Below are 143,810 nucleotides of genomic sequence, written 5' to 3'. Positions count from 1 at the left end.
CAAACTGCAGAGCACCTTGTGAGGGTGAGTCCTCTATAATTGCACAGGTCACATATGCTGCTTGTATAAGGGGGTCAGGAGTGGGATGGGGTACCAGGCTGCATGTCTGTGCATGCACAACTGAGTAGTAAAGCGGGCCTTGCACATTGATTTGCTCAGTTTTCTTACATAAGATGCACAGAGAAGCTTGTGCCTCAGAAGGGAGGGAAGAACAAGGTGGGTTTATTCCTGGACGCTAGCCCAGCCCCAGTGGACAGGTATCCAGCTGGGCCCTTTGCAGCAGGAAGTGGCAGACAGAACCTGGAGGAGCTGTTTTCCTCAGATCCTGTGAGATGTGGAGAACCCAACTGGGCTGCTTGAGGGCTCAGTTGACAACATGGCACAGAGTCCCCCAAAGCTCTGAAGGGAATTTAGCCCGTTTCTAGACCACCAGGTTCTCCAGGAAGACCCAGCTGTTTTGGCCTCTCGGTGCTGCAGCTCTGGGGACACCAGGACCAGCTCTTCACTGCAGACACACTGGCAACAGTAGGTATAGAGCATCCTGGCCTCAAGAGCCTTCCTATTTTGCACTGAAGGGGCCAGGCAGGAGAGGACAGAGACCTTCAGGAACCCAAGGGAGTAAAGGACAATTTGTGAGCTGGTGTGGGACATGCCCTGCTAAGGGTCAGGAACCAGTACAAGTGGGTTAGAATCATTACTGGGACTCTGTGCTGCTGAGGCCTAGGGAGAACAGGTTACAGATAGGATCCTGGTTCTTAGTATTTGAAGGCCCATCAGATGGGAAAAGAAAGGCCAGCTCTGCGAAACACATCAGTGTGTGTAAATTGTGGGAAGATGCCCTTTAAAAGAGTGTGATGAAGAGTCATTCTAACTGTCAAAGCTGTCCAGTGCAGACATGGGCTGCCTCCAATCAGCTCTAGCCAAGGTCATGTGATTCTGGGTCACAACTCAAGTGTAGAAGATACAAGGAGGGGATGGAGTTAGGAGAGGAAGGGAGTGTATTTCAAAATGCTGCTGGAGGACCACTTGCATCAGATACACTGAGGGGAAGGTGTTGAAATGCAGATTCCTGGCCTCCGAAAATTTCTGTTTCAGAAGGTCTGGGTATGTCCTAGGAATCTGCATCATTAATGCACCCCAACAATCCAAATGTGCACTAGCACTTGAGAATCTCTGCGGTCAGGTCTGTGCATCTGAGCGCCTTGAGGGCTCTGCATCCCAGCACCATCCTTCCTGTCCCTGCAGTAACAGCAGTGAGCACTGCACAGAGAAGAAACCCAAGCCTGTAACCCGCTCAGGCCCCTGTGCCTGAACATTAAATACTAGAAAAATGAGCAGGGGAAGGAGTCAGTCTCATACTAATTTCATCAGCATGAATCAAATCTTATTTTCACAAAAACACTTTAAGACTTTGAAAAGTCTCCCTTTGCAATCCAAAACCTCCCAAGCACTCCAAGGGGTAGGCGACTTCCCCACAGCATTCAAACCCTCTGCAGAGAGGACACTCCATGCATGAGTATCAGCCCGGGTCTGAGCCACCACTGCCAAGTCAGCATGGCACTGAGGAACTGCTGTGTTTCCCCATCAAACACCTCCCTGGTTCCACTTTTAATGCTATGTCTAGTCCGTATGTCAACCGAACAAATTAGGTGGTATCACCCACAATTTGCAGACAAGCACACTAAGGCTCAGACAAAAAAACTGCTTAAAATCTAGAGCCAGGATTCAAGCCTAGGAGGAAGGGTTCAAATCTGGGCTATTCCCAGTGCAGGTGCAGGGAATGCCCCCACTGTCTGTGGCTTCAGCAGAGCCCTGTGAAATGTTAACGCTTAGTGGCACCTGCTCCCTCTGCCGCACAGAGGAAGAAGGAAATTGCTGATGTTCTTGTGCCTTGTCTGTAAGAAGCTATTACCTGTGAGTGCAAATGTAAATGTCTGTAAGGGTCAAGATTATATAAGTGAATGAACTAAGCAAGACTTAAAAAATTAACCTAGATCCAATTAGCATAGTAAATGTTTACAAATAGTTTTTATTCCACAAGGAGATATATTCTCATTTTCTGAAGTCCATGGCTTCTCAGTCTAACTTTTACACCTTTAGGGAGACATGACAATATAAACAAAGAAAAATATCTCACTGTCAGGAAAACTAGTGTATACAATTGTTTAACAATATGAGGATAATAATAAAAGGCAACTACTATTCAGCTCCAGTATTAAGGAGGCAATATATGGTGGTAGTGGTTGTGTCAAACTAAAAAGTCCATGTCTTGCCTAAAAGGTATTGTGAAATAATAAACCATAGACTCAAAGCTCAAAATCCGTCTTCTTTATTATTGGACTTGGGGATTGCAATTTATGGATAGCGGGAAAGATGGAGGGATGCATTCACAAGTCAGTAGCTGACAGCCAATATACCCCATTTCCTTAATACATCAAAATGATAGGTTTTATTTTATATAAAATGCTAATCATGGCCCTTCCAAGAATCACCTGGCAGTCAGCAAGGGAGGAGGTGTCTCCTGACACTCAGGGAGGGAAAGGAAAGAAGAGCTTTAGAATAAAATGACAGCCAACTTTCAAGGGGGATGAAACGGCTATTCCTAAAATACATATGAAAGTGGTCACAAGGTTCAGCCCATCGGATGTTAAGGACCTTCCAGCTTGATAAGCCCAACTTCCTTTCTTGCACTCCTGACACACAAAGCTGTGTTCTGTGGATGAGCTGATTTCTTCATCCAGGAGGGAGGTGCTTTCAGCTCTAGTCCGTGGTTGCCAAAAAGGGTCAAATGTTGCCAGAGTGACCCATCCTTTGAGAAAAGCTAGAGATCGATATCTTTATATTCAACTTCCAAATCTTCAAACGTTGGCTCAAATTAAAAATAAACTAGTAAAATCCCAGTTGAACCAACCTCAGCAAGTTTGCATCCTTCATGGGGACCTCACAGAGGATTACACCAAGAAATCACTACAGGGGTTCCTACAGAATGCCAGAGGGTTGCTGCTGTTTGAGAGATAGAGAGCAATGATGGACGGGCAGGACAGAGGAAAAACTACTCTCTGTGAAGGCTATAGAACGAGGCTAACTTGTGGTATGTATGTTCTGTGGGTTAAATAATCATTCTAGAGAACAAGGATCATTCTAATTTATCTCTTCCATTAGCATTTGTCTTAGTAAATATGCATGGAATGGAAATGAATAAATGGTGTGAGGGAGGTATCCCACTTTGCCTACAGGCTTTCTGAGGGCAGGCAGGTGTGACACAGCCCCACTACTAAGTCATGTTCTAAACCTCACAGCCTCCTGGAGAGATGGGAAGGACCAGAAGCTCTTGTAGTCATCTTTGAAGTAGAAGAAGGAAGACATTTTACTAGGAAGAGAGAATAAGGGAGGCAGCTTCCTAAAAACAGGCCAACGTCCATCTCTGAACAATCTAGGGAACTTTTCCATTTTTCTGGGTTGGGCTGGAGGTACTGGGGCAGAAGTTGTTGGAAATAGACCTAGCCCAGCTCCCTGAGTGGCCTGAGCCTCCCTGGAGGTTTCCCCCACTGTAGGAGAAGCCAAAATAAATCAGTTGAATGAAAGCAGGTGAAGGCTTGGGGCTGAGCCTGCTTTATGGAAGGTAACATTTTCCTCCAGGTCTGTTGCTTCCCATCTGAGGAGCAAGTGTGGTGGGGAGCCCTGGGGCTCCTTGTACCCAAATTGTACTGGCCAGCTGTGGAATCTGAGAAGTCCCCCTCCCCTCCAGGCAGATGTGTCCTTGTCACAGAGGGTTAGGGTACATGATCTCCGAGATCTCTCCCAAGCTTCATGAGTTTTTGGTCTTCAGGAGAAATGACGCCTTTTCAGGATCCCTGTGGAGTTCTCCCTGAGGCTTTGCACCACATTGCTCTCCAGCCTCACTAAAGACCCGCGCCTTTGCTGTTCCCTCCACCACTGTGATTCTCTCACCTGCGGCTCCAGTTGGGCCCTTACAACTATTTCATGACTAGAAAAACATTGTCCACTCTAATATACAAAATTCTCATATGATTTCTTCTAATACTTTTATGGTTCTTGTTCTCTTTTTAAGTTAAGTCTTTGACCCATCAAAAATTTGTTTGGGATTAAGATATGCATCTCTTATTTTATTCAGCAAGGTCCTCCATGGTCCCCTACAGACACTGAGCAGGCTGGGCTGAATTCGACCTCTAGACAAACCCCCATTGAAAGATTTTATTAGGAATCAGATCCAGATGACTCCTGAAATTGATTCATTCAATTATTCATTTATTCAATTTAGTATCTATTACATGTGACGTACTTTGTTAAGTGATAGAGATTCAGAGACCAAGATGCAGCTTTTTCCCTTGGAACCCACTAGGGGTTCTCTGACTAAGAAGCACATAGTAAACAGATTACTATTTAAACAGACATACGTACATGCACACACACATACACACAAGTGTGGATGCAGAGGCACTGGTTGTCATACGAGCCCATAAGGAGCATCTAGCCCAGGGACTGAGGTCAGGTTGGACTTTCTGAGGGTAATGAGCAGTGGCTGAGCATCTTGGAAAATGAATAGGCTTTAATTAAGCATGGAGCACTCCAGATGGAGGAAAAATATGAGCAGAATTGTGTAAGGAAAAATTACAAAGAGTTCATGCAAAAAGTAGAGAAAGATGAGGATGGAGACATAAATAGGGGCCAGGAAGCCTTGTATGTCATGTGAGGGACTTGGACCTCATCCTGAGGACAATGGGATTTTAAACAAGGGAGTGGTATGACCACATGGAGGCTGGATTTAAGGGAGTCCAGAGTGAAAGGAGGAATACCTGTTGGGAGACCATTGTCAAAGTCTAGGCATAAGACAATATAAGTGTAAATTAAGACAGTGATATTAAGAATGGGAAGTAGGAGAGTGTAAGGAATAAAGGTGGTACTGCACTCTTCATTCCTCTCACCTCCTCTGGTCAGTGCGCTCTCTAATTGCTTCCTTGGCTCCCTTCCTCCCAATGCCTTCCAACATGTTCTCTTCTCCCCTTCTTGCCCTCTCCAACTCCTCTGTTATGTATTTTATTGCTAAAATCTACTCACTCACAGCTTTTGGTCTAGAGAAACTATTTCCCTGAGAAATAAGTAGACAAATTTGTATAGGTGGCAAGGAGATTTTTGGAGAATGGAATCAACCCCCTAACTGCTTTATTTTTTGAGGCTTAGTGTTTTTCGAACTTCTGTGATGAGTTTCAGTTTTAAAAGGCTGATTTGCTGCAGGTGTTCATATTTTTGCCTTACTGAAATTTTGCGAAAATGATAGTAAAGGAATGAAAATGCACACAAGGATATAGAAAATAGGAAAGCAAGAGTAAATGACATATATATGACTTTTGGAAGTCAAGAAGACTTGTCAAAAAGACAAGACATAGAGGATTCAAGATGGTGGCACGAGAGGTGAGACAAAGAACTCCTCCCAAAGCCACAAATAGTAAGAAAATATAGTTAATTAATACAACTAACCCTAAAACAGCAACAGGAAAGAAGGCTGCACCAGACTTCATACAGACCTCATGAACAGAGCAGACCTCACAAAACGGTAATGTACCAAAGCCTTGATCTGGTGGGACCCAAACCCTTCCCCCACCCCAGCTCACCAGCAGGAAGAAGAGAAATGGAGCGGGGAGGGGATGGAAGCCTGAGATTGCTGAACACCTAGTCCTGGAGATCTGCTTTGTGAGCAGAAACCTACATTGTGTGGTGCTCTGGGGGTTGGGGAGGTGGGACAGGTGAAGTGCTTGAGAGACTGAGATTCCAGCCATTTGTGGAGGAGGGGATCCACACCCGGCTGCTCTGGGACAAGGGAAAGGCAGGTGGTCTGAGAGGCTTCCTAGCAGCGAGAGGGCTGCTGAAGGGGTGGGTTTTACACAGAGCTTGCTGCATGGGAGAAGGGAGAGCTGCACAAGGTTGTCTGAGCGCACTCTGCCCAGTAGGTTGGGTACTTTGAGGAGCCTCAGCCGCTCCATCCCCCTCAGCTCCAAGGCCCCCCACTGTGACATGCAGCCTGCTGAGCCTTCCTCTGGGCCTGACAGCACCAGCTTGCAAACCAGAGTCACTGAGCTGGTGTCAGGCCAGCCAGAGGGAGGCCCCACCTACAACAGCTAGACACACCAAACACAGAGGCTTACACCTGTGTGCTCGGCCCACTGGCTCTGATACTGGAGACAGGCACCACAGACAGGAATCAGGAAACAGATCTTTCCTCTGCCCAGGCACCAGCTCCAGTCCCGTACAACCCCCAACCTCACTCAAGGGGCTGAGCAGCTCCAGAGACTGGAGCTTCTGGGCACTAGAGGGCAACACATAGAAATATGAAACATCAAAAGAACTTGGTTTAGACCAAAATCTCACAAACCCCAGAAAAAGGGCTGAATGAAACTGAACTCACCAATCTTCTGGAAAGAGAGTTCAAAATAAAAATCATAAGCATACTTATGGAGGTTCAGAAAAATATTCAAGAACTCAGGAATGAATTTAAGTCAGAGATTCAATCATTAAGAAATTCCATATGTGAAATGAAACATATAATGGAGAGATTTAAAAGCAGATTAGATGTAGTAGAAGAGAAAGTAAATGGAAAAGAAATTAGAGAAGAGGAATACAAAGAAGCTGAGGCAAAAAAGGATCTCTAAGAATGAAAGAGTATTGAGAGAACTGTGTGACCAATCCAAATGGAACAATATTTGCATTATAGGGGTACCAGAAGAAGAAGAGAGAGAAAAAGGGATAGAAAGGGTCATTGAGGAGGTAACTGCAGAAAACTTCTCCAATCTGGGGAAGGACATAGTCTCTCAGGCCATGGAGGTGCACAGATCTCCCAACACAACGACGCAAGGAAGACAACATCAAGACATATAATAATTAAAATGGCAAAGATTAAGGATAAGGACAGACTTTTAAAAACAGCTAGAGAGAGAACAAAGATCACATACAAAGGAAAACCCATCAGGCTATTATAAGATTTCTCAACAGAAACCTTACAGGCCAGAAGGGAGTGGCATGATTTAGTGCAATGAAGCAGAAGGGTCCTGAACCAAGAATACTCTACCTGGCAAGGTTATCATTTAAATTTGAAGGAGGGATTAAACAATTTTCAGATAAGCAAAAGCTGAGAGAATTTACCTCCAACAAACCACCTCTACAGTGCATTTTGGAGGTACTACTATAGATAGAAGTATTCCTAAGGCTAAATAGATGTCACCCAAGGGCTAGACAAAGAGTAAAGAATATGATTCATAGCATACAAAGAATGGAGGAGGAAGAAAAAGAGGAAAAAAAAAAAAAAGAACCTTTAGGTTGTGTTTGTAATACCATACAAAGTAAGTTAAGCTAGACTGTTAGATAGTAAGGGAATTACCCTTGAACCTTTGGTAACCACAAATCTAAAGCCTCCAATGGCAATAAGTACATACCTATTGATAATCACCCTAAATGTAAACGGTCTGAATGCACCATTCAAAAGACAAAGAGTCACTGAATGGATAAAGAAAACAAGACCCATCTATATGTTGCCTACAGGAGACTCACTTCAAACCCAAAGACATACACAGACTGAAAGTAAAGGGATGGAAAAAGAAATTTCATGCAACTAATAGGGAGAAAAAAGCAGGAGTTGCAGTACTTGCATCAGACAAAATAGACTTCAAAACAAGTAACAAGAGACAAAGAAGGACATTATGTAATGATAAAAGGGTCAGTCCAGCAAGAGGTATAACTATTATAAATATCTATGTACCCAACACAGGATCACCTACATATGTGAAACAAATACTAACAGAATTGAAGGGGGAAATAGAATGCAATGCATTCATTTTAGGAGACTTCAACACACCATTCACTCCAAAGGACAGATCAACCAGACAGAAAATAAGTAAAGAGACAGAGGCACTGAACAACATATTAGAACAGATGGAACAACAACAAAAACCAACAAATCACCAGGAAATAACTAATAAGAGAAGGAGCCAGATCTATATCAGAAGATTTGGAGAGTTTTCTAGAACAATTTTTTCTAGAATAGTTTTTCATATCTTTCCCCTGCTTCCCTGGCCTCTAGCCCAGGCCTGGTATACAAGATGGTCATCCTGGGTTACCTGGAATGGGAAGGAGGTTTGATACAGGTGAAGAGGCATGCAGAGGCAAGCAAAAAAATTCATTTTTTTAAATTAAAGTATCATTGATATACAATCTTATGAACGTTTCACATGAACAACATTAGTGGTTTGAACATTTACCCATATTATCAAGCCCTCACTACTCCCACTGCAGTCAGTCTATTAGCGCAGCAAGATGCTATAGTCATTACTTGTCTTCTCTGTGCTGTACTACAAAAGACTGAATTTTAAAATATATCTCCCCAAATAAAAACAGCATGCCTGAAAGTCTCATTTATGTCAAATCATACATGTTTATGTATATGTACAACATTTATGTATATGCAAAATGTTGTCAACAAATGGTTAATGGGATCATCTCAGGATGGTGAGATTTTAGGTGATTTTTAAAGTTTTTTCTTACACTTCTTTTGTTGTTCAAATTATTCCAAAAAGCATGTGTTAATTATATAAACCAAAACAGCAATAAAGCCATTTTCACAATGAGGAAAAAAGAAAAAATCTTGCCAAGGATCCATCATACATGAATCTAGCTGATTATTTCTTTAAAACAAAATGGTAACCAGCCGTGTCCCAGAGCAAACATGTTCCCTGTTTCACCTGTGAGGAAGAAGGTGGTGTTTCTTTTATATACTCTAAGGTTCCCTTTCTCTTTCTATGAGGAAGGTTCCTCAGCATTCTGAGCATTGTTAAGTAAGTATATACGCCCCACTTCTAAACCTGAAATCATTGACAGATTTGATTACTGGCTGCCCTGTCAGTTGTGCTAGTCCCCTGCTGCAGAACCAGAAACCAGGGCTGAGAGAATTAAAGTCCCTTCCTAGCATCACACAACTGAGGAGGCTCCCAGACACAGCCCCTAGGAGCTGGACATCAACTGGAACACCCATTCCGAACTTTCTCAGCCTCCCTGGCCAATTTCTTCATCTTGCTACAGTGTAAGCTTCCATGCAAAGATGCCCTCCCCCTCCACCTGTCCCTGGAGGGGAGCTGTCAGGTCAGCTGCTGGGCCAGGCCCCTCCACAAACTTTCCTTGCTTGGAGAACCACTAGTAGCCCCTTCCTACAACCGATGGAAAAGACTAAGGCCAGGTGGCAAGCTTTCCAGAGTGGTGATGCCGACTGCTCTCTGCAGCCGGGCTGTGCCTCTGTGGGCCTGTTCCATCCTCAGCGCCCCCACCCCCATCAGCTACTGAAGTCAGCAAAGCTCCCACAACAGAAACCACCTGGAGGACATCCAGGCACAGGCCTTGACTCAAGGCTCTAGGCCCTGGGCGGGATGATGCGGAGACCAGGCCGGGCCGCCTGCCTGCAGCTGCTGCCCTTAGGGCTTGTTTCGCCACTCAGTTAAAATAACAGGCTCTTAAAATGATAAAATCAGAGCATCTTTGAACATAGAACTATTGACTCTTAAAATCATAAACTTTTGTGAGCAGGAACCAGGGAATCCTAGAATTTTGCACTGGAAGGTACCTCAGAGATCATCTAGCCCTGTCTCCCCACCCAGACAACAGGTAGTTCGTCCCAGGAGGGTGAGGGCAGGTACGGTGCGGCCACAACACCTTGAGGGTGTGGGGACGTGCCCCAGGCAGCCAGCGAGCAGAAGCAGCCTCTTGTGGCTCTCGCTTCTGAAAGAGCACATTAGGCCAAAACATGGCCCTTCTGCTTGGCCCCTTCCTGAACCGCTGCTCCCTAGATGTCTATGGCCTTCTTGCACTTCCTTAAAGCTTCATGACTTCACCCTCCCTTGGAGAAGAAGAGGACACTTTGGGAGATCTTCTAAGTGCTCTTTTGTCACTTCCCTGGAGGATCCCTCTTACAGACCATCTTTGAGGAAAACAAGAGAAAATGGGAAATTCTTACCTCTCTCCTTTCAGAACTAGGTACTATTTTCATTGGCATTTTTGCCCCTCCCCACCAAATTTTTTTGGCTCTTAGATCTAAAAACAAACCAATCAAGCCAGCCTGTTCTGTGAGCTATATAGACTCTGAGCTAATTTGGTCCTCTCCTTCCTCCCATCCATCGCAGGCTCCGGCCACAGCCCGTGAGCATTAGAAAATAACTCATCACCCACTCAACTCTCGTCTCATTCTTAAAGGAAAATATTTATATTATGCCACAGAAAGGGTTTCCATGGCAGTGAGGACTGTAACACTGTTGTCTTGGCAACCACTTGAGTCCATCTTGAATGATCTGAAATCCGTTTTACAGACAAATAAGGAAAATTTGTCAGAAATGGGGGGGAGCCTTGAGAGAGGGCTTTCTGACCCCCGGTTCTCCCTCTGACTCCTCCTGTCTGGGCTAGCTCACCTCCTTCTGTGCACTCCCTCAGGAACTTTCCATATCTCCTGCTCTTCCAAGGGCTTGCCTTGCCCTTTTCCTAAGTGGAGACGCTCTCCGGAGCTCTGCAAAGGGTTAAGGATTGGCATGCGAAGCCACGCCAATGATAACAGGAGGCAGAATAAACACACAGATCATCCTTTTTATAGAGCCTGCGGCCTGTCCCTGGAGACTGGGTGCACGTTCTCTGTCAGCCCAGGGCAGGCCTGAAGGCAGAGTTTTACAGGAAAGAAAGACCAGTTTATCCTGAGGTACAGCTTGTGGTCATCATACGTTGGCAAATCATCTCTTTGGGCCTCTGTTTCCTCATCTGTAAAATAAAAGAGTTGAGTGGAGGGTCCTTCTGACTCCTCCATTCTAGGAATTTTTATGAATCAAGAATGTGTTATCCTCCATCTCCCGAAGTCACCAGAGATTTCTGTTAGCACGTCTGCTGGGAGTTCAGACAGGACCCTGGGATGAGACAAATGCTGGCGTGGGAGAAAGTGTGCCTGCACTGCATGAGTCAGTGCCTTTTAAAGCATAAAACATAGATGTGTACACAGATAAAGTATCATCATCATTATCACCCTTATTGTTGGCCCAGTGAGCACCCCATCCTCAGGGCCACTCGAACTCAGAATCTGTATCTGGAGAAGGCACTCCAGCAAGCTGATTAAATAAATAAATGAGCTCTCTTTGGGAAGCAGTGACTTTTCTCCTGGAGGGAATATCTTTAGTGTAATTTTCGCCCATCTCTGGGGTTTTCTTTGCCTCTTTCGTTATGGAAAAGCAGCTTGAGAAGGTAGAAATGCTGACCTGCTTTCCTTCATTCTTCCTCTTGCTTCTAACTGATGGGGAGAGAGCTTTTTCAAGAGAGGAAGAAAGCAGTTTAAATCATCTTTGATATGTTACTAAGAAGGAAACCACTTTCTCCATTTGTTAGGGAGACTAGGAGATGTAAAAGGAATCATAAGAAAAAAGGAGAAGCAAATGCTACCCCAGGAGGAGGCTGAAATAGCTCTTCCCCAAAGCCCTTCCTGGAAAACAGTCTACTGAGCCCCCTCACACTCATTCAGATCTCCGCCCTAACTGAGAGGCAGGAGGGTGCAGGGGTTGGGGGTGCGCTTTGGAGTCACGCAGAGCCCAGGGCAGAAGCTAGCTCTGACACACACCCCCTTCCAGCCTTGGGCATGGTATATAACCTCTCTAAGTCTCAGTTTTGTCATCTAGAAAATGGAAAAAAGCAATATCTAGCTCATAGGGCTGTGTGATGGTTACTTTTCCATGTCAACTTGGCTAGCTTATGGTACCCTCATATCTAGCCAAACACTGATCTAGGTGTTGCTGTAAAAGTAATTTGTACATGTGGTTAACATCTACAATTAGTTGACTCTAAGTCACAGTGGTTACTCTCAAGAATGTGTGTGTACATCATGTACTCAAGTGAAGGCCTTAAGAGCAAAAACTGAGATTTCTTGGAAAAGAAGAAATTCTGCTTCAAGACTGCAGCATTAACTCCTATCTAACCTTTCAGCTTGCCAGCCTGCCCTATGGGTATTGAACTTGCTAGCCCCCACAATTGTGTGAACCAATCCCTTAAAATAAATCTCCCTTTCTCTCTCTATGTATATTTATTCTGTTTATTTATGTTATATATCATGCATTTATATATTCTGTTTCTCTGGAGAATCCTGACAGATATAGGCTGTGTAAGGGGGGACTGGCCTGTCCATAAGCCCTGCTGAATGAGAGACCACATTTTGCCCCGATATCTGCTCTTGTCGGCCGGCCACAGCTGATTGGACTAGACAGAAATAGGCACCTGACCTAAGGGTGACCAATCATGACCTGGACTGATCTGATCCAAATGGAAAGCCAGGCCAATTAGTTTTATTATTTTAGGAGCCTAAATGGGAATTACATAAAGAATTCACCAGCTGACAGAGGACAAGTCAGGTCAATGGTGGAGTAATTTAAAAGGTATAAAACTGGCAATCATGGAATAAGACTGTATGTGATATGACCATGTAATGGTCTGCATTTCTGTGACTCTGTTATCAACCTTTAGAGTTTGGGAGATTTCACATAAAAATACAGTCAGAAACTCTGTAACACTGCAACAAGCTGCAATAAGCTGGAGCAAGGTGTAGCTGCCTCTGCACATGGGCCATGTGTCAACTGGCCAGCCTTATGTTTATGTTACCTACCTGACAAATGTAGGTATTGGTGCTTGCAACTTAATTAGAGGGGAGGTCCTCAGACAACTGCTTCTCAGAAACTGGAGTTGCCTCAAATCCCCAGTCACCTACAGCTCCAGAATTATGTAGGTAAAACCTTACTATAGTCCCTGTGTCCTCTTAATCTTCTATATGGAGACTTTTAATAAATCCTCTTAACCCAAGCTGGAGGGAATAGATCTCCATTCCTTGCACTAGCAAAAACCCCTGTATACAAGCATGATTATGAAGACACTCCCTTTCTCTTCGCAGCTCTCTGAGCCCCCATCTCCAGGCTGCATTTTGTACAGTGGGCTGCCATCTAAGGAGGACTCCAAAGGAGAGCTGGCTAATGATGGGGAACTGTGGCCCCAGGGATCACCTGGGCACCAGGGACTGGGGTTGGGTTCACTTTTGCCAGGAGAAATACAGAGATGAGAGCTGCAGCAGGCCGACTCATGGGCCACAGTTTGGGGACGAGCAAAGTAACTCTCACAAGGTTCCTACCTGGGGTTCCCTGGGGTGAGGCATAGATTGGTCTTCTGGATACCTGAGGAAGCCAAAGGTGGTACCAGCTGGACTTTGGGGAAGCTGATCCCTGCTAGTAATGACAGCAGACTCTGGCCCTACCACATGAATTGGTTAGTGAAGGACCCCAGCTGGTCTATGGAAGGGGGCAATATGCTTTGGGACATTTGAGGGGCACTGTGCAGAGGCAATTAATCAACCAGTATGGAAGTGTCTGATGTGTTAACCACTGGAGGGGCTGACCCTGTGACTCTAAGGGCTTCAACTCACAGAATAACCATCACTTAAAAATCATTATGGATATCGGGGCCTTGCTGCTACTGGTTTGCCGAGAGCGCAGCATTGGGGCCTGGGTGGGCTCATGCTGGCACAGCCTGAGAATCTTCCTCGCTCTGCACAGGCATCTCTAGCAGCAATGTGTGTGAGCTCCAGAGAATTGCAGTTTGCTATCATTTACTCCCAGCACTCTGGACGTGAGCCACCACCCTTAGTGCACAGTTGGATCTTCATCTTGTCTTCTAGAAACAGTTGGTACAGTGGGGATGCAGAGGTCTGACCCACAGGCTGGGCCTGGGGCTGAGAGCAGGACCCCTTTGGCACAGTTTGACAGTAGGAAGCTCCTCAATGTCAAGTTTTCAATCAATAGCTGGAGTAAGGAGCATGGTTACCTGAGAAAGAAGGAAAACAGGGTAGTTTTCTTGACATTTTCCATGATTAGGTATATGGTAAACTGTCTGACTTGGGTCTCTCTCACTTGAAAACAAGTGTTTAAAATACAGATTGATTTCTGAATCTAAAATAACTTTACTTCCAAGGTAGAGAATTTGGGGAAGACACAAAAGAATAAAGAAGTAAATATTAATGTTACTTCCTGGTTGTAAAGCATGTTGCAGTGTTGAGCCGTGTCCTGACTCCTCTCAGGTGGATCCCAGAGCTGAGGGTGCTCAGGCAGGGAGTGGCCCAGCCTTAGGCAAAGCCACTCTGAGCTTGTCCACCTTGGAGTCAGTGCCAACCCCATGCGTGTCCATCAGTAGGTCAACACCCAAGAGCCCCCTCACCCCCTCACATGCCAGGCACTGCTCCAAGCCCCAGATTAATAAAATAACCCCATTCCTGAAGGCAATGATTACCTTCTCCTAGAAAACTGTAGAGCTGACTCAGCCACCAGATTTGATCCCTTAAATCAAGCAAATCCTAGCACAAAACCATCTCTACCTTTCCCACAAGTAGCTGCCATTAATTCTTTTCACGTTGTTTCCCACAGTATACCCCCAAAGTCAATAGCTCTTCTTAAATCAGAATGGCCCCAGGGTGTGTCTCCGAAGCCAGCCCACCACACCGAGGTCTGTATCTGGCAGTACATTTGCCTCTCTCCCCACTCACATCAGGGGTGTCTTTCCGCACACTCCATGGGGAAATCTCAGGATCCTTCCCCTTGCCACCTCCCTCTATCAGCTTCAACAGCTCATTTCAGGTTGGCTGGCTCAGCACATGTTCCTACAGGGCTATGTATCAAGTGATAAACAAGGATCCGAGACGCTGCTTTAAATAAGCTGCTCTTTTAACAGACCTCTGGGGAGAACATCTCCTTCCTACATGCCTATGGTCCTTGAGTCTCCAACCAAAACAAACTTCCACAAATCCTGCCTAAACCTCCAAGTCCATTTCTTCTGACAATAACCCTTATTAAACACCTTCCATGTCCCAGGTCCTGCCTGGGTGTGGTGGAGGACACCTGCTGACTAGGGTCGATTGTCTGTGAGTCATGGGGCTCCTGAATGTGAGAGCTGTTCCCCCTCTCACGGTATGGGGAGGAAGAGAGGCAGCCCATGTGGGGACATGTCTCATTTCCCCAGGGTTCTACAGGTAGCGTCAGAGAAGCACCTAGAGCTCAGTTCTTTGGACTCTTTGGCCTGGTCTTTGCCATTCTATTTGAAGAGGCAAAGTTCAGGTTTCCAGGCAGGTGACCTAAAGGAAAGTTGTGGGCTGAGCGGGGACTACATCGAGCTGGCAAGTCCAGACCTCTTTAAAGATGACCTCCACTCTCAACATTTCCTAGCTCATCCAGCCTGCTTAGCCAACGGCAAGACCCTCCCTCCACCCTCCGCACCTTGCAGGTGGGCCCAGAGGAGGGCAGGTGAAGTTAGGCTATATAATCAGTTTCCACACATAAAAGGGGCTCAGCGGTCCTGCCCCTCCCTCCCTTCTAATGCTCTTTCTTGCAGCCACCCTCTGCCTGGGGGAAGGTGTCGCTGCTTAATCTCTCCAGTTTAGGAGTCAGTTAGGATAGCGGGGGTGGGGGGAGGATGCCTTCTCTCTTTAGTGTTATTGAAAAATATTCAAAAGAAACGTTTACACCAAAAACAACTCTGGGGAAACAAAGGGAAAGGAACAAAGCAAATATAAATCTGTGAAATGAAATGCATATCACAGCTCCTACAAGAGCCTCTGATGAGCTCCCCACAGTTTCCGGGGACAATGGGGCTGCTGTGGGTCCCCAGCTGAAAATTGAAGCTCTCTCCCTCCCTTGAGGGGCCTCTGCTGCCTCCGGGCTATTTTCTAAGCCCTGGAGGGTGGGAGGTGCGGCGCTGGAGGCACAGAAAGCACTCACTCAACTCGGACTTGCTGTCGGCTTTGTAGCCCCTCTGTGGCTCCTGGCTCAACCCACATCACCTTGCCCACGTCCCCCACCCCGCTGGTGGCCCCTAAAAGGACTGTAACTACAGCCCTGTCGGCACGGAGCTGTACAAAGCCTGTCACGACTCCGGGCTCAGGGGACTCCCACTCAGAGGATGCAGGCAGGCAGGAGGCTCGGGAGGCTGATTGCACTGCCTTTTCTGTATCCAGGCCCTGGGGCGATGCCTGGTCCCTGCTCTGAACCACTGTTCTGCTCTCATTTAGCCTCATCTATGGGGGCACACCATCTAGAACCCCCAGAACCACTGAAAGCCCAGAAACAGCATGGACCCTGAGGGTGATTGGGAAGCTCTCCTGCGCAGGCCCAGGAGCTGAACGGAACCCTCGAAGAAGCTAGAGCTGAGCCAGCGGGATGCGGAGCCCCTGACGCCGAGGTGAGTGCAGGATCACAGGCTGGGGGCCACGTGACTCACAGCGTTCAGCAGAAAATGACCTGGAGGTTTCAAATGACTACAGAGCCAAAGGGCTGATAGGGGTTCATCCAATCTGGAGGTTCATTTGATGATACCTGGAACCCTGGCAGCTCTCTGCACGCTTCACTGAGGCACGTCAACACCAGAAGGTAGAGGGAAATGGGTCCAGAGCAGCAGAAGATTCAGAGAGGGCAGATGGATGAAGTGGCTGGTTAAAGCCTCGACATGTCCAAGAAGGGTTGGGAATTTTCTGCATCAGAGGACAAAACGAAAACCTGTGGGTAGAAGTTCTAGGGTAGCAGACTTGGACCAGAATAAGGAAAATCTTTTAAACAGAGCAGCACAGCAACAAAGTGGGCTGCCTGTGGAGGGCTCTCAGGAAAGTGAACAAGAGAGCAGCCCAGCTAAGTCCAGTCCCAACTCTATTACCCAACAGTCATGTGCGCTTGGTAAATTTTTTAACCTCTCTGTCCTCATCTGTAAAGTGAAGGAAATAATAGCGTCTACCTACCAGGACTGTCTTTGAAATTAGGAGTCAGTGTTTGCAATGGGCATTGAACAGTGCCTGCCACACACACGCACTTAGGTAAGGGCTAGGTGTTCGCTAGGATTGTTATTACCAAGTGGTTAGACCTTGTTGCGGGAAGTGGTCAGCCTGGACTGGAAGACGACTGTCAGGGATGCTGAAGGCCATTCCTAACCTGGGTAGGAGGTTGGACCAGGTCACACAGCTGCCACCATGACTCTGGGCAAACCACAAAACTTACAGGTCTCAGTTTTCCCATCTGTAAATGAGGCTGATATCTCTCACTCACAGCATGGTCACAAGGATTAAGTAATCATGCCTAGAATACATTATTATTTATAACTTTTTATATTTTTAAATATACAAAAATTAGTAATAATGAAAGGTATTTAAAGAATGATCACTTCTGTACAGTCGCTGCCACGTAGTGGAGGCAGGGGACGCGTGGCAATGATTCCCTTTCCTGCTCCCTGAGAGCCGTGTGGCTCCCAGGCCCCCGGGGCTGGTCTTCAGCAGCCTTCTGGCTGGACTTTTGTTCTTTTATAGTGAGCGTCCTCCCCTTTCAGGCTGCTCTGCGTGACTCATCCTTCTTTGCAATTAACTGTGATGTTCCTTGGGAGGTTTCCGTTACAAATGCTGAGAACAGCCACTTTGGCCTGAACAGGGTCTGGTGGGCGGGATGGTTTCACCTCGTGATTAGTTGCCGAAGAGATAGCAGATGGGCCTGGGGCATGCCATGGCTGGCCTGCCTTTCTCCTCCTGCTCAGTTTTGTCCCCTGACCTGGGTCCCCAAGGCATCGTCAGTCCTAAAGGCCAGGCCTGCACTCACAAGCGGGCGCTCACACACTCCTGCTGGCCAGCAGGAGAAGCTGGCAAAGAGAAAATGCTATTTCTTCTCTTGGAGTTTGTCTTCCATTTAATTTAGGATTCTTTATATGAACATCCATTCTATGCCAGGCACACTAGGGGATCTGATGTGGATTTGAAGCAGCCCTCACTCCCTAGCAGTTTAGAATTCACTAGGAGATGAGGGCAGGTCCATGACTAGTCCTGAGCCTCTCTGATGGCACAGAGCTACTCCTATCAAAGTGCAGAGAAGAAAGAGACTTTACAACCAAAGGGGCCCTAGAGAGGCTTAATATAGTTGCCATTTGTAGAGCATCTATTATGTTCAGGTACTTCCCTTGTCTCGTCTCATCTACACAACTCTGTGAGGAATGGGATTACTATCACCCCATTTTACAGATGAAGAAACTGAGGTTCTGAAGGACGAAATAACTTGCTCAAAGTTACATGGCCAGTAAAAGGTAGAATCAGGATCAGATTCTGAGGCCAGAATTTGTATTTTTTCCAGCAGGCCAGGCTTCCTACTTCTTAGAGAAGGCTGAGTTTGACCCGGGCTTGTGAGAAGGCTGATATTTGAGGCAGTCCTGAGAGTAGGGCATTTCTTCTGCTCCCTGCTTCTGGATGACTGCAAACTGCCCTCTCTGAGAGTAGGCTAAAGTTCCCATCTTCCTCCCACAGGGGGCTGATGAAGCCTCACACAGGCTTGGGGAGAGTTCCTCACTACAGCCTCCACCTGTGATTCGACCCTAAATAAATAACCACACTGTTGATCCAGACAAGACTGCGTGTCCACTGGAAACAACAACCTAGATTGATGTAGCACCTGCTGGGAGCTATTCCTCAGTTATTCTTCTCTAACTAGCTGAGCACAAACACAGCCTTTTTGTTTCCTAAAGGCAAGTTTGTTCTTGCCTCAGTTATAGAATTTTAGACCATCACTACTGGGAGATAAGAACCAAATTCAAGTACCGAACTAAGTTGCATACTGAGGTTCATACTAAGGAAAAGGGGCTGGCCTGGGGGCTTCCAGAAAGGCCAGCAGAAGAGATTCAGTCTCCCCCTCCTGGGGGCAGAACTAGGATGTGCCCAGTACATCATCTGCTGGGGGTGGTCCTAGGCCTTGGGCTGTCGCTTCATCCTCCTCACAGCCCTGATTACAGGTCCCTGTGCCCCCTTTTCAGATAAGAAATCTGGTGAGCTGAGGAGTCATGGGACATGCCCAAGGTCGTATGAGAATAAGCTAAGGTGGGGACATGTATCTGGCTACCCCCCAAGCCCCCACAGAATAGAGCGAGGCAGGTGGTTTTCCCCCACTACTTTCGGACTTGCAAAAGGGGCTTAGCTTCTCCAGCTCGAAGGAGCCCAGCCCTGGACCTTCCCATGGACGGAGATCTGTGCTTCCTGAGGAATGACCAGCAGCCCCCAAATGGCACACAGAGGGCTGCGGAAAGTGTGCTTACATCTCCTGCTTTGTTCCTGGATGACTCATGCAGCCCACATAACACAATTAATGTCTTCACCAGCACCAGCAAATCGTATTTCTTTCTTTAAAAATCACAACCAGCCTTCAGATGGCCCTGGCTTATTCTGGAGACATGGAGCCATCCTGTGGCCACTTCCCTGGACAAGCTGGAAGCTGCAGTCAGGATCCCAGAAATGGCAGGCCTCCCTGAGGCTGTCTCTAAATTCTGGGCTCTGTTTCTAGCCAAACCTTCCCCTGCCAGTCACATGTGTCACAACTGTGTCTCTTCTGAACTGATGTTCCACCTACACCTACAGCCTGTGCACAGGAGGACCCCACCACCAGTCCCCTCCCAAGGCCCCCCACCCTCGTGCCCAATTCCCTCACCTCCAGTGCCCACTGTAGGGCTGCTCTGTGAGCTTCTCTGCCCCTCTTGCACAGCAGGTCACCTTGCCCCTCCTCATTCTGTGGCCCCACTATCTCCACGTACAGGCCTCTCACAAAAATAATAAATAAGAGACAACATTTATATAGTAATTACTGTGTACCAATCACAGTTCTAAAATATATGTGTGTGTATATGTATGTATATATACACATTATGTATGTGTGTGTACATACACAGAGATACACTCATTTAATCTTCACAATCCTATGAGATAGGCATTTAAAAAATTTTTATTATTCTTATGTTGAGGTACATATAATAAAATGCACAAATCTCAGTATACATGTTAGTGAAATTTGACATGTGTGTACACTCCTATAACCATCACCCAGATCAAGATATCAAGTTAGTTCTCACTAACTTTTTCCCATTCACCTATTTCATCCCCATCATGGCATTATTATTGTCTCCATTTTACAGATGGGAAACCAAGACATAGAGAGGTTCAGTAATTCGCTCACAATCACTCAGCCGAGTTACGTGCAGAGCCAGCGTCTGAATGTCTTCATTTGGGCTCCAAATTCCTCATCCTAATCACGTATCCCAGGGCGTCCAGCCTATCACACCTCATTTTGCTTGCTAATTTCCTGGGGTCTGCCTCTATTCTGGGGTCTACCTGAGGAGAGGGCTTATGTCTTCTCTGCTGGGTGTCTCTGGGCTTGGCTGGATCTAGATCACAGCAGGGCCACATGTGCTGGCTGGAAGGGTGCACTCCAGGGCAACGGCCCCTGCCCGCAGTGGGAACACACCTTCATGCCTCTTGTTTACTCTCTTTACCTGTGACCTGTCCCTGTCCCTATTCTCTGTGTTGACTGTGGCTGGGGCTACTTCTAACCCTGGGCCTGCCTCTCTGCTTGAGGCATGGGGCTTCATGCTGTGGTCGGGAGGGAGGGCAGGTAGGGTGTGGTGTGCAGTAGACACAGACAAGCATGCACCCCATTCCTAGTTCAATAATTCTTTGTCTTTCAAAGGCACAAGATGTATGTAATACATTCAACAAATAAATTTTGGACATCTGCCTCAAATCAGGTACTGTTTTAGGTGCTGAGGACAGAATGGCAGACAAGAATGAGTCCCACCATCATGGCAGTTACATTCCAGTCAGGGAGACAGACAATCAACACATAGCAGTGGAGTGTGTAATATAGGTACTATGAAAAGGGACAAGGCAGGGGAAGGGCAGAGAAAGGTGGGGTAGTTAGGGAGGCTTTCTCTGAGAGCATGGTACTCGAGTAGAGCCGTGATGGTGTGAGGGAGACAGACTGACATCTGTGGGAAGAAGGTTTCAGGCAGAGGGAGCAGCAGGTACCAAGCTCTGAGGTGGACTCACACGTGGAGCGATGGAGATGGAGCAAGGAGCCCTGCTTGCTGGAGCAGGGCGCATGAGGACCATACTGGCAGATGTCCTACCGATCCTCGGGAGCCATGATGAGGGCCTGGAGGTCATCTTCCTCAGTAAGGGCTGCTTTAACAAAGCTCTGCAGACTGGGTGGCTTATAAACAACAGCAATTTATTTTGCACAGTTCCGGAGGTTGGAGGTCTGAGATCAGGGTGCAGCACAGTCAGGTGAGGGCCTGCTTCTGGACTGCAGCCTTCTCACTGTGTCCTTACGTGGTGGAAGGGGCAAAGGAGCTCTGTGGGGTCTCATTTATATAGGCATTAATCCCATTTGAGACGGCTCCATTTTAGCACCTTCCAAAGGCCGCACCTCTTAATGCCCTCACACTGGGTATTAGGATTTCAACATATGAATCCAGGAGTGGGGCGCAAACTTTCAGACCACAGCAGTTTTATTCCAAGTGTGTTAGAAATTCCCAAAAGGACTGGCACAATCTGGCCCATGTTTTAAAAACGTGAAAGCAGAGGCTGATGGGTGCAAAGTTCAAAGATGATGTATGGAGTTCACAAGTCCTTCTGTTCCCACTGCCATAGCTCAACAACTCCCTCCCTTCGCAGTGCACATTGTATCTCCATGGATTTTAACTAGAATTTACAGTCTAACAAGGGACACTACTAACTAAACAATTGTAGTGCTGGTGGTATGAGCTGTGATGGGGCAGAGCCAGTGGCTGTAGGAGCACAGAAGGGGATAACTAGTCAGGGGTTCTGGAGGGGAGAAAGTAGCAGATGACAGATAAGAGGGAGGTGGCTAGGAAATCAGAGGGGTCCAGGCAGGGGAAAGCCTACAGATGAGCAGAGAAACCACGATGGTACTGGAGCAATTCCCTCACCCACCCTGCCGCCCCCCCACCCCCTGTTCCCTCACCCACTTGTCCTTCATCCCCACTATGCCAACTGCAGAGGGGGTCAGACCAGGTGAATCTTCTTCTGCTGCTAAACTTTGCTGCAGAAATTCGTCACCAGTGGCCCCAAAACAAATTCCCGCTCTAATTCCAGCTGGACCCTCGGCCACTCAGCATTCCTTCCCTTGACAATTAACTGCCTGCCCCATCCCAGCAGCTTCACTCAGACCTCTGTTCTTTTCCTGCCTCCCTCCCTCACTGACGTGAGCTGACCTGTTATAAAGTGAACTCCACCTCCTCTCTTCCGATCTCCACCTCAAAGAATGTGTGCTTCTTCAACCTTATCTCCTTCAAATGGTTCAGAAAAAGATGTGATCGCTCTTTGTGATTAAGATTAACCATTTACCTTGCCTTGCCTGGATGGATTGTATTTTGGGGTAACACAGTAGCCCAGTTAGATAAGGGAAAGTTCTTTTTTATAGATGAATTCAGCTAAAAAAAAATATGTGAACAGAACACAGAATTAGAAAATCATCTTTTTGCAGTCCTATTGGGTTCAGGTGAAAACTGTCAGTGATAAAAAACAAAATCATAAGCTGTGTTAATGGGGAACATTCCATGGAGAGAAAAGGCTGCCAGCACATGCCCCCCACTATTACATCTTAGCAAGATCACTGAGAATGAGATAGACAATACATGGACCTCCTGATGACATGATACACACTGTGGGTAGCACCTCACCTGCACACTGAAATCACCAGGGCACCCTTAACAAATATGGATGCCTGGGATCCATCCCCAACAATTATGATTTAAAAGGTCTGGGGTGCAGCCTAGGCATGGAAATTTTTTTAACGTGTCCCAGCTGATGAGCAGCCAAGGTGCTGTCACTGCCACGTGCAGCATAGAGCTTCGCCTGTCAATTATGTTTGTCCCCACAAAAGGGGATCCTAATCAAGCCTTCCTAGTTCATCTCTAGTTAAAGAAATTTCAAGGGATAGAGAGACAAGTTAAGTGACACTGTGAAGAAGCAACCAGACAAATCCAAGATGTAACTCATTCAGCTGAGTAACTGTCTCATTTTCAATCATTCCAAGGCTTTAAAAAGAGGAAGGAGGGACTATTCCAAATTAAGACTTCAGAGACATAAGAACCAAATGCAATGCATGGATTTGTCTGGATCTTGAATTGGACAAGTCATGTTTTATACCAGTGGGGAAACTTGATTGTGGATTGGATACTTGAGGCCACCAAAGAGTGAATGATTATTTATTAAGTGTGTATTTACATTGTGATGATGTAAGGAATGTTTTAATACCAGTTTTTTTAGGTGTAAAAGGGTGAAATGACAGCTATAGGAGATCTGGGATTTGTTTTAAAATATTTCTGCAGCAAAAAAAGAAGAGATGAAGCAAGTTTTTAGGAATTATTAAATCTGGGTGGAAATGTATAGGTGTTCACTATGTTACCTTTCTACTTTTGTATATGTTTAAAATTTTTAGAACATAATTTAATAATGGTGAACCCTATTGCTGTTGCAGTGTCAGGAATAGATATTATTTGTATTATTACTCTGTTCCCCAGCTCCAGCCTGCAGTGGCACGAGCACTATTTGGGTGAGACCAGAGTCATGCCCTGTGCTATAAGTCCCACAGTTTAGTAAGGTAGGTGCTATAGGTGCTATTATCTCACTGTACAGATGATGAAAAACTGAAGTTCAAAGAGACTATCATTTGCTCGAGGTCACAAAGCCAATAAAGGGCAATCAGCATTAGAAGCCAGATATGAGAGCCCCTGCTATCATCTCCTTCTTTGCGCCTCTTAGCTTCTCTCCCTCCTTCTCCCCGCTGGCCCCCTCCTGCCAGTCCCCCAGCAGTCAGATGTGTCTTTCACCTGAAGGACCCACTCCCCAGCCCTTCTGGAGCAGTCTTTTCCTCTCCTTGTCTTCCCTCCCCATGCCGCTGGGAAGTCAACCGTACTTACCTGCCTTCTTCCTCACCCCGATTTGGTGCTCAGTCCATTGTCCTTGACTTCTACTATCATTTAAGCTCCTTGTAGCTTGTGATTTGCTGGCCCTTAAAGCTTTCTTGGAGGCTTCTCTCCCACTGACCTGGCAAAGGCTGGTTCTCCGGATAACTGCCTTCACTCCTTCCCTGGCTCTTTGTCCTCCTTCTACCTACTTGATGTCACCTTTCCCAAGGTATGAAGCATTATGATCTTCATCATCTACATTCATATTCTTCAGACTGGAGCCCTAGTACCGGCATCACAATTCACCCAGAATATATGTTGAAAATGTAGATCCCAGGACGCCAACCCCCCACCACCCCAGACCTCAAAGTCAGACTCTCAAAGTCTACTGTCTTCATTCTTAATGAGTTCTCAGGAGAGTCTTCTGTCCCTAAAGTGTAAGTGCTTTCCAAGGGACCCATACTTCCCAAGTCGCCCACTTGCCCCTGGCAAGCTGATGAGTGTGAACATTGCAGATTTATTGCAGCTTCGGGCTTCTCCCCCTCCAGTCACCCAGCCTTGAAGCCCCAGTCTCATCTACTTCACCCTCCCCCTTGTTTCCCACAAGGCTGCCCCCTGTTAATTTGTTTCTGAACCATTCTTGCGTCTGTCCTCTCCCCTGGTCCCATGGGTCCCTGTGGCCCTGATCTCAGTAGGACTCTGGCTATTGCATCAGGTTTCTGGGAGGTTCCTGTGCCCCAGAGAGCCCTCCACGTCTGGATCGTCCTCCACACTGCGGCTCCCTCACCTCTCTGTGCCCGTCAGAGACATACACAGTCTGACACACAGCCAAAGTAGGAAGGGCAAGGATTTTGCCTAATGAATTTAGGTAGCTCTGGCGCCAGTCACTGTTCATGGCCCGGAGCAGATGCGCAGACCGTGTTTGCTCAATCACACTGATTTCCTTTTCCTTTTCAAGCCCCTCGAGGCAGAGAGGCAGCCTCACGGAGATCCAGACACAGAACATAAAGAGCCCCCAGAGCACACAGAGACCAGGAAAGTCGGATGTGCCAAGTCAATCTCGGCAAAGCTTTCTGAACTAGGGGGACGGGAGACTTCTGAGATAATTTTTAAACACGGAACCCAAGGGAGATGGAAGAAGCCAGAGGTGACTGTCATACCTTGTTCATGGACCACAGGCAAACGTTTAAGGACTGGAGCCTTCTGTGTAGAGAAGCTCTCTTCCCCAACAACCTGGTGGCTCCCTCACATCCTAGGCTGCAGGGCTCTTGCTCTTCAGGGTGGCCCAGGGACATCCACCACCAGCCCGGCTGAAGTGCGTGCTGCACACTTAGGTCACAAGCAGTTGGTGAACCTCTGAATCAGAAGCCCTCACAGCCCTCTGGGGGGCAAGGAATGAATCTTCTATTTTGCCACCCCCCTCCCCTTCAAACCACCCCCAGACCTCCCTCTGGTCACCTTAATTCCCTTCCCAAGGGAATTGAGCCTCCTAACATTCTTAGCCATATTCTACCAAACAATTTTAAGTGTGTTTTATTCAAATTGCAGCTGTCACACTATACAGGTGACAAGTCTACTCTGTTATGGACGGGATTCTAAGAATTCTGCCCCTCTCCTCTGTGTGACCTGTGGTGAGGATTTTTCTAAGGATTTGGCCTTTTATGCAAGAGGTTCTCCATCCTGGCTGTATATTAAGATCCTGAAAAGCTTTGGAAAAAAATAGTTCTGCCTGGGTCCCATCCCCAAGCAATGAAATCAGAATCTCCAGGTGCAAATGTAGGCATCAGAATTTTTAAAAAGTTCCCCCAGTGATTCCAATATGCACCAGAGATGAAAACATTGCTCCAGCTGAACATAAACATTGGTAATGTCTGGGGTTCCAGGCAAACTCAGGCAGTTTCCTTCCCAATCCTATTTCTCCTTTTCATTACAAATTCTCTTTTTGTAAAGTATGATCTGCCCCAATAGGACAGGAGGGACACCAAACAGACATGAAGTTGTCCCCAAGGAAATTGTAATTAAATCCAGAACATTGAAATTTCATGAGTTCAATTCTGTGTCATTGAACATTGACTGTCCAACTATGGGATATGGTTTTTGGTGACAACTCTGGAGAAGGTGGCATGAGAAAATATCAAGCTATTACGTGAGAAAGCAGAATTTTCTCTTCTCTAGGTTGTGGCTGCATAAAAATATACATTTTTTAAAAACCTGAAAAATGAAAGCACAAAATGAGCACAGTTAGGACATTGGATGATTTTTCTTTCTGTTCTTTCAAAAGTTCTTCTGTGTTGAGCATCATACTTTAAAAACTTAAAAACAAAAAGCAAAATAAAGTCTGAATATTTGGGTTTACTTATAAAGAGACTGCTTTTACCATTGACCAGGATGAAGACATGTTACTAAACAGCTCAGAGAGTCTCTCCCCATCCCTGGGCCGGGGTGTCCTGTCTGCAGATTGCACCAAAAAGGCGGCACGGCCTCTCACAGCACCATACTCTGATTACAGGTTGCGGTGATGCTGTTTCTAGGAGACCAGAGAAGCAAATGCTATCCAATATGCTTCCCTTGGTGAGGAGTTGGGGCAAAGCATGCTCTGAGCCAAGCTATCTCACCTCCTCACCTCCTGAGCACGCCCCACCCACACTCTGCCCTTGCCTCTGCCTGCACCCTGCCTTCCCACTTGCCAACTTCCTTCTGTGGTCCCCTTCACCCACGCACAACGGCAGGCCTCCTTCCGGACTGCTCCTACACCAGGAGCAGTTTGCCAGTTAATATACATCAAGCTGCCACCTTCAAACAGCGCAGAGAGCCCCATCTGTTCTGTTCACAGGCACATTCCAGCCGGAAGGACCACCCACCACTTACCACCTCCAGCCACACACTGGCCATCTCAAGAGGGTCCCCAAGTGCTGGGCAGGGTGGGGCCCCTCTGAGCCCAGTAAGGCTTGGCTCCAGGGAGCAAGAGACCAGAGCATCAGTCACTGGGCTGGACTAAGGGCCCTGTGCTGCGCCTAAGAAGGACCTCCTTTGTGCTGCAGGAGCCTTTCTGGGTCAAGGTCCATCCTGAGCCACCCTGCCCTGGGCAGATCTGAGGGCTGAGGACCACACAGCTCTGGACACCAATACAGGGTGGGAGGAAACTTCATCCAGTGCAGATGCTTGTTCATTTCAATAATAATAATCATTGCAACCACACAGCTTCCTGTGTGCAGCCTGCTCCAGACTCTTAAACCCCTCTCATGTTCTCAACAATCTGAATGTGAGTACTGTTATTATAATCACATTTCTAGATAAGGCATTTGAAGTTTAAGCAAGTTATTTCTCCCCTACACACACCTAAGTGGTAAAACAGTGTGAAGCTTGGGTTCTAAATTCAAACTGCTTGGATTTTAATTCTGGCTTTGCCACCTTAAAGTGTGTGACTTTGGGTGAATTATTAATGTCTTAATGTCATCTTGCTCTTCTAAATGGGGTAACAATCCCTATGTATCAGGATGGATGTTACGGATTGGATGAGATCATCCATGAAAATCACTTGGCACAGAGCCTGGGCTCAGTAAATGCAAGCTATCACTTTTATCTGGATCTGAACCCAGGTCCCCCTCCCAAGTGCTCAAAAATGATTTTCAGTACGTGTTGAGTTCATCTGGTTTGCCCCTTCACACAACCTCTGGACTGCTGGGCTCCATGTGCCAGCATTGCCCTCAAAAGCCCAGCCTTGAAGAAAGAAATAATCCAACACTCATTCTGAACACATCTCATTTTAAAGTCCTCCAGCAACCCAGTCTTCTACTTGCATCTTACACTATATTATCATCCTCTCTTATATTATCAGAAAACTTGGTTCCCCAGGCCAGAGGGATGAGGTGGGATGGGGTAGGAGGCAAATGGAATACTTAGAAGAAACAAAATGAGACCACTAATCCAGAGACATACCATAAAAGAAAGTGGGATGGTTTCAGAGCCTCATGAAATGGTTGGTCTTATATCCCACCTCCTCCTGCCCCATGCTACCCATTCCTTGCTCCAGTCAAATAGAGGTAGGAATAATTTTTGCAAAGGAAATACAAAACCACTTAGTATATAAATAAAATGTGAGCACCCAGTTGACCGCTCTACCTTTGAGATTGGAATAATCTAGAGGAGAGATAAGCATTTTTCCTGCCCCAATATTCAGGTAGAAATTGGTAGCAGCAGTGGCTCTGGGAGCATTCCTGACTTCATAAACAACAAGTAAATTTGCTCCATCCAGTTATGGAAAATCATCCAATAAGGGCACTTACTTTGTTCAGATGAGACTTTATCTTGACACCTCCTACACTAATCATTTGAGGAGGCTGAAGAAATAACCCCCATGGGGATTCAGGCATGTGGAAGGTGTCCAGTGGACTGAGGATTTTCCAGTGTGGTTCAAACAGCTTTAGAAGATGGTCATTCAACAAAACAAATGAACAAACAGAGAAAACAGAAAATAGATTCATAAACACAGAACACACTGGTGGTTGTCACGGGGGAGGTGGGAGGGGAGATGGGAGAAATAGGTGAAGGGGATAAAAAGGTACAAACTTTCAACTATAAAATAAGAATAAAATAAGTCACAGGGATGAAAAGTACAGAACAGAGAACATAGCCAATAATATTGTAACAATTTTGTGTCATGACAGATGGTAACAAAACAAAAAAAGATGGTCATTCTAGCTTCATTCATCAAATTCCTGCTGAGCACCTGTCTGTACCAGGTACTAAATAGCAGGGGAGATTGAGCTATGAATAGACAGGTCCCAACTCACAAAGTACACATAGCCTGGAGGAGGAGGAGAGATATTTGTAAAGAGAAAATACAATACCTTGTCATGTGCGTGTGCATGTGCATGAATGCGTTCATGCATGTGTGCACGCATATGTGTGTGAGATGTTAGTAATGTTAATGATTTCAAAATCCAGGCCACAGGTAAATAAACTGAGGCATGAGTGACATCCCCATGGAAGGGACCTCAGACATGTACCTTCCCATTGTACCCTTCTCCAGGCCACTGGCTTAGTGAAGCCAGAGAAAGGATAAGTTCATTTATTTGTCACTAAGTATTGCCATGCACACAATTTTCGGCCACTTGGGAGCTGGGACTGACTGGTGAGTTCACTCACTCTCATTGGGCAGCCCTGGGGCCGCTAAGGAAACTCTTCCCATTGATCTTTGACTCAAGACCCCATAGGACCTGGGCTCTGGGGAAAACAAGGCCTTGCGGGTATAAAACTCATAGTCAAAGGGCTTTCTTTTTCTCTGTTGCACCTCTGTGAGCAAGACTTGCTAACTTGTGACTAGGAGATGCTCTGAAAAGGGCTGCACACCTCCTGCTCCCATCTGTCCCTCTGGTGTAGGTTGCCCTCCCTCCCTCAGCTCTCTAGGACATTTCTCCCACTAGGTGGCCCCTTGGGTGGGAATATTCCAGGTCAGACACTTTTCCCTTCCTGCTCCTTTGGAAATAAGTGGCCGTCCCTTCACTGTGAGAAACTGCAGTGTGTGGCCAGCCAGCTTCCTTCTGCTTCTGGGAAGGCCCGCAGGCCCGGCCACCATGAGGCTCCAGTGGCCACACAGGCGGTCTCGGCTCGGACCTCTGGACTCCTCCATCCACCTTTGTCTAGCTCTCCGCTCTGCTCGTCCATGCTGCACTCCCTCCACCACACCTTATTCCTGCATGTGGACTGAAACATAGAGAAGGCTGATGGGGGAGAAGGGTGGTTGGAGAGAGAGGCAGACAGACCGACCTATAGAGACAGAGGAAGGTAAAGCCAAGAGACAGAGAGAAAGCTGTGCTGCCTGGGGTGCCTTTGGTCCTCCAGGTCCTGATTCTGGGCTTGCCGAATGCTGCTGTAATACTATGATACCTTATTTACTTGAGTTATCTGAATTTGCTCTCTATTTACTATCCCCCAAAGAGTCCTAGTAAATATCTCAAGCCACTCACCCCACCTCTCTCAAGCTCTGCTCTGTGCTCCCCTCCTCTCGGAAGTTGCCCCCGGGGAGAGTTAGCTGGCCTTACCTACACCCATGCATTTTCTAAGTTCTGCTGCACACAGCCCATGTGTGGGAATGATCCATGCACCCATTTGCCCTTTCCTCTCCACACCCTTTTGGGGCAGAGACTGAGTCTTTTTCCAGGCCAGGGACCAGGTATCTGTGGAGACAACCTTCCCATCCCCTCTTTCCTAGGAATAGACACCATCCCCATGGACAAAAGGGGGAACGTGTGACCCTTTCCTGGCCAACAGGAGTCCTCACCTGACCTGTAGCAGCCTGTTCCCCCACGAAATGCAAAGGGTTTGCTTGCTGGGAGACAGCTGGAGGCTGGCGTGCCTATTGAAGCTGACAGGCTTGGAAGAGTTGGAGGTGATCTCGGAGCCTCAAGCTGGTTCTGCCGTTCTCCTCCTACTCTGGGAACTACTCCTGAGTGCTTCCTGGCTTTGAGAACTGAGAGATCCTCTTTCTTGTTTAAGCCAGTTTTCTGACACTGAGAACATAAAGAGCCCTAACTAATTCAACATTAGATGCTCTGCAGAAATCTGGGCCTGATTACCAAGACTATCCCCAAAAAGACAGCTTTGTAGTGCTAGCCCGCCCTTCCCACCTCTGTCTAGTCAGCAGTCATTTGTGGACTTTACCTTCCTTCTGACCCATGGCTGATGTCTAGGGCCCAGGTAACCCAAACAAGGAGTATCTGGACCAGGTTTAAACATGGCATTTATTAGCCCCCAAGATCCAGTATGTATGAAAAAAATGAGAAAAGCAGGTACAGAGAAACACGCACAATAAATAATAATTGATGTGCTAAGGCAAAGGTAGACATGGTTATGAAAGTATGAAATGCACATATGAAAGGTCAGAATGGACAGAATGGAAGTACCATTTGCATGTGAGCTCTTTAAGGGCAATAATTTTTTACTTTTTTTTTATTACTGCTCTATCCCCAAAGCCTAGAACAGACACTCAATAAGTGTTTCTTAAGTGAATAAATAGAACAGAATGAAAAGGATGTCTCTGAAGAGATAGACAAGAAGCTGACATTGGTTTTCGTCTGTTGGTGGCGAGTGCCTGGCTGAAGTGGGATGACGAGTCCGAACCCCATTCTGTATTGAGTGTAGCCTTCGCACATGTGCACCGCCTTAAAAAGGAAAGTAGAAAGAAGCAAGACCAGGAAAGCAGGACACCTTGGATCTAAAACCAGGATGAAAAAAACATGAAATCTGGTCAAGAGTCCCTTATTAATCCCATAGTCTGTTACAACAGAGGAGAAAAGGACTGACAGAGGACCAGCAGTTCCTGCTCCTCCATCACACGGCACACCTGTGGGACTGGTTGTGAATATGGCAAACCCTGAGCATTTCCTTACATGAGCAAATAAGGCTCCCACAGACAGCATAGCCTCCCTGCTTTGAATGCTGAAGCAACAGGCTTTTGTTTTGACAGGCAGCCCTTGACATCTTGTCAACCTCATGGTGAGTCACTTCTGCCTGTTCTCCATGAAGCTGATTTCAGGAACACCTTTGGCAATGGTAGGTACTCTTAGATAAAAGGAAAGGCCCTGTGTGTTAATTTGGGCCAATTCCTGTCACAACATTTTTCTATTTCTAGCAATATTCCCAAAAGTCCGAATCCAGTGTCCCTTCAAAAGGTGGTGAGCATGTGAAAGACAGAGACTTAGTATTTTGTATCTTAGAGAATTTAGTATTTAGTATTTTGACAGAGAATTAGAATTTTACTTAAATGCTGTAACAACTTCATGCAGGAGATGGGATCATCCAATTTATAGAAATGGGCTAGATAAGCAGGCGGGAAGTAAGGATTCCCACCAGGTCTGTCCCTGAAATGTGTGCTCCTTCCACTCTGCTGCCTCCCTACATTTGCAGGATGCTGGCAGTTTACAAAGCAACTCACGTAAACTATCCCTTTTAATCCTCATGACTTGTAATTGTCTCTAATCCTCATTTGCAGTGGATTGAATATTTGTGTCCCCCCCAAACTCATATGTTGAAGCCTAATCCTCAATATGATGGCATTTAGAGGTGTGGTCTCTGGAAAGTTATTAGTCATGAGGGTGGAGCCCTGACCAGTGGGATTAAAGACTTCTCTCTCTCTCTCTCTCTGTTTTCTGCACTGTGAGGATACAAGCACACAGCCATAGGCAAACCAGAAGTGGGCTCTTACCAGAAACTGGACCTTGGATTTCCCAGCCTCCAAGAACTGTGCAGATTTTTGCTCACAAATGGACACATAGAGGCAGCATGATAGGAGAGAGAGAGAGCTCTGGTCTGGGAACAGAAAGATTGGGGTCCTCTTTCTGTTCATTTTACCACTGATGAACAATGAACCTTGTGATTTTGGACAAGTCATGCATCCACTCTGACCGACGGGGTCCTCATCTGCAAGGCAGGGCAATGGACTAGATGGTTTCATGTCCCCAGCAGTTCAAATAGTCTGTGATCCTAGGAAACCTCTCTATGTTCCTTGTAATGAGAGAGCTTCTGTTGCAAAGGGAGAGCCAACAGAAATATCTACACAACTGGCTCTGGCAGGGTATTTGCATTTGTTCCTGTGCTGAAGCTCACACTTCTAAGTTTTTATGGTTACAATGTCTTAATCATAATGACACTGTTTCTAGAGTGCCATTAACATTCCCATCGGAAATGGAAACGCCAAACCGCTAATAGCACCTTGGTGACTTTGCCCCTCATGCTATCATTGCCTTAGATGATTTTTTAATTCATCTTTAAGTTTATTAAAATATAAACCTTTTTTTTGTTTTGAAACAGAGACATCTATGCCAGTGTTTATACAAGGATATAAAAAACTTGACTACCAGAAATAAACCAGCCCACATGTGTGCCAACTCCACTGAGCTGATGGAAACTTCTGAAGAACCCAGCTCTGCCTGGCTTCCCGGGGAGCTTGCATCTGCTATGAGCCTTGCTGGCAGCAGGGGCAGGTTAGTGCTGAGTTAAAGCAGCAGCTGGAACCGGTGAAGGTAGACACGCCGTAGCCCTCGTCTGTGACACTAAACTCGAGAGGGAAGCCAGGGTGTCTTGCATGGTAAGACAGTGGCTGGGGCAGAAAGAGAATGGGCAGGCCAGGTTTGAATCTGTCGCTTGCAGATCACAGCTCTGTGATCACGATCCAGTTACTTTATTCTGCTCAGCTTTTGTTTCCTCACCTCTAACTTCCCAGAATTTCTGGCCAAGGATTGTTTTAAGGACTGAATGAGCTTAATGTGTGGAGAAAAGGATACCTAGGGAGCTAGTTTAGTATTCCCATTTAGTCAATGAAGAAATTGAGGCACAGATTAAGTAACTTGTCAGGATTTGAACCTGTGCCACACCCCACCTCTCCACCCTCCCCCCAGAGACGGCATGGTTAGCCATGACACTAAGCTGCTCTAAATAAAGGACGTTTTTGTTCATACCTACACATACCATTGATATGTCGCCTCCTGGGGATTCTGTCTGTGTCCCAGGTTTTTCAGAGGCTCTTTCATTGCTTTGGTAAAGTTGTCCTGGTCCAAGGTCTGGCCCCCAGCCTTGCAAGCCCCCAAACCAGCCTCTGTCAGCACAATGAAGACAGGCCCATTCAAGCTGGGCACTTACAATGAGTAATAACCACCAGAGGAACAAGAACCGGGAGCTCTTATGACCCACAGCAGTCATACTACTTGGAAGCCAAGTCAGGATCAGAAGTGCATCTGAAACCCTGGACTCAGAACGAAGAGGTTAGAGGTTCAAGGTCTGATATCTGTAGGGGGGCGAATCCAGCCACGTGTGCCTCCTACTTGCACCTGCGCTGCCAAGTCTGAAGGTACCACCAAGGCTTCCTCTTAGTATTTGAACATACTCACCTACTCAACCAGATCTGCTCCTGGGACTTGACTTTCCTTGGATTCCGTGGCTAACCAAGCCCCTCCTGCTTATTACTCATTTCTTCCCATGATGGTCTTTCAGTCACGGTACACTAAAACATAGATGGTAGGGAGGCTTTCTCTCTCCCTCAGATGACTTTGAGGATCTGTGCTGTCATCTTTGGTAAGTTATGCTTCAAATTAGGTCTTCAAGAGAAATCTTTCTCTTAATTCCTAGTCCTCCAGTACTAGCAACAGTAGACAAAGGGCCTGACACATAGTAGGTGTACAACAAATGTCCATATGCCATGAGAGAGGTGTGCAGCCATCATGGGAGGGGAGACACTGTCAGAGCAGACACCCGCTCCCCAAACCCCCACTCACCTTCAGGGACAGCAGATCTGAGCTGTTGGAAGGGAGGAAGAAAAGACTCAGAGGCAAAAAGACTGGGAGAGTTATTCCTGTCAGGAAACAGCACGGCACCTTTGAAGAATCATCGTGATACACCAGGAGTGTAGTAGTCGGAGATGGGGGGAGGGAGGTGGTGAAGGGGAAAGCCACGGGGCTGTGTGTCAGGTGGAAAGAAGACGGCCCCCTGCAGGCTTTCTCTGGTGCACTTGAGCACCTCCCCGTGGCCGATGGCTCATTGCACACGCTGCATAGCTGTGCACCGAGGCCCTGTGCACTGCCTGCTGGATCACCAGGGACGTGTGTCACATCCTGGGCGCTAGGATTTGGTTCAGAACACTCAGAACCTGAAAGATTAATTAGAAGGGTTTAAGTCAAGGGACTGACACAATCACAACTGTGTTTTAGAGAGCAAAGCCTGAAAGCAGTGAGGGATCAGTGAGGAAGGAGTGAGAGGAGGCTGGGGGGCCTGGAGGAGGGTCCCTCGAGGACGTGAGCAGGGGCCTAGGGCAGGGGGGCGGCGGGGGTGGCGGGGGGAGAAGGCTCTGAGTAATGCTTAGAGGGCAGATTGGACGGGACTGTAGCCAAGTGGACATGGAGACGAGAGGATGAGGACAGGAAGACGGCTGGGTGCTGAGGCTCAGGTGATGTAGATTTGAGAGTCCCTTATATGGAGGGAGAGAAGTTGAATCCATTCGAGCTTGAGGAGTGAAGGGGACCAGAACAAGTCAGAGACCCCTGGTATTTAGGGCAGGAAGACCTGCTAGAGGGGAGGAGGCGTCCCAGTCTTCCTTTCTTCCCTTCAGTGGGATGGGTGGGAGGGGCTGGAGGGGAGAGAAGGAAACAGCTGCTGTGGGGAGTCAGGGAGGGAGCTGACTGGGGACACAGAGAAGGACTGCCAAGCACAGATTGTTTTCTCCTGGCCTGACAGCTGCTGTCAGTCAGGGGACCAGATGGAATAATGAGGTAAGATCCTCCCAGCACAGAAACTGCACTCTGGGAGCAAAGCAGGTACTTTTAGATGCAGACCTTATTCATCTGAACCACTAGAGGGCTACTGGTGCCAGTGTCATTTGCTTATGGGAAGAAGCTCTCAGATGCCCTCCCAGTTACAACCAGGAGCAGGCCCTTGCTCATGTTTGCAGGCTTGGAGCAAGTGTACAAATGAAGGCCCATATACTAGATGTGTGAATATTTAGAAACTATAAATTAAATTATTCCCACAGCTGGCCTATGTTCCCAACCAGGGCTTCACAACCCCTTCCCAAGCAGCATCCTTGCGTCCCAGAGGCTGAGGATGGTAAGCTGTCCCTGGGTCAGCCTGACATATCTAAGAACCTGAGGGGCAGCTCCGATCTGCTGGCACAGGACGGGCAGAGACTGACCCTGGTCCCACGACTTCCAGCTGTGACCAGGCTCTCTGAACCTAGTACAGGACTGACATAACCATGGTCCCCAGAAAGCCACGTTTCCCCTTATGCATGTCATTTTGCCAACTCAAGATTTCTAGGCAGTGCTAAGCACCTCTAGGCTAAGCTCCATCACCCAAGTGGAGAGAAGGGAAAGAGCATAGTTATCTTGTGGAAACTTCTCTAGCTAGATACCTGCGTTGTGTGATTTGAATCAACTACAGACAGAGGGCCTTCTGAAAGCAACTCAATCTCTTTCAGCTGGTAAATGGTACAACAGTGTGCTGTGTCTGTACAACAGAACACTACTCAGTAATAAAAAAAGAATGAACTACTAATACATGCAACAGCATATAAAAAGCAACTCGAAAAGCCCTCGAAAGCATTATGTTAAGTGGAAGAAGCCAGACACAGAAGGCTCCTCGTCTCATGATTCCACCTCTATGACATTCTAGAGAAGGCGAGCTGCAGGGAGAAGACAGATCAGTGGTTGCAGAGCAGGAAGGGGGAAGGGGGTTCACTGCAAAGGGACACAGTGGAATTTGATTGGCTGGAGAAAATGTTCTGTAACTTGACTGTGTTGGTGGTTACACAGCTGCACATGCTTGTCAAAATTAATCAAGTCAAACACTTTAAAAAGGGTGAGTTTTATAGTCTGTAAATTATATTTTAGTAAAGCTACTCTCCCAAATAAGTAAATAACTGAAGCAATGAGACCCTCTTGCTCCGGTTTCCTGGGACAGAGTTTGTGATGGTCTGCGGGGTCCACGTCAGCCCAAGTGCCCCTCTCCTCTAATTAATGCTTCACTCAACTCATTACCAACTGAACAGAGACAGACAGAAAGACACAGTGATAAAGAGAGACAAAAATTTAGACAGAAAACACGGAAAACAGTTTGTGACAGGTAGGAGCCTCCTGCGTGCAGGCCCCAAGGCAGGGAAAGGGTCTTCCTACCAGAGCTTGACAACAGTGTGAGAATGTCACAGACTGAGACAATCTCCTTTGATAAGCCAGGATAGACCTCGACTTCTACCACCCAGTAGATTCTTTCTCCCTTAACATACAACCCTTTAAGAGTAAGCCTTCTGTGAACATTGAATTTTTGTTGAAATTTTAAACTTGCATTTTTAACGAGTCCCATAGGTCATTATTTTAAAGTGAATATTTTCCCCCTAATTTACTTGTTTTGCAAATCTGAAATTTTTCAAGGATGGGATTGCTTGCAAGGGAGTATACCTGAAGGATAAGCAAACAAGCCTTCATTTTGCCTGACAGGTCTGCCACATGTATCTTTTCATTCTGGCAGGGCCTGCTGGAAACCAGAAAAATGGAGGGCAGAGGGGCAGAAGATAACATGAAACAATGCACAAGAAAACGCATGTCTGCTTTCCTGATGCAGCCTCACAGATACACCTTCTTCCCCTGCCCAGCACTCCAGTTCCCACCCATATTTCACTCCCCACCCAGCACTCTAATTCCCAACTGTATTTCACTAACATTCCATGAAATCATAGGAGCCACTTACTCTGAAAGTATGCCTTATACTTGTGATAAAAATGAAAGAAATGGCTTTTTAAAAATTAAAAGTATATCTATCATGGGGAAGACTTTTGGCATGAATGCCTGTTAGACCAAAGGGCTGCTCTTGACTATGGGGGCCTAGGAAGTCTGTAATCCCCCCTAAACACATAGCCTTTCAGGCACTGAGTTTATTCATATGTAAAATGGGAAAAACAACTATGTTCCTTTTCTCACATCACCATGGTGAGGGCCAAATGAAGTACAGTGTGTGGAAGTGCTTTATAAACTCTGAAACCGTACATGCCAAGTGCCGCTGAGTAGCTGGAAGACACAGCCAGCATGACATGGAAATGTGATTGCCTCACAACCACAAACACCTGTGGCCTTTAGAGGAGGCCCCAAAAGCTTGTTAGTGGTTGTGTTTTATGACCAACCTCCAGGCAGCTCCCTTCCCCTCCTCCTGCTCACAGGAACACAGTCTAAAGATTTCTCTTCGGTCAGGAGTACTGGATCCTGGGGTACTAGCGTAGTCAGGTCACCAAGTTTACTCTGAGCTCAGGCTAACGATACAGTGTGTACTGAGAAACTGTAGAGGTCAGCACCACAGCCAGGCCCACCATTGTCTGGCCCACGGTTCAGTGGATGGGCTGATGTGGCCTGTTCAGGGAGGTTGGGCATGAACAATGGGAACAAATCTCCACTTGCCGTGCTCCCAGGGGGCAAAGTGCTGGCAGAATTTCCCTCAGAGCTAATCAATTCCAGAACCACTCAACCAGGGTGCTGAGCTCTGATGGTTGCTGACTCACAAAGGGACACAAATGGTGCCAGGAAATGGGACATTTTTTCACCAAAGTGAAAGGAAATGAGATAGTTTCACAGAGATAAGAGAAGACCGGAGGACAGCACAAGGCCTTGCAGAAATGAAGTAAGGGGAATTCACTTCCCCTTTCTGTCAGTAGCTACTCCCCTCAGTGCACAGAGTTCTCCGGCTCTCCTGTAGCCCCTACCACTACCACCCCTCCACTTCTTGCAGCCTCCCCTCCACCTGCCTCCCCAGACAGGATCTCACAAAGTCAGACACCTAAGTCATTGACTACTAAATCAGGGAGGGGCTGGAGAGACAACCAGGCTGGTTCCCAACCCTTTCACCACCAAAGGCTCTTCTTATGCCTCCTGGAGCAAAGATTCCATATGTGGGAAGTTTTAGAATAACTGTCTGTATTGAGTACCTGCTCCTTCGGATGATTTTCCTTTATTATCTCATCTAATGCTAAGAAAACCATTGGGAAGTAGGTATAATTATCTCTCTTTTATATATGAATAGTCTCAGACTGAGAGAAGTGTTTACCTGAAATATGACAATGAAAGGTAGGAGAGCTGGACTGAACCTAGGTCCATGTGACTTCAAGGCCCCACATGATGCCAGCATTTAAGAAGAAAAAGCTCATGTTCCTAGTAATTGAACTCAAGAAAATTGAAAATACATGTCCACATAAAAACTTGTACATGAATGTTTATAGCAATATTATTCATAATAGTCAAAAGGTAGAAACAATTCAAGTGTCTGTCAACTGATGAATGGACAATCAAAATGTGGAATATCCGTATAATAGAATATTATTTGGCCATGAAACATTGACATGCTATAATGTGGATGAACCTTGAAAACATTTTGCTAAGTGAAAGAAGCCAGTCACAAAAGACCACACAATATAAGATTTCATTTATTGGAAATGTCCAGAATAAGTATATATAAGAAAATCCTTATGTATGCATTGCATATAATAAGCAAATTATTATGTAATCAGTAAATATGTAGTTATAGAAAGTAGATTAGTGATTGCTCAGGTCTGGGGTGGGGAGTTAAGGCAGATCCTTAAAGGGGATAGGGTTTCCTTTTGAGGTGATGAAAATGTTCTAAAATTGACTGGTGATGGTTGCACATATCTGTGCAATATAATAAAAATTATTGCACTGTGCTTTAAACAGATGAATTGTATGGTGTGTGAATTATATCTCAATACAACTATTTAAACAGAAATAGCTCACACAGTGACTGGCAGCGTACCATGGTTCTGTCTGGTGAAGATTTGAGAAGCAGAAGCTGTATGTGCAGTGGAAAGAGCAAGAGCCTTAGAGCCAGTGACCTTGAACAGCTTTTTGGCTTCTCTGAACCCTAGTTCCTCATCTGTAAACTGGTATTACTAAGCCCCACCTCACCAAGTTGTTAGGATGTATGTGAAAGCTCTTAGCTCCTCCAGTTCTAAAATTCTCTGATTTTTGAAGTTTGAGGCTTAAGTGGTGTCTGTAGACAGAGAGGTTTCCCTTGCACTGAAATCACACCCACAAGGATCATTCTCTCCTGTGTGTATCAAATGCTGGTCAGCAAGAGGGCTGGAAAGAGAGCTTGGCTATTCACTGCCCTCTGTCACCTGAGAGACCTGTCATAAGGGAGACCAGGTAGGAGTCAGTACACAAGGGGGATTTGTATGAAATCTAGGAACACTCCTGCTGCCCCTGGAAACTGGTGGGAGCTAGAGTTAGGAGACAGGAGTATGAGAGAGCTGAGAGAAGGCCAGGCTCCTATAAAAATGTGGTTCTTTTTCAAGGCAGTGGGATAGGTTAGATGATTCTGATGTATTTCTTCCCAACTCTGAATCATCTGCCAAAAATGCAGAAACATTTTTCTGAAAACAACTAAGGGATAGAAAGAGATATAAAAAAAAAAAAAAAACTAAACCTGTAAAAAACAAAAAACAAAACAAAACCCAAACAGCTTGGTAAGTACAAGAAAATGGTCTAACATGTTAACTGTGATGGTAAAGTATAGTCAATCTTCATTACTCACAAATTCTGTATTTTTGGCTTCACCTGCTAAAATTTACTTGCAATCCCAAGGTCACTACTCTTGTGCTTTTGAGGTTTTTCATGGACCTGAGCACACCTGTAGAAAGTCTGAGTCTCATGTTCCTAATGTTCATGTTCCCAGCTGAGGTAAAACACTGTCTTCTGGTTCCAGCTGCCAGACTGTAGACATGCATCATTTGTGCAATCTATTTAGTGCTATGCTTTTTTGCATTGTTTCCTTTTGAGTGGTGATTTTGCTGTTAAAACCCCCAAGCCTAGTGCTGAAGTGGTCTAGGGTTCCTAAGCACAAGAAGCTTTGATGTGCCTTACGGAGAAAATCTGTGTTAGATAATCTTCATTCAGACATGAGTTGGCAGTGAGTTCAGTGTTAATGAATCAACAACATACATTAAACAAGGTGTCTTTAAATAGAAACACAAATTAAAAAGGTTATGTATTGATAGGTTGACAAAAATGTGACGAGGCTCACAGGCAGCTAACCTACGTTTCCTCTAGGAACAACAGCTCAGTATTCAGTGTCTATAGAATGTAACTACTGCAGATGAGACCTGACCATACATACTATGTATTTTTCATATATTATCTCATTTTAATGCCCACAAGTGTTATCTTTGTTTTACAGATAAGGAAATTGAGGTTATACATATTAGATTATGTGATTTAGAGATGACATGTGGAAGTGACAGGATTTAGATCCATTTCTAACTCTCCAGAGGGGAAAGAACCCTGTAGCCCTTGAACTGGAATGCCAGTTCTTAGGAAAGAGTGTCCTGGCCTGTGTCAGGGCTGGGGGAAGGCACAAAGCAGCTGAGCTTAGTCAAGAACAGTATATTTGAGAAAGGAGGGTGAAAAAACTGAACACAGTCCTTCAGATGTGGTCTAGACAGACTATGGCTAAGATAGTGGGGAAAATATATAGTCTGCCATCAGCCCAGAAGAGAGGCCTCAGGGTGGTTAAGTGTCTGGGAACCAACCACATCAAGAGAGAAACAAAAGGAACGGGAACTGTTCAGTCTAGAAATGAGAGTGTGGAGCCATCTGGAGTGTCTCTCAATACCTAAAGGACTCTCTGAGAGTGAAGAACTAGATGGAAGCAGAACTAGGATTGCAGGTTGAAAGTTTTAGGGGGCAAATTTTGTCTTAAGGAACATATTCTGATATTCAGAGCTTTCCAACAAGCCAATATTGGGGACTGGTGGTCCATAGACCAAATCCGGCTGCACACACATTTTGTTGGCTCACAGTGTTTTTTGTTTTTGTATCATTAATGTACTATTACATGAGCAACATTATGGTTACTAGACTGCCTCCATTATCAAGTCCCCACCACATCAGTTTTTTTTAATGTATTTAAGTGCCCTTCTGTGAGACACATCTCCAGTTTCCACAGCCTGCACAGTCCTTGTGCTTTTAGCTCTATGTCACTCAAGTATAACCTGCCTTGCCCTTTAAGCATAGGGTTGACAGATTTAGCAAATAAAAATAGAGATGCATAGTTACATTTGGATTTTAAAGTTTGAATTTCAGACAAATGACAAATAATGTTCAGTGTAAGTATGTCCCATGCAAAACTTGGGATTGACTTGTACTGTTTATATTTATATCCTAGCACTTGGGATTTACTTATACTGTTCTGTATTTAATCTGGCAACCCTACCCTGGAAGCTTTTTATTGGAGCCCCTGACACTGCATTTTCAGGAAGTGGGCTCTACATTTGGGAAATTGATTTAAAGACTTGTCTCAGAGGAATACTCAGAATGGAAACAGTGCTAAAATGGTTTAAGCATGACTTCACCATATTTTCTTGTGATCCTCCATTTCAGAGAGACAAAACAGTAAGAGGTGGAGAAGATAATTTTAAATAACAGAACAGGCACTACTCTGGTTACGCTTCACAGGTGGGGTGCCGAGTTCTTGCTCTAACAGCAGAATGTTCTACTAGAACTGGGATTGGTTGATAAAGACAGCGTTTTTGACCTCTAGTATCAATTGCTAGTAAAATTCCCTCTAAGTGCAAGTTGATTAATGTGTCAAAAACTGGGGAGAGTGGTGGCAATCTCTTTTGGATCGAGGCATGAACCAAGATGCACATAGCACAAAAAATTGTTTTTTCTGTCGAAAGCCATTTTCTACTTCTCTGAGACTGTGGTTAGTCATCCTGACACTTGTCTTCCTATCCTGCTGCCAGAACTGCTTTTCTGGTTGTTGTGAACAGACTGTGACTGCCTTACCAAGGACAGGAATATGGCAGTGCTTGATATGAGAGTAGAATGGCTCAACTCACTATTACCACAGCCTCAATTTCCTCTCCAGAAAAGGAAGGGCAGGATCCCTGAGGCCATTTCCAGAAATTGTGTTTCTAAGAGTGTCAAGTAGTCCTTGGTCATCAGCAAGTCTTTCAGCGTCTTCCTTCTGGACTCCAGAGAATTAAATGTTTATGTTTGATGGGACTTGAACATTTGGTTTGACACACCAAGAGTATAGGCCAAAGAATACACAAAGGGAGTATCCTTAGCAAGTCTCATTTGTCCTTTTGGGTAAACGCTCCTAGGCAACATGGGCTTTGCTGTCTCTTAAAGAGGGTGCATGCAGAGTACCCCAGGTTCCCTCGGATGCATGTATTGTCAGTGATGCTGCATTTCCTTTATCATTCTTTGTCAAAATTAGCTACATAAAACTTCAGGGGTTACTCAAAGTAAAACTCAATAAAACTCCGTTTTGACTATTGTAAAGTAGGAATAAATTGCTTATAATGTCCTTTCTTTTTATGGAAAAACCAAGAGTTGAGAATTAACTGACACAGGAATCTCTCGATTTTAAACAAGGGACTTCAAGTACCTTCCAGCTCCATTGTTTTCAAGTAATAGCCCTTTTCACCGGTATTCTCGATAGGTATTCTGTCTCCTTAGGCAGACCTGGACAGTGTCCTTTCTACCTTTAAATTTTTCAGTGTCTTGTACTTACATTATGCACATAGATCCCTAGCTAATATGTGTTGAATGAATTGGAAATAAAGAAAAAAGAACAAGGGCTTTTGAAACATAAATATTCTCGACCAAATCCTGGTTCCTCCATTTACCAGATGGTGAACTTTGGCATGTTTTTAATTTCTCTAAGCCTAATTTCATTTTTATAAAATGCAGATAAACCACCTATCTTACAGGGTTGGGAAGAGAAATGGCGCTCGATAAATGGCAGCTATTATTTATTGTACCTGCTGAATTAATATACAAAGCTTAGGCAACAAGAACCACTACATGATAGTATGATTTTCTAATCTTTTAATGTAGTCCCATTTTGTTTGGCAAAGACATAGGCTGGTAATCTGAAGGATGAGTTGTTTTGTGTACCTGCCCACTATGATGGACACTATTTTACTGGTCCCTAAAAGTGTTTAAGGAGAGGGACTATAGTCAACAGTGAAATGCATGCCAATTGTTTATTTATAATGCCTATTTGGACAACAGTGCCAGCCAGCATACGGCTCCTGGGAAGAAGCTAACGGTTCTGTGTCATTACTCCACAATGCGGCGGAAAGATTGAATGGCTGGGGAAGTTGCACCCCACTCAATGGGCTTCCGGTACTCCTTCTTGTCCAGGAGGTACTGCCTGCCACGGTAGTTGGGTAGCTCGTAGAAAATCCAGACACCCTCCAGCACCTTACAGGAGTGGACCTCTCGCATGTGAAACTGTTCCATGACAGAAGGGCAATCTTCAGTGGTTTCATACATCTGACCATTAAAATCCCCTTTCTCAAAGATCTGGATCTTATACTGGCCTCCACTGGACTGAAAAAAACACAGGAGGAAATGAACAGCAACCATTATGGAACTCAGCAGGTCAAGAACTCAGAGAACAGTATAAAGCTAGATGACCTGAATTCTTCCCCCCACTGTACACTGACTGAAATGGCTGACTTACAATAGGAAAATCTTAATTCCTTAAAATATTCAAGAGGTAAAGAAAGGGCTATGGAGATAATTAGTATTATTTGATCTTTGACGAACTGTCGTAAGAATTTATTTAAGCCTCAGCAGGCAACAAAAGACAACCACACTTCAAGAGGTTGGAATATCTTAAGAAAACACTTTCACTGGGAAGGAGCGCCAGTGTGTATGCACCTGAGAGAGCAAGCCATGCCTCCAGACTCACCAGATGAACAGCTCTGCAGGAGCTGAGGCGGTCGTTCAGGCCCATCCAGTGCTGATAGTCAGGGTACTCACCCTGAGGTAAGATGTACACATACCCAGCAAAGTTGGGCCTTTCATACACAGCCCACGTGCCTCCTTCCACTCTAACGGAGTTGCAGCGACTCAGGTACATGTGGAAATCCGCACAGTCGCAATCACAGTCATAGTGGCGGCCTTGAAAATGTTTGTCTTCATAGAAAGTAATCTGAAGTGCGGGCCAACAAAGAGAACTGAGAAGTTGGGTGGCTGTATTCATAGAAAAATAAAAATTAAGAACATATTTCCCACTTTAGAAATTCCTTTCTCCTCAATTGTGAGAAAACAAAGTTTGACCTGACCTCACATTTACCTTTTGGCAGACAACTTTAGCTGCCAACAACAGGAATGAGTACTTTCTGAAAGCTTAAAATAAAGCAAAACAAGAGTGCTAACAGAAGCCAGCATTTTCAGATTCAAGTTCTTTGCTCCTCCTTTTATGTTCCCACAGCTCCCTGTACTCATCACACTATAGAATAAATGATCAATTATATGCCTGCCCTTCCCATCAGACTCCTAGTAGACCTCTTCCCTGGGCGAGGACCATGTCTTGTTTAAGCTATGGACTCCTGTAGGCAGTACCTGACATACCCTCAATGAATGTTTGAGGAAAATGAGTGAGTTCCAAATGCAGAAATTCATTCTAGGTGATATGGAAGATACAGAGAGAAAAATGAAACACCGACCTTAGCTTCAGAGAGCTTATATTAGGTGGATATAGAAACACGTGAAAATATATCACACTATGTTCTGTATTATTATTTTATTACCAACAGAGTAGTTGCAAAGTGACAAAATAACAAGGCAAGAATGTTCTTTGCTTCAAACTCTTAACAGGTATTTATCATAGTCTTTGGGGTAAACCTCTGAGACTTCTGGCACGGGACAATAGCAGCCCTGAGAAACAGGAAGTAAGCCTGGGCTCTGGAGTCAATCTCCACAATCAGCCCTACTACCTTAGTCAGCCATCTCTCTGCGCTCCAGCTTCCCTTTGTCAAATGAAAGGATCAGACTAGATTAGATGTCCTGGCTGCAAAATAAAACTCTTCTGTTTGAAACAGAAGACAGAGTTCCCGAGAACTCCTAGGGTTTCATGAAGCAGTTTCTGAAAACCACCAGACCAAATGGATGATTTTGTCTCTTCTTGTTTCCTAATTCCACAATCTAAGATAATTTAAATAACTGAAATCACAGGTATCATTGAGTTATTTCCTGTCATTATGTCGCCACCTTGTGGCTAACTTGCTTTATGGGCTTCAAAGGGGAAAACCATGCCAGCCATTTCAGATGAAAGGAGCATAGCCAGGTAGTCTTGAGAGGATCTTTAAGGTTAGGATTGAGTAAGTGGAGGTTTTGTTCAAAGGAATAAAGGAGTGAAAGAATATGGCCCATTGTAGGGACAAGTAGTTCATTAAGCCTGGCTGCATATTGAGCATGTGGTGAAATGTTAGGAAATTCTAAAGACAGTAACGTGACACAGGAGCCATGGTGACCAAGTGGGAGATGTAATGTAGCAGTTTGTGGCGGCTATGGGCGAGGTAAGAGAGGCTGAGGGCAACTGAAAGGCAACGGCAGTGTGAATGATGAGGAGGAAACAGTCAAAATAAACATAGGATTTGGTGACTAATTAGATGTAGGGGATGAAGAAAAGGAAGAAAGTGAGAATGATTTGCAAGCAGGCATTAAACCTCATTATTTTCTACCCTAGGTGAGTCTAGGTCATAACCTATTAATAGTTCCTACCTTCTACCTCAATCTTTCCCCTCCTACCATTCCCATGTCTTCTATTTCCTGTTCCTTAAAGCCTCCTTACCCATTTCCATCCCTATATCATCTGTTTCATCTCCCCTTCCCACATTTAACTCTTGCAGCCTCGTGTCCCATTTTAACACAGCACAGATTTAGACACATGGTACCCCAGCTTGGAGATGAAGAAAACAAACCACAGCACCACTAGTTACTGGCTCTGTGACCTTAGAAAGGCCACTGAACCTCTCTCTAAAGCTCAGGCTTCTCATTTGTAAAACTGGACAATATCCAGCGCAGTAGGTTGTACTGAGGGTCCAATGGGATAATGCCAATAAAACACTTAGTTTAGTATCTGGCCCATAATTGCCAATGAGCTTTTGATACTATTGTTATAGATAAAGAAGTTAAATGACTTGCCTAAGGTCATTACCTTCTCTCCCAAATCTAAGTTACAAGTTAGTTACAGGCAAGCAAGTGGACTGCAGTACAAAACTCCTGGTTAATAATATGTGGTTCATTTTATTTTACCTTATACCTCTCTCAGCTGTCTTCCTACCTGCCCAGCTAGCACTGTTTACCATGTAGTTTATTCTCTTAGAAATGTAACAAGACTGATCCTCGTCTGACAGCTTTTCCCAAAACCTGTGGGAAGATTTTTAGGAAAATCAACGTACCACTCTACGAATGTATAGATTCTGAACTCCTTAATTAAACTGACCTTTGTTTTTTTGTCAACTATTCACCAAAGAAAGGCTTTACAAGGGACATGCTATAGGAAATTAATAAAATCTTTTTTACTTCACTCTTTCTCATACTGCACTCTGCACATATACCTGACATCAGTATCTGAGAAGTGGAAACATATACAATGTTCTATAAGGTTACCTTGCTATCCACCTTCAGCAGGCCAGTCAACAGTCCTAAGGTTGAAACAAAGCTTGAGTGTTGCCTTGGAACCCTTACTGAGCTCTGGGACCAAGCTCTCCTTTCAGCAGGAGACCTACCAAACCCCAGGGCTCAGGCAATGTTGGACCTCTACTCAACTTCCATTTACTGGACTGTGAAACCCACTCTTTGGTCAGCTGAGAAAAGGTTTGGACTCTGGGCAAAAAAATTTGCAGAGAAGGCTAAGAAATGTGCAGGGAAATTATAAAATTCCTCTCATTTTTAAGTCCATTTTTGAAAAATAGCCTACTAATCCAATACAGCAGGAAGTAAAACATTTTGAGCAGTCCAGGGCTAACAAAAATAAAGTTGGCAAACATACCGCTTTTGCCAAGCCCGTTAACTCTGATTAAATTGCTAGCAAAATAGTGGGTAATGGAGAACAAGAGAAAGAGAATTTGCAATGTCCTTTGGCATAGCAAGTAAAAGTTATTTAACTAAATGAACAGCCTAACTTCAAGAAAAAAAAGAACACACTTTCTACTCTGGAAGTCTTAAAAAGCAGGGTATGTTTTCATCTAAGATGGTTCTGTAACGTCTTCCCTCAAGGCACATGTATAGCCCTGTAAGAACTTCAGATTTTTTTTAGTGGGATTTGCATGGCCTATTTTCAAGAACCTCAAGCACTAAAGACACCATCTCATTTTCTCCACAAACCTCCCAGATGAAAAGTATGATTATTAGTTCTATTTTCCAAGTAGAAAAAAAATCAGGCACTATCCAATTAAGGAACAAGTTAGCAGGTGTCTTCTGACATGAAGTACTTGACATTACCTATGTAATTTTCTTGCCAAAATAGCTAGTCTGAATCTAAACATGAGGAAACAGGCAGACAAATCCAGATTTCAGGACTTTCTATAAGACATTTGGTCTGAACTTTGAAAAATGTCCATGTCTCAAACAACAGCAAAAATGTAGGGTAACTGTTCAGTGTAAAATCTTCTGAATTTTATAAGCTTCAAAGATGTACCTAAATGTAGGCTAAAGAAAAAAAAAGTTAGAGAGCATGGCAACCAAACACAACGCTTGATCCTTGATTGGATCTTATGTCAGCTGAAAAGCTAGCCATGTGCGGCACATTTTTTGGAGCAGTTGGGGGAAATGTGAATATAGTCTGAATATTAGGTCTTATATTTATATGATAAATTTGGGGGACATGATAATGACATTATATTTATACAGGGAAATGCTCCTACTCCTAGATTTGTGCCCAAATACTTACGGCAAGACTATTAAGTCTGCTATTTATTTTCAAATGGCTTAGTAAAAAAAAAAAAAAGACAATGAGAGACTATATATGGCAAAATATTAACTAGAGAACATAAGTAAAGGATATACAAGTATTTGCCCAACATTTCTTTCTTATTCTTTTAAAATACAATGGGCTTGAAAACTTTCAAAGTAAAACATTAATTGGGGGGTGGCTCTGCCATCTGGTCAGTGGAAGAGCTGCAAAGAGAATGAAGGTAGGTTCGCTTGTTTGCAAAGCTCTGCATGAGAGATCAATTTCCAGTCTAACAATTGTGAATCACTTACTTTAGAGGTTATTTCCCTAGCTTAAGCAAGCACTTTATTTGGGGAAAGGGGTAAGAGTAACTGATTGAATGAGAGGATATGTAGCATTTAAATCACTTAGCTAGTCTATCTTCCTTGGCCTTTTAATATATTAACGGTAGATGCTAAATTTCACAAAACAAATTTTTAATTGAACACTAAAGTTTTCTTCTCCACATAATCCTCTTATCACCATGTCCCATTCCTGTGGAAATTCACAGACTATTAGTTGCTGGAAGGCAGAAATCATGATGATAGTTACATGTTGTATACCTACCTGTACAGTACTCAGAATAGCATCACACATAAAGATAACCCTTAAAAAACTGTTTGGTAATTCTGTTAGAGGAGAAAATACAATAAGTATTTCTTAATCTTTTCTCCCAAATCTAACCTTCTGCTATCATACTTACCTCCAGGCAAAGCAAAGGCTTTTCTTCCTCTCTCATTCAATGTATCATAGATGAAAAGAAAGTGGGTAGGCTAAAATTCCTCATGACCATTTACTTACCTTGGTTCCAGTTTTAGACATTTTGGTGCATAGGTTAGTTTCCCAGTGCTGAAATCCAGGAATAGCTACAGAGAGTTAGAGGCACAGAGACATTTATACTGGGCTGGTTTCAAATCAAACATTTGCTTAGTCGTGAGAATAGGATCCAAAAATTGAGTCAGTCATTTAGAGGCTATTGATGGTTTCTAGAAAAACAATCAGGCTTATGAAATAAAGGAAAGCCCAGCACCCCCTTTAATGCTTACCAAGCCTTGCTGCATTATAGACTTTGCTGAGTCAAGACACCAAAACCCAGCCAAAGTTTTTAAAATTAAAAGCAAAAATGTCTATCTTACCTGGGCAATTTGGTTTTCTAGCAAGGAGCCACCTGGAAATCTCCAATGTCTTCTTTTTCCTTCAATAAAGCTTGTAGGGGATAAGTCAAAAGACTACCCTCTAATTCTGAACAGAAGTGACATATTCTAAAGCAACAAAATTTACATGACAGCTAAAGGCAATGCATAATCTTGTGTTTGGTAATAAAGTCACTACAAAGGACATTTTTGGGATAATTGGCAAAAATATTAATATGAACTGCATATTAGGTAACACTATAGTACTACTGTTAAACCTCCTGAATTTAATCACTTATACTATGACTACCTAAATACATGTTATTGTATTTAGAAGCAAAGGTCCAATGTCTCCAATCTATTCTCAAATTATTGGGCAAAGATAAAACTATAATACTCTACAGAGAAGTGGCAAAGTGAATGGCAAAATGTTAACAAATGATGGATCTAGACAAAGGGTGTGTGGAAATTTAGATTCTTGCAACTGTTAAGCTTGAAATTTTTCAAAACACATACAGACACACACAAACACACACAATTTCTAATCCATAAGGAAAGGTGTTATACTGTGTAGCATGAGGGACAGAAAGCTACTGTGGGAATTCTGAATCTGAAAAGGTTAGCTGAGCTCAACCCACCATCTACTCGGTGGCATTTCTCTGATAGGATATCATATTGGGACCTGTTTAGAGAACATTTTTTTCGCACTTAATACACCTCTTACTTTAGGAATAAGATTACATCTCAAGTAAAGTGAAAGAAACAAATCAACTCTTCTTCACTTCAATTTTCCTGGTCAAGTATATTCTTCTTAAGTTTATATCCCTCATCTTTCCACTAACAAAGCTATCCAACAAATATTTTTATATGGGATTCCCCCAAAATACACTATTGCCAATTCAGAAAATGGCAAATATGCCTTGATATGAAGATTACTGAGAACCAAAGTATTAAGTTATATGCTTAATCTTCTGAATTTTATAAGCTTCAAAGAAAGTATCTAAATAGTACCATTAACTTCATTAACCTATAGCAACTTCCAAAACATACTTTTATTACTCCAACATTTGATATTGCTTTGCTTACTTGAATTTCCATCTTAAAATAAAAACTTTGAAAACCTCAGTTAGAATTAATACACTCTGAAGTTTAATTTTCACTTCAGAAATAAAAGTGAAAGCCGTTTTTTTTGACATAATTCTAATTAAATGGCCAGTGGGCATATAACACAATGTTTATCAGCAATCTGATTTATTTTGTTAATTTAATAATTGGTTTTCTTTAAGGAGTACAGCTTTCCCAATCAAATGTGAACTTTATTTTGATATAACATCACAGAATGGCATGGGAAACTGAGATGGAGCAGAATACGTGATCCCAAAAAATGCCACTTAGGCATGTGGATTATTTAGAACTGAAAGGAAACAAGACCCAGGGATTTAAAAAAAAACTTTTAACTCTCCTTTGGCTACCTAAAAAAATTTAGACAGGGAGCCAGACCCAGAAAGAGAGCTATTACTGGAGATAACTTTTTATCTGAATGACTTATCTGTATGGCAGGGCAAACATCTGCTATTCTTACTGTCCTATGAATGACCCTCCTTTCCTTTGAAACCCCAAGCTTCTATCCCATTCCACAGCTCATATAACCCTCAACTGCCTGACTTGTCTTTGGGTCCTCTATCCTTATGGGACTCCCTTACATACATAACTAAGTTTCTTTTTCTCTTGTTAACCTGTCAATTTAATTAACAGACCAGCCAAAAGAACATAAAAGGTAGAAGAAAAGTACTTTCTTCCCCCACAATATCTTTTTTTAAAATTTTGGTATCAATATAAAATCACATGAGCAACATTGTGGTTACTAGATTCCCCCCATTATCAAGTCCCGACCACATATCCTATTGCAGTCACTGTCCATCAGTGTAGTAAGATGCTATAGAGTCACTACTTGTCTTCTCTGTGCTATACTGCCTTCCCTGTGCCACCCCCTACATTATGTGTGCTAATCATAATGCCCCTTATTCCCCTTCTCCCTCCCTGCCTAGCCACCCTCCCCAGCCCCTTTCCCTTTGGCAACTGTTAGTCCGTTTTTGGGTTTTGAGTCTGCAGCTGTTTTGTTCCTTCAGTTTTTGCTTTGTTCTTATGCTCCACAGGTGAGTGAAATCATTTGGTACTTGTCTTTCCCACCTGGCTTATTTCACTAATACCCTCTAGCTCCATCCATGTTGTTGTAAATGGTAGGATTTTTCTTATGGCTGAATAATATTCCATTGCTTATGTACCACATCTTTATCCATTTATCTACTGATGGACATTTAGGTTGCTTCCATATCTTGGCTACTGTAAATAGTGCTGTGATAAACATAGGGGTGCATATGTCTTTTTGAAACTGGGATCCTACATTCTTAGGGTAAATTCCTAGGAGTGGAATTCCTGGGTCAAATATTTTTCTATTTTTAGTTTTTTGAGGAACCTTCATACTGCTTTTCACAATGGTTGAACTAGTTTACATAGCCACCAGCAGTATAGGAGGGAGGGCTCCCCTTTCTCCACATCCTCGCCAGCATTGGTTGATCCTATTCTTTTCGATGTTGGTCATCCTAACTGGTGCGAGGTGGTATCTCATTGTGGTTTTAATTTGCATTTTCCTGATAATTAGCGATGTGGAGCATCTTTTCACGTGCCTGTTGGCCATCTTAATTTCTTTGGAGAAATGTCTGTTCATATCCTCCGCTCATTTATTAATTGGATTATTTGCTTTATCGGTGTTGAGGTGTGTGAGTTCTTTATATATTTTGGATGTTAACCCCTTGTTAGATATGTCATTTATAAATATATTCTCCCATAATGTAGGATGCCTTTTTGTTCTGCTGATGGTGTTCTTTGCTGTATAGAAGCTTTTTGGCATGATGTAGTCCCATTTGTTCATTTTTTATTTTGTTTCCCTTACCTGGGGAAATAGATGCATTCAGGAAAAAGTTGCTCGTATTTATATTCAAGAGAGTTTTGCCTATGTTTTCTTCTAAGGGTTTTATCATTTCATGACTTACATTCAGGTCTTTGATCCATTTCGAGTTTACTTTTGTGTATGGGGTTAGACAATAATCCAGTTTCATTCCCTTATATGTAGCTGTTCAGTTTTGCCAACACCAGCTGTTGAAGAGGCTGTCATTTTCCCATTGTATGTCCATGGCTCCTTTATCTTATATTAATTGACCATATATGCTTGAGTTTATATCTAGGCTCTCTAGTCTGTTCCATTGGTCTATGGGTCTGTTCTTGTGCCAGTACCAAATTGTCTTGATCACTGTGGCTTTGTAGTAGCACTTGAAGTCGGGGAGTGTAATCCCGCCCCACCCCACCGCTTTATTCTTACTTCTCAGGATTGCTTTGGCTATTCAGGGTCTTTTGTGGTTCCATATGAATTTTAGAACTATTTGCTCTAGTTTGTTGAAGAATGCTGTTGGTATTTTGATAGGGATTGCACTGAATCTGTAGATTACTTTAGGCAGGATGGCCATTTTGACAATATTAATTCTTCCAATCCATGAGCATGGGATGTGTTTCCATTTATTGGTACCTTCTTTAATTTCTCTCATGAGTGTCTTGTAGTTTTCAGGGTGTAGGTCTTTCACTTTCTTGGTTAGGTTTATTCCTAGGTATTTTATTATACCCACAATATCTTTTTAAAAATTAAAGTAAAGCTTCACCATTTTATCAAAAGGAGAAAACTACTTTTTAGATTTTTTTTATTGAAAATCTGAAGCAGAAAATGAAAAATAAAGATTTCACACAATTTCATTGCTTCATACTTTCAGGACTAAAATACATTTGTATAAAACTATTTCTACTATATTTATACACCAACAAATAATATATTCTTTCCAATTGCTTTTTAAAAGGAGCATCTTCTTTTTAAATAGTTACAAAGAACTATAAAACTCTTATTTAACTCTACAAAGGATGAAACCCTTTCATCATACAAAGTAAAATGTGAAGTTCCCTTGCAAATCTACTCTCACTTTAGTATTAACATATACACAATGGAACTAACTTCATCAACTTTTTTATTTTGGCATCACAAAGATGAGCTTTCTGATGGTCTATAAACAATATGTTTATATAATGTAAGTTTAGCTAAAATTCAATCTAAATAGTAATACATGAGACATGAGTGTGGAATGGAAATCAAGGAAAGGTCTTAAATAGGAAGAAAATACCCCCAAAGTCTTTTAAGCAGCAAGAGCATCTTCCGAATTTAGTTTCAAGACATGCACTATCTTCCATTCTCCTTCATGTTTCCAGAGTCCTGAAGATAACCAAAGAAAAGTATTATTAAAATTTTCTATTGCCTTCAGGCAAATAATATGGAAAACCCTTGCATTTATAACATCACATAAATCAAGGTCAGGTGATAGTTTAGAATGATAAAACACATACGTATAAAGTTAATTATATCCTTTTTTCTGAGGGCCACATTAGTTCATAATAGAAGAAAAGGAATTCATACATAGACATAAAAGTGTGTGAGGCTATGGGGATCAGTCTAAGCTAAAGTTTTGCCTTCTTATGGTTCCCATTCTGTTGTATAATCTTCATCAGATTTACAATTCTTAATCTCAGCATCTATTAAATAAATATTATAAAATTCTTTTTTTTTATAACAAGTAATACACACTTTAAGAATGCAAATAATATACAAAGGACATAATAAAGAGTAAGTTTTCATAGCTTTGGAAACAATTCAGTAGTTCCTCGGAAAGCTAAACATATTTGCACTTCTAGATATATACACAAGAGAAATGAACATATGTCTTGTACACAAAAGTACATAGTAGTATTATTCATAATAACTGAAAAGTGGAAACAACTCAAATCTCCATCAACTGATGAATAGATAAAGTGCAGTATATCCCCAGAATGGAATATTATACAGTAACAAAAGGAATGGGGTACTGACACATGCTACAACATGGATGAACCTTGAAAAGATTAAGCTAAAACAAAGGCCACATGTTATATGATTCCATTTATATGAACTGTCCCACGTGGAGAAATCAAGAGACAAAAAACAGATTAGTGGTCACCGGGAATCGGGTGAAGAGGATATATATACTGGAGTATAAAGAAATGGGGAATGACTGTCAATGCATATGGGGTTTATTTTTAGGACGATGGAGATGTTCTGGATTTGTTAATGGTGATAGTTGTACAAACCGGTGGACACAGTAAAATGCGCTGAATCTTTCACTGTAAAAAGGTGAATTTTATGGCATGTGAATTACATCTCAGTAAGAATTAAGTTTTCTTGCACCCTAGACAAGGAATCTCATTTCTCAAAGATAAACACTATTAATGCTTTCTTTATATCCTTTCAGAAATTTTTTAGGAATGTAATAGTATACAAATATATGTAATAACCCATTTCTTTTTTCAAACACACAAGGCAACATTTTACTCCCCAACTTTTTGCCGTCATCCACCAATCCTCCAATCTTTAGAGGTCACTCTGTATCAACACATACAGGTATACTTCACTCTTTTTAAAGATGGACTCTGTGACATGGATGAATCAACTCATTAGGCAGCAGCCCTGTACTGAGAAACATTTAGGCTGTTTCTAGTTCATAGCTATTTGAAAAAATGCTTCATAAGTATACCTGTAAGATAAACTTTAAGAAATGAAAATGTAAGTCAAAGCATGTGTGCATTTAAAACTTTGAATTTCTCAAACTACCTACCGAGAGGTTGCACAAACTTACATTTTCCCCAATAAAAAATTAAATGTCCTACCAGTTTTTGATCCTTTTGATCTGTCAAATGACAGATAAGAAATAGTATCTTATATTTCTTTAATTTTAAATGAAAGTATCTTTGAGTTTGTAAGAATTTTTCTGTGAACTATGTATTTATATCCATTGTCTATTTTTCTAGTCTTTAAAAATACCTTAAAACAATAAAGTAAATTAATTTCTATTTTAAAAAGAATGCTATATATTTGGATTAAATAACTTTCAGAAAATGTCTGTATTCATGTTCTCTTTTATTTAATCTGTAATCTCTTAAGAGTTCAGTATTCAAATCTTCATTTGGATTATGTTATTAATGCTTATATACACAATTAACAAAGATCAGCTAATTCGTTAATTGGTTTATGTGTGGGTGATAGGAAAGAAGAAAGATGTGACAGAATGGGGAATAAAACTTAAAGTTATGTATGGGGAAAGTATTATCTTTGGACAGTACAACTTGGGTCAGACAAGAAGCAAAAAAGACAAAACTTGGCTACTGTATTTGCCCATAATCCTATAGGCTCCACCTGAATATTTCGGTTGGTCTTCTCTCTCTAAAATGCAGTAAATATAAATATGTAAAGGTCTGTTGGTGGGAGTGATGAAAAAAAGAACTGGCAATGGTGCTAGCACAATATTCTGTACAGTTTTTCATTCCCTTATAAGACTTGCACAAAATAACTTTTAAATGGTCTACATTATAAATGCCTACCAGTGCAGCTAACACAGGAGTCTTATCCTGCTGCTTGTTTGGAGCCTGCTGCAGGGGGCACAAGGCTGTCCAGCTGTTGGCGATGCCCTGTATTAATCAACCACTCATAAAACTTGTTCTCCACAAGTACCTGGAATTGCTTCCTTTGGTCCCTAAAATTGTAATAAGGAACAGAATGAATGTAAAAACACTAATTTATATTAATTTTATTCCAAGTGATTATGAAAGTTTAATGCAACAAATCTTGTCATTTCTAGTTATCCATTTGTCCTCTCCAAATAACTGCTGTTTAGTTCTGTACATTGGATTACCATAAAAAAAAAAAAAGACTGCTCAGATACAATGCCCTCTGTGTAAGGACTTGTAATTAAATACTCTGTTCTACTATGGTTATTCACTTCATAGATATCTCCTGAGAACCATGGATGCAGGGTAGTGTTCTGACTAATGGGGATAAATGCATAAAGAGAAAAGAGAAGGCTTCTGTCTGGGCAGGTCTGTGCTGAATGACTCCAGAGGGTACCATTCACACAGTGATTTCTGCTCCTTGAGAACTGTACATTTTAGTATGGAAGATGGGTAATAAATAAAATAAATATATGCGAATGTAACTGATACAGGAGTACTGGAATAGAGAGTATTGGGAATGCTATTTTAGAAGAAGAATGGACAAGGCCTAAGATGACATCTTAAGTAGAGGTCTGAATGAAGTGATGTATGAAACAAAATAAATATGTGGAAAAGAACATTCCAGGCAGAAGAACCACAAAGTGCAAAGGCTTTAAAGTGAAAGCATATTTAATATGTTCAAGATAAGAAAGAGAAGCGTAGCTCCAGACAGCCAAGAGATAGTGCATTAGCACTATTAGCTAGGCCTTGGTGTGGCTAGGCTCTGGCCTGGCCATGGCGCTCTTCTGATGAACACAAAAGAATCCCACGGAACGCTAACATTAGACATGGGTGCTATGACATGATGACAGATCAAGGAAAGAACAAGATCACTCCATTATCATCTTGAGAGATGATAGCAAAAAACAGAAACATTCTGTGGTCCAAACCACAAAATTCACCAAACCTCACCTTTTCATGGCTAATGAGTGACTGCTGTTCCTTTTTATTTACAGTTTTAACTTTACTTTATTCCTTTTGCCTTTGATATAAAAATTAAGATACAAAAAATGAATCACAGAATTACCCTCCCTTCCAGATAGTACCCAACCCACAAGAAAGCCTTGCTTTCTAGAAACCTCCCCCAAATCACCTAACACAAGCCAAAATCTAAGTTTTGAAAATTACCTTTTTACCAATATGAAACAAGTTCTCTCCTTCCTTGCAATGAATAATAAAATCCAACTTTATTCTACAGATTTATTCCTGGTGGTCTTTGGCTGGAGTCAATGACTAGGTAATAGCAAAACTGTTACATAGTGAGAGGGGAGTGAATGAGGAAAAAAATGGCAGAAAATGAGGCAGAGAGGGCCTGGTAGGTAAAGTAAAGGTTTTAGGTTTTATTCCAAGTATGATGGGAAATAATTAGAAGGGTCAGAGCAGGGAAATGATATGATCTAATCACTTTTAAAGGATCATGTTGGCAATTTGTTTTCAAACCTGTCAATAATTCTTGTGTTCCTAAATTCCCATAGTTAAATGGAGTGCTTTTTCTTGTTTCTGATGTTATCATGGATCTCACCACTTGAATACACAATGATTCAGAATCAACATTTATTAAATGCTTATGATAATCTAGATTCTGTACATGTGTATAAGCTTTTCATGTGTAAGAAAATCTAGGCATTTAAGTACTAAAGCATTTAAACAAAAGAATTGCTTTAAAAGGATTTGTTTCCAATGGTCAATCATTTTTATATAACATCATTATAATGATTATATTATACAGTAGTCCTCCCTTATCTGCAGTTTCATTTTCCACAGTTTCAGTCACCTGCAGTCACCCACAATCTGGAAGCAGATGATCCTCCTATGACTGGTTGTCAGAAGGTCAGTGGCAGCCAAATACTATATCATAATGCCTATGTCATTCACCTCAGTTCAACTCAGCACACAGGCATTTTATAATCTCACATCACCACAAGAAGGGTAAATACAGTACAGTAAGATACTATGAGAGATCACATTTATGTAACTTTTATTATAGTATAATTGTTCTACTTTATTATTATTGCTCTTAATCTCACCATGCCTAATTTAAACCTTATCACAGATATGTATACATAGGAAAAAACATAGTATATATATATAAGGTCTGGTATCGTCTACAGTTTCAGGCATCCACTGAGGGTCCTAGAACATATCCCTTGCAGATAAGGGGCAAGGTTGTGTGTATTATATTATATTATATTATATTATTTATATATCATATCATATATTATATTATATATATTAAATTATATCATATTATATTATATATATATTAAATTATATTTATATTTACATGACAGTAGTTCACAGAAAACAAAAAAGATACTAGGAACCCAGGTCTTGGAACCAGACTGAGTAGGTGTAAATCCTGGCTCCTGTGTGACTCTGGGTAAACTACTTAAATCTCTCTGTTCCTCAGTCTCCTCATTTATGGTAGGGTATTGTTAGGAAGAACAAATGAGTTAATACACATAAAGTGTTAAGAATAGTACTTGGTACGTAGTAAGTACTCTGCTAAGCTGAGAATGACTGATCAATACTATTAGTACCTTGGTGGCTCATTCCATGAGATATAAGCTAGGTGGAATGTTTGTAACAGATAACAGCAGCATTATTATGAAGGATTACCAGGTAAAACATGAGTTATAACTGATTTTGATCTTTGTATTTTTGGCAGGTAGCAACTGGTTTAAAGAGTTTAAATGCAATTATCTAACAAAATATTATGTATTTCATTTCTTAATTCACATGATGAAAACAAAACAATGAGAATATATTAAGGAAATACCATGGCTGGATCAAGTATTTTTTCAATTACTATTTCTCTTAAAACAAAGTTAATTCTAACAGGTCAGGTCTCAGATATTCTGGGTAAACAATCTCACCTAGAAGATGTTTTCTCAAATACACATCACTAAACACATTCCTTACACTCATATTCATACATATAATACAGCACACACTACTATGCACATTGTCTCAACATACACATCTTATTAAACTTTCGTATCAATCTCATTAGGTGGAAAATATACTTTGTATGTGATACCAATAAGAGCCAGAGTGGTGTGGCAGTACTAATTCCTGAGTCTAGCACTTTCCACTATAAAATGGGCTCAGCTATTCAAAGAACAATATTAATTTTAAAATCTCATAAAAATAAGAGATCTAATTAAAATAAGCATTTTTATTCATATATGAAATAGCAGCTCTAGATACCAGAAACAGAAACATTTTTGGAATGGCTGCTATTTTCCAAGATAATCACAACCAGGAAAAATCCAAAAAACTAGTATCAGGCAAATGAATCCAATTATTAAAGTAAGAGTTTTCTAAGTCTTAAAGAAATGGGTTATAATGATCAAGATATTATCAGGACATATGACACTTCATGTAAAAATCCCCCAGAAGAACTTGATACCCTTTTCTGAAACTAACTCTAGCTCTCAAATAGACAATGTTGTAGAAGAAGCAACCTTCTACTTTTGGAACTATAATGTTCCCCATTTTCCTTTCCTAATATATCTAACAAAATTTGATTATATACCAAATAGCTCTATAAACAATAATTACTTATTCTGAGCATCCACTACTTTTTAGTTGTACATGCTATCCTGTACAGAAGAAAACTTATATACAAAAGATTTGTTTTAACAACGAATCTTTACATGTGCCCCAACCAGAGTATCTGAGCTCTTGGTCAACGTCTGCTTGTAAACCTGGTTCATCACCACCAGGTGGTGCATCCTAGGGGCCACATGAGTATTACAAACAATCTTAGCCCTTCTGGTTGTCCCTTCAACTATTTAAGGAAAAAAGAAATGAATGAAAAACAACCATATGAGGTTACACATGACTACATTTACACACATCTAAAATTAGATACACATGAGGTTTAAAAAATGTTAGATATAGGTATTGGGTAAAGAGATGTTTATTATTCTCTACATGTTTCAAAAGTTTCTAAGCTGGGCTTCAATTTTTGGAGTCATTGATTTTCTTGTCTTTTTCACAAAATCTTGCACCAAGTTCTGCCTCCTATCAAAGTGTTTCTGGTCTCCAGCCTCTTTTTCTCCACTCTAGTCCGGTATTTTGGTCTAGACTATTGCAATATTACCCTGATATCCCTCTTCCAATTCCCTCTAGCCAGTGGATCTTCATATGTGCCAATCACATTTTTTAATCTGTCATGGCATCTAATAAACTAGTTTGCACATTGCATTCTATAAATGCTCCTGAATAAATAAAATAGATTTCTGAACTTTATTCCACTGTTCAAAACCAGTTAATGGCTCCTACTGCTTTATTCCACTTAAATCTAACTTTCACTGCCTGGCATTCAAGATTCTACATCATCTGGCTCAATCTATCATCCAAGCTTAAGTACCACTACTCCATACCAGAATCTTGGTTCAACAGATTTACAGGATACCTAAGGTCTACCTGTGCTTCCACATCTGCTCCTATAGTTCTGTTGGAAGTATTCTGCCCAGTGCTTGCTTCCTCTCAGAAGTCTGCTCATTCTTCCAGATCCAACACACATTCTGCTTCCTCCATAGATCATCCCTGATTACCTACACTGATGTTTTCTGAATCTCTATAAACCATATAGTATATGTTTAAAGACGAATACCCTTGAAATAAAATGTTGTGGTGGACATAATAAACCACAATCATCTACTATCACAAGCACATTATTAAAAATAAAGTTTCTGAGTACCCCAAAAGTAGGAAGGAAACAATCTCAGAACAAAAGGAAATATTTTACATTGACTAAATTTAGCTTTATTTTAAAACTCTGTATGTATGTTTCACATTTTACCATGGATTTGGAAAAACTCTGACAAAAACTGGCATTAGTCTACAGGCCAGCATTAAGAATCCACCCTTGGAGAATCTGTCTGTGATGTGGTAGAGCCAAGAAATCTGCATTGTTAACAAGCTCCTTGAATGATTCTGATGCACAACGAAGTTTGAGAACTACCAGTATAGTGTAGAGAAGTAAACTAAGAGCTATAATGGATCCATTTAAGTATTAGATTATGTGGCATATTCTATATATTATCCTGTCATTCACATAAGTCTTCTATCTGACAACTAATTAAGTTTCTAGAAGGGAGTCTAATGCTTGAGTATCCACTTGCTCCCAACCCTCAACCAAACAGCACCTGGCACACTGACCTTACCAAAAGACACACATTATCTTTATTACTACGTTAGCACATCTATAAACATGTGCAGATTAATTTGCTTTCTCATTAAGTTTTACATAAGACAAATTATTACTTCTAGCAAATACTTACTTTGTCAAATGAGCCTCTTTCACAGTTTTCTGCCAGATTTGTATCTTCTGTTCTCTTTGCCCCAGTGCTTTCTGGTATGCAGCTGGAAGACCCCCAGGTATCTCTGTTGTGTCTCCTTGCATTTCAAAGGGAATAATAAATACATAGAATTCACAAGGCGGCAAGAGTTGGAAGACACTTGTGTTGCTATTCTCTCGGCACACAATCATTGGATTATCCCAATAGTTAGGCACAGTAGCAAGCCCAGTCCTGGCCATATGGTCCTCCAGCATTGGGTAATGGGTATGAAAAGGGGCAAAAGTTACTGTCCGGTTCCCAGAGAGAACAAGTGGGCGGGTAGGCGTCAGAATATGAAAGATGCAACCTGTGGTAGAAGAGATGGACAAACGATGGCAAACAGCAATGACCTTAACACTGTCACAGCTGTGGAGGTGAAGAGCAGTCTGTATAGGGCCCAGGACAAAGGTGCTATTCCTGCATTTCTCAATTGTCACAGACCTGCAAGAAAAAAGTAGGTAAATTCCTCTGGATGAGAGTAAGATTTAAAAAAATATAACTACAATATTAGTCACTGAGAACTTATCAATCATAGTCCATAGAAAATGTCAAAATGTCAGAACACTATGAAAATTGTGCTTACCGTAAGGGAGAGAGCAGATATATAAAAGATTCGTTGCAACGATGAATTTTTACATGTGCCCCTACAAGAGTATCTGAGCTCTTGGCCAATGTCTGCTTGTAAACCTGGCTCATCACCACCAGGCGGTGCATCCTAGGGGCCACATGAGTATTACAAGCAATCTTAGCCCTTCTGGTCGTCCCTTCAACTATTTAAGGAAAATAAAATGAAATAGTTTCAAATAAAAAAAAACAACCAACCATATGAGGTTACACATGACTACATGTATACTCATCTAAAATTAGATACACATGAGGTTTAAAAAATGTTAGTTCTAGGTATTTTGTAAAGAGGTGTTTACTATTCTCTGTACTTTTCTGTATGTTTCAAATATTTGATAATTTTTTATAAAAAAATTTTGAAATCCATAATCCACTCAGGACTGCCTACAGATCTAAGATTTTTATCACATCTACCCTTCAAGTTAAGTAGTGTGCCTAAGGTCATATGGCTAGTAATGGAAGAGCTGGCCCAACTCAAATATGTTCTTCTCCAAGATGCCCACCCTTAAATAACCTCTTTAAATTGCCATGATACTAATTCTGAACCCCTCCCAAGTTACTTATCACATCATTCCATGAATTGTATTTGAGTTCATGCCTTTACTTCCAAGACCATTACTAAATGAGAGCACATCTTTCTCTTGTATACAATGAGTTACACAAACTTACACTAAAAAAAAAAATCTATGCAGGCTGGCCTACTAACACAGTCTCACCATTCTGTGACTAGTTTATTAGACTGTATGTCCCTGTAAGTCATCAGGACACTCTTGTAAAGAATACTGGCCAAGTCTGTAGAGGTCACATAAGTATGCTGTTACTCTTCTAAAACAATTCTCATTGTTTCCTTTTATTAGGTAAGTAATACCTGGTTAGTGTAGAAAAATTTTAAATACTGGTAGTAAAAGACATGAAAATTATCTGTAATCCTACTATCTAACACTGTTAACATTTTAGTAAAATTCTAAGAGGTTAGATAGCCTTCTTTCTCCTACTAGTGCCTATCCTAACAATGTTTCAAAACTTACTTGCACCTATATTCTTTATCAACATTAAGAATTATGTGGTATCTCCTATATATTTATGGGTGCCTTACATATCTGACAATCTTTGACCTCATCCTAGAGAAATAGCTTGGTTGGATATAGAATTCCTAGAGCACAATCCTTTTGTTCAAGATTCTATAGAATCTTGTTGTTCAACTATTTTGTTTTTAGCATAGCAATTTGATACAGAACTGGTTTTGGTTTTTTTTTACATTGGCATGGAACCTATTTTTTCTTTACTTTGAAATACAGAGATTGTAGAAGTATATGCTAGGTTTTTTTCATTAACTGTGCCCAGTATTTGCCTCAGTGTAGGAACCTACTTCTCTTTAATCTTATATCTGGGCCCTTTGCCTCTTAAAACATACCTGGGCCCCAAGAAGTTGCATCGTACCTGAACCTATCCCTTTAGCCACTGCTGGATTATCAGGAATAGATAACTGATGCAACCAAGACCAGATTCTCCCTACTGTAAATTAAAATTTCCTTTTTAGAAATATCTAGTCTGCTTGTATCTGTGTAGAAAAAAGGACCTCATCTCTACACTGTCTCTCTGAGATTGTTACTGTGGAATGGCCAAATTTTGCTGTGGTGCATAGAAAAAAGGAAAGCCTCAAGCAAATGAGTGAGGGAAGGAACGAGTTGGAAAAGAGAAAAGCAGAGCAAAGAGAGCTCTAACTGAAGTTGGAGTTCTAGTAACTGAAACCAAAACAACCTGGACTGACAAATTAACTGAGACTATTCCTGCCTTGACAGAAAAGTCATATACAAACAAAAAGATGTTCCCTTTTTCTGTTTTATAGTTCTTTTACAGAGGAAATGTGATCCTTAGTTCACAGAAAACACTATGTTTCTTAACTTGCCATTCAATTTAATATAGATTAAAGTATTAAAGAATACCTTGGTGAGCCCACGCCAATTTCTTTCCAGACTTGAGACAAGCAGAGGTACCAAATGGGTTCCCAGTCAAACAGGCTCTCAACCAGGCTTCCAGCTTGTAGAAAGAAAAGGCCTTAGAGATCTTTGAAAAGCCACTTTCTGCATGCAGTGGTCGCCACAGTGCAAGTTCATGAAGTGGATATATCTTTCTGGCTCTACTCACTGTACCCTCAATAAGAAAGCTGAGTGCCCCGACAGCTTCTCGAGAGACCAGACTACTACAGGTCGAATGAAATGATGCAGTGAGTTGTTCTGGATCTAAAAGCAGCTCAAGGAGATCTGACAGATGATCATAGACAAAAGCATGGTGACTATAATCATTCCAATTCTAAAAAATACCAAAAGAAAGACTCTTAACAGAATGAAGAGATTCCATAAGACCTGAAACATTTATATTTTAATTAATGTGTATTTATATTTGCCTCACCCCAATTAAAACATCTAAGGTAGTTATATAAATCTTACAAAGATTCTTTATGTATGTGGTAGGTATAAACAGATTCTCTAACTTAACTTAATTCAAAAGTAATACTAATTAGCTAACCCTCAGGGTGTGCCAAGCACTAACTGTTACACAAACTTTAACATACTCCTAGCAACAATCTTACACTAGATGCCATTACCTTGGCCGTTTTACAAATGAGGAAATGTATTACAAATTACAAAATACAGAAAGATTAAACTTGCCCAAGGTCACACAGCTACTACTCTTAAAAGTTCAGATCAAACATAAAAATAACCACCTTGGACACTTACTCGACGAAGCATTGGATTTCTTTATTTACCTTCTCAAATTACAGAAGGAATTTCAAATTCCACTGGATGAAACAAGGCAATGGTTTTACAGTAACCAGATTTAAGATGTAACTTTGGGACAAGCTTTCAGTTGGCAGATGTCCCAATAACTTGGCTCATTTGACAGATACTTTCTGAGTAACTCTCATGAGGGATGAGCAGTGTTAAGTAATGAATTATGCAAATTGAATTAAGGTATAGTTCCTGTCCTCAAGGTATAGTTCCTGTGTCTACGAAGGGAAAAACACAATACACATAAATAACTATAACACAATGAGATAAGACCTACAGCAGAGATCTATTAAGACATTCTATAAGCATGAGAGGAGCAAGAACTCTACTTGGGGGAAAAAAATCATAATGGAATACTATTTGAATAGATTCTTGACTGATGTTGCCAGCTCTACAAACAGATAAGGAGAAAAGACATTCTGGGCCTAGGCAATAGCATGTGCAAAGGCCAAAAGTAAAATTACCTGCTGTGTTTAGAGAACTGGAGTTTCTGGGTGGGGTGTAGGAAGCATGCTGGTAAGTGGCAAGTGAAGTTAAATGGTAGTCAGGGACCAATTATGAAAGGCCTTGCACGAAATACTAAAATATCTGGACTTTATTTTGTGTGCCAGGAACTTTCAAGCTATTTTCTAAATAATCATACCTTTTTTCTGTTTAATAAATTCTCATTTGGATGCCAAAGAACATACCATAGCAGAGCTGTCCATAGCCTCACCTGCTCTTCTTCCCTATTGCTGAATTCACCTTGCCCACAGTAGGCCCTGGCTCCATGGAGTACAAGATGAAAACACAATGACAATGAGCATTCACTGATGGAGTTTCAATTGGAGATGGATATGATCCATCTGCATTTTAAAGTACAGTGTATTATGTGGACTGTAGACTAAAAGAAGGGTGATCTAGTAGGACATAATTACAGGAATCGAGGCAAAAAAAGAAATACATTACAGCCTATAAAAGAGGAAGAAAAGGAAGAGATTTTTTAAGATTTTTGGAGGCAGAATCAGTTATCACTTAATAACTAACTAGGTATGGGTGGTGAGAGAAAGAACATGAGTGGCTGGTGGCAACTGTCATTACATTGGCACAGGGAGTATGTTAGTTCAAGTAAAGTGAGTGTTTACTATAGGGACACACAGTCACCTCCCAAACTGAAACAGGTCTCATCAGAACTGGAATTGGACAGCCATCTCAAATCGGGTTCTCTCTCAGAGGCCTGTGTCTCTCTGCATGTCTATTCCCTTCTCTTCTTTTTCTCTGATTACTTCAGAGTTTCTAATGCCTCAAAACTCCAGGTCATTCATGAACACAGTGGCTATTTGGGTCCCAGTGCCACATGAGCTGTTGGGTCAAGCACTCATCATCAATTGGTCATTTCTTCAGTCCCTGAGGGCACTGACTGGGTCATCATTTCAAATTAGATGAATCTCAAATACATACCAATGAATGGGTTACTCTAGTCACGTGTCCAGCCCTGGTCCAATCAGTTATTGGAAGAGGTCATGCTACAGCACAAACTAGAGTCACCATTTACTACCATTACTATGCAAAAGTCTCATGGTAATATTTTACTTAATTCTCACAGCTATTCAGAAATAGGCATTATCACCTCCATTTAGAGAAAAGAAGCCAAGGTCTGGAAAACTTAATTGACTTGCCTAATATCATGTGATATTCACTGATAGATCTGATTTGAATGCAGGGTACCCTCATTCAAAATACCATTTCTAAATGGTGCCCATTTAGCTGGAATTACATGTATGAAGTACAGGTGATGATTGGTATCTCTAATACATCTGGACTTAGGCATTCTGAATTTAAGGTATAGATAGTATTTATGTGAAGAAGGAAATCTAGAATGGAGACAAACTCAAGAGTCACTGAGATATATGAAGCCATGGGAAGAGAAAGAATTACACTTAATTATGTTGAATGAGAAGAAACAACTGCCACAGGCAGAATCCTGAGAGAATAGTGGTCTATAATGGCCAGAGGGAGGGAGGCTCCTGAAGACTGAGAAAGAAGAATGAGAAACAGAACCAAGAGGGAACAGTATCATGGAAAATAAGGGTAGACAGATTTATCTGAAAAAGGAGATTATGAAAGGGCCAGAGCGGTTTATTTTTTTAACTTTAGAATACTTTTAAAGGGCCTGCACATGTTAATAATATTGAGATCTATGTTTTACTTAAATTTTTTCAAAATACTTTTACACAAACAGGTAAAAACATTTCGGTTTTCTTTACCAAAACAGAAAGAAGATATAAGATATTTTCTAAAACTCACAATGTGAGGCAGTTAAATTTAACTTCTTGGTTATCACATATAAAATTGCTTACACATGCTGAGCTCAAGCATACTTATTAAGCATATTAAACACATTAGAAGATTCTTTTATAAAATTTTTTTAGATTTCAGCAGACTTTGAAAACATTACACTTTCTCATTTACCCTAACAAGGCAAATAAGTAAATTTAAATTCATTAACATTTGCAAAAATGGGAATGCTAATAAGCATATACTGAATGATTCGCCCAAAAATCATGTAAGTAATTTTTGTATCATTGAAGGAACTGAAATTACTTCTCTATTTTGATTAAGATTACATACTGGTTTTGTTTTAAAATTTGGAAAAAAAAGCAAAAGCAAAGCAAACAAAAATAAATCAGCAGACTATAAGTTTATATAAGTAATCCAAACATAATTTTTAATGAAGTCAAACCATGTCCCTCACAAACTGTCTCTTTCAGATAAATAAACCAAAATTTAAATGGTACCTTAATATGACAACTGGATTTCTCAGTCAGGTCAGGAGACTGGGATCTGTTTCTGGGACCAGGCCACTCTTCTCCAATCAAAGAGGTCCTCAGAGAGACCTTGTTTAACTGCTGTATGTATAGGAAGAGCAGGAATTGTAGGGTGTCCACTGAAAGCTGTCCAAGAAGAAAATAAATGAGGAACACATGTCCTAAAAGCACATCAATCACTAGTCTATAACTAAGTAAATACAGTAAATTCGGAACTTTTTGCTGATCTTATGAAGACAAATGTAAAAACACTCTTAGCATTTGATATATATGTCTCTGATACTAAGATGGGAGTTTCTAAAAATAATTAAACTGGAGTTACTTATCTATGGCCACAGACATTCTGTCCCAAAACTGATGAAGAGGAAAGGAGGAAGTGTATCATTTTTAAACGTATACTATTTTTAAAGCTTAAAATTGCAGTTAAACAAAGCAAAACGGTAGGAACAAAATAGCAATAGACTCAGACACCGAGAAGGGATTAGTGGTTACCAAAGGGGAGGGGTTGGGGAGGATAGATGGGGAGGGGGAAGGGGATTAAGGGACATTATAATTCAAAATCACAATATAGGTAGGTCACAGGGACAGTCGTATAGCACGGAGAAGACAATTAATGACTCTATAACATCTTACTACGTTGATAGTGACCACAATGGAGGGGGTGAGGACTCGATAATACGGGTGCATGTTGAAGCACTATGTTGTGTATGTGAAACCATCATAAGATTGTACATCAATGATACTTTAATTTAAAAAATTGTAGTTAAAAAAAAAACCTTAGCAATTTAGATAAATAGATGGAAGAAAGGAAGGAGGCAATTTAGTCATGACACATGTTAGTTTATCCTAAGCACACAGACCTACCAAGGAAGTTTAGGATATCAGCACAACAACTGAAACTGTATGTAATTTTTTAGCATATGTATGTTTTGCTGGGGAGCAGGCCTCAAGTTTTCATCAAATTTGGGTCCCCAAACAAGTAGACATAAAGGGCCAGGCCACAGCCTAGCAGAGAGCCATACCTAAGTAGCAGTCTACATGTAAAATAAGCAAGAAATAAACCTTTGTTACTGCAAGCCACTGGAATTTCATTTGTTTGTTTTTAACTGCAGCAAAGCTAACATAATAGTGGCTCTAAAAACAGAAGATGCCTAGAGCCCTGAGTCATTGCCCAGACAACAGCAGCCTAGAGACCCATCCAACCAGATGCCCTGTGTTGGAATGCTGCATGAATGAGAAATAAACTGTTATTGTGCTAAGCCACTGAAATGCTGGGTTTGCTTGTTACTGTAATTGGCCTACTTTGATTAATATATTTTCTCTGTGAAGTCTTTCTTGCTCACCAGAATTAATCAGTCTCTTCTCTACTCTACTTCTGTACTTTATGCATACTTTTATTATTGTACATTCCACACTACTAAATAGCTTTTTCATACATACCAGCTTCTCCTACTAGTCCATGAGCTCCATGAGTGCTGAGATGCTGTTCTAATCATCTTTGAATGTCAGCACATAGCAGTTGCTCACTTAAAAACAGTCAGGTGCTCTGATTGTAACATATCAGTGGTTCACAAGCACTCACTTGCCTCAAAGTATTTTTAACATCAATGAAAATATTTCTGTCTTTCAATTACAGGGTTCCTATAACATTATTGTTTTGGAAGTAGGTGAATAAGGATGGCTAAGGATGGACTAATTCATTAAATACTGCCAAACTGGTGATGCTAAAACTCAAATGGTCCTTTGGGCTCACAATGGTCATTACCCTAAAACTGCAGATACTAGTACAAAAATAAAAAAGTTTACTTCCCAAAGTTACTAAAAACACATATGTATAAATCTATACCTGATTTCTTTGCTTTTCGACTTCCTCCTCAGACATACAATTGGACAGAATCTCAGACCATTCCAGGCGCTCCTCTGGTGTCTTCACTACAAGACTATCAAATATTTCAAAGTAAAGCCATGCTAGATCCTTAGTCAACTGCAGCTTCCCACATGCAATGTGCCTCCATGTAGACCAGTACAGGCGTGGGTAAGCTCCCTCTGTGGCCCGGGTTCGCACATAGGTGGATATCTTCCTGAGATAATGAAGACTGAACTTGGATGGAGGGGGTACCTGCAAGGCACCCACTATAAAGGGTTCTGCTTTCACCCAGAGGAGAACTCCGGACTGATCCATATTACCTCTAAGGACATCTGTGTGAGAAAGCTTCTTTTCATACCTAGGAAACAAAGTTTCTTCACAAATTGATTTGAAACAAAACTCATTTATACATTTTTCCGTAAGGTTATCAGTCTCTTAAATGTACTGTCTGTTTAAAAAGTAGATTTAGTTTATCAACCAAGAGCAGAATATATATTTAGCTAGAATCTCATTACAGTCTATTTGAGCAAGAAAATTTTTGTGATGAAACAAAATTACCTTACTTGATTGTTTAAAGTGCTTGTTCTAGGAAGAGTATGGAAACACATGAGGTATGAGTTGGATCCCTGTTCAGGACAGAAATAAGAAATGGGAAAAAGAGTCATCCTACCACAGGAACCCTGCTCTATCATGAAGGGGAATACTAGTCAAAATAAGGGGAATACAACTCCAGAGTCATATTACTTACACATAAAGCATGTATTAGCTGAGCTTCATATAAGCTCAGAATGAAATACTTTAATGCAAAGTAGTAGACAAGAATGTTCATGAAAAGGTAGCCTGCAAAAACAGAGCAAGTAAAAACATCTTTATTCTCTGTAACAGTGAAACTGTTATGGCATATTCTATTGTGCTTAGTTTGCTGCAGTATTTTTAGATTTTGTTTGTTTTTTTGTTGTGACAATATATGATTTTCATGGAATATTTATAAATTATCTAAAAATAGAAAGGGAGGAAATCACATAAAGTGAAACTAGTTATATTTTATTGGACTTCCTTCTTTTTTCCTACAGATTGGATATTAGCTTTTGAATTTGCAGTTGTGACAATACCATATATACAATTCTGTACTATTCTGTTTCATAGCAGTCTAAAAACACATACCCCAATTTATTCACCTGTTCACCTATTTTCAGACATTTAGTAGGTTTAAAATTTTTCATAAAAATAAGATAGGAAAATACTGGTCATTGTTGAAGGCAGGTGATAAGTACATGGCACTCATTTAACTGCTCTACTTTTGAGTATGTTGAAATTTTCCACTATAAAAAGTTTAAATGTTTTCACTCTTACCAATTATAATTACCATCTTTCTGCATAAATGTTTTCTGCATTATGATTTTCCAGAGAAAATTTTCATCTATGTATTTGTGAAATGAAGTAACTGACATTTCCAAAGCTCCTGACATATATTTCCATTGTATTCCAAAGTGATTGTATCAGATCGTACCATTATTTGACCAGTGTCCTCTTCATTCAGCACTCATCTGTATTTAAGTAACCATTTAAAATATATATATATAACTAATGAAAACTGTTTTATTGCTATTATTGTATTTTATATTTGATTCTAAGAAAATCGAGCTTCTTTGGGGAATAATCTGTTTAAAAAATAACTGACATCAATTGAGTGCTTTCTATGTGCCAGGCAGCACGCTAAATACTTTGTGTTCTTCACCTCCTTTCATCCTCACAGCCACCTGGAAACACAATCATATGATTATCCCATTTTCAGATGAGAAAACCGAGGCTTAGAGAACATAAGGGACTTACCCAAAGCACAGCACTGTATTAGAATTCAAGTCTGTCTGACTTGAGAACTGTGTTATTTACAAATGTACTTTAGGAAGCCGGTCTGGGAGAAACACTGAAAAATGGCAGTGGATTCAGAAAAGGATTACCAGAATGAATGGCCTTAAAGGTGAGGCCCTGTAAGGGCTAGGTGAAGGAACTCGGGCGCATGAACCCAGGAGGTGGGTGTGAAAGAATAAATGGCATCTGTCTTCGAATACTGGGATGGCTTAGCGTCGCTCTGGGTAAAACCAGATAATGAAAGTCGTGTGAGGAAGAGTTCGCCCCAATAGGAAAGGAACTAGGCTGCTCGGTGAGGTACTGAGGTCCAGTCCCTAAAGAACGCAATCAAAGGGCAGAACCTGGGGATGAACCCTCTACCTCTGACACTCGAGAGGGATAAATTCGTGAACATAAATTTGGGTTCCCCGTGGCGCGCCGGGGTGGGTCAGGGTTTTCAGGAGCGGAGAAGGGCGCGAGGCTAAGGCGGACCTCCCGCGGCTTCCCGGTCACGTCGGACGGATGCTGTCCGGGTCGCCCCAGCGCTCCGACCGGACTTAGGGAAAAGAGAAGCTTTAGCTGATAGGGTCCACGGTGGACCAGAGACCTGGCGAGCGCGAAGGCCACCTCCCCAACCGGAGCCTGAAACCCCGACCTCTCAAGCGCCCGCCAACGCCGTTACCTGGAAAAGCAGGCGCCGCTCCACCGTCCCTTGCCGCCGCGCCCCGAGCTCCGCGGGTCTGGCCCGCCCCTCGCCCGCCGCCGCACCCACCGCGCAAGCGCGAGGCCTAGCACCACTGAGAAGACGACGTTCCTAGAGCGGCCGACTGCCGCTTCCGCGGTGTGAGACAAACTTCGTGGAAGCTAAGAGTCCTGGATGCTGGGGCCTGCAGCCAGACCTCGCCTCTTTATCGTGTAACGTCTTCCAACTCAGTGGAGTATCAAGCTTTCTATTGCTCCACAGAACTGTAGTCAGCCAATAGCTGCTGGTAAAGTCAGCACGCTTTGATCAGTATAATAATGGCAGTTTACATTTATAGAGTGTTTCTTACAGGCTGGGCACTGTGTAAAGCCCCCTGATGTGTATTATCTCAGTGTAACCGAGAGCATTTAAGTACATTTATTTTAATGATGAAGAAACTAGAGTGTGGAGACGTAAAAGTAACACATCCTTAAGGTCACATAACAAGAGATAGCCGAGATACAAACCCAGGCCTTCTAAAGTGAAAGCCTCCAGGGTTAACGCCTTAACTCTTTAGCTTTCCCGCCTTCTTTTAGTTTTTTGAATTCCACCGAGCAGAGGTCATCACTTCTAATAAAGCTCCATTTCATGATCTTCAGCCATTTCCTAGTTTCTTAATTGGTTTATGGCCTGTCTAGGTGTGGGCAGTACAACGGTAGAAAGACCATAAAATGTAATTTAGTTCCTCTTTCACATGGCTTCTCTCCCCTAGTAGGCATCTTCCTGAAAGCAGTAATCTTGTCTTCCTCTTACCTCTTTGCATTGATCAAGCGGTAAAGAAGAGGGGCTTTGTATTCATACACATCTGGTAAGGATTCAAGCTGCACTACTAAGGTACCTCAGCGACCTTGAGCAAATTTTGTCATCTCTCTGTTTTTGGTTTCTGCAGCAACATAATTGAGTAACACTGTGTGTCTGGCAGAGTGCTAGGCTCCAGGATTATAGTAGTGAACAAAACAGATAATGTCCTTGCTTTCTTGGAGTACATATTTTAATAAGGAGAACAGATAGTACATACTAAGGACATAAAACAGGAAAATTTCAGATATTAATAAATGCTATTGCCTAGGGGAAAGGAGGTCAATGCCAAATTTGATCTGAGGCCTGAAGGAAAAGGAGCCAGCATACAAAAATTCAAAGGTGCTGTTCTGTATAGCTGTAAAAAGATCAGCCCAGACTCATGCTCATGAAACTGGCATTCCAGAGTGTCAGAGTGTAGGGGGGGAGGTTGGGGAGAAGGGGAGTGGGTAGTGCAGAGGGGGCTCACACAGACATGGAGACAGAATAGGGCAGTGTAAGAATAAAAGTCTCTCATTTTAATTGGTTGGTCAGGGAAGTCTTCTCTGAAGTGGTGACATTTAAGCTGATACCTGAGTTTAAAAAGGAGTCATCCATGTTGGGCTCCAAGGGAAGAGTTTTTCAGGCAGAGAACAGCTAGAGAGCAAAGACCTAGGCAGGAATGAGTTTGGTGTATTCAGAAAAGAGAAAAGAAGCCAGTTTTGCTGGAACATGATAAAGAATATATATACTACGTGCCGGTATAGATCACCGGAGGTTTAAAAAGGTTTTTCCAGCTTTATTGAGAGATGTTGAGATTTTATTCAAAGTGCAATGAAAAGCTATTTGAGGCTTTTAATCAAGGTATCTGACATGTTTGTAAAAAATCATGGGGATAGTGGACAGGAGTGAACGAGATACTACAGTATTAACAGTGGAGGCAGGGAGACCAGTTAGGAGGCTCTTGGCAGGTGAGCGAAGGTATGGCTTGGCCCGGAGAAGTAGTAGAGATGTAGAGTAGTGGACAGATTCAGGATGTAGTTTGAAGGCAAAGATTGGATAGTGTATGCAAGTGGGGAATCAGGGAAGGCACTTGAGTTTCGTCGTGAACAGCTCTAGGTGGTGCATTTACTGAAATGAGCAACAAACAGTAGGTAGGGGGAATCAGAGTTCTTGTAACTGATCATGGTTATTTATTGCGTGCTGTGTGCTAGAAGCTTTGCTAAACGGTTTACGGATCTTCCGTTAAAATTTTACAACACTACCAGTAAATGTTTTGCCTAAAGTTTGTAAGTAAAGCAGCTTACGCTAGGCTGAGGGACAGGGAAGAGGATGTGCGTTCACCGCGATGAAGTGGTGGAAGCTGAATCCGAACGTAAGTCGGCCTCCACGGATTTTTCTCTGTGGGGTACCAGCCTGTTCTCTGTGAAGCCGTGACGATTTTCTTCTGGGCTTGTTAGGAGAAGGTAAAATAAGATCTAAACGATACGTTGGCTTAAAGTATAGTGGTTTGAAGTAGTTGTCCCGCCTATTTCGCCCTTATTTGCCAAACCAGCATCCAGCGCCAAGCTCAATATGAATGAAATTCCGAGACTTGTAACCAAGAAAAGCCTCCTTCCCGCTATTGGTCAGCGATGGAGGAGGATCTTCGTGATTGGTGGAGATTCGAGGAGGCGGGCGGGGGAACTTCGTGCACCTCGGGTGCCAACTCTTGGAACCATTTTTGCCCCCACCATCCTTTACGTAATTTTCTACGACTCTTGGATGCCGGCGCGACTCTCTGACGTTTCCTCTTCTGATTGGCCTGACGCTGTGGCTGCAGTCCCGAAGCCTAACTGGCCGCCTGCACCTTCTCGGAGGTGAAGTGTACTGTGGTGATTGGCTGAGACGCTCTGGCCGCGCGTGATGTCCTAAGCAGCAATTGGAGTTCGTCTGCGGGGGCATCTCTCACCGGGTTTCGGGGCTCCCGGGAAGTGGACTGACAGTGGTGGGGGCAATTCAGCTGTGGCTCCGGACCAAGTAGGAGACCCGTGCGTGAGGCGGCCTCTCAGAGCCAAGAGGGCTGGCGAGCCGGCGCGGCGGCGGCGGAGGCTGTGAGGAGCGCGTGGGACGGGGGCCGGCACAGAGGCCGCCACGGAGAAACCATGGCCCCGCAGAACCTGGGCACCTTCTGCTTGTTGCTGCTGTACCTCCTTGGGGCCGTGATCGCCGGGTGAGGAACGGGCACCCCCGGGCACCGGGCCCGTGAGTCAGTTTTGGCTGGGGAGGAGTCTTGGGGGGAGGAGGAAGCATTACCAGAAGGATTGGAGAGGAGCATTGCTGTGGAGAGGAGGTGAGGTCGTGAAATGGGTAACGTGGGTCAGGCTGGTGGGGTGGAGAGGAGAGCAGTGGGTGACAGATGTGAGAAGGGCTTAGATCCAGAGGCCCTGTGGAGCTAGATTTGCCCAGAGGAGTGGGGGTTGGATTCAGTGCCAAAGGCTATATGAAGGGCTGGCGGGGTGAAGGCTGCTGAGTCGGAGAGGACGATACAATGTTGAACCTCCAACGAGCCATTGGGACGCTGACATTAAAATGGGCGGCTTATGATACCAAGCCATGCAGGGACTGAAGGTGATTGGATTGAGGGAGCAAGGCAGACCCTTTGGAGAACCCTTGAGATACTGAGCCTCAGCTGTCATCATGCCTCTCTGTGTCTCTCCGTGGAACATTCATCAGAAGTTGAATGGTGTTATGAGTGGGAAGCATATTTCACCTGGGATTCTAGCCCACCTAGAATGCACCCACTTATGAATTATGTGACTCCGAAGAACCACCTAACTTCTCATTTGTAACGTGAGGATAATAATGTGCCTCCTGTGTGAAGGGAGTAGGAGCATCTGAACGCTTAGGGATCCTTCCTTCCAGCCTCTGCAATCCATGATCCTATGAACCGTTTGACAGAATATGATATGCCAGGGGCATATTTTAGAATGTGGAAACTAGTAAGGTCTTAGCTTCTAGTAATGTATAGGTTGCTCTAAATGGAAAAAGTACTACCTAGCAGAGCTTTCAAATTAAAGTGCTTGTTATTCTCTTAAAAGTTTTTTCCCTGTACATATATATACTTACACTTTATTGTTTTCCTTTTTCTTGTGAAACATCTTAAATTTGTAAAATAAGTTTTTGTAGGTAACGCTTTATTGTTTTTCTTAGTTTTTGTTGTTACATTTTCACTTAAAGCAACAAGTACCCTAAGGTATTTAAACAAAATGTCAGTATAAGTATTGTTAACACTGTATGTTTCAACTTCAATCTTTCATAAAGTAGTCTCTTGGGAACTGCACTGTTGATGGTGTATGCCAGCCATTTTTCCCCTGTATTCTTCCAAACAACATAACTATTTTTGTAATAAACATATTCTAAGTAAGCCTCATTCTTTATACAGTTAATTCTTGTTATTAATTTCAGTGAATCTTTCAATTTATTGGTTTTCATCTCAAGAGATGTCAGGATTTTGCAGACTTGGGGGAGGAAGATAAAGCACCTAATTAATCCTCATGAAATCCCTTGTGGGTAATAATTTTAAAAACTTAAAAAGGTTAAATGAGTTTCCTAAAGTGTGACCAAGAGCTTATGAAAGATTTTATTAATGTTCTGTCTTACATTACCTGGATTTTGGTACCCCAATGCATTTGTTTCCCCACTGCATTTGTTTAAAATTACCATTACTACTACACTAGCATGTCCATTGTGAACAACTTTCCCATCCCCTTTGTTGATAGAATACATTTTCAAAATAATTTCTGATGCCTATAGTAATTCTCGCAAAAGGAATAGATTTTTGTGAGCATGCTTATTTAATCATTTCATTCAGTGAGTGTTTATTGCTGTCTTCTATGGGCTGAATACAGCTCCTGTTCTGAGAGTTTATTATTAGTCGAATTCTGTCTTCTAGTGACCCTTCTTGCAAGCATTCCCTTTATAATTAACTTGGTTTCAGCATAGTCCCTTGCAAGGAGGTCAGTAGATCTCTAACTTATCTCCCAGGTCATGTCATATGCATATTTGCAGCTGCTGAGACAGGCTCCTGCATTTGGGCTTCAGCAGCTGTCTGTAATCAAAACTTGACCTAGCCAAACTAGTTTGATTCCTAACGAGGACTACAAGATTGATATTTTCCCTCTCTTTCAGCAAAAACACCACAACTCATGTAACCAAATAGATGTTATTGTCTTCAGGGGTCTTATTTGGGTTTTAGCTAAACTCTATGTTAACCTCTGAAGTTCGCAGTGCTATTGTTAGTCAGAACAGTTATGTGATATAATCCTTCTGAATAAAGAAAATCATCCTTTCAGGTTGTTATTTGACCTTTGGAAACAGCCAAAGTCACTTGAAGTCAGAACAGTAATAGGAGGAAAAAAGAATTTGATTATATGGTTATTGGTTGGAAATAATATGTGACCATAAAATTAAAAAAATAGTTTTCTTGTCTGGAGGTAGTTCTGAGAGAAGAATGCCACATATATTTTGAATAATTATAGCATTGTTCAAAAAGTACATAGCCTGTCATTTGATTATTTCAGTAGATAAGACTCATTACAAATTCCAGTGTATTCTTTTTTGTGTGTATGTGTCATACACTTTTTTGTGTGTATTGTGTATATGTATCTTCAATTCCATACCTCTTTGCTCAGGCACAAACCTAACTGTAAAGACAAAAATTTCACTCTTAAAAATATAATGAATAAGTCTTTAATGAAGTGTCCTCTCCTTTTCCCCTCCTCAGACGAGATTTCTATAAGATATTGGGAGTGCCTCGCAGTGCCTCTATAAAGGATATTAAAAAGGCTTACAGGAAACTAGCCCTGCAGCTTCATCCCGACCGGAACCCTGATGATCCACGAGCACAGGAGAAATTCCAAGATCTGGGTGCTGCTTATGAGGTGAGTCAGGAAGAAGGATAAAGTATGAATAAAACCCACAGATACAGAAACGACCATGTAACACAGAGTAACGCACCCTTCTTTCAGGTAACTTCTTTTTGAAAAGAGACAAAAGTAGTAGTGTTCGAGGCTATGTTGTACACTGTATTGCGTAATAATGTTAGTAGATGGCATTTCCTACCTTTTCATGCTAGTATTTGTTTTAAAGAGAATAATGTTGAAAAAGCTGAGTGACAGAAAGATGGGTAGATTAATAAGTAGATTGATCATCAGGCAATCAGTTTGGGAGCTGGAGCCAGAAATAGAAGCAAAAGCTAAATGAAGATTGCAAATCCACATGCCCATATGGATCAGACAAATAACACATAAGGCAGGTAGAGGATAAAACATGACAGTGGATATTCTCCCTCTGTATTGGGAATCAGTAGGGATTGATGAGAACTGTGACAAACTGAAGTCTTGCCGTGTCAAGGCAGCAGCTGCTATTCAATGACAGCCAGTTTTTGCCATATTCAAATGCAACACTGTGTTGCCAGATCATTTCATTTTTCAAGAGAAGTAGAAATCCAGATTTTTGTGTAAATTCTCCCGATTGTAAAATTTTTGGAACTAATTCAACTTAAAAATTTCTTTTTCATGCAGAACAAACAAAGCACAGCTATGGTTTGAATTTTCAGCTTCTACTCTAGAGGTCAGAAGACTTCCATGTATATCATCACATTACTCTTCACTAGGACACCATGAAGTATAGTAGTGCTGGGCAGATTCTTATTCCCATTTTCCTTTTTTTCCCCATTTTTAACAATACTGAGGAATATTTATTGGATGATTTGATATACATATACATTGTAAAAGGTTTCCACCCATCTAGTTAATTTAACACATCTGTTACTTCACATGTTTATCTCTTCTTGGTGAAAACATTTAAGTTCTACTTATCAAATTTTAATTATATAATTCAGTGTTATCAACTGTAGTCACTATTTGGTCCCATTTTTTTTTAAAGGGCACAGAAAAAATATTTAACATTAGAAATTATGGAGCTAAACTTTCTGAATTCAGGTTAAATCCCTGTATAGTGAGATGGCAGGAAACACATCTGAAAATAGTTTAGTAGTAGAAAGAACCTAGAGGGACTAGACCCCAGTGCTTCCTAGATTAAAGAAGTGACTGAACTAAAATAGTGCCTTATACCCAGATGAAATCCAGAACTAATGGGGACCCCCTTTCTTCTCCTGTTACCTAGGGATCTTAGGACCCAAATTCCTAACCTGGAACCCACAGATAAAATTGAGAGGGTTGGTGAAACCTATTAAACTATCTATAATTTGTTTCTTGTTGATAATATAGATTCTGTATTTTGCACTAGAGTTCCCATGAGTATTCCCATTGTTTGCTGAGACCCCAGTATTCAAAAATATTTTCTAGGAAAGCTGTTGCTAAGAATTTACCATGTTTTTTAAAGAGTCTACCACATTCTTTAGTAATGAGTTAGGCAGGTCATACATAAATCATTCATGAGATTGCAGTTTACTTAACTCTAATAACCTTTCTACTCACTAGTTCAAAATTTTTTTTTCTTTGTATCATTCACTTGATTGCCTTTTGTCCTTAGAGATAAACTTGTGTTCACAGTTCAAAATCCCAGTAAAATTGAAGAGTCTTTTCTGAATACAAATCTGCTTTCTCTATTGAGCTGGAATTACTGCTGGCATTTTAATTAGTTGAGATTCTGGGTTGGTTGGCCAATTGACTAAGAACCTTTTCTTTTCTTTTAAAAATAAAAAAGTTTCCAGGAACATGGAATAAATTTGCATCCCTTAGACAGAAGAAAGTAAAGAGGAAGTGAATGGTAATAAATAACTTTAAGGGTAATTTTTGGGTGGTTACTATAGAAGCCTCTGATGTCCAAAAAGAGCTGACTTAAAAATAGTCTTTGTTTTGGGGTTTTGAAATGGTGTTTCTTAGATATCCAAATATGGGGTTCATTTCTTTGCCAAAACAATACCAGAGAAGTGGACTTGAAAGTAAAAATATTGGAAATCCATATCAGATAATAAGAGGTTTCTTTGGACTTTTGTTTGTTTGATTTTGTTATTTTAATTAACTCTGCCCTTTTTTGCTTCCCCAAAGTAGCTATTTTTTTTTTTTTTAGCTAAAAATTTGTAACTATTTACTGAAACATTCATTTCTCTCACCTGGTCTCTCATAGCAGCTTTAATCAACTACTTTGGTCACTTCTGGATTAATCCATTTGTCTTTGCTTTTAAGAATGCTCACTCTCTTGTACACTCAGTTTCCTTTTGTCCTTCTATTATATCTTAAATGTTAATACATTTTTGCTGTGTCTCCTTACATGTCATTCAGGCACTCAGCCAAAATATATCCTATTTATATATGCTAGTCAGATTTTCCCTTTCCTGTGTGGCATCAACAAGCCCCATCTACTTCAAACCTCTGTTGCTAAGCCAACACAAGTATGAGTTTGAAACTTTCTCCTCTGCTCTGCTGTTTAAATAAGAGTTTTCAAATATCAAAGAAAGAGTATAAAGCTATTTAATTTTCAAAACCACATGTGTCTATATACTTCAGATTACTCTAAATAGACAAGAAACTTTTTTTTGCATGTTGAAGGCAAATAGAAGCTTATTTTGTTTTTATATTTTTTAATATTATATATGAAGGGGGCCCAATAAGAAAGCATATATTTACATCTATGTAGTTTTCTAAAACCATTAAAACTTCAAAAGGTTTTTTCAAGATGTGAAATTGACCTTGAGCAACCTTCACAGAAGAGTATCCCTTTTACTTTCTGCAATTCAAATGCAGGAGGTTATGAACTTAAACATATATATGGTAGTCAGCATTCTTTGTCAAATGGATTTTTACATAAACCAAAAAATGAAAAAGTGAATATGAAAATATAGCAGTATAGAGAAATAATACAGCAAATTGGTTAACAGCATAAACACTGGAGTCACACTGCTTGGGAAGTAAACCTGAGGAATTTGTCTCCCCTCTTCCCTATTACTGCCATCACCGTAGCCATATCACTAATCTCAGATATGATTTTTATGTGAGTAGTGGAGTTCTGATAAATTTAAATTAAAAACATGATTGGAGCAATGTGGAAGTTAGAAAATGAGTAGTGCATCAAAGAATTTAGTCAAAAAATAATAACTTTATAAACATGCCTTAATACCATACATAATGAAAATTATACTCCACTAAAATCTTAGACACAGCATCAGTTTAAATAAATAAATACATATATTTAAATGCACCTTAATTGAACCTTACCGACTCATAATCTTTTCTTCCACTGGTTTTCATCTCCAGGTTTTGTCAGATAGTGAGAAACGGAAACAGTATGATACTTATGGTGAAGAGGGGTTAAAAGAAGGTCATCAGAGCTCCCATGGAGACATTTTTTCACAGTAAGTAATTAACGCATCTGCAAAGTATTAGTGTTCTGAGAATGGATTGCATGGTGGTTATTAAAGCATCATCCTCATTCCCTTGTTCAGAAGCTTTTGATGAAGAGTGCAACTCTACAGACCCTTGACCAAAAGGTCAATCCTTCTCTCTGTGGGAATGTACTCTTCTATTTGCATAAAATTCCAGAAGAGACAAATAGCACTAGAAGGGTTGCTCATCTAGCCAGCCACATCAGTAAAATCCCTGGCAGTATGGGGGGGATACATGTTGGAAACCAGTCCGTCCTTGTCCCCTAGCTGTCTTAGAATCTGTAAACCATTTAATGAGCAGTTATTCTTACAAGCAAGAGTGAGAGAAATTCCTGCTCCTATACCCAGAGCTGCCTCTCTCGTTCTGTCAACAAGAGAAGAATAATTGTGAGAATCAGCATTGGTGGAAGGAGTTAAGGTAGAAGCCCTTTCTTTCCTGGTATACATGGCTTTCTGGGAGTGCTCAGTGGCTGAAATAATAAACACCTTTCCTTCTTACTCTTTGAACCCCTCTTTGTTGAGCACTTGAATTTCCATATATCCTGATGATGCCATATACTAGCAGATCTTAATCTGGGACTTCAAGTTATAAACAAAAGGATGTTTGAATAAGCATTTCCATGGAGAGAGGGTTCATTACTTTCTTCATTACTAAGAAATTAAAACCTGATTCTCAAAGGGTTTTGTGAACCCTTAATCAAAAGAAGTTAGAATCACTGTTGCATATAGTAGCTTCCCCCATTTAGTGTTTGGGGGTGACAGTAGATTTTCAGGAATTGTGGAGATGTGTGAGTAATATGGTTTGGAAATCCTGTTCTTTCTCAGGATTGATTTGGCTATTTAGCCTAGTAGGGAAGTGTCCCATTCCCCTTGGCTGTCAGAAGTGATACCTACAAAAAGAAAAACTCCATCCCCCAATTCCCCCCAAAAACATCCTCTCCCTCTGCCTTTATTTAAGATACATGGAATCCATTTACCGAGATTGGTTGGTGGGAGGGAGTTATATAGTTGTAGTCATCACTGTGTTAACATCTGAGGCATCTTAATAACACCAGAAATTAACATTAAAATTAGAGTACCTGCAGAGTTGAAGGTCATTGTATTAATCTCAAAGTGATGCTTCTGTTATGTAGAGAAATTAATTCTAGTCTTGTAGAGACCAGAACTTAATTTCCCTTATGGTCTAGAATTTTACTAAGGCTGATGCTTTTTTAGTTTCTTTATGTACTCAAGATTCTTGTACATGAAAGTAGCTTCTTTCACCAATGTTAGTTTCTAAAAAGCATATAAAGTGAACACTACAAATGTTCAAAATTACCATTAGGTTCAATATTCCTTGTTTTTAAATATACTATCCTTTTATCAGTAATTTCACATACCTGATATTTCTCAATATAGAAACATTATTTCATTGATTAAACTCAACTTTGGATTCACTGATATACTGTATATATGCACTGTACTATATATCTGGAAAGATTGTAGTAAAAAGTAAATTTTTGTGGTGGGGGGCAATATAGTTGATATTATATAAATTAAAAATTGCATATGATATGTGACTCCAATGTATTAAAAATGTTTTTGTTTTGCATGATATGTCGGTAAGACACAATATTTTATCAATGTGGAGAAAGCTAAATAATTGCAAACATGCACTCTGATTTTTTTCGTGATAATTTTACACTTATCTACAGCTTCTTTGGAGATTTTGGTTTCATGTTTGGAGGAACCCCTCGGCAGCAAGACAGAAATATTCCCAGAGGAAGTGATATTATTGTAGATCTAGAAGTCACTTTGGAAGAAGTATATGCAGGAAATTTTGTAGAGGTAAGTTCAAACTAACTCCCAGAACTTTTTTTTGGACTAAAAGCATGAGGTTTCTGGGTACCCTTCTCTGTCTTTTACGGGGTAGGAAGAGTGACTAGATGTACAGATTGATGAATCATAATCCTTGGTTCATGATACACTGTTACTTTTCATAAACTCATCACTCAGCCCAAGAACTACATAAATCAGTACCCCCACTTACATCTACCTCCATGCTACTTCACTGTTCCATTCCTGCCTCCCTTCAGAGGTAGCTACTATCCTGAGTTTTATCTTAATTATTCCCTTGCCACCTGCTTGTTGCGTGTATTACACATATATGAATACCTGAATAATATATTGTTTTATTTTCATTGTTTTTCACTTTGTAAAACAGCATTATACTGTATTTTATCTTCTGGACTGCCTTTTTCCTCTCACTGTTATGTTACCATGATTCATTTATGTTGTTGCTGATAGCTGTAATTCTGCTGTACAGAATTTCACTGTGACCACATTGTGTCAGGAGACACATAGGTTATTTCCAGTTTTTTTTCAATTCTAAAAAGTGCTCTTATGAATATTCTAGTAGATATATCCAGGTACATGTGAGCAAGACTTTCTCTTGGGTGGATATGTGGTTTAAGAGTGGAATTGCTGGGTTATACGAACCAGTGCTCGTTTGTTCAAGATATACCATATTGTTTTCTCAATTTATTGAGATTAATAACACTTCCACCAGCAATTTTCCACCTCTCTAAAATGTAGAATTATTAGACTTCTCAATTTTTGCTCATCAAATGGGTATAAAATATTGATCTCATTGTGACCTTGATTTGCATTTTATTGATTAATAATGAGGATAATCATCTTCATGTTTATTTACTGTATTTGTTTCCTTTCTTGTGAAATTCTGTTCATGTCCTTTCCCATTTTTCTTTTGCCCTTTTCTTATTGATTTCTAAGAAAAGTTTATTCTTAATACTGATCCTTAGTTGGCTGTATGTGATACAAATATATCCTGCCAGTTTATAACTTGTCTTTTCACTATATTGAAGATTTACTTAAATGGGCGGAAGTAATTTATTTTAATGTGGCCAAATGTATCAGTCTGTTCTTTTATGGTTAGCTTTTGTATTGTGTGTAAGCAATTCTTCTCTGTCCTGAAATCAGAAAGCAGTTCACTTACATTTTCTACTAAAACAGTCGCATCTTTTAAGTTGAGGTTATTCACCTTTTTTTACCTCTGGAAAATTTATATCCATTGTTTTTCAAATATTGAATCTTCTTGTCACTTCTACTTCTATCTGCTCTTAATTTTCTCTTAAATATTGTTTTTTAAATTCTTTTTTATCCTTCCCAACTTCCTTCTAGGGTAGGGGGTGCCTCTTTCTGGTCTTCTAGCTCACTACCTCAATTTTCAGCTGTATCTATTTTAATAATAGACTGTCAGCTCTGTTTTATTTCAACTCATTTTTATACATAATATTCCTACTTGATTCTTTTATTATTTCTTACTCCATTTCAGTTTGCTAATGTCTTCCCTCATCTCCTTAAGTATTACCATGCTTATTTTAAATTTTTGATCTGTCTTCTCTAATACATTTGCTTAAAAATACATGTTTTATCCAGGTTGTTACCTTTTCGAGGGGATGGGGAAGCAGATAATTGGACTTCTTAGGTGTCTCCTTATTTTGGCCTTTGACCTCATATTTGCCCCATGGGTAGTGACAGCTCTCCCTGGCAGAGCTTATTGGGATGAGCCCTTGCCTAGTGGTCTTAACTGTTTTCTTTGCTTTTATGGACTGTTTCTGTTTTTGTTTGGTGTCTGAGCTCTTTTGTTTTTGGGGAGGGACACAGGCAGTTCAGGAGAGAGGCAAGAGCAAACATTCGGCTGCTTTTCCCAACATCTCACCTACTGTTAGCTCCGCTGTAGGCACTGCCCTATACATAATACCAGTTCAAAGTACCTTCTGTCTTTGCAGTGTTGTCACAAATTTTGTGTTATAATTATTGTTTCCTGGAATCCATGTTTTCTTACAGTTTTTCCAGGATTTTGGAAGAGATAACTGGTAGCTTATACATATATGCCATGTGACAAGAAACATTTTCTTCTTAGTTGTGGCTTTTGCTTTGAATAGTTGAAAGAAGAGGACTAGACAGTTACAGAAGGTGCAGCTGGCTTGTAATACTCTTGTTCAGTCTAAAGAATGGGGAATAAGGGCATTAAAAATATTTGGGTCTTCTCTCCGAAACAGGTTGTTCTGTGGGAGAAAAGAGGCGAGCTTGATTAACTTCCCTGTTCCCTTCCAGACCTGTTGCTTGCAGTCATCACTAACACACAGGGCACATCTCTTCTAAACAAATTCTGTTTTATCTAGTTATTGTAAAGGTTGTATGTAGTCTTTCTATTTAAATGACCCCAGGGTAAATTCTTTTTTCAGAAAAAATTACCTTGAGAGAATAGCAGTTCAAAGAATGGACTTTGGACTAGACTGCCTGGTTTAGAATACTGGCTCTGCCATATGTTAGTTATGTGGCCTTGGTCATGTTACTGAACCTTTCTGTGCTTTCCTCACTTCTGTAAAATTGAGACAATAATAGTACCTACCTCTTAAGATTGTTGTGAGGATTCCGTGAGTTCATTTATAATAAAGTGATTAGTGCATTGCTTGGCACACAGTAAGTGCAATGAAGTGTTTGCTGTGGTCACTGTTACTGTTGTTATTTATCTTGTTGACCTGGGCTTTCTTATGTTGGTAGACTTCAGGGGATTTTTCTCCAAGCATTTGTATCATCCTGCTGCATGAGCATGTGTCTTGTGATTAGATGTTTGACTAATTAAACAGGCGAAAACAAGGATACATTTTTTCATATATATATTAGTTTCCACGTACTAAGAGAGATCAATGATTGCAGTCAACCTCAAAGAGGTGAGCGTGGTATGTGAAAGTATCTGCACTGAGGTAGCATTGGAAAACAGTGTTAGACTGAGTTACCTGAAACAGGGAAGTGTTTTTATGAGGTTAATCATTGCTAGTCTTATGGTGGTAGCCAAATGCCAGCGTTTGAAGGCTGTGGTTGTTCTTCAGGGATTACACTTTATACAGCTCAGATTTCTTAAAATATGGTAATTCTGTGAACTACTTTGACTTAGCAGTATTTAGATGTGGCTTAGAAATGCTGATACCCATTCCTTTTTTGTTTTCTTTCTGAGTCCCCTGTTTTCTCTAACTTTAGGATTGAGTCATTTAAATATCTCTCATTCATTCCTCCATGGGAACTGATTTTTAACTCCTCAAAGACTTGTGTCAGCTTTAGGTCTATGGAGGGATAGCTTGCCAGAGAAGAGGAAGCTCAGCCCTGGCAGGTGTGCACACCGTGATCAGTTGAGGAAACTAAAGACCATTTTACAGGAGAGAGAAGCTGATGTTTTTTCTGCATCTCTTAGGTAGTTAGAAACAAGCCTGTGGCAAGGCAGGCTCCTGGCAAACGAAAATGCAACTGTCGGCAGGAGATGCGGACCACCCAGCTGGGCCCAGGGCGCTTCCAAATGACCCAGGAGGTGGTCTGCGATGAGTGCCCTAATGTCAAGTAAGTGAAAGTGCCTTCTTTGTTCTACCAAGAGATACTTTAATCACCTCATTTTGTCTGATAAAATGCTAATGCTCCCTACCTAGATTTTTACTTCCCTCCCCTTACCCTCCCCTCTCTCATGTTATAACAGGATAGAGCAAAAAAATGTGTATTTTAATTTTTTCCAAAAATATTTCTTCTAAACATCTCCTTTTATGATTCTGAACAAATAAGCAGTGCCCTTTATTTCTGAATATACTTATAAATGTTGATGTTTCATTTTTCCTACTTGAAACATTAAAGCAATTTTATATGTCCAGCTGCCATTTCAGATTCAAGAAGTACACCATTTGTTGATTATGTTACAAGCACAACTATTTAATTGAACCTTAAATTATATATATATCAAAACTAGATCAGTTATTTGTACAATCAGGAAAAAAAACCAGAAAGGTTAAACTCTCCTGCTAGATTCCTGATAAACATGACCCTGTCTTTTCAGGTGCAAATTTATGTAAGTGTGAGCAGTTTTCCCTGTTAGGATCTCACTCAGTTCACAGTAACCAGTCTACTGCAGGCATTGTTAGAGGCAGCACTTGCAGAATTATGTGACATACAGTAGCTTTGCTTCGGCTTTTGGCATGTGGAAGATGTACGTGGATATCAGATGGCTTTGCCAACTAGAGATACAGGGAAGTCCTCCAAAAAACAACTCTGAGAGGATGGATAAATTACAACTTTAATTATCTGTGTCTGGAGTTTGGTTTATATTTTCATTTTTTCCTTTTAAAATTTTCTTTGTTGCAGACTAGTGAATGAAGAACGAACACTGGAGGTAGAAATAGAACCTGGGGTGAGAGATGGCATGGAATACCCCTTTATTGGAGAAGGTGAAATACTGATATTGATGTTTTATTATCATAACTGTATACTTTTTGCTTGTATGCCTCCCACCTCTGCCTCACCCCATATCTTAATGGCCACTTTATAAATGCATGTATCATTTTCAACACTCCTCAGTCAGTTTTGGGATATAGAAAGCCTTTTATGACCATCATGGTTGGTCATCTTAAGCAGTAGCATTACTGTTTATCCTTTGAATATCATGACCAAAAGTTACTATCAAGTAGCTTGAATTACAACATAATTTAGTTCAGACCTTAATGGATTAATTTTAACTCAGCAATAAAAGATATGTAACTCTAGTTGGCATTATTTAGATGCTCTCAGACCTCACCTTTAGGGTTAAATTCAAAACTCGAAAGGAAGGAAAGCTTCAGGTTCAGGAAATCAATGGATCATTCTTTGTTCAGGAAGTAGGTTATTTATTACTGTGCCTGAGGTATAGGTGATCTTCACTAATAATCAGAAACTTGATATAACCAGTGAGAGACAGTGCTATCACAGATAGACTTGCTAATCAACACCTAAGGTAGTGGCTTTAAAAGAATTCTCTCAGCCAAATAGATTTTGCAGTGTTCGCCTTGTGTGATCTGCAGTATTCTGTAATCTGTTCTGATTAGGTGAGCCTCACGTGGATGGAGAACCAGGAGACTTGCGGTTCCGAATCAAAGTTGTCAAGTAAGTAAGCTAATTTTAGAAGCCTTCTCTTTGGCCAGTGCTTCTCAGATGAGTCAGATTATTGAAATATGGGTCGCCACTAGCGCACTTTGAGACTTTTTCCTCTTTCCTGCCCTTAATACCTGAAATGATTGTAACTTTACAATAATAGTGAAAATTTGGGGCTAGTGCCTAGGATTGAGCCCAGTTATTTATTTACTCAGGACCTTCAAATCCAAGATACTGGAAGGAAAGAGTTGATAAGACAAATAAGGAGTTGTAAAGGAAAGGCAAACAAGAATGGGGAATCAGAAGACCTGGGATTTTACCTGAGGAAGTGTGGTACCACACAAGAATGGGAGCTCCCCATGGAGAGGACCTTCTTTACATAATATGCAGCTTCTGTGCAGAAAGAGCTGTTCTTTTCCTGGCTTTTCTTCATCATGCAGTGATGCTCAGACAAGAAGTGTGTCTAGGACTCAGACTTTCTTGTTTATTATTTCTCTCTTGTTACCACTTTGGAAATCAATGATACCATTTCTTCTAAGGATTCATTGAAACAAGATTTCCACCTAAGCATGGAGAAATGGGCCCCTGCTGCCTAGCACTTTTTTCTCGCAGAACTCTTTAATTTCAGTGATCTTTGCCCCAGCTTTCCTTACTTACCTTGTATTTCTGATCACTTCCCAGAGAAACTGGAACATGTGCTGTTCCCTGAGTAAACTTTATCAAGTCTGCCTTTGCCAGAATTCCCTTTTACCCCATTCCCATCCTTCTCTGTGTCCATCTTATCTGTGTCTTTAGAGCTGACCTGGCCTTTAGCCCAGCTCCGGAAACCTCCCAAACCTGTTCCCAAAAGTGTCTCCCTCAGTCCACTGGCAGAAGTTGTCTTTCCTTTCCATAATCTAATTACTTGCAGTATTGCTTATGCTTTAGCTTCTGTTGATTCTGTTGATTATAAGAGTAGGGTTTAGTACACCTTACACAACTCCATAGTCTCAGTACTACACACACAAGGAGTGTCCAATAAATGCTTATTGTTTGAAAGAGTGGTGTTCATCCTTTTTCTAAAAGATCTCCTTAAAACCTTCTTGAACTTTTCCTAAGGAAAGATGGAAGTTAATGATTTTTACCTTGTTCTGTTTTTAGGCATCCAATATTTGAAAGGAGAGGAGATGATCTATACACAAATGTGACCATCTCACTAGTTGAGTCTCTTGTGGGCTTTGATATGGCTATCACTCACTTGGATGGTCATAAGGTAAGCAAACTAATTTTTCTATTTCCTATCCTTTTAAAGCCTCCATACAGGTAGTTTACTGATTATTTCAGCCGCTTCAGTCATTTAGAGCCATGGGGGCAACTTCTTGGTCTGTTCTGCCTCCTCTCCTCTGTCTGCTGCTGAACGTCTCGCAGAACAGTGCCAGACATGTTTCAGCTGCTCAGACTTGACTGCACAGTGTCTGGCAGTCTTGTGCTAGGATCTCCATTGGCAGAAGCCTGGCTTTTTTACTTGTTTATGTGTTTGGTTTTCTTTTGATTTTTAAAGTCCTGTGTGTCTGGGTGACATTGTCCTGAAGGTGCTGCCCTTTGCTGCATCCTTGCTCCTGAGCTGCGCCACGAGCTTCAGGCACCAATGCTCCTCAGAAGCCACATGTGGCACTTTGGGAGTAGTGGTCCTGCTGCAACCTGTTCCGTTTTGCTCCCCAGGTGCACATTTCCCGGGACAAGATCACCAGGCCAGGTGCTAAGCTGTGGAAGAAGGGAGAAGGGCTCCCCAGCTTTGATAACAACAATATCAAAGGTTCTTTGATAATCACTTTTGATGTCGATTTTCCAAAAGAACAGTTAACAGAGGAAGCGAGAGAAGGTGAGTGCACTATTAGAGTGTGTGTGCCTCAGGAGCATGAGAACAGGTGACTAGGAGGACAGGCAATGAGAACAAAACCCTCCAGTGGCATCGGGCATCAACCCTGGCACTAGCGAGCACATGCCTGGGAGTGAGCTTGCCTTTCCACCGAGGCCACAGGAAAGTCTTTTTTCACTGTTACAGAAGGCTGTGTGCACTGCGTTCCCACACCTAAGAGTGGTGTGTTGTGTGGGTGTGAAACAGAATCGCGTGAAACAAAATTAGCTGCACCAGACTGTTGAAGGGAAGGCGCACATTAGAGGGCTGTGGTGGTGCCAGCAATGAGCAACTGGGGTAAGGGCCCAGGAGGGAGTTCTAAATAGTAAGACGCAGGGAAATGGTGAAAGGGTAGAAGTGAAAAGAGGACAGTGGAGTGGAACACAGCTGAAGAAGTTCCTTCCATTCTGACTGCCTCTTCTCATTTCTTACTTTATAGCATTTTGTGAGATGTGTGTGTGGTATGTGCCCAAGAGTAAGATGAGGGGTCATTTTGGACATATGTTGTTGTGTAATGACGTTGGACCCTGGTGGTTATTGGTTTAATTCAGATACACAGTTGTCACAAGGCCTTCTGTGAGCCTCCCCGTGAATCATGCTCTACAGAAGTCGCATTTTGGTTAACGGAGTCATTTGTTCATTCTCTCTCCAGGTATAAAACAGCTCCTGAAACAAGGGTCAGTGCAGAAGGTATACAATGGACTGCAAGGATACTAAGAGTGAATAAAATTGGACTTTGTTTAAAATAAGTGAATCAGCGATATTTATTATCTGCAGAGGTTTTTTTGTGTTTATGTTTTATTTTCAGTATGCAAGTTTGGCTTAATTTTTTTTCTTCTAATGATCGTCATGAAATGAATAAGAGGGCCTAAGAATTTTTCCATTTGTGTTCAGAAAAGAATAACCAGCAAAAGGTTTAATAATACCTCTCCCTTTGGGGATTTCATGTCTGGTGCTGCCATCTGAGTTTCAAGATTTAAAGCTGCAAGAGGACTCTAGGAGCAAAGGAAACAGTAGAATGGGCTGGAGCTAATTGTTAGCTATCTCATTCAAAATGCCAACTGGAGAAATCTGTTTTTAAATACATTTTGTTGCTATTTTTTTCTTGGCTCCTGTTTCTTGTTGGTGTAGCTGTACTCTTGTCTCTTCCATCCCCGTTTGGTCACCTTCCCTTGATCTGCCCAGTGCCCCTCCATGGTTCGTGTGAGCTACGTAGTTATCCTCGTATCGTGCAAGATGGACACAAACATACAAAAGAATGATAAAGATCCAGCCCCCATACTCAGTGAAACAAACGTGGTACCTTCTAGAAAAGAGCTTAGAGGAACTGAATAGATTAGAGATTAGGGTAGAGGAATGAAGGTTACACAAAGATCTAATTGTCCCCAAGAAAGTATATTTTCTCTAATCTGGGAATAATAAATTCTGATGTGGATACTTTACTGTTTAGAAAGCACTTTTCACACATACAACCTCAGTTGGCCTCATGAAGACAAGGTCTTTGGTTTGTGCTATTAAGTAAGATTACCAATTGGCCTCAGAAAATGGGTTTTAAGTAGAGTTGCAAATTACATTTGCCTCTCTCAATGGTATCTAATTGAGATGGTACATGATTTGGGTATATTTAAGTTGGATTTTCTTTACTTCTCTACATTATACAATCATATCACATGCTACTTTTCATAAATTTTTGGACTCCTCAGCTAGTGAGTGTTTCAATGCTGTTGAACAATCTTTTGCAATATGTGTGTGCTGCCTTCAAGCCATAGTATAATTCCAGCAGCATTCCCACCTTGGCTATACAGCTAATGCTGCTATTTGCCTTTTCATTGCATTTTGCCCATTTTACAATAACGAGTGGAAAAAGGGAAGAAATGGAAATTTTATCAACTTAGAATAGTTAAAAGGTGAAAACAGCACATCTTTTAACCTCAACCAGATACTATTTGGACTTTATTTGTTCAGCATGTTCACTTGTGAAGGAAAAGAACAAAATTAAAAGGCTAATTTGAAATGCAGACAATCTGTCTTATCAAGTAAAGTCACATAAATATAAATGTAAATTTGGGGACTTTTTATATGTTTACCATACATCATATACTGAGTTGCTCTAGTTGAGCCTTAGAAATAATCAACATTTCCCTTAAATATCCTAGCCCAGGAAAACTACTGATGAATATTTGCACTCACTAATCCCCCTCTTTCCAAGATGTTTGCAAGAGTTGGTTGCAGAGGTGCTATGAGTAACTCAGAGGTAGAGTTACTAGTCTGGGCAAGAAAGACTTCAATAGAGATAATGCACTTGTTATAAACAAAGATGGTAATAGGGCTTTGTCACTCCTATTTATCCATGGTCCAGACCTGTGATTTAATGAGTTAAAAAGGAATATTCTTTCATCATTTGGCATCTTATGAGCTTCAGTTCCCTTTTATTGTTTTATCTGAAGCACATCGTAATGTGGAAAGATTTATGTAAAAGTTCCATAGGTTTTCTTGTAATAAACCAAGTAAACAGATAGTGTCTTCAACCTCACAAACAATAATGTTATTCTAGCAAAATATGTAATGAAGTGGAAAGGATTCTTGGCCTGGGATCAAACTTAATCTCTGTGGTAGTAGGCAAACCAGTTAACCTCTCTGAACCTCCGGTTTTTCATCTACAAAATGGGGAAAGGAAAAAAAATTCAATTTGAGCTTTTGTGCATTTCTAACATCTATTTTGGCTACTCAGGTATCCTTATTTATTTCCTGGTCCTCAACTGCATTCACTGTTGATTAGATTGCCAGATACCTGAATCCTCAGTGGTGTTAGTGCTCAGAAATGTTTTTAGAAAAGGTAACCAGATCTGAAAACTTAAAACTAATTTGAAAAGTTGCATTGGGTGTTATTAGAAATGGAAATGGAAGGAGGATTTTTATTCTATTCCCTGAAAACAGATAAACTGCTTTGACATCTATCCTGAATGAAAGACATATCCCAGGACTCCGGGAGATAAGCAGAGAAGAAAAGGTACTTTGGTAAGTCTTTACTTCTTAAAAATTCTAGTCTTTCAGTCAACTGAAATTGTACCAGTACTCCCGAGCAAGGACTGAACACAGGTTACACAGGTAGAGGGCAGCAGGGCAGGTTCTGTAATGATCTGTATGTCAGAGACCAGACCCTCTCTCTTTGCACGAAAAGAAGTCAACCCTTAATGAGTGATTTACCTGTAGGTGTAATTCCTCTTTGAATGCAGCCAGTGTGAATGACATGACTGGAGGACGATCTGGTTGCAGAGCTGAGAGTCAGTAAAAACCCTCTAAAGCTGCATTGTCCAACACAATCACAACATGGCTATTGAGTGAGTACTTGAAACTCAAGTGGCTAGTGAGAATGAAGAGGTGCTATGAGTGTGAAATACACACTGGATTTTGAAGACAATGCAAAAAATAATATGAAATATCTCAATTTTACATATTGATCACATGTTGAAAGGATAGTATTCTGGGCACATCTGGTAAAATATATCATTAAAATGATAAATTACATTATTAAAATTCACCTGAGTTGTTTCTGTTTTTACTTTTTAAAATGGAGCTACTAGAAAATATAAAATTATATGTGTAGCTCACATTACAGTTTTATTGAGAGTCCTGTGGCCAGGCCACTTCTCACCACGGGAGAAGCTGACTAGTACTTTGGGATGAAGAACTTCATATTCGTCCCTATTCATTTCATCCCAACTCAGTCACCCAATATTTTGTCTGTGCCTCTCCACTTGATGCTATCTGCCCTTTGTTTTGGCTGAGACATCAGTATTCTCATCCGAACAGTGACTAAAAGTGATAACCAGAGAACTGAAGGCCAGCCCTTGAATTTTGCCGTTAAAAACCTCTCTCTAGTTTGACGTTCATCAAAACGTCAGGATGAAGTTACATCAACCTGCATGAAAATAATGGATTTTGCGTCTAGCCATATTTATAGTGTCCACAGGGGTATGCTGATAGGCCTTGTTGAAATCTAGTTATTCAACACCCTGTTGGTGTGAGGTGTTTCTGACGTGAGTCTCAGACCATACCAGCTCCTAGGGAACAGCACTTTTACATCTAGGTACTTACATATGATGCCTAAGTTGGCTGTTCTGGTCTTACCTTATGGAAAAATTGTTCACCTCTAGTCTTTCAGCTTCTCAGTCCTCCCTGGTGCTTCAAAATCACAGACATGTTTCGCAACCTCCTGTATATTCCCTTGGTGCTCTGGGGTTTTTTCCAGTCTGGAAGACATGCCCACCTTTGAAGTATTAAGGTGTTTCTTGTCATTACCTCTTACCTCTTGAGTTTACACTTCCTTTTACTGATATTCAATCTTCCCTTTATATTTCAAATTTCATCCTTTCTGAAAGAATATAGAAGCAAAATGGGAGATTTTTATACCATAGTGGTTAAAATGTATATGCTCTAGAATCAAATTGCTTAGAATCAAATTCCAATTCTACCACTTACGAGTTATGCCTCAGTTTCTCAGTTTGTAAGTTGGTAACAGTAGTACCTATTTCGTAGGGTTGTTGAATGATTGGATGTTTACAACTGGAATGCATGGCTTGGGGACAGACCAGCAAAAAGGAGCAAGTTATTATCTCGGTGTTGCTTAACTAAAATTTAGAATGTTTATGACTTTTCTATTTCCTCCCGTCTGCTGTACATGATGTTTGCCTCTGGGTGGCACTAAAATAATACTGTGCTAGATGCAAAATCAGCCCTGGGGTTCCAGAATTTTTTTTTTTAAGTCATTTTCTGGTTGTTACCCTAAAAATCAACCTACTGAGTAAAACAACAATAATAATTTTCAAGGCAAGCTCAAATAATAACATACCTTGACTGTGTCTGCCTTTCTCTTTTAGCCTCCTTTAATCCTAACATAGAGAAGGTAGAATCCACATGGGCTAGACTTTGATTTAGAACTCAATTCTACCAAGAAATAAACTTTTTTTTTTTTTAAAAAAAGATGGCTTCTGAAAACTAACAACAATCTTGGGAATCGTTGTGAGGAACCAGACTAGATGATTAGGAACAAATCAGGTAATTAAGTCTCTCCCTCTTTTAACAGTTAGATCACTAACCTGGGAAAACAAGGAAATGTGATAGACAAGATTTTCAGCAAGGCATCTGGTTATTCACCTCATGGTCACCTTGGAGACAAAATGGAGGCATATATTTGGATTCATAACTCACTAGTTATGGTTGGTTGAATGTGCTGTTTATTAGTGGATCAATGTCAACCTGGCAGAGGGGTGGTCTCACAAAACAGAGTTGTTCTCGGTCCCGATCTGCTCAATGTTATTGGTGGCGACTGTCCAGGAAGAGAGTTTAAAATGCCAGGTGCCTACTGTGTGTATAAGGCACAGTCTTAGAAGGTTCTGGATCCAAAAAGCCCCAGCAAAGGGGCAGGACATGTCAAAGCTGACTTGATAAGCTCTTGACTCTGGCACACTGCTTAGGGTGGGGGAGGTGAGTTAACCTGGCAGGAGAGAGCTGGGGTGCACCAGCTCCAGTCCCAGCACAGATGGGGAGGCCTGACTTGGTAGCAATGTTGTCAAGGTCCACTTGAACTGGAGTCTCCAACACAAGCACAAGGGGACTTCCACTAAATTCTGTGCATAGAGGAATGATAACATATGAAAAAGTCAGTTGAATTAAGGCTTTACTGTTGGGGCCATTATGAGAAACTACAAGTCTTCAAATTTTAAGAGGTAAATGCTTCCATGTTTTGTGGTTTGGTAAAGGAATTTTGACAGTGGTGGGAACAGGGAGCTTCCCTGTATTCTGTTCAGCAACCGATACAAAAGAGAAGCTAGGGTCTCACAGAAGCAAGGTGAGCAGCCTGATGATGCATGAGGGTGATGACCCAGTTACTGTTGCTGTGTAATAAATTACCCCACAGCGTAGTGGCTTAAAACAGCCAGAACAGTAATTTTTCTCACACATCTGTAGTATGGGCTGGGCTTGATGAAGACAGCTTCTTGGCTGCATGTGGCATCAGCTTGGACAGCTCAGAGGCTGGGGACTGAGTCATCTGAGGGCTCTCTACTCCCGTGTGTGGCAGCTGACCAAGGGAAAGCACAAGCAGCTGGCAGCTGGAATGGTGGGGTGCCTTGGGAACCTTCATGCCTGTGGTCCTGCTGCAGGGTAGCTTCAGCACAGCTGGACTTCCTACATGTTGGCTCAGGGCTCCTAAGACACATGTACCAAAAGAAAGAGAACATGGTAAAGGCCTTATTTCTTTTTATGATTTAGCCTCATAATTCATGCAGCATCATTTCCACCACATTCTATTCAAGGAGGCAGCCACCAATGCTCACCCATATTCTAGGGGAGAGGAATTAGACTGAAGCTTTTGATGAAAGAATCTTTGAGGTTTTGAAAGAGTATGTAGATTTGCAAATATTACTGTAGACATTTTGGAAAATATAATTTACTCCAGATGATCACATAAGGCAATCATAAGAGCAGCAACCATGACCAGAGGACAATGTCAGAGTAGCAATGGAAGAGCCACGTGATGCTCACGGGGCATGTAAGAGGGCGGGGGAACTCAAGAAGAAGGAAGTGACTCCTATGTTCCTGCCATCAAGCAGTTCTGAAGATGGGACCTGAGCCAGAGTTCACACCATTCTGCCCCATGTGGACTATACCTTAGTGGTCTTCGCTGAGAATGTGAGGGGTGCTGACCACAGCTGTGGACGCTCAGACTTTGAGGGATGTCAGAGGATAGACCTGGCTTCTCACTGCAGCTGTCGAAATCTCTCAGAACCCAGTTCTGGGAAAAGAGAAAAACTAATTGTTTTTAAACCAAACAGCACAAGAAAAGTCTCTTAGAGCCAATTGTATCTTCTACTGTTCCACAGGATTCAACATAATACAATCACTGAATTTTTCCTTCTAGCTGCCAGGCACCGCACTGGTACTGGGGCTGCAGTTCTAGTATGTTCTGAGGTGCTAGAATGTAGTTCTTAGTACTGGGGCTTCATATTCTAGTGCAGGAGTTTCCAAAATTGCCCCCCCCCCATCATGTAATTCATACTCAATGCAGAGAACTTGGAAAACATGCACACAAACTGTACGAAGGTCAGACAAGTTTTTAACATGAAACACACAAAATTAAGCTACAACAAAAAACAGTATACATGCCTGGCAAGGCTTCATCATTGACCACTAAGAAATTTAAGATGTTTTAGTTAAATATGGAAAGCTGCATTCACGTACCACAGATGGAACACCTATGATTAAATGATGATAGAAAGATGTGTTTCAAGTTGGAGCAAAAACAAACAAATGGCCAGGTCCTGCATCCCCAGAATGACTCGTCACAGGGAGTTTGTGCCATGAACCTTGAAAGCCCAGCCTGTAACATGAGTGAGCGACTAAAGCTGTGTCCCCGTCATGCGTGATCATTGCACTTATGGGGACATGTTTTAGACATGGAAGTAGAATGTGAAGATTTCTTTGGTTTTGATTTAAATTTTAGAAAAGGAGACTTTAAAATAGGTCAAGACATTTGAGAATTAAATTCTCTAACAAATCCATAAGAATAACTTACACAAAAAGACTTTTCTCAGATGTGGTATTTGAATACACTGAACCTGAAACTCTTGGGAGAATTCATAACACAGCTGCTCTGAGCACGTGTGTGCATACAGAGAATTTGATCAGGGAAGGGGATGCAAACCCACACTGTCACAAAAATACCACACTATGAGTGTTTTTATTTATTTAATGCCTTCAAAGCACAAATTTTAACCTTCGGGTGAGTCTGAAGTTTCAAGCCCAGACCTTACCAGAGTGGCTCACTTTTGAGAGTCGCTAGCTGAGCTGAGAAGTAGCCATGGGCTACCAGTCATGGGTGTGATGTCCCTGGAATTTGGTGATGGTATATGAATCCCAGAATGATCATGGAATTTCAGACTGCCTGACCAAACTCTGAGCAATTCCTAGGTTCACGTAATGAACAGATATCTTTTATTGAACTCTTGCTATAGAAACTGAGAGCCCCACCAGTGATGTAGACCTAGGTCCAGAAATGAGACATACTCTGACTGATAGCCCTGAAAGTGGCCCAGAAAGCAGTGTGTAAAACTACAGTGTTCTCATTAGTTTGCTCAAGTGTGATTGTGCTTAGCCTCAAGTCAACAGTTCTGAGTCCAAATGCTGACTCTGCAGAGAGACTGTCTGGATTCAAAACCTGGCTCTGCTAATTATCAACTCTGTGACCTTGGACAAGTATTTTAACCTCTCTGAGCCTCAGTATCCTCACCTATTTTATATTCTGAAGATTAAACAACATGATTTATTTCTTAGTGCAGTACCTGGCATGTAGCAAGCACTCATTAAATATTAGCTATTGCTATGGACTGAATATTTGTGCCTCGCCAACCCTAAATTCATAGACTGATGCTCTAATCCCTAGTATGATGGTTTTTGGAAGGTAATTAGGTTATGAGGGTGCCTCCCTATCCCCCATGAATGGGATCAGTTCCCTTAAAAGAAACCTGAAGGAGATGATTTCTCTCTCCACCATGACCATGTGAGGATGGAATGAGAAGACAGCCATCTGCAAATCAGGAAGCAGCCCTCACCATTTGCTGGATCTGCTGGCACCCTGATCTTGGACTTCCCAGCCTCTAGAACTGTGAGAAACAAATGTGTGTTTTTAAGTTACCCAGCATATATGGTACTTTGTTACAGCAATCTGAACTAAGACAGTTATTATTACTGTTTTATAATAAATGTGATTACAGATTTTGAGGTACTTTGCATTTTTGGTAAAATGTTATATTTTTGAAACTCTAATAGGTTATCTTTCTTCAATGTCAAACTGTACAACATTCACTGACTTGCACAGACGTGGATTTCTGACCCTGTGACACTCCCCACCCTTACTTTGACCATTTGACCCAGGAATTCCACTCCTAGGAATTTACCCTAAGAATGCAGGAGCCCAGTTTCAAAAAAACATGCACCTCTGCACCCCTATGTTTTCACAGCACTATTTACAATAGCCACGAAATGGAGGCAACCTAAGTGTCCATCAGTAGATGAGTGGAAAAAGAAGATGTGGTACATATACACCATGGAATATTGCTCAGCCATATGAAGAAAACAAGTCCTACCATTTGCAACAACATGGATAGAGCTAGAGGGTATTATGCTCAGTGAAATAAGCCAGGCAGAGAAAGATAAGTATCAAACAATTTCATTCATGTGTGGAGCATAAGAACAAAGCCAAAACTGAAGGAACAAAACAGCCACAGACTCACAGAACCCAAGAATGGACTAACAGTTGCCAAAGGGAAAGAGACTGGGGAGGGTGAGTGGGCAGGGAGGGAGAAGGGGAATAAGGGGCATTATGATTACCACACATAATGTAGCAGGCTGGGGGGGCACAGGGAAGGCAATATAGCGCAGAGAAGACAAGCAGTGACTCTATAACATCTTACTATGCGGATGGACAGTGACTGTAATGGGATATGTGGTGGGGACTTGATAATGGTGGGAATCTAGTAACCACAGTGTTGCTCATGTGATTTTATATTAATGGTACCAAAATAAAAATAAATAAAGAAATAAAAATATGCAGTGTCCAGTGGCAAGTCACTTCCTCCACTCCTGGCACATGGCCTCCTTCATCTTCTCCTTCCTCCACCTTCTTCTTTGAATAGGTTGTCATGCACCTCCCCTGTCTGTGGCACAGAGCTGGACCCTGCCATTGCCTTTTATGGCACAAAAACAGGTCAGAGCAGAAGAGATGCAGCAAGCGGTCCCTGTGTGTTCAGGGTCACTAGGTAAATTGTGTCTATTGCAAACTGGGACATGTGCTCTGAGAGATGGCTTTTTCCTGTATTGTGAATTTAGCTGAATGGAAAGTGTTAGAATGATATGAAATCTAAATCAGACTTATTTAAATATTTAGCAAATTACCTTTACTGAGGAAAAAATAAGCAATTGTGATAGTTGCAAAAAACAGGTCTGACCGTCACCATGGTTATGGCCCTGTTAGCAGAGCAGTAGGCAAGCTGGCTCCACCCTTCTGCACCCCTCCACCCCAACCCTGTTAAGTGGAAGAGGTGTATGTGTGTGTGTGTAAGAGAGAAAGAATGAGCAGAAGTCTCCTCCTTGGAGGAAGGCTATTCTTACCACAGCAGGCAAACTGGCCCCAGAACATTAGTGATGCGATAAGATGGTGACAGAGCAGAGGCAGAACTGAGGCTTGTAGGCAGTGGTGGGGCTCAGGGTAACCTGACGGGTTGGAGACAACAGCTGACATGTCATAATGTGGTGCTCATACAGAGTTTTAGGTTAGACTGAGGAAACATCAATCATTACTATCATAGAAGGGGAGTGCTGGTGGAAATTAGGTCCTAAACCCACCCCACCCACTCCTGGTCACCCTGCAACCCCTCGCACCCCTTGCCTCAGCTTCTCTGGTCAATCCCTTTTTTCTGAAATTATCTTTGAGCCCACGGACAGAGGGCACCTGAATAACAAGCTGACTTTGGACTTAAATTTTATTACCTCAGAAAGTAAATCAACCTTGAACCATTAGCTTTGGACTTTTACAAAGAGATAATTCTGCTACCCCTCTCTCTCTGATCTCCCATTTACATATGGTCTCTGTTGGTTTAAACTTTCCTGGGCAATCATTTCCTATTCCTTCTTAAACGATGCTCCCAAATTTCTTTTACTTAAGTGTCATATTCTCTATTCACATCTCAAAATGTATTGTGTTTAGCTATTTACAGGGAGTGGACATTGTTTTCTAAGAGCAATCAAATGACATATGGACTATGAGAGAACCGCTCCCTTTTCCAGAGCACCATTGCTTGTCCTTGGGCACACTGCCTGTCCCTGGGCACCACTGACTATCCCTGGGCACCTCTGCCTGCTCCTGGGCACTGCTACCTGCCCTGGGCACCATTGCCTGACCCTGGGCACCACTGCCTCCCCTGGGCACAGCTACCTGCCCTAGGCACTACTACCTGGCCTGGGCACCACTGCCTGCCCCTGAGCACCGCCACCTGTCATGGCAGTGGGGATTTAGTGGGCAGCAGATAGGATGTGGACCTGGTGGGAATTCCACCTCCACTACTTGCCTGCTGTGCAAATTCCTAAACAGGACTTGCATTATAAAAGAAAGAAAGAAAGAAAGAGAGTTAGACTATGGGGATTCCTGACTGAATTTTCTCTTGGTCTGTATTTGATCTATTATTTGACCTACTTAAGTATTTCTTATTTTTATTTCAATAACCACACTTTCCCATTAAAAATTTATATTTGATTCTTTGTTATATCTGCCTCTCTGGCCCCCCACCCCTGCCATACTTTGTGGTTTCTGTGAATGACATGGCTAATTTAATTTATTAATTGGACAGGCATCTGGCAGAATGGCAGTGGGATGAAAGGACCAAGAAAGGCCTTGAGAGAAGGGCTGCCCCCGAAAGGCCAGCTGTGCAGGACACTGTCCTGGAAAAGCCAGGCGAGCAGCTCAGCAGCAGGGACTCCGAGTGTGTGAAGAGTTCCTACTGTTCCCTAAACACTGTCCATACTTCACTGCTTCACTTGCCAACATATTTCTTCCAACCGGGCAGCCATACTCTCATTTCTACCTGTCCAAAGCCTGCCCATCTTTCAGGATCAAATTCAAAATGTGTCCTCACCATGACTCCTTTTCTCACTCCTTCCTGCCCACACCTGCGAATGAAATGATTCTTCTGTGAAAGCCTATATAGCTCTTGAGTCCTCTTCTGTACCACATGTGATTAACAGGACCAGATAGATGATTTTATAGCTCAATGTAAAACAGAAACGAAGGCTCTTTCTTCAAAAATTAGTAGGAATTTCAAGATGGCTACAGCACAGCATTATACCAAGTGCAGGGGCCCTTCCTTCTATATGTGAGGCCCCACGCCACTGCACAGGACGCATGCCCATTCAGCAGGCCAAATGACCCCACTGGGACACTCCAGGGGAAACTGAAAAGCACATGGGCAAATGTGATCCATTTGAATCCCCTCCCAGAGAACTTCTGAGCTGCCTGCCTTGCTGGGCTGTCAGCCGTCTAGTGCCTACATGCCTGGCTCTGCACCCCGCCAGCCTTTAGCTGAAGGCACTGCTCCCTGAGCACTCCAGATACTCTGACTTGTGTGTACTGCCCCTTATCCTTAAGGCCTGCCTCGCTGATTTCCTTGGGTTGGCCCCTACTGCAAGGAACAGGGAAGAACCTATCAGCTTTTTGTGCAATACCACTATCTCCCTTTCTCTTTCTGTTCCCTGCTGTCTCCAGCGGTCATGTATGGGGCTTAGTTAGTGCTGGGTAGGAGACAGATGCCAGGGGATACAAGATTGAAAATGACATAGACAGTGCTGTCCTCTGAGAACCCTTCCAACTCAGATTGTATTCTTCTGGATTTAATGCAGGCTGAGTGCAGGAAACACAAATTATCATTCTCTCTTGCGTTCATAACTAACATAATGTTATGGAGCCAGATTCAACAGTGAGCATCTGAAAACAAGAATTATACCTTCTATCTGTGAATCCTTCACACCTCACATAGTGTAAATGCCCACGAAATAGTTCTGAAGTTACTGAATGTGTGTCCAGACAATACTCAATACAGATCAATAAATAGATCCACAGAATCTACAATATTGACTCACTGTCAAAAGGATCTATTCCAACCCCCATAATCTACATCATGGATAAAGAAGTGCCCAAATTTACTAAGGTGCAATGAGTTAATTGACTCTTGTGGCTTCCATATAACCTTTGACCCTTCATCGGTAAGACCACAGCACTTCTGAGCATCTCAGTGTCCAAGAGCCCCAGAAAATGCACATGCAACTGATTAGAAGATGTTGGTTCCACCTCTTATCCTCCTTGTCTGAAGAGTGTCACTCACCTTGTTTTGAATAAAAATTGATGACAGAAACCAGCAGAAGAGATGGATATAATTCTCTGCATTGACTAGCATTAGCCTGGAAAACATTTAACCAGACATAGTGTAATCACTTACCTTTTATTTACTTTCCAAATCTGAAGTAGAGATAATTCCAACACTGGCTGAGTCATCATTAAAGTAAACAGGTGAAAGTCCCTTCAGCAAAATTGATTTCTAGGTATTTTCCACAGACTGAAATTATGTGCTAAACCAATTGGTAAACCAATTCTTAAAATTATTTTAATTGTTAACAGTCAATACATTTTTCTATTTCTTCTACTTTTCTTCAAATAGAGCATACAGACATGTTTTCTATTATGATAAAGATGATTTGCTCTCTTTTATGCAATTCTCAGCAGCTAACTCCTCAGCTTTCTTTAGGACCTACATTCTTTTGGTTTGAAGTTAATAGAGAAGAAAATGATCGGGCTAAATGCAGACTTCATCACTGTGTGATGTGGTCAAATTGCAGAACCTCTTTAAGCCTCTGTTTCTTCCTCTGTAAAGGCAAAAAGATGAGAACAGTACAGTTCCCATGGAGTTATGAGGATTAAAGCACAATGCCTTTTACAGGACAAGTAACATTAGCTATGATGGTATTTTCCTGAAGAGGAGCTCTGCCCTCAGCAAACCCAAATCTCCTTATCCTCACTTTAGCCAAAAAGTGACTCTCTTTCTTGTGACAGAGAACATTTGAGTGGGTGTCAAGGGCACACTGAACAATATATAGTAGGCAGTCTTCTTCCAAACAAAAGAGAATGGAAGGTGTCCCAAAGTTTCTTTTGTGATAAGCCTAGCACAAAGGATCAGTTGTTCTTGATGCCAACCTCACACATGGGATCATCAGCCCAGTGAGAAAAGAACTTTCATTAAAATAGTAGAAATATTTGATAGAATACAAACATTTTGATCTATTCTGGGTTTAGGCAATGCCTCTTCCCCTGGGCTGGGACTACTGTGCAACAGGGGCAAGGTCTAAGGCACAAAACTTAAGAGGGTGAAACCCCGAGGATGGGTGGCTCCTTAAAATTTGCACCTTCACCCTGTCTCTTGCCCCATCTTCGTCCCCATTTATCCTCAAATGCAGTTTATTCTCAGGGTTTGAATTTATAGAGCCAGATCATGGTTATGAGGGCAGAGTTGGGGGAAAGCTTGCAGAGCCCTTTCTCTGCCCAAAGAAAGGGAGTAATCCCATGTGCCACACCATCGTCAGGCTCACGTCTCCCAACTTCCGTGCACTGGTACTGAGTACAAAGGGCTCTTCCAAATTACTCCCAGGGCATCTGGTGCTAAGTTACCTTCCCAAGAAACCTGAAGGTCCTTGCACAACGGTAATTTGTAGTCCATTGATTGATGTTTTACACTGGAGAAATAAATCCCAATCTTTGTCCATAGAACAAATGTTACAATAATTTTGCACAATAACTTATAGTTCTTGGCTGATCAGATGTTGCTGGACTAAATGAATCAAGGTGAGCTCCTTTAGGGCAGATGGTGTCTTCTCGTCACTCTGTGTCCAGGCACCTAAGATCACAGATAGTAGTTGTTCAATAAACGCTTGGTCAACACCCATAGGAATGAAAAAACAACAGGCTTATCAGAAATTAAACTCAGCCTCCCAGGGCCTAGGCCCTTTAAGTACCAGAAAGGGCAGAGCCAGAAATCTGGCCCAAGGATTTAAACACCAACCACTGCCACTTCCTCCCTGCGAAAACCAATTGTTCCTCTGGCTTTTGCTGACGTACAACTTGTCATGTTCTGTCTTGTGAGAGGCTGGGTTTCTAGCTCTCACCTCAGCTCTTGCTGCCTGACTTGGTATTTCACCCCTTCTAGCTCTCTCCTTTCCCTCCAAGACTGGCATCCGCTGGCAGGGCCTTCCCAGAAACAGCCCAGCAACTCTGACCCTAGGTTTGCCATGATTCTTCTTGTCCTGGCTCCTGACTGGCAACTGTAAACATCGAATCTGCCTTGGAAAAGTCAAATGTATCGCTGCCCTAGTGGAGAGCCCTGTGGACAAATTCAAAGGATCTGGTGCCATCTTCAGCTACCATCTTGAGAACTCCGCCACCAGCTGCATGGAGGCCCCACCCAGGAAGCCCTGCCAAGCGCCCTGCTGCCATCTCCTGGAGGCTGTTGATCTTTGCAGTCCTAAACCTTAAGGCCTGCTCTCCTCAACTAGCTTTAACAAGCCCCTGATATCCGCAGTACACCATCAGACACAGTTAGTGTGAATGGAAAGATTATTGCTTTGATACAGTGAAATGGACCTCAGAAAAATGCACAGATAAGTAATTAAAACAATGAAACTAATGACCAGAAAATGAAATAACTGCCTATCTCCTATTGGCATGCAAAGAAGCAGAAGCCCAGTGGATGAAACTGGACCAAGATCACTCATGAGTATATGCATTCATTCAGCATGTGAAGATGTTTCAAAGGCTGCAGTTGATGCCGCCAGGCACAGTGGAATACCGTAGCCTTCTCTTGATGCTCTTTACTACAGCTCTCTTGGAGTACATACCAAATACCATGTTTTCTTCTTCATTGTCAGTAAGTAAATGGCCACTTCTAAGAAAACTGAAGAAATTAAATAAGGGACCATTTTATGCAGCTTAGCACCAAAGTTATTAGTTTGTAAGTATTAGACAAATGGAGTAGTTGAGATAAAACCAAAGATGTTCATAAGTTACATTTTTTAAAAGTTCTAATGACTTTCCTATATTTAAACTCCCACAAAAGTCAGCGTGGACTAGAGCAGCAGGATCAACCAGAGAGGAAAAGCAATCACAGCTGACCTGACGTCAATGGTAGGTGGAGATGCACAAATCATTTGATTTAACCATTTCACTACTAACAATCCATCCTGAAAAAATAACTAGAAAGCCAAAAATCCCTGAATAAAAAAGTTCATTTCAGCTTAGTATATGACAATGATCAATTAAGAACAATCTAAATGCTCAGCAGTAACAGAATGGTCAAATAAATCATGACACCCACAATAGAATCATAGGGAGTCATGATAAGCATGGTTTTTAAATCTATTTAATTGACACAGAGAAATATTCAACTTACAATGTCAGATGAAAAAAGAATACAAAGTTGTATATGCAGTATGATCTAAATTATATTAAAGTAGAAAAAAAGGAAAGGGGTATAGAAAAAAAGAGGAAAAGGTACTAAAACATTAACACTGTTTATCTGTGGATGATGGGATTGTGGATGAGATTTTTTTCCTGCTTATATGTACTAGGATGGTAAGTGATATAGTAATTGCTCTTTACTGTAGGCTTTTTTTTCTAGCATCAGCAAAATAGGACAATACCTACTGCTTTAGAAAGTGTTACCCATGAAAGATACAAGAACAAAAATACCAAAAGAGATGCAACAGGAATAAGACAGAAAAGTTCAGCAAGGACGATCAAACAGAACTTGTTTATTCCTCCCCCACCCCTGTGTTGGAATGGCAGTAGAATCTCCCCCTCTGGGGGCCTCCCAGAGCACAGGAGCCCCGAGTCTCACTTCTGGGATGGGGGATGGGAAAGGGCACAGACAGCAGAGAAGACAACACATCACAAGGAGAAGGCCCCTGAGCAGCAGGGTGGCACCAGAGCAGCGGAGGGGCCATGACTGTGGTGTCTAGGCAGATGGGCTTCAAGGAAGCTTCATGCAGCCCCCCACACCTTGGGTGGGCACAGCAGCCCAATTTTCCCAAGCTTAAAGAAGGAGATAACACTTTTCTGGGAAAAGCCTGTGGTCTAGAAAGGGTCCCAGAGCTGAGATGAGGGGACTCATGATCAGAGGATCCCAGAGGACTGCCTTGCTGTGGATCAGACGGGGATCAGAGGGCCCAGCAGGTAGAGGTGGCAGGTGATGTGCCTGAGGACCAGGTGAGACAGCAACTAGGCAGAAGATGGCGGCTCAGGCCCCAGCCCACCAGGCAAGGTGAACACCATGCCTTTCTCTGCCCCTGACCAAAGCAGGATTTGCATGAGCTGCCGCTCCCCACTGAGGCTTTCTTCTAATCCCAAAGAGAGAGGAAGCATGGGGACAAACCTAAAAGGAGAGTGGGTTTTAGTCAGGGCACCTGGCAAATCAGGTTACCCGGAAGTGATGGATTACATTTTCGTAAAAGAGGGCTCAGAGTCAGAAATTCAATTGTGTTGTGGAAAATATTTATATTTTATACTCCTGAGCTTATGACATATGAAATATATACTCACTAAATTAATTTTTTTGTGACTTTCATATATTTAGTAGTGATCGTATTTTATGTTTTAGAAAAGTATTTAAAGAAAAGCATAGCAACCACAAAAAGTTGCTTATGAGTCAAGGTACTGAAGAAAAGGAGGCATAAGGCTGATGGAAAGTCACCCCTGGTTCTGAGGATCACCTTGCTAGGTGGCCAGAGCTGGTTTTGTGTCTTGAAGAGCCAGAACTCCCCACTTTCTGAGAGAGCCTGAAGTCTTGAGCACCCTTTCTGAGCCTCTGTCATTAATATTTTGTGTGAGCATATGAGCGACTGAGAATAAATGTGAAAATAGTCCTTATAGTTACATTTGATATCCCATCACACTCCCCCTTACTTACCTCCCTCCCCTCAGCAAATCAGTATTACTCAGCTTCCCTGTAGAAGGCCCCTTCTTTCTTTTTACGCCAAGTTTTATTCTCTGAGGCAGTATCAAACAATAGAACAAATCCCCAACACTACTCTTTGAAGAACATATCAGTGCCCACGTTAGGATGTCTTTGCTCCAGGCTAAACCAAGTCAGGCCCTAGTATGATATTTTCCAAGCCTCTCACTATCTGGCCCACCCTGCTTGGAGGTAGCAACTAGAATTGTCAAAGGTTGCTTAGAAGGTGATGCCTGGAACCAGTATTGCAGCCCTGTGCTCTGGCCATGAAGACTAATTCTACAGAGGCTACAAAGGGCATCGAGGAGGCATTTGTGTTCTTAGCTGCCCCCCACAGCTTCTCAACCTGCACTGTAGGACTCAAACCCAGGCACAGGGTCAATGGCAACAATCACACTCAGCCTCCCAGGAGACCGGAGTCAGTGCCCATCTGTGTGGTAGGGCTGGAGCAGAGGATGAGGGAGTCGAACCCCACACGGCTGGGCTGGCCACAGCCCTGCCCCGCCCTGCTGCAGGAAACCACTCCACTCATCCCCACTCCCCACTTCAGGCAGAAGTATGTCCCTCCCTCCCTCCTTTCTTTTCTCCAAGGATCTTACCCAAGATCTTGGCATCCCATGCCTCTCCCTCCTCACTCTAGATCATTTTCCTTTGCTCTGTCTCCAGGCCTTGTTCTCCCCTCAGGAGGAGATAATTCTCCTCGACATTAGAGGATTTTATCAAATTGCCGCATAGCCCCACTTTCCTCTCTCAGAGCCCCCAAGGCTGGTTGTGCTGGCCCCCCTCTCTTCGTGCTGCCTCATCCCCTCATTTGTCTTCTCTCTTTGCTGCTGTTACCACATCCCAGGCCAACATGGGAGCATCTCCCCACCCCCACTCCACTGCCCCCAACAGCATTGACTTTGGCAGATTTCTGGGGAACCAGCGATGTCCTAACCTGTTTGTTTTTCCAGGCTGATGTTTGCAGGGGTTTTCTTGGAACCAGAACAGAAATCATCCCACGTTCTTATGCAATTTCTCCGGCAGGCTCTGACCAATAAATAAAGCCCTCAGCCCCTCTGTCGTTCTATCTTTCTAAGCAGAGCACCTGGGGTAGTGCTGAAGCTCCCAACCACCTGCCCACCTGCCAGGGCCTATCTGGGGCAGCCATGAAGTCCCTTGTCCTACTCCTGTGCCTTGCTCAGCTGTGGGGCTGCCATTCTGCCCCGCATAACCCAGGTCTGGGTTACAGGCAACCGAACTGTGATGACCCAGAAGTAGAGGAAGCAGCCCTGGCGGCCGTGGAGTACATCAATAAACACCGTCTTCAGGGCTACAAGCATACTTTGAACCAGATTGACAAAGTGAAGGTGTGGACTCGGGTAAGTGAAATTGCTGTATGTGAGCTGAAGGGACCTGTGTGTGGTGCTCAACCGGCTGTCTCAAAAGATGACATGTCCCAGCACCAGGGAAACTGCAAAGGAGTAACCTCATTGATTTCTTCCCAGGAGCAAGAGTGGGGCAGGCAGAGGGCACCAGAGGAGACATTCAGTATTGTAGCCATGGGTCTCAAGGAGGGTGCTGGAAGGGGGTTAGGGAGGTGTGTGGGGGGGAAGGAAAGCCTTCGAATAATATTTTGAAAATCACAGGTAGAAAGCATGGCTTCTGGAAAAACTAAGGCCCACTACTGAATTCTAGTTGCCAAATTATCACTGGCTGGAAATCACTTGTCCTTCTTTGTTTCCATTCTCTGGATGAAGACAGAGAGTGAATGAAACTAGAATCTGACAATGACCTACACTGTGCCAGGCCCTTTCACGTATATCATTTCCTTACCCTTCCTACCCTGAGTCTTGTGAGGTAGGTACTATCCTTGTCTTGCAGAAGAGGAAACCAAGCCTCTGACATATTAGGGCTTTTTTTTTTTTGCCCCCAGTCATATAACTAGTAAGCATCAGCTTGGATGTGATTTTGGATCTATGTTCCTTCCTCTACACAAGCTACCTTCAAAGAGAGGTACCCACATCCCAGAGAGAAGTCTTGGCATGAATGAGACTCATCTCCTCACATGCTAGAGAAGAAAGATAAACCAATGTAGTAGGAAGCTAGTGGCAATAAAGATCAACTTGGAAAATATGCCTTGGAGATCAGTTGAGAGATTTGGAGAGGTGGGAAAAACACATCTGTCTCCTACCTGTTTTGAAAAGAGATTTTATATCTGATGAAGGATAATTTTTTCAGCAAATATTGATTATAAACCTCCTGTGGGCAAGAACCAGTGTCAGGTGCTATGAGAGATTGAAACATTGCTATTTTTGTATATGAAAAGCAGTTAAATATTGGCATTTTAATAGTTCCACCTAAGATAAAAGTAAGAAACATAAATTGCCCGCAAGAGATTTACCCACAAATTGCCCACAAGATCCAGGAAGGAAAATAAGGTAAACATCAGGATGTCTGGACTGACTGACATCTGATCTCACAATGGGATAAAATATTTCCAATCAGGATCGTCCCAAATGGCTATTAGGACTGTTGGAGCCATACTGAAGTACAGTGGCGGTTCAAAGGAAACACCCGTCAATTCAAGGGAAATAACACAGAACTGGCATATTTGAGGGTAAGGCAATGAACAGATGTCACTAGCAGCAGAGCTCGAGAGTTACTTTCCTTGAGAAGCCCCGGAGTATCCTGCTCCTATACACTGCAGCTCTGAGTATTTTCAGGAAGTTTACTTGGGCGCATCCGCACATCGTACAACACAGCTTCCTCCTCGTGACGAGATTCTGAGGCCCAAGTACACTGGTTCATCAGACAGAACCGAAATGAGAGGCAAGCAGAGCTGGGCTTAAAGAATAGGAATACTTGTACCTTCTGGAATTTTACGGCTTTCAAGTCAGGCTGTAGAGGCAGGTGAGCTGGAGACAACAACTCCAGGGAGTTACACGAGGTCCCCTAGTACTCTGTGACACCTTGGATTCCCCAGCGTCAGAGGGAGGCTTGCTCTTCCCCCTTGTGGCCAGCAGGGAGCAGTAGAGAACAGTAACTTTGCATCCTGGCATCTACAAACCGAAAGACAAAAAGCCAAGGACAAATTTTCCTTTGGGAATGAAAATAAAATGGGGAAGGAAGAAAAGCAGATGATTCAAGGGAAGGAAGAAAGAAGTAGAGAGAGGAATGGAGAAAATAAGACACAGTAAGATACTATTTTACACCACTTTTGCTGCCTGGCTGAGAAAAATCCAAAGCCAATATTTTCCAAGCCCTGTTTTCAGGGTGAGATTTTAAAAATTAAATGAGTAGCAACATTCATTTTTAACTTCCAAATAGAGCTCAGAGTGATGACTGTGATTCCATCAATCTGTCCAAGCCCATGGCCTTTTCATCCTTGCACACACCATTTAGAGTTTGCCCAGCCAACTGAGGAAGACCTGAGGAGGTCTTTGTTTCCTGCCCACAAGCCAAGTCAGAACCAGGTGGAGTTGAACACTAGCAGTAGAAGTGACTTTTCCCTTACCTTTCCAGTAAGGGATGCAGTCGAGCCCAGTGGAGGCTCACTCACACGGCCCACTTAACAGGATTGGTGAATAGGCTGCTCACCTCTTTGTTTTGTGTCCCTACAGCGACCCACAGGAGAGGTATATGAACTTGAAATAGACCTGCTGGAAACCACCTGCCATGTGCTGGACCCCACCCCCGTGGCAAATTGCACTGTGAGGCAGCTGCAGGAGCATGTGAGTGCCCCCTGAGGGGTGACTACGGGTGGTACCCCTGGCCAGTTCCATGGTGGTTCTGCAAAGAGGCGTCCAGTTTTATCCCATTTCCCAGGCTGCCTTCACAGCCAGCCAGTGTGCAGTTTCTAAAATTTCCATTTGATGCCACCTTTCCCTGGGCTGATTTTTACAATAGTTCAGGTTGCTGGTTGTAGCCCTCCCTAAAACCAGAGAGTGTAATATCTCAGTATCACCTAGTCAGCATGACTTTGTGAGACTTGTCTTGGACAATTGCGCCAAGGGGAACAGAGCCCGCCCAGGGAGAGGAATGAAAGCCAGCCCTCCTCCTGGGCTGTCACTGTGGGTTTCTTTCTCCAGGCTGTGGAAGGAGACTGTGATTTCCGGATACTGAAACTAGACAACCAGTTTTCCATATTGTCTGCAAAATGTGATTCCAGTCCAGGTAGAGATAATTCTTTATATTATTTTTACCTTATAGAGAGAGTGAGGAAGGAACCTAAATTGTTTTCATCGTAAGTCATTGTAGTCACTTTGTTGGTGAGGAAAAGGAGAAGCCAGCTTTCCTGGGGTCTGGGACTGGAAAACTGTTTTATTAGGAGCTAGTCTATTTGGAGGTAGAAATTGTCCCTTGCTGGGAGAGGCTCCTGTCAGCATGATAGGAGCCCCCCGAAGATTTAGTAAGAAGCAGAGAAAACATCTGAAGCCATCTGGAGGATGTCTTAGCTCTCTCTAAATAAGCAGAGCTAGAGTGAATGACCCAGAGAATTAGAGCCCAGATTCAGTTTTTTCTCTGTGAATAGACTCGGCCGAGGATGTGCACAAGGTCTGCCCCGACTGCCCCCTGCTGGCCCCGCGGAACAACACCAGGGTGGTGCACGCGGTGGAGGTTGCGCTGGCCACCTTCAATGCTCAGAATAACGGCTCCTATTTTCAGCTTGTGGAAGTTTCCCGGGCTAAAATTTCGGTAAGACTAAGACCTCTTGACAGACTGGGCAGTTTGGTGGCACTTCAGGAATGGACGTGGTGAAGCTGCAGTGAGGTTCAGAGCAGGAGCAGGGGCAGCAAGCAAGGAGGGTGGTGGGAGAAAAAGGAAGGAAAGAGCCCTGAGGGCTATGAGGACCGAAGGAGACCTCAGCACCTTGCCCATGCTGAGCCCGGCTAACAGAAGGTAGCCAGACACTGACAGACCAGCCAGCCCCTGGTTCCTTAGTTGTAGTGAACACCAGGGTTGGCTGTTCAGCAGGTGGGCATTCCCACATCATCCAGAAGCACTCACTGTAAATCCACAGGTCTCCACATCTTCTCATGCATCACCCTGACCAGCGGCTGCACTCTCACCAGGCAAACTCATCACCAATACTAACAAAGCTTGAGCCTACTTACTCCGGATACTCCAGATAATGGCCGGATCCTAAATTGCCTTTTGAATCACTGAAGAAAATTTAATTGTACTGTGGATTGTTTAGCAAATTTGAATGCAACAGAATTCTAATATTTAAGCAAACTGGTATTCTGGGTAGCAGCCATGGCATACTAGAGCAGGTGGTATTTGTACAGGTGGAAATTCTATTAATTGAATATGTGATTCTCAGAGCACTGCCACCCCAGACTATTTCAATGATTGCTGTAAGCGTCCATATGTGCCAAGAGCTATAAGAAACTAAAGCACAAGTATCTTCTCTATTTTCATTTATATTTGACCCTGCTCTGTACAATAGGTGAGGAAGGTATTAATTTCTTAACTTTTCTTTCCCACCTTGGTGTAATCTGAACCTTGGGTCTCAAAGTGCAGCCCAAAAGGAAAGGCTGTGGGGAAGAAGGGTTCCCATTCAGGTCGGTTAAGGTCTTTGCTCTGGTTCCTGCTTCTTATCTAAAAACTACTTTTGCCCTGGAAGATGGGCAGTGGAAGTCTGCCCCCCTTCAGGGAATACCCAACCCTGACCTCTGTATACAAACATTTCAAAACACAATGCCACAGCACTGGCCCTTGTAAGCCATTGGGACCACGTTTCCTGGCCACACAGTGTGGTCCCCAGGCACGGTGCTTCCTGCAGTGTGCAGCGCGTGGCCCCAGCTGTGTCCTACCACACCCCCCTCCCCTGCTTTTGCCACACTAACTCGTGTTGCCTCATGAACATTTCCACTTATTCTCATCAGCTCCTTCCGCCTTCCATCCTCGTGGAGTTTGTGGTGGCTGCCACTGACTGTGCTGCTGCAGAAGTTGTAGACTCGGCCAAGTGCAACCTGCTGGCAGACAAGGTGAGCTGGCCAGACCTCAGGTAGCAAAGTGATTATGGAACAGGGCATCCCTAGAGCACGTTGGTATCCTGGGGCTGCAGGAAAGAGCTACCTGTGCAAACAGCCTGCAGGGCTGCTGATGTCAGGCCTTCCTCTGGGTGCCACCTCCCCTCCTTAAGAGCTGTTATCAAATCATCATACCCTCTGGAAGCTCCTGGAGTTAGTGGAGAGACAGAGGCTTTTCTAAGTAAGCTAAGTCAGGCCCAGCTGCTGGGAGTATGAAGTGTAGACTCTCTGGATGCACTTCTGCTATGAAATCTTTCAAGTCCTTGAGCCAGTAATGTCTACTTCTAGGAATTTAGCCTGAAGAAATCATCAGAGATGACTGGCAGAAATATATCTATAAAGATGATTTATCATAGATGTAAAATGACCCACAAAAGATCTGAATGTCCAACAGGAGGAGGTCATTGAATAAAATATGGCATATCAGTAAATAGAAAATTATTCAAACATTAAAAATTAGTTTACTAAGACTAATGAATGATATAAGAAAATACTCTCATAGTAAGCGAAAAACACAGGATGCAAAATGGTATAGTCACAATAATCCCAATTTTTAAGTGACATTTAATAGTATCTTAAAATAAGAAAGAAATATATGGACATTAACAGAAGTTCACCTTTGTCACCGTGATTCCTGGTATTATGGGTGACCTCTCTTATCTCAAAACATTTCTGTATTTTCTACATTCTACCTAGAACTATATGTTGCATATCTTCTATAACCGGAAACTAGAAACTTTAGGAAAAGGGTTTTTCTTAAAAAAGAAATTAAGAATTTAAGCTTTCTTTCCTTTGACATGTTAGAGTATCAGTGGAGGAGAAATCCACTCTTTTAACTTGCTAAAATAACTCCCTCTTTTTTGGGCAGGTATATGGCTTCTGTAAGGCGACTGTCACTGAGAAGGTTGGTGGGGAAGATGTTGTAGTGACCTGCACGGTGTTCCCAAAAGAGGTAATGGCTTTTTGGATATACTTGCCTGCATCTTCTGAACACAGTAACTCCTTAACATGTAGGCAGTGCTTCTGTAATTACTGCCCTGTCCTGGTGAGCCCCACAATATATGTAGTGCTGGGGCATGTGGGGCATCACTAAAAAATGGAAGGATTCTTCAGCCATGCCTTCCCCTCCCACGAACTGGTGGCTATAGGAAGAGCCATCCTGGTTGTGTAGCTGACAAGGCCACCTTTTTATTTATGGTGGTGGGAGTGATTTTCTGAGTTGCAGAGACCAGGTGGCCAGACCTGCCTGCAGCTCCTGGTGGCTGCAGGTGTGGATGACCAAGAGAGTGACACTGCTGGGGAAGGTTAGCCAAGACGCAGGGTGCTTTTGCTCATGTGACATGTGTAAGTGCACCATCCGCGAGACAATTTGTGAGGAAAGAGGCACGACAGGCCCATTACCCCTCACCCCTATAGCTTTGATGACAGTGCTTTGTACCTAGGTAGTTCTTTTTTGGCCAGATTCATTGCAAATAAAAAATATTATGAGAGAATGGGGTGGGGTTCCACCCAGAAGCATGGGTGGCCCTGTCTGGGAGGAGAAAGGTAGCTGACTTAAGAACACGGTCCTCTCTCCAGCTTGTGGTGCTGCAGCCCCAACCAGATGGCGCAGATGCAGAGGCCACTACCTCTGTGGTGGGCGCAGCTGTGCCTGCATCTCTTGCAGCTGTCCAGTTGGTGGGATTCCTACTGGCGAGAGATGTCCCAGTAGCCCCACCAGTGCACCAGGCACACTATGACCTGCACAACAGCTTCGCGGGTGTGGCCTCTGTGGAGTCAGCCTCAGGAGAAGCATTCCACGTGGAGAAAATATCCAAGGAGGCACAGCCTGGCATTATTTTAGGTCCTGGTCCAGTGGTCCGTCCTTGCCCAGGAAGAATTAGACACTTCAAGGTGTAGATGAAGGTCAAAACCGAAAAGGTTTGGCACAGAGAACATGGCTACCATTTTGTCCAAGTCCAGGTATGGGTGGGGGGCTTATCTGCTGTCAAAGCCAGTGTACATGTGGTCTAGTTTAATATCAAGTCTTGGATCCCAACTTCTCTTCATTCACCAGAGGACAGAAGCAGAGGGGGTGATAGTTATGTTTGATGGAAGGCAGAAGGCAGGCAACTGGATTGTCAGTGTTCCCATGATAAGCCACCACCATTATTCTCTTTGCCTTCTTTTTACCTCACAAAAACAAATGGAACTGTGACTCTGAGAGGTGCTCTTGCCAAGCTTATATTCACTAGTTAATATAAGTACCTGAAGGACTTTCCTTAATTAAAAAGGTTCTAAACTGAAATGTGGTCATGATTATTATCTGCTTCATCCAACCTGACATGTGTGGTCTTTCTTCCCAGCAATCACACCACAAGAGTCCATAAGCAAAATCAAAGTGAAAACAGAAACAAAACAAAAACCTGCTATATTATTATACATAGGTAAAAGGGAGACCAGAATTTTCTCACAGTCCATAGGATATGCCCATTTCCTTTTGAAAAACATAATTCTTTTCATTTATAAGGGTCAAAAATTGTTGCTAAAGGAGGACCAGGTGACTGAACTTTGTACAGAGAAGCCAATCATTGGTTTTTGTCAAAATCCAGGTAAGGCAGGACAGGTACTTAATGCAGGAACCTTCCTTTAATTATGTCTGTTAATTATTTATGTTTAAAATAACTGTTGTTTGTACTGTATACACTTCATTTTATGGTACAGGATTGGTCTCCCTAGCCAATCTATTTTAAGACATCAATTTAAAACTGTTGGCTTATGGTATGAATGGTGGAGAGATACATAGACTGGTATATCCAGTGAACATTCGTAGACCCTATCTGAGTGCTCAGATAGAATAAAGGAATAAACAGTTCCCATTATAGAATGGTGTCTAGACAATTTCAATTTTTGTCTACCCGCAGTAGGTTGTTGAGCAACCCACGTGATGAACTCTTACAGATGGAATTTTAAAGGGATGAGACTAACAACCAGTTGAGTGGCTTCACTTGAACCAAAGAGATGGAATCAAGCACTGACACTCACCTTATGCCTCTTGCCTAGAGGTTTTGCCAATATTCCAGTAACCAGAAGGGAGCTCCAAGAAGGTAGAAAAAACACTAGGTGTCTCAGAAGCCAGGGAAGACAAGGAAGGTATGGTCAGCCGGCCTAAATGCTACAGAAAGAGCAGTGAGAAGGAGAATCAAGAAAATGCTGTGGGTTAGTTGACTTGAGGGTCATGGTGACCACTGGCAGATACAGTTTCACCAGAAGTGGGAGTGTGAAATCTCGTTGCGGAGGGTTGACTGGTGGTGCATGATGAGGAATGGAGGGTTGGAGGGTGCAATAGTCTCCTCTTCCAAGCAGATTGATGGTAAAGGGTTGGAGAGACAGTATGTAATCTAAAAGGATAACTGGGTGGAGGAAAGGTTTCTTTTTTCAGGAAAAAAGAATTTTGAGTATATTTAGGGCAAAAGATAGGAAGAGATGGAAGAAGAGAGAAAGGAGATGATCTAGCAGGACGTCAGGGAAGATACCTAGTGGAGAGAGGGAAGAGAGGGAGTTTGGGCAACTCTGCCAGGGATTCTAGCCCTTCCTTGAGGGAGCTTTTAAGAGGGTACTGAAAAGGTATCTTTCAACCAGTATTAAAATAGATCCATCTGCTTTCTTCCCTAGCTACACACAGGTCTAGAAGCAGGAAATAGGTTGAGGTGGACCAGGATGAGAGAGAAAGCTGGACTGAAGCAAATTAGAGGAGAGAGAGGAGGGCTATAGACAATGAGGCAGATGTGGCCTGGGGCCAGGTCGTGATCAGCCTTAAGGTCCCAAAAGGAGTTGGGATGTTATTCTCAGTGCAATGGGAAACCACGAAAGGTTTTAAGCAGGGCAAGTGACATCATCTGACTTACATTTAAAGGTCACTCAAGCTCCTTGGTTCTCAGCCTGGGGATGGGGTGAGGTGGGGTGGACCAGTATCACCGTCTCCCGAGGGGACGTTTGGGAGAAAGTGGAAGCACTTACTTGGGCTGCTCCTGGACAGAGGCTAGGGATGCCAAACATTCTGAAATGGACAGGGCAGCTGGAACCACACAGTCCCAACAATGAACAATGATAAACTAATGCCCCAAACGCCAACAGCATTCATGTTGTTAGCTGCAATAGGGGTTGTAGCCACAGGATAGGAAGTGACTGGCACTTTCTAGGGGAGAAATAAGTGTATCTTAGTCTGAGGTGCTAGGTATCTTAGTCTAAGCCTAAAGCAACGATATGATCTGCAGGTAGAACTCACAACCTGCTGATAGATTTGATGTGGGGGTAAGAGAGAGAGAGGTAAAGGACAACTCCTGGATTCGTGGGTTTGCAGATGGTGGTGCCATTCACTGAGGCAGAGAGCCCTGGTGCATTTCAACTGAGTTACCTCAAATTCTGCCCTCTCTATTTTGAAACTGTGCAGTTGATTTTTCTGTCAGGCTAACCCATGCCTTGATCTCATGTATCTCAAGGAAGCAGTGAATCCAATACACCTGGGTAACCTGGGCCAAGCCACCTCACCTTTCACTCCCCATTGCCTTTGCTATAGAAACAGGTGCAGCCTGGCAGAACTGTAGGGAGGATTAAATGAAATGCTATGCTTGAAACTTTCCTGACACATTCTGGTTCTTAGTAAGTGTCCTCTGTCTCTGTTTCTTCTTCCTGTCCTCTGTATTTGGTGGCTTCTGACTACATTCTTGACCCTTTTAAATATTTACTCTCTGCTTGGCAGGTCCATCCTCTCTCATGATTTAAACTCTTAGTCTCACACAAGGTAAATTCTGTTTTTTTTTTTTCAGTCTTTAAGATTCACATCAACTTAACATTATTATCACTTAGCATTATTAGCTGTTCGTCATTTTCATAAAATATTGCTGGTGTTAGCATATACTATTCAGCCCACACCTAACCCTTGCCCTACCCCTGACCAAAACCCTAAAGCCTCCAGACGCCACTAAGAATGCATGAAAGACAATACTAGGAATATATATATTACATATAACATATAATTATATAGAATATATTAATATATTTAAATATATATTTAATTATATATATTATATATAAAGAGAGATTTCCCACATATATAGTGATAAGAATGCTAGTAAGTATACAACATAAAATATCCTTTCAGTAGGTGGTGACTCTAACGGTCCTTTTATTATAGCCTTTCAGAATTAAGAATGTTCATAATGTTTATCACAGCATTATTTAAAAGAGCAAAAATTTTAAACAGTGTAAATTTCTATCACTGGTTAATTAAATTTTGTTCCATCCATTCCATGGACTACTGTGGGAAAATTTAAATCATGTTACCAAAAAATAACAAATATTCACAATATAGTTTGAAATTAAAAAGTACTTTTTAAAATAATATGATGCTAATTTTGTAAGAATAATTTCCTTCAAAAGGCATATTCATATGCACATACACACAGACATGAAAACTACAAAGTAACAGGAAGGAAAACAGTAAAGTGATAATAATGCTTGGATCTGAGTTAGGAATAAATGGGGAGTTGTTTTCTTTGTTGTACTAATACTTTCCTGTGTTTCCCACATTTTCCATAATGCTAATGTATTACTTTTGTAGAAAAATACTTTTATTTAATTTCTTTCCTTAGAACAAGGGTCAGTGAACTTCTGTAAGAGGCCAGATAGTAAATATTTTAGGTTTCATGGGCTGTATGGTGTGTCTTTACTGAACTCTGCTATTGTACGAAGAAGCAGCTGCAGACAATACTTAAATTCATGGGTATGGCTGTGTCCCAATCAAACTTTATTTGCAAAATCAACAATGAGCTGTATCTGACCTTCAGTTGTGGTTTGCCAAAGAACAGTGGAAATAGGAGAAATAGAGTTGGGAGAAAAACGGTAGTCAAGAGTGAGGCAGTTAATGTGGAGTTGGGTGCTTGACATCTGGAGTCAGAGAGGTCAAGCAAGAAGGAAGCTAGAGGGTTGCCATAGGGGCAATGAATTGTCTGAATAATTGCAGAGGGAGGGTGAAGACAGTAGTGTAAAGCCAGAAGCTAAAGACTTTACAGCTGAGGGAGAATGACCAAAAGGTTTGAAGATGATAGTGACAGGAAATGGGAGGCTCATGCAGCCATGTGGCATAACACTCAAACAGGATTTTATGCCAGCATTGGACTGGAGCACTGGAGAGTGGGGAGGATGCCATTGTTACTAAGCATCCTTTCCAAAGTTCCTTTGGAGAAGCTGTGTCTTGGAAGAAAGCCACGCTTCACTTGAGCCTAGGCAATGAGTTGGTTAATAAGGTGGGTAGGCTTATTTACTAAGGAATGGGAATTTCAGAAGGCACAGTGGAAAGATTTGGACCAAAGAGAGATTCCCCAATGGTATATCAGTTTGAGGAAGAGAAAGCTGAGAGCACAAATACGAGGATACTGCTGAGAGAGGGCATATATAGTGGAGATATATATATGGACATATAGACAACAAAAGAGGTTCTGCCCTGGGCACCTTGAGCTTGTGAGGTTTAGTGTCCATACTGAGTAGGTAGCAGCCTGCTTTGGTTGTAGTTTGGTAATTCAAGGTGATTCCATAGCAGGCAATAGGATTAAAACATTCTTAGGTCTTCAGTACAGGAAACAACAGCAATCTCTGGAAGATGGCAGGCCTTTTCTAACTAGGTAGCTGCTATCTGCTCCTCCCCAATCCCATCTCACACAAGCCCATTCATGACTATGTTGTCTTAGGTCCTCATTGAGATAAAATATGGATGTAACTGGATTGGACAATAATGTTTTTATCATCTCTGTTGCAAGCTCCATTGTACTCCTTTCATTCACCTCACCACCTCTTGGTGCGTTGCCTAGAGGAAGAACTCAACAAGTAAGGAAGGAAAGAAAGACCTCCTAATTGATCTTGCCAGCTCCAGCCCCTCCTACTTCTGACTCCCATACTGGCTGCCAGATGCACATGCACAAAGCCCAGACTATGGCACTCTCCTACAAAAGAGGATTTGTTATGGTAGGTAGATGATCAGCCAGGAGCAGAGCAGGGAGGGGTACTTCAGTCAGATGCTTGCTTACATTCTAAACATTCTGTGTAAGCTGTTCTTCCAGGATGTGGAGGGAGAATATAAATAACAGACTGGCCAAAACTGGCTAGTTCCAACATGGAGAAGTTGACCCAAACTTCACCCCAAAATTCACTAACAGTAAAAATCACACCTACCTATGCCATGACAGTTCTGATTGGAACCAAATATAGCCCCAGGTCCCTCCTCCCAATGTGAGGGTGGAGAGCCCAAACCCCCAAAAGACTCCTCTTGTTCCCTTTGAAACCTAACCCCACTTAGTGAATATTAATCCCCCTTTATATAAAAAAGTCTCCCTATTGTTTCCTCAGTGCAACCCTCTCTGGGTCTGCCCATGCCCCATATCTTTTTCTGAATTTTTACTCTCCAAATAAACTCTTAATGCTCAATGGCTTTTTTGTGTTCATTCTTGAATTCTTTCTCATAAGACTAATGACACATCTCCTATAGCAGATTTATATTGTAACTCCATGGGGAAAATATTTTCCCAACCTGGGGCAAAATAACTTTGAACCAAAATCAGCCAAAGGGAGAAATAAAGTGGGAGAAATCCATTTATTGCTTACAAGCAATCATCCACTGTCTTTCATGACCAGGCTACAAAAAGGGACCCCACCCAACCTCTCTGGTCCAGATATGTCTTCGCTGCCCCTTGTAATTACCTGCTGATATGGAGATAGACTACTTCTCTCCACTCCTTGGAAACACCTATTGATATAGAGATGCTCTAAGGGAAGGCAAGATCTGGAAATATGGCAATTTTACCTACACATATCATCACAGGTCTCCAAGGTAGGAGTTGCAAGCCCCAGAGAATGCACAAGACAAATGACTGGGTTTGAGGAAACATATCAAAAGTCTATTTTTCTAGTTTTTAATATTTTACTATTAAAATATTTATTGGCTGCATATATTTGATCACATGACAATGACTTTTCATTTTAAATAAACTTTATTTTTGGAGTAGTTTATGTTCACAGAAAAACTGAGCAGAAAGTACAGAGATTTCTCATATAATCCTGTCCCCAAAGATGCATAGTCTCACCCATTATTAAAATTCCTGACCAGAGTAGTACATTTGTTATAATCAATGAACCTACATTGACACATTAATCACCCAAAGTCCATAGTTTGTATTAAGTTTCACTCTTGGTGTTGTACATTGGATGGGCTTTGGCAAATGTCTAAAAACATGTTTCCACCATTACAATATCATACAGAATAGTTTCGCTGCCCTAAAAATCCACTATACTCTGCCTATTCATGCTGTCACCTTTGCCCTCGGGTCTTGCCAGTGGGTTTCAGTCCAGGGCAAATTCACTATGGGTTCAGTGAAACCAAGGAATAACAATTAAAGGTCCTTGGGGTGAAAGGGTTTATTACCTGGCTTGTTCTCCCTGCAACAGGTCGAGCACTAGAATTATGTCTGCATCCAACAGCCTGCAGGTCTGTAATCTTCCTTCATCTCTGCCTCCACCCAGAGCACTGGGCAGAGCTCTTTATATAGTGACTCAGTCAATAATACCTTATTGGTGTGGAAGCAGTAGCCTGGCAGCCCACCAGTTACATCATCAAGTAGTTTAGGGTCAGGTGAGGATCCTGGCCATAGGAACCTTCACTTTATCCAGACCTCACCACTTCTAACCCCTGGAAACCACGGATTCTTTCACTGTTTCCATAGTTTTGCCTCTTTCAGAATGTCATATAATTGGAATCAAACAGTTTGTAGCCTTTTCCATTTAGTAATATGTATTTATGTTAGGCAGAAGAATATATATAAGTGGGGTGGAAAGAGAATAAGGCCAGTAAAGCCTGCTAGAAGGGACTCAAAGACTTAACCAGTTAAAACTAGAGAGCTAGAAAAGACTCACAGAGTTAATCAGTTAATCAGTTAGAGCTTAAAAGGCCAGGAGCAACCCGGCTTGGAATGTCTGAATCTTCCCTAGATAAAGAGAAGTATCCCACCATAGCCAGTGTCTTCATTGTGTCAATTAGACCATGCCATTGTAAGATTTACTTTAGCCTGCTAAAAAGCCTGGCTTATTCTTTAACTTAACCTATATGCTGTGTTTTCCTCCTGTAATCAAGTAATTTGCAACCTGGGAAGGAGATAAGCATTATGATTAATTCAGTAAATAAGCCCAGCTATAAACAGCATAGTAAAAACAGGAAAGATTCCATCTTAAAGCTATGATTGCATTTTAAAATACAGAAAGTTAAGAAGTAAGACTCAATGTATTCTTTTGCAAACAAACAATAACTGCAGGGCAGGCAGTCTGGATTGATATGTTCCCAGAGGGAAGTTGCTATCCTGGAAGGAACCAGATCAGTAAATTTCTTATGTTAATTTTGCATAATTACCTGAAGGACTAATAATAGAAGAGATTTAGTGTCCCTCATCAAAGATAAACATCTTGAGATCACTTAACAAGTCTACACCCCCTAGCCCTTTGTCATATTCCTAAAAAATCCTTAACTGCCTATAAAGCTCCAGAGCCTAAACCCCTAGGGGCACCTCTTCTCTGAGATAGCCCACATTCCCTTTTCTCCAAGTGTGCACCTTTTTGCCTCAAATAAACTTGTCACTGTTCAATGTTTTGTCTCTGCACTTTTTCAGTGGTAAGTGTCTTTGTTACTTTGCTACTTCATTCTAATCCTCCAGATTTAAGCTCAATCTTCACTCTCTCTGTTTTATTTCAGATAAGGAGGGAGGGGCTGCTGAGAGCTCAGATCTGGGCTTGAAAATTACGGTCGCCTGGGTGACCCAGACAGAACTGCTGTTTACAGTCATGCTCTTCAGTAGCCTGCCTGAAAGTCTCCTTTCTTTGCCTCTAGGAAGTTCACAGAACATTATCTCGCTCCATCCAGTGCTCTGCAGCTCTCCCAAATCCTGGGGTGGTAGGGAATCAGTTCCCATGCCATGCACATCCAAGCGGACACTGGATGCCAGGTGACACTGGTTTAAGGAGTTAGCAGGGCATGGGCCCCATGCTGAGCAGCAGTTCAATTAACTTCCTTTATCGTTCTTTTCTGCTATTCCCTGACACTCTTGCTTTAATGAATTCCTTCCTCACCTTGTACTCCGACTTCTCTGAATATCCGAACCAAATTCCTCTCACACACATTTATGATTCCTCCATGTCTTTTTATGGCTTGATAGCTCATATTCTTTTAATACTGAATAATATTCAATTGCCTCAATGTAGCACAGTTTAATTATCCATTCACCTATTGAAGGACATTTTGGCTGCCTCCGAGTTTTAAAAATTATGAGTAAAGCTGCTATAAACATCCATGTGCAATTTTTTTGTGTGAACATAAGTTTTCAGTTTCTTTGCATATATACAAAGGAGCATGAATGCTGAATTTTATAGTTAAGAGAATGTTTAGTTTTGTAAGAAATTTCCATTTTGTATTCCCACCAGCAATGGATGAGCATTACTATTGGTTCACATCCTCACTAGTATTTGGTGTTGTCAGTATTTTGGAGTTAGGCCATTCTAAAAGGTGTGTAGTGGTATCTCATTTTAATATGCATTTCTCTGATGATATATGATGTGGAGCATCTTTTTATACGTTTACTTGCCATCTGTATGTCTTCTTTATTGAGGTTCAAGTCTTCTGCCCATTTTTAAAAACAGGTTGTTCATTTTCTTATTGTTGAGTTTTAGGAGGTTTTTTTAATATTTTGGATGAAGTCCTTTATCAGATACACCTTTTGAAAATATTTTCTCCTAGTTTGTGACTTGCTTCTTATTCTCTTAAAGGAATCTATTTTTATTTTTTTTTATTTACAAAGAAAATAAAGCTTTGTTGATTTTTAGCATATCAACTGATATAAACATATATAATAAATAATCATACACATATTGGGGATGCATATTCATTTTGTTACTAATAGGATATATGATAAAAAATTTTAGAAACTCCTATGTGTTGAATAAAGTGTAGATCCCTTGTCTTGCATTCAAGTCCTTACAAAATCTGATCTCTCCTATTTCTGGCATATATGATGCTCTAACTAAATTTAGCTATTAGATCTCATCTGAGCAGACCCTGGGATTTCTTGTACCTGTCCCACCTCATGCTACTTACTCCCTCTACCTCTTCTCCCCAGCCCTCTACCAACACTATATATCTAGGTGTCACTCTGAAACCCATCTCAAGTGCTCTCTTCTTCAAAAAGCCTTCCTTAAGCACCAACTGATTCACCCATCTTTTTCTGCACCTATTCTATGGCACAGAACTCTTTCTATTCTATTTTGTGGCTACTTTTTGCATGTCTCATATTGTCTGGTCCATTTTAATTCATTCTCTTATTCTTCAGCCTACATAGAATACTACCTTGTCCTTAGAAAGGCTAATAAAATCTTTGTTGAGATGAGACACGGTAAAATGACACTACTTTCCTCTCACATCTCAACTCTCAACAGACTGAGATTCCCAGTTTCTAAATAAAATAAATTCCCTCCAGTATATCTGCAATGTCTCCTGTTCTTACCTCCTCCTGTCTTGCTCAGAGCAGCTGTCTTTCTCCTCTCTCAAGCTACTTCTTCACCCTTTAAACTTTAGGTCAAGTTTATCCAACTATTATTAAGTCTCCACTTACAGACCCATCAGGCCCTTCAAACTTAAGTCCCAAACTCAGTTCTCTATCTCTTCCCCTCCCAGATCCACTCCCCTCCTGTGATGGCTGCACAAACCCTTGGCCCCGTCACCTAGTGTGAAACCTCTGGGGTCATGCTTCAGCTTTTCTTCCTCCCCACTACCTTATTTATGGGCCCCCAAGTCTTGGTCACTTCTGTCTCTGCAGTAGGGTAACCTTGGACAGGCCTCCCTCATTTACGACTGTGTCAGTCAGGGCTCAACCAGAGAAGCAGAACCAGTGGGAAGTGTTACAGGGAATTGACTTATACAATTTTGCCACCACCCCTACCTCCTCTTATTGTGGGGGCTGGATAAACAGTCCCTGCAAGACTGTGTCATTATCTGAAGTTGGAGCCTGAAGTACATACACTGGGTGTTTGAAGAGAAGATGGATGTGAAGTGGAGGATCAGGAGCAGGTTGGACCCTAAATGGTGAGGTGGAACCCCACAGGATGAATAGACACCCATATCTGTTCTTTTACCTCTGACCTTGGCAACAAGGGTATCCTGAAGGAGCCAGGACATTTCACCACTGCTACCTGGAATGATCTTTATGGGAACCAAGTCCTTAAAACCCTTCTGTGGCTCCAGTGCTTTGAGAATGAGAATTTGTCATGTAAATCATTACAGCACACAAGGACCTCAAGCCCCTGTCTACCACTTTGCATGCATGTATCTTGTCAATCTCCTCCCCACTCCTACCCTTCCCCTTCTAATTCACACACACACACTCAAATCATAAGAACTACAGTAGGAAACAAATTACCTATAATATTTGGGTCCTGGTTTATTCAAAGTTAATAGCATTTCCAAAATTTAGACATTTTAACTCCAAAAAAGGAGAAAACTTGAAAACCTACATTGTTATCTGCTAAAACAAAGAAAAGACTGAGAATTATCACAAATTATGCATTATAAGCCAGGTATTCCCATAACATGGGGAGATTTTTCTTATAAAGAGCATGGCCCTGTGCTCCTACAGGGGTTCTTTCCTGGTGTCTGTTGTCTACTACATGCCACTACGTTACAGTGGAGTGTTTTTAAAAATAGACACTCATTTAAAAGTCTTTTTTGAACATTTCTGGTTTGGATTCATTTGTATTTAGAGTCCTCGCAATTTCCCCTGAATATGCTTGTTCCCACTTTGAGGTCTTGAACATGTGGTCTCCCAAGCACTTCCCTTACGCTTCTTAATGGAACTAACTCCTATTCACTGTTCAAAGCTTGTCAAGATGTCTCCTCCTCTGGGAAGTCCTTGCTAGTTCCTTCTGGTGCCCAGCAACCCATCACCCTCTGGAAGGAATGTGCTTTTTGATTTTTTAACACTGGCATCCAGTAAAGTGCCTGTCATGGAGTAGTTACTTCACTCCCTGGAGAAGAACTTAGAATGTTTCTTGAATGGAAGACATTCCTGCATACCCGCCAAAGTCCTGATCCATGGATCCATCCACTGAAGAGTCCAGAAGCCCAAGCTTGGGATATTCAAATGAAAATCACTTCCAAGTGTTTTATACACTGCTGGTGTGAGTACTACTTCTTAAAATGTTTTTGGAGGGCAGTGTGGCAAAATATCAAAAACCTTAATATTAGGAATTGTCTTTAACCCAGTAATTCCATTTCTAAGCATTTTTATGAAGAAAATGGTTAAGGATGTGAACAAAGATTTAACCACAAGAATGTTGTAACATTATTTATAACAGCAGAAAATTGGAAACAGCCTAATGTCTATGAAAAAGAATTGGTTTGATAATTGATTCAACTGACAAATGACTATGATGTGATAATTAAGTGGGTTTATTTATGTGTGAAGATGTTCGTGACGTGTTGTTGGATTTTAAAAGCAAGTCACAATATAGTTAAGTACAGTAGTATATTATTTTTATATGAAAAGTATATATGCATAGAAGAAAGTCTAGAAGGATATCCATCAGCTATGAACAATGTAGTGAAATATTATCATCTTTTTTACTTTCTTTTATTTTTCTATACACACAAATTGCTTTGATAATACTCTTTTATGAGAAAAAATTTTAAATAAATTGTAATGAGTTCACTAATCCTTCAATTCAGCTCCATTAAATGGCATCAATGCTTTTAGAATGAAATAAATAAGGAAAAAAATTAACCAAATATTAAGAATTATGATTGGCATGCATTTAGTCCTATAAAACATACACATTGCCTCATTTTTATTGATGAGAAAACTGCATGTCAGAGCAAATAAATTGTACCTGTGCCTGAAGTCACACAGTTAGTGACAGATTCCATCCAACAGGTCTACCTGACTGTAAGCTCCAGCCCTTTCCACCATGTCACACAATGGAGGCCTCATTTGGGAGCACCCACCTCTGGGACCAGTGAAAAGGATAAAAACAAATTAGTTCCTGAGCTCATGGTTTTCTGTTGTAAGCCTCCCAAAGGCCAGGGACTCTTGCATTAGCAAGAGCTGGATCGAAGCAGTGGTGGTGTACAGGTTTTGCCCTGTGTTAATGAATAAGACTCTATTTATCTGAATATTGACCCAACAAGATCCACAATGGAGGAGAACAGCAAACATGAGGCACTCACGGAGAAAAGCAGTGGATTTGGGGGTTGGCGTTCAAACCCTGACTGAATGCATGGGCTTGGGAAGGTCATTTAATTTCTCAGGATGTGGTTATGTGTTTTAAATAAAGTGGTGATTGGCTGCACCCTCCAAGTTGGCTTGTTAAGGCCTTGGTGATGTAATTCGGGAAGTGCCTGCTCTGAGCAGGGGGCAGAGCAGCTCCTCAGAGACTACCTAACTAGAGTTCAGCCATCGCCTGGGGCCTAGGAATACTTTTGATACTAAAAAATGTGCTCTAAACACTCTGAATTTGTTCATACATTGCCTAAATATGATTGATGAAAGTAAGGGAAAGAAAGAGGTTCCAGACAGAGGGCACTTTAGGAGACAGACTGCCCAAAGTTGACCAGAAGCTACTAGGTAATTTGGAAGTGACAAATACCACTCAGCTTACAGAGGACACAGCTGGAAGAGTTGGAAGGACATGGAAGGGAAACTGTGTGATTTCACTGCTCCTGCTTCCACTTCCTCAGACAATCTCCCTGCCTTGACTACCTGGAGCACTCCTATCCATCCTTCAAGCCCAGACAGAATGTCACCTCCTCTGGGGGGCCTTCCTTGACTTTCCCAGCAGATTCAATTTCTCCGCCTGTTATTTTCTTAGTATCCACTCATTGAGGGTAAGAACTGTGCCTTCTCCTGTGAAGCCATATAAGCTATTTGCAACTATTGGCTGTAAGATCTTGTGCAAGCTACTTAACCTCTCTGTACCTCCATTTTCCTCATTACAGGTGGGGGTGATTTTAGCATCAGCATATAGAGTTTAGTTTCAGCATAGGTGCAAGGCTGTGGAGACATCAACCTAGGTTTGAATCTTGGCTCTGCCTTAGGGTAATTGTCTAATCCAGTGTTGTCCTTGGAAACACAGTGCAAGTCACATGTTTTATTTTGAATTTTCTTATAGCCACAGTTGTTTCAACCTGTAATTAATATTAAAATTATGAATGAAACAGTTTCCATCCTTTGCTTCACAAGACAGCATACCTCTTGGAAGGTCAGAGGTGGCTACTGAGTTAGGCGGCATGGGCTCCTCCCTATCAAAGAAAGGTAGCAGGAGCATCTGTCTCCTGAGGCTGCAGTGAGGCCTGGTCAGCCTGGTGCACAGGATGCCAGGGGACAACATCTGCTGTCAGTGCTGGGACTGCCTGTGAGGCAGATGCTACGATTAGCCCATTTTACAGATATGCCTTCTGAGACTTACAGTGGTTAAGTGACTTTCAAAGTTCATTCAGTTAGTAATTAAAAGAGTCACAATTAAACGATTGCTATAATGTTTGGTATGATGGAAAAATTTCTAAACTAAAAGGTGTCTGTACTGGTTCTGCCACTAATTCATTTACAATTTTTGTTTAGGCACTCCACTTCCCTAAATCTAAGTTTTCTCCTCTAAAAATGTGCTGGTTAGATTCACTACATTATTAAGAGTATTCAGTGAGTCTCTCTATATATTACCACTGAGTGACCAAAAATGCTATGGTTTAGCTCTCTAAGAGCATGCTTATCAAATGAGCAAAACTATTCCACTCAAGTTTATAATAAAAATGTTAATTTTGTCACAATAGCTAATTATAGTAGTCCTAACTAGCAACACAAAGCATTACATTTAAATTTAATGTGAAATTAAAGTTTTAAGTAAACACAGATGACATTAAATGCCTGGTGTATGTTTAGTTCACTTACCACACCCTGAATTTCAGTTCAGGGTTCAGGGACATTTTTTTCATTCCATTTAGAATATGTCCACTTCCAGCAAGAATCTTAATGACTCTGAACAGTTTCTTCTCAGAAAACCTCATAGATGGCTATCCTTATCTACAAGTGCAGCAATTCCCAAACTAACTGAATTTTGTAGGGTTATAATAAGTTCATGAAAACCTCTCTTATAGTTGAGTTAGTGTAGGAAATTGTGCATAAATAGGTTTCTTCATCTCAAAACTTCAGAGAGTCTTTAACATGCTAATGTGTGGTGGGACTCTTATAAGACTGTGCAATTATGGGTATAGTAGTTCCTAAACTAATTTGCACACAGAACATTGAGGAGGGTGGGGGGAATCAGACAGGTAATGCATCTCATGGACTGTGATTCTGTCCACTGTCTCCTGTGATATCCTGTAATGTAGAAGCCTCCCTGCAGTCTTGGCTCTTTCTTTTATGACAAATTATCTTTAATGTGTGTGTTTGTGAGTTTTAACAGGAAGTTTCTAAAGATATTTGTGTTTTCTGCAGTTCCAATCATAGAAACTTCCTGAACCCCAAGCAGAAACTTAAAGACAAAAGCAATAGTCCCAACCACTATATTACTGGTATCCCAGCCCCACTTCCAATTTAGCTATCTCTTTTTAAAAACAGTATTAGATTTGGCCTCTTAATGAGTTTGCTTCCATGCAGCAATACAGAAGGAATGTAGATCTGGAGTAGGATGTGAGAACTATTGACATATCATTCACTACTTTTTTTTTTAATTAAATGAAGTCTGTTTTAAAAATCCCAAAGGAGGCTAAATAGAACACATTCTACCAGATCCTAAAGTGCTTTAGGACTCTCACTGGTGCTTCTTGTAGATGGCATGGGGTTTGAGCCCTTTACCTGATCTAACAAGTATAGTGAACACAGGAAGTCAGGCAGGAAGTCTCTTGCTGAGCACCGCTGGGACCATTTCCTGGGGTCCAACCTGGGATAACTCTTAGTGTGGCTGAGGGAAGGTGCAAGGCAAGGTGAGTGAAGGTGACAGCCTGCCATATTCTGATTCAGGTGGAGTGCTGGACACAAACCAGAATCCAGTCATGACCTCCTAGGAGCCTTGACCCAAGCATTTATTATGATTTCTTGGAAAAAGGTTAGGAAACTTTAATTTGTTTACATGTCCACATGAATATGAGATTGCTTAGGGGTCTAAGGTTCAAAACATTGGCAAATCCCATCCAATGTGCTGGTTCAGGGTTCAGATTGTGATTACAAAACTGCTCCCAGTGGTCTTAACAGAGCCCTTGAAGAAGCTGTCCACCATCTTCACACCCAGACGCATCCTGGGCCCAGTTCCACACAGAATGGGTCTGCTCCTGCCCCTGGTGCTCTGCACCTTGGCCGGGTGCTGTGGAGCCAGCTCTCCACCCCATCTGGCCTCTGTCTCCTCGCCTCTCCTCTCCCGGGGCTGCAGTGACTCCGATGTGCTGGCAGCTGCAGGCTTTGCCCTGAACGATCTCAACAGGGACCGGAAGGATGGCTACGTGCTGAGCCTCAACCGAGTGAGCAATGTCCACGAACACAGACAGGCAAGTGACCGTCCCCTATCTGGGACAGGTGTTTGCACAAGCTGCTGAGTCTGTCCAAGGGGTGGGAGCCCTGGGACACATGTTGGCAGGTGCTGTCCAAATCGGAAACCCTCTGGAGAATGCTCTGCTCTCCTTTACTGAGGTGTGCTATATGCGCTTATTGTTATTAGAAACAAGTGCTGATAGTTGTCCCACTCTGACACTGCCCAGTGTCCCACGGTTCATAAATCTTCACAAATGTCCTAGCCTTTGGCTCTGCCATAAAACAGACTTTTCTAGCCTTTCTTTAGGATTTTCTGCTTCGTGTGGGATGTCATACATTTCTCCATCCCTTCCACAGGATGGTCCAGGATCTCTGTTCTATCTCACTCTGGATGTGTTAGAGACAGACTGCCACGTGCTCAGTAAGAAGGTGGGGAAGGACTGCAGTGTACGGCTGCTTCATGAATTGGTAAGCACTTGTGTGTAGGAGCTCTGGAGGAGAAACAGAGGAAAGATTGTTCCATGCATGCTATCTTTTAAGTCTCTTTCTTTAGAACCTCTTGGGCATCATGCCCATGTGGTTATTCCAATTCTATAGACAAAACAGAGTTTAATCAGAGGAGTTTCTGAGAGTCCCTTTGGAGTCATGAATCTAGAATTGAAAAGTTGCCTCCAGATTGTTTCTGATCTCCAAAAGGTTGACCTTTCTGTAGGCTCTGAACCAGTGTTTTAATTGTAAGAAAAAGATCTGGGGTGTACTGCTTTGGATGGGTGTCTAAGGAACACTATAGAAGCAGTGGAGGGAGAGCGTCTTTATTTGTTTTATTTTGTTCTCTTTTGTTTTAATGAACAATGATAGGAGATTTGAGGCTGAGGAAAGGGGTGGCTTAAAATATGGAGCTCTCAGAGATGCCATGGAAGGATTTCCTGGAATCAGAACCTAAAGGGCCTCAGGACTGATCCTTATAAAAATGACTATTAAAAAGGCTTGACAGTGATATAGTCAGCTTCATTTGATTTTCAATTATCCTGTGGTTATTCCCATTAATTGATAAGAAACTTTATGAGTAAAGGATTGTGTTTAGAAGTAAACTATTTGATCAAGATATTTTCAAATTATTTAGGTCAAACTGCGCCTACCTGATTTTGAAGAGCAGATAGGCTATTTACCTTGTTGTGAATTTTATCTGTTAAGTTGACACTAGCTGCTTTAACATATACCCTAAAAAGTGTATACTGATTCTAAACATAAAAGAAGTTTATTTCTCACTCATGTAAAGTTCAAAATCAAAATTCCTGATCAAGACAGAGCTTTCTTTCAGGAGTAACTTGGAGACCCAGGTTTCTTCCACATTATGGCTCTAGATTGTTATACCTTCAGCTCACACATACTCATCTGCATCAAGCTCTGGAAGGAGAAAAGGCATGGAGGTCGGATCACACATGGGAGGTCTTCATGGGCCAGACCTGGAAGGGGTTCCAATCGCATCTGCTCACCTTTCTGTGGCTAGAACTGTTACACATCACACCCAATCGCAAAGCAGGCTGGGAGATGTAGTCTAGCTGTGCCCAGGAGCAGGCTAAACTGTTTGATGATCAGAGGGCAGTTTCTTACACTTAAAGCCACCAAAATCGACCTCAGCTTTCCATGATTTAAAAATAAAACGTCCTATTTTATCTTGGGGGTATTTTTAAAAGTCAAAGTTTGTTCCACCAAGTCATAAAATGTGTGTGTTTGTTCCAGGTTTATGGTCGATGCAAATCAATATTTTATACTAACAAGCCAAAAAGAATTCTCTATTTACATGCTTATAACTGTACTCTTCGCCCAGGTAAGAGAGCTCTCTGATTTTGTTCATTTTAATAAAACATGAAAAAGAACATTACAAAGGGCTATCCCGAGAGGGTATAGCGTTTTCCCATCCTTACTTCCTATACATACCAAGGCCAGGTTCTCAATATATCCAATACTTGAAATTCAACTTGTACTGCACATCTTCCCACAATTAATCTTCTGAAATCACCGGCAAGAATTTATTATTGTATACTGCATTAACTCCTAAATTTTCAGTCTGACATAAATGGCATAGTCTCTCCACTGGTCCCCACACTCCCTTTCTAGCTCTCTTTGCCATTATTTCTCTGACTACCCCAGCTCTGCCCTTCATTTGGCTAGAAACGTCACTATTTTCTGAACACACATTGCACTTTCCAACCTCTATGTCTTGCCTGTGGCTCTCCCCCGTCTGAGAACAGCCTCTCCTGATCCCCCTACGCTTGGAACTTAAAGACCACCACCAATGCTACTTCTTCCACCTTGTTCTCTGCTCAAGAAAGGACAGAGAACTTTTCCGCTCTGTCCTATAAAACTTGAGCCTAACCACTCATGGAGCACAAACCATGCACTGCCTTGATTTGGGTCTCCTATTTTATATTGTGTAGAATATTTTATCCCTTCTGCCTCTTCCTCCCTGCCTCCTTCCTGCTACCCCTTTCTTATCAAGTGTAAGCAGTACACAATACTGTTGAATAAACGAATGAATGGAGTAAGAATGAAGCTGAAACTAATGGCATTTCAAATATGCACATGCATTCATTCCAGGTCTTTCTTTGGAAAACAAGCACCCAAGGTATGGCAAATAAGATATGGCTATTTGTCAAGCTATTATATGCATGTGACTCCCTTGGTGGATCTGGTTCTAGTACAGATTCTGACTGATAGGTCTGTGGCAGGCCTGAGAGTCTGCATTTCTAACAAGCTCCAGGTGATAACAATGCTGCTGATTCCTTTGAGGGACAAGATAACAGCCAATATTTTATTAGCCACAGTTTAAGCTTCCTGGTCGTGAAGATGACACTTCCTTAAATAAGAGAATAACTAGTGAAACAGATAAGGACTTAAATGGCAGTAACAGGTACAAGAGGCTTAGGAGGTCAGGAAGTACCACATGGGGATGGTGCCAGGAGTGACAAGCTGTGGATATAATGCACCACAATGCACTCACATAAACACACTAATAATCAAAACAATATGTTTACTATACAAAAACAACTCCCAAAAAAGTTTCCTAGCCTGGCTTTCCCATGAGTTTTGCCACCTCCAGCTCCTCGCAATCAGAAATTCCAGCTGTACCATCTGTGTGGTTACTGTATACAGTCACAGTGACTTGGCCAGTTTGTGTTTCTGGACTCACTTGCATTTTCTAACCAAAGAGGGTATGTAACCCCTGTCACATATCATTCACTCACTCTTTCACTCAACAAGCATCTACCATAACTTAGACATTATTTTAGGTGCTGGGGACTAAAAGGTGAATAAGACATGACAACAATGAAATCCCAACCTTTGAAGACACTCATTCTGCTTTACAGAGACAATGATGATATTGAGCTAATTGCGGAAAAAAGTTTTTGTATCAATATAAGCACACATATTAGGTATTTTTAAATAAAATTCCTAGGGTAAATAAATTCATGTAACGTGAAAAAAATCTTGCTTTGATTTTGTTTTTGAATTATGAAAGTAACACATGCTCACTGCAGAAAACTCCCGGCTGACCATCCCCTTTCCAGGTAATGCCTTTTGTACTCCATCTTTGCTGAAACTGAGTATTATCTCTGCCTCTGTTGTGGTCATATGGTCTGTAGGATTAAAAATCATTAAAGAGTTTTATTTTTAAACTGCTCTCCTTGGCATCAACAGTTTCTCAAAGAAAGATTCAAAACACATGCGCTGACTGCCCCAGCCCTGTTGGCTTGTCATATCCCAAGGTTCTGGAAGCTGCTGTTGAATCTCTTGCAAAATACAACAAGGAGAGCATCTCAAAGCAGTATTCTCTTGCCAAAATCACCAAAGCTTCTAGCCAGGTGAGGCTGCAACACCCAGTTACACCAACACTGTCTCATGAATGTTGCTATCAGTTCCTTAACTGAGAGGGAACTATCAGGATACTCCGTCTGATTAAAACCCAAGAGCCTTTTCTTCATTCCCTACTTTAGTAGACCTGATGCATATTCAATCATGTTTCAGTTTCTGAGTTATTCCATGGGATTTCCATCAGAATTGTATGACTTCATTTTACTTCATGAGCTGTAAGTCAAGAAGAGAAATAAACTCATACTCTCCTGGGGGAGAACTTAAGTTCAGTATTTAGGTTCACTGTTAAGAACTTTAGGTTCATATGCTACATTCTCATGTCTGGTTGACCATGAACCATTTAGCAAGGCAGCTTCTGCTCCAAGCTAGCACCTGGAGTGAATACTGAGTTTTAGGGTTTAGAAGAAATGGAGGCTCATTTGTGTTTGAATTATGTTGATATCTATCATAAGGAGAAAAACTTATCTAAAAATAAATCTACTTGAGGAAAAAGAAACTCACCCAGGGGAAGGTTTTTGGAGCCCTTTCAAATCCTTAAGAAAAGAAGAAAGTGTGATTATATTTTCTGAATCACAAAATCATAATACGTGGTTTGATCATGGTGGGAAATACAGGGATAACAGGCAACTTGTGTTGACAGTGACTCTGAAAATGCATGGTTTCTGTAAATATAATGCTGCCAAACCTGAATCATTCCTGCACATGGGAAGGTTTGATTTTTATTTCTCAACTCTTATCTCATACCAGTGGGTGTTTGGCCCTTCCTACTTTGTGGAGTACTTAATCAACGAGTTACCATGTAACAAATCCCAGGCCAGCAGCTGTGCACTTCAACCCCCTGATTCTGTCGTGAGTATTCCTAAATGTCTTCATAATTTAAGATCATCAATATGTTTTTATTGAGCTTAAAGTAATACACAAGGTATTGTAATGCATCAGACACTCTTCTTCCCCTTAAGAAGCAACTGACAAGTAGAGATTTGTGCTAGCTCAGATATAATAATATAATAATGAGTTTTATGTGGTCATAAGTCCAATTTTAATCAGCCACGTAATGCCTTTACAAAAAAATGATCATTAAGAAGCTGTCATGCTTAATATAGACAAATCTCCTCAATGTTTGGTGATGGTCCCACTTTTATCTAAACAAATCCAGTTACATTTGGAATATGGCATGGTGTTCCATTCATTGAACCACTTTTTAAGAAGGACAAGGTCAAACAGGCCTTCTTTTAAAGAATGCATCCAAGATGGGGAAAGTGCTTGAAACCATCTGAAACATACCTGGTGGGGATGCCAACTGACACAACGTGTTGTAGTAAAATTGGCCAAAATGAATCAAAAGCCTTTTTTCCTTTTATTTCCTTTTGATAATAACAGCTTTATTAAGGTCTAATTCATATAAAATAAAATTCACCCATGTAAGGTATACAATTCAGTGAGGTTTTATTTTTTCAGTATATTCACTGTCATCACCACTATCTAATTTTAGGATGTTTTCATCAGCCCAAAGAGAAGCCCCATGCCCATTAGCAGTCATTGTTGCTGCCTCACCCAACCCCAGGAAACCACTAATCTCCTTGCTGTCTCTATGACTTCACCTTTCTCTGGACATTTCATATAATGGAAATATACTGTGTGTGGCTTTTTGTGTATAACTTCTTTCACTTAAAATAATTTTTCCAAGTTTATCCATGTAGTAACATGTATCAGTGTTTCATGCCTTTTTATGGCCAAATAATATTTCATTGCATTATCAACCAATGGCTGTTTGTATTGTTTTTCATTTGAGCTATTATGAAAAATACTGCTATGAGCATTGATGTTCAAGTTTTCATTTCTCTTGTGTATATGCCTTGGAATGGAATTGCTGGGTCATATGGTAACTATTTAACCTTTGACTAACTGCCAAACTACTTTCTAAAGTGACTGTACTAGTTTCATAATCCCATCAGTAAAGTGTATGAGTTTTAATAGCTGTACATTTTTGCCAATATTTATTAGTATCTTTTTTATTATGGCTATCTTACTGGGAAAATCCCTTGGATTTTCATAACAATTTTAGGACCAGTCTTTAAGTTTATATTTTAATAGGCAGTTGGAAATTTGACAAAGATTGTATTTGATCTGTAAATCAATGTGGAAAGTACTGTCATCTTAACAATAGTAAGTATTCCAATCTAAGAATTGGAATCTTTCCATTTTTTTAGGAATTATTTAATTTTTTTCAACAACACTTTGTCATTTTCAGTCCATAATACTCATTTATTTGTATACCTAAATATTTTATTCTCTTTGATGTTCATAAAATGTATGTCTTCTTTTATTTTTGGATTGTTTCATTACAAGTATACAGATATACAATTAATTTTTTACTTTGACCTTGTATCCTGTAAATTTGCTGAACTCATTTATTAGTTCTAATAGTTTTCTAGTAGGTCTTTTAGGGTTTCCTACGTACAAGATCATGTCATCTGCAAATAGAGATAGTTTTACTTCTTCCTTTCCAGTCTAAATGTCTTTACTTTTTTTTGCCTAATTTCTATGGCTAGAACTTCTAGTTGAGTATAGGTGGTGAAAGCAGACATACTTATCTTATTCCCGATTTTAGGGAGATAACATTAAGTATTTCATTATTTAATATGATGTTAATTGTAAGTTTTTCATAGATGCTCTTTACCAGGTTAAGAAAATTTCCTTCTAATCCTTGTTAAATGTTTTTATCAAGAAACAATGCTGGTGTCTGCCAAATGCTTTTTCTACTTTCATGAGATAATCATGCAGTTTTTTCTCATTTAATCTATCAGTATTGTATATAACAATGATTGATTTTTGTATGTTAAAAATAATATTGCACTTTGAGGATGAATCCCAAATGATCATGGTGTGTAATCCTTGTTATATGTTACTGAATGCCAGTACTTTTCATAAGATTTTTCATCTATATTCATAAGAGATATTGGTCTGTAGTTTTCTTGTGTTATCTCTGCCTGATTTTCATATGAGTTTAATAATGGCCTCATAATGGGTTAAGAAATTCTCCCCCTACCTCACCCCCTTCTATTTTATTGTGGAAGAGTTTGTAAAGGATTAGTGTTCATTCTTCTTTAAATAGTTGTAGAATCTCCAGTGAAGCCATCTGAGCCTGAGCTTTTCTTTGTGGAAGTTTTTTTGATTAATAATTCAATCTCTTTACTTGCTATATATCTATTCAGATTTCTATTTCTTCTTGAGTAAGGTAATTTGTATCTATTTAGGAATTTGTCCATTTCATCTAAGTTATCTAATTTGCCAGAATATAGTTAGTTGTTCATAGTATTCCCTGCTTATTGGAAAGGTATAAGTGATGTTCCCTTTTTAATTCCAGTTTTAGTAATTTGAGTCATTTTTCTTTGGTTAGTCTAGCTAAAGCTTTGTCAGTTTTAGATCTTTTGAAAGAATCAACTTCCAGTTACATTTATTTTTCTCTCTTCTTTTTTTATTGTCCAGTTCATTTATTTCCTTTCTGCTCCTTTTTATTGTCTTCTTTTTGCTTGCTTGGGCTTAGTTTGCTCTACTTTTTCTAGTTTCTTAAGGTAGAAGATTAGGTTATTGATTTGTGATCTGTTTCTTTTTTTATATAGGCATTTAAATTCTGCAGAAGTCCCTTTAAACAATACTTTAGCTGCATCTCACAAGTTGTGCATGTTTTATTTTTGTTTTTATTCATCTCATATTATTTTGTAATATTCCTTGTGATTTCTTCTTTGACCAATTGGTTATTTAGGACTATGTTATTTAATTTCTATATATATGTGTCCCAAATATTCTTCTATTATTCATTTCTAATTTTATTCTATCATGACTGAAGAATGTACTTTACATGATCTCAATTATTTTAAATTTATTGAATTTTATTTTATGGTTTAACATAAGGTATATCCTGGAGAACATTCCATTATACTTGAGAAGAATATGTATTCTGTTATTGTAAAGTAGAATATTCTGTAATTGTTTCTTAGGTTTAGTTGGTTTATAGGGCTGTTCAAGACTTCTGTTTCCTTGATATTCTGCACAGTTGTTCTACCCAATATTGAACATGATGTTTCCAACTATTATGGTTGAATTGTCTACATTTTCCTTGTACTCTGTTTTTGCCTGTGTATTTTGGAGCTCTGTTGTTGGGTGCATATACATTTATAGTTGTGTTTTCCTAATAAATTGACCCTTTTATCATTATAAGATATTTTCCCTTGTCTCTATTAACGTTTGTCTTAAAGTCACTTTTGTCTGATATTCATATAGCCATTCCAGCTCTCTTTGGTCACTATTTGTATTTTAAATTTTTATCTTTTTTCACTTTCAGCCTATATATGTCTTTGAATCTGAAGTGTGTCTCTCAAAAGACTTTTGTAACCAGTCAATTGAAATTCTCAGTTTGCTCAAGGAATAATGGAAATAATTGATTCTAATCTCACTTGTAAATGGCATCTTAGGCAGATGGTCATTTTCAGTAATAAGAAAAATTTCACTTTGGTAATTAAGAGTCATTTTCAGGTAGGACAAAATACTGTTCAGTCAATTCTGAATCAAAACTTCTATCTCATATCCAGTTCAAAGCTTTTCCCTCTCTGTAGCTTAACCTAGAGCCTAGGACCTGCTGTGAGGTGGGGGGGGAGGGGGTCAAGGTCTGTTGTTTCATTCTTTCTCACTGTCCTACAGTCTTTTGCTTAATTTTGGCTCTTCCAAGTTCCATGAATGAGGGAGGATTAGAGAAAAGAGTACAAAGTCCTTTTACATAACTGAACCTACAGTTGTAGTTTTTTCTTGGTCTACACTGACCTCTAGGAGACAGGCTTCAGTGCTGGTCCTTTCAAGTCATACAGGTATGGGTTCACCCAGAGGTCCTTTTCTAGAAGGATGATGTATTCTCTAGCCTCCTTCTCAGAGCCAACCCTTCTCAGATTCAGTCCCTACAGATATTTATTATTAAATGCACCTTATCAGGCAGATTGTCCCATGGGTGGGTACCTTCAAAAGAGCCCTATCTATAACATTTGCTTGTCCCATGGAACCCTCACATATTCTATGTCAAACAGTGGGAACAGGCTTATCTTTACTGCCTTTTCTCCTTACCCTACCATAGAAGGCCACTTTAGTCAAAATTCTTCCTTCAGAATGCTTTGAAAGAGAAGCAAATACCAATCTCCATAGCCCATATGTCCTCAAACTCTAGAATTTGCATGGTAAGCATGTCCACAAATTCCCTCTTTGTAATCCACTCTAATTTTAGCATCAGGTAGGCCTGTATATTATGACAGCTCAGCAAATCCTAGCCAGAGCAGGAGTGGCCAGGCTCTCCTTGGTACAAGTACCTGCAGTCTCTCCAGAAGGTTCTCTTAGCACCCCTATGTGATTTGGTGAATGAAAAAGGAAAAGGAAAAAGCTGAAAAACCATTCCCCAAGAACAAGCTACATTAATGGATTTTCCCACATTGAGAAATTTCTAATCTTCTCTCATATAATCTGGAGATGGGTGGCAGAGTAATATTTAGGCAATATGTGTAGACACATTTTAGTAAATTTTATGTGAATATTCTTAAGAGCTCTTCTTTACAAATTGAGGCACCATTTTATTACAATGTTCTATTTATGCTTAAAATGTGTATACTCTATGTCTCTAAAATTCCTCTTCTATGAATTTACACTAAGGAAGTAACTAGGGGTATATGAAAAGATAAAGCTTCAATATTTAAACAAAACAAATTAGATTCGATCTAGTGTCCAGCAAAAGAGAACTTGCTAGATAGTGCAGAAGGATATTAGATAGTGATTATAAAGATCATAGCAAGATTATTCAATGCCGTAAGAGGACTTTCACAGTACATTAAGTGGAAAAGAGAGAGTTATAAAGTAATGTATTTAAGATAGTCCTATTTATCTAGAAGAAAAAACATACATGATAGGAAAAAGGATTAGAATAAAAGAAATCAAATCATCATAGTTAACAGGTAACATTCAAGTAATTATGGGTCTTTCTATTTTCTTTTTGCTTATCCATATTCTAAATTATTTATTCCATTTTTAATAATAAAATAAAGTTATTTTATTTCTAAATAAAGAGAAGTTGAAGGAGCTTTACCTGGCTTTATCTGAGAAGAGAAAACTTAGATGACCCTTACATGAAGGGCTGTGATCTGAGGGATAAAAACAAGTTTTCTAGTTGATCCAAGGGCAGAAATAAGGCCAAAAGGTAGCTGTTCTATAGACATGGGTTTCTGCTCAATAAAAAGAATTTTCTGTTAGTCTTTGTTCCTCAAGATATCCTGAGTTTCTCACAATTGGAGGCAACTTAACCTAGTTTGGGTAACTATTCGGTATGGTTGATCTGGAAAGAATAGGCTTTGAGCTTGCCTATAACATAGTAGAAGCATAATAATTGGCTGTGTATCTACACAAGAAGAAGGCAAGTTAATTTCCATTTATGATCATTGATATCATAATACTTAACATGACATTGTATTTTCTCTTCCTTTAGGCTGTTGGCCTTTGCAAAGGTTCTGTGAGTCAAAGAAACTTAGAAAAGTTTGTCTCCGTGACTTGTGACTTCTTTGAATCACAGGTATTTTTCAATCTAATTGTTTGTCTTCCTGTAAAGAACAGAGCAGATTACCCATGTTTTAACAGCTCCTACTCCACCCACTGCTCCTTTTATTTTCCTAAGATCCGTGATCACCGCTTTATTCAGGCTGCCCTAAGCCACGCCCAAAGGGTAGCTGGTTAAATACCTATCATGCTTTCTTTTAGCCATAATGTGGTCCTGCAGAATGAGTAAGACTCCTTCAGTAACAGAAACCTAGTAACTTGGATGGCTCAAAATCCTGAGACACTAAATTCAGTGTCCCAAAGACTGTTAAGTACAAGTTGTTACCATGGAAATATTCAATCCCTTTCCAAAAGTTTGCAAGCTCACTAAGAGGCATCCTGCTATAGTTGAGAGGGCGGTTGAGGCAGGCCACCTGGTTTCCAGTCCTACTCTGCCACCCACAAGTGGTGTGACTATGGCAAGTTCTTACCTCTCTGAGTTTCGGTTGCCCCATCTATAGAGTGGGGTTGCAACACCTACCTCATTCAGATCCCTGTGAGAGACAGGTGGAGGGAGGACCGAGACAATGGGCACCTTACTGGGCCTGGCACAGAATAAACAGTAAAATGTGGAAGCAGGGAGATGGCTCACTGGATACTTCAAACAAGCCATTTAACTTCTGTGGACCACTGTTCAACTCTGAATTTGTGAGACTTCCAGTCAAGCGTCTACAGGTCTTGGTTCCCCCTGGACCTTATCTATTTTACTTTTTAATCCTTTAACCAGGAGCCCATCCCTCCAGCTGTTCTCCCTGTGAAACATTCACGAGAATGGCACAGAACTGCCTGGCCTGGTACCAGGCATGACAGGATTTCCCTGGCAAACATTCCTGTATTTGACAGTATTCTGATTTCAGGCTCCTGGCCCTGGAGGTGTCACCTCTACTGCAAATCAGGGACCTGCAAACCTCTCCAAGGTGGACGGGCCCCTGCAGGAAAACACAGCTCCCGCTAACTTGCCACCTACAGCTGAGCCAAAAGGTTCTGTCCAGTATCTCTCTGACTTGGATGATGAGAAGACCAAAGAGTGCCCGGAAAAGGACCCTGTTGAGGCCTTCCCTGTACAGCTGGATCTCACCATGAATCCCCAGGGAGAAGCCCTAGATGTCTCCTTCCTCTCCCCAGGGTCTGGGGAGGAGAAGGTGGTGGTCTTCCCTTTCCCCAAAGAACAAAGTTCTCCTGAGTGTCCAGGACCAGCCCAGAAGGCTAATCCTCTTATTCTCCCACCATAAGAGCCATGCAGAAGATTCCACAGGGGCATGGTGCCCTGCAGATGAGAGGTGCTAGGGAAAGGGAACAGAGACAGAACTTTAATGTAGAGAGTGACTAATAAAGTGTGTCTTCCTGACTCTTCTTGATCTCATCATGCTGGCTGGAAGTGGAAATAATGAGAGTAAACTGTCCACTTGTTCACTGGGCTGCATCCCTTCTAAACCATCCAAGGTCTTGTGCCATGGATAGATGCCTCTTTCATCCTCAGCCCCTCCCTTTGTAATGGTTACTTTTACCTAAGTGTCTGATGTAGAGCCTGCCATACTTAGGAATGACCTTTTCTTTCTGGGCAAGAGTACACTGTAATTCTTGATCAAACTGAAATGAAAATTGAAGGATACCAAGACACTGATATTCATCAGAGTTTCATTCTCCCTTTATTCCATAATTATTTCAACACCAAGTATTGGTCAGATACTGTTTCAACCTAAAGATAAGATTTTTTTTTCTTACCTGTCTGAATAGTCTCTGAGTCTCAGAACTTGATACACTCACTTATCAATAGGGTAAATGGAAGAAACCTTTACCTGTGTCCTGTGGGTTAGCCTAGAGAGAACCAGATCTTGTTCCAAGTTGGGGAACTTTCTGACTCCTTTAATGTTTTGTTCAGAGCAGAAATTAAGGACCCTATGACATTCATTCTCAATTTTTTCTCTTAAAAATAATATATATGGTATATAACATTATGTGTGTATATAATAAGTATATACACACAGAAATATATATAATGCATACATATACATACACATACGTATCTTTTGAAATTTGATGAGTATTATGGGCAGAGTTGTATCCCCCTCCGACATTCATATACTGAAGTTCTAAACCCTGGTACCTCAGAATGTGACTGACTGTATTTGGAGACAGGATCTTTAAGAGGT

At 41.6% G+C, this 143,810-nt stretch overlaps 5 protein-coding genes and 1 long non-coding RNA gene across 13 annotated transcripts; 3 read left to right on the top strand and 3 right to left on the bottom strand.

Annotated features, from left to right (window-relative positions):
- Positions 1 to 43,338: 43,338 nt before the first annotated feature.
- On the bottom strand, positions 43,339 to 49,035 carry CRYGS (crystallin gamma S). Its single transcript, XM_017643186.3, has 3 exons — positions 48,904 to 49,035; positions 44,071 to 44,313; positions 43,339 to 43,706 (listed from the first exon to the last, which is right to left on the bottom strand). Exons 1-3 carry the CDS (start codon positions 48,922 to 48,924, stop codon positions 43,434 to 43,436), a joined length of 537 nt encoding a protein of 178 aa, XP_017498675.2. The 5' UTR covers positions 48,925 to 49,035; the 3' UTR covers positions 43,339 to 43,433.
- A 3,935-nt stretch (positions 49,036 to 52,970) lies between these two features.
- TBCCD1 (TBCC domain containing 1) lies at positions 52,971 to 71,968 on the bottom strand. 4 transcript variants are annotated; one of them, XM_017643194.3, is made up of 9 exons: positions 71,885 to 71,933; positions 69,910 to 69,977; positions 69,331 to 69,709; positions 67,455 to 67,610; positions 63,832 to 64,198; positions 61,845 to 62,031; positions 61,205 to 61,702; positions 55,743 to 55,894; positions 52,971 to 53,547 (listed from the first exon to the last, which is right to left on the bottom strand). In XM_017643194.3, exons 2-8 carry the CDS (start codon positions 69,957 to 69,959, stop codon positions 55,765 to 55,767), a joined length of 1,767 nt encoding a protein of 588 aa, XP_017498683.3. In that variant the 5' UTR covers positions 69,960 to 69,977; positions 71,885 to 71,933; the 3' UTR covers positions 52,971 to 53,547; positions 55,743 to 55,764. The 4 variants fall into 4 exon arrangements, with proteins under 4 accessions (XP_017498683.3, XP_036880108.2, XP_036880107.1 ...); XM_037024213.2 differs by having other exon boundaries at positions 63,832 to 63,925; XM_037024212.2 differs by having other exon boundaries at positions 69,915 to 69,977; positions 71,885 to 71,913.
- Positions 71,969 to 74,590: 2,622 nt separating this feature from the next.
- Positions 74,591 to 91,059, top strand: DNAJB11 (DnaJ heat shock protein family (Hsp40) member B11). Its single transcript, XM_017643202.3, has 10 exons — positions 74,591 to 74,933; positions 77,487 to 77,643; positions 80,983 to 81,080; positions 82,805 to 82,937; positions 86,368 to 86,510; positions 87,300 to 87,382; positions 88,016 to 88,073; positions 89,202 to 89,313; positions 89,763 to 89,922; positions 90,611 to 91,059. The coding sequence occupies exons 1-10, from the start codon at positions 74,866 to 74,868 to the stop codon at positions 90,673 to 90,675; spliced, it is 1,077 nt and encodes a 358-aa protein (XP_017498691.1). The 5' UTR covers positions 74,591 to 74,865; the 3' UTR covers positions 90,676 to 91,059.
- Positions 91,060 to 94,453: 3,394 nt separating this feature from the next.
- On the bottom strand, positions 94,454 to 108,520 carry LOC140848443 (uncharacterized). 4 transcript variants are annotated; one of them, XR_012129326.1, is made up of 5 exons: positions 108,161 to 108,520; positions 104,228 to 104,453; positions 103,005 to 103,428; positions 96,630 to 96,754; positions 94,454 to 96,168 (listed from the first exon to the last, which is right to left on the bottom strand). It is a non-coding gene; the product is annotated as an uncharacterized lncRNA (long non-coding RNA). The 4 variants fall into 4 exon arrangements; XR_012129325.1 differs by having other exon boundaries at positions 94,454 to 96,754; XR_012129327.1 differs by lacking the exon at positions 103,005 to 103,428 and adding an exon at positions 102,891 to 102,966 and having other exon boundaries at positions 94,454 to 96,754.
- Positions 108,521 to 108,707: 187 nt separating this feature from the next.
- Positions 108,708 to 115,865, top strand: AHSG (alpha 2-HS glycoprotein). The gene is made up of 7 exons (XM_017643200.3): positions 108,708 to 108,922; positions 111,164 to 111,274; positions 111,632 to 111,716; positions 112,075 to 112,238; positions 113,432 to 113,533; positions 114,447 to 114,530; positions 115,157 to 115,865. Exons 1-7 carry the CDS (start codon positions 108,710 to 108,712, stop codon positions 115,475 to 115,477), a joined length of 1,080 nt encoding a protein of 359 aa, XP_017498689.1. The 5' UTR covers positions 108,708 to 108,709; the 3' UTR covers positions 115,478 to 115,865.
- Positions 115,866 to 130,809: 14,944 nt separating this feature from the next.
- On the top strand, positions 130,810 to 143,005 carry FETUB (fetuin B). Of its 2 annotated transcripts, XM_017643198.3 has the most exons (7): positions 130,816 to 131,174; positions 131,515 to 131,625; positions 132,901 to 132,988; positions 134,860 to 135,023; positions 135,781 to 135,882; positions 141,551 to 141,634; positions 142,515 to 143,005. In XM_017643198.3, exons 1-7 carry the CDS (start codon positions 130,827 to 130,829, stop codon positions 142,887 to 142,889), a joined length of 1,272 nt encoding a protein of 423 aa, XP_017498687.3. In that variant the 5' UTR covers positions 130,816 to 130,826; the 3' UTR covers positions 142,890 to 143,005. The 2 variants fall into 2 exon arrangements, with proteins under 2 accessions (XP_036880131.2, XP_017498687.3); XM_037024236.2 differs by lacking the exons at positions 132,901 to 132,988; positions 134,860 to 135,023 and having other exon boundaries at positions 130,810 to 131,174.
- Positions 143,006 to 143,810: the final 805 nt, after the last annotated feature.

Source organism: Manis javanica, chromosome 3, assembly GCF_040802235.1.
Source record: "Manis javanica isolate MJ-LG chromosome 3, MJ_LKY, whole genome shotgun sequence".
Classification (NCBI taxonomy): Eukaryota; Metazoa; Chordata; class Mammalia; order Pholidota; family Manidae; genus Manis; species Manis javanica.
Note: the sequence above shows the minus strand (reverse complement) of the source record. Positions and strands in the feature narration are given on the sequence as shown.

Coding starts and splice junctions, on each gene's coding strand:
- AHSG (XM_017643200.3), top strand. CDS start 108,710: ATGAAGTCCCTTGTCCTACTCCTGTGCCTTGCTCAGCTGTGGGGCTGC. Junction 108,923..111,163: donor AAGTGAAGGTGTGGACTCGG/GTAAGTGAAATT, acceptor GTGTCCCTACAG/CGACCCACAGGAGAGGTATA. Junction 112,239..113,431: donor TTTCCCGGGCTAAAATTTCG/GTAAGACTAAGA, acceptor TATTCTCATCAG/CTCCTTCCGCCTTCCATCCT.
- CRYGS (XM_017643186.3), bottom strand. CDS start 48,924: ATGTCTAAAACTGGAACCAAG. Junction 44,314..48,903: donor TGTCTAAAACTGGAACCAAG/GTAAGTAAATGG, acceptor CCCGCACTTCAG/ATTACTTTCTATGAAGACAA. Junction 43,707..44,070: donor CCTGCAGAGCTGTTCATCTG/GTGAGTCTGGAG, acceptor TGTTTTTTTCAG/TCCAGTGGAGGCCAGTATAA.
- FETUB (XM_017643198.3), top strand. CDS start 130,827: ATGTGCTGGTTCAGGGTTCAGATTGTGATTACAAAACTGCTCCCAGTG. Junction 131,626..132,900: donor TACGGCTGCTTCATGAATTG/GTAAGCACTTGT, acceptor TGTTTGTTCCAG/GTTTATGGTCGATGCAAATC. Junction 141,635..142,514: donor GTGACTTCTTTGAATCACAG/GTATTTTTCAAT, acceptor TTCTGATTTCAG/GCTCCTGGCCCTGGAGGTGT.
- DNAJB11 (XM_017643202.3), top strand. CDS start 74,866: ATGGCCCCGCAGAACCTGGGCACCTTCTGCTTGTTGCTGCTGTACCTC. Junction 74,934..77,486: donor CTTGGGGCCGTGATCGCCGG/GTGAGGAACGGG, acceptor TCCCCTCCTCAG/ACGAGATTTCTATAAGATAT. Junction 82,938..86,367: donor ATGCAGGAAATTTTGTAGAG/GTAAGTTCAAAC, acceptor TGCATCTCTTAG/GTAGTTAGAAACAAGCCTGT.
- TBCCD1 (XM_017643194.3), bottom strand. CDS start 69,959: ATGTGTTTCCATACTCTTCCTAGAACAAGCACTTTAAACAATCAAGTA. Junction 64,199..67,454: donor AATCCAGTTGTCATATTAAG/GTACCATTTAAA, acceptor GGTATTTTTTAG/AATTGGAATGATTATAGTCA. Junction 55,895..61,204: donor AAAGAGGCTCATTTGACAAA/GTAAGTATTTGC, acceptor TTACAATTTTAG/GGACCAAAGGAAGCAATTCC.